The sequence below is a fragment of the Mus musculus genome, chromosome 14 (genome assembly GCF_000001635.26).
Source record: "Mus musculus strain C57BL/6J chromosome 14, GRCm38.p6 C57BL/6J".
In the NCBI taxonomy this organism is placed as follows: Eukaryota; Metazoa; Chordata; class Mammalia; order Rodentia; family Muridae; genus Mus; species Mus musculus.
The window spans coordinates 38246055-38390233 of NC_000080.6; the positions used below are offsets into that span (position 1 = coordinate 38246055).

The window sequence follows — 144179 nt, forward strand, 5'->3', positions numbered from 1 at the left end:
AAAAAAACTTAAAACATTTTAAGGGTTTAACTTTTTAAATCAGATTCACTTAGACTTCATTTGTCTGAGTACCTCTGTCATAACATCTTTTAAAGCTGCAGGCTGTGTGTGTGTGTGTGTGTGTGTGTGTGTGTGTGTGTGTGTGTGTGTGTGTGTGCGTGATGGGTGATGATGGGTTTTTGTAGCAGGTGCTAGTTATTTCTTTAATTTACTTAAATTAGTTCATTGCTACAATTTAAACTCATATGATTAACAAACTGTAATTTAGAAGGATATTGAATTTGCTTATGTTTTATATTGAATGTGAAATACCCCAACAAAACATGAAGATCTGGGACAGTGTCTTATTTAGGGTTTCCATTGCTGTGAAAAGACACCATGACTAAGGCAACTCTTCTAAAGGACATTTAATTGGGTCTTGCTTACAAGTTCAAAAGTTCAATCCATTATCATCAGTGCAGGAAGAATGGTATCCAATGACAAGACACGGGAGAAGGACCTGAGAGTTCTGCATCTTGATACAAAGGCAACCAGGAGAGACTGACTTCTAAGAACTAGGAGCAGGCTCTTAAAGCCCACACCCACAGTGCTACACTTCCTCCAAGGTCAAACCTACTCCATTAAGGCCATATATCCCAATCATTCTACTCTCTGGGCCAATCATATTCAAACCACCACAGGCCATGTTTTGGTTATACGATCTCTTACATCCTGAAGGGATTCATCTAATGAGGGCTTCATAATTTAATAACTGTCTGGGTAGGTGATATTCAGGGATGACATTGTGCTGAAATTGGAGGAAGGAGATCACTGTAGGCCTCTCCATAAGGTACTGTTTTGGGCCTCAGTCCCTTCTTTTTTAAAAATATTTTTATTAGGTATTTTTCTCATTTACATTTGCAATGCTATCCCAGAAGTCCCCCATACATCCCCCCCCCACTCCCCTACACACCCACTCCCACTTCTTGTCCCTGCCATTCCCCTATACAGAGGAATATAAAGTTTGCACGATCAATGGTCCTCTCTTTCCAGTGATGGCCGACTAGGCCATCTTCTGATACATATGCAGCTAGAGTCAAGAGCTCCGGGGTACTGGTGAGTTCATAAGGTTGTTCCACCTATAGGGTTGCAGATCCTTTAGCTACTTGGATACTTTCTCTACCTCCTCCATTGGGGGCCCTGTGATCCATCCAATAGGTGACTGTGAACATTCACTTCTGTGTTTGCTAGGCCCCAGCATAGTCTCACAAGAGACAGCTATATCAGGGTCCTTTCAGCAAACTCTTGCTAGTGTATGCAATGGTGTCAGCATTTGGAGGCTGATTATGGGATGGATCCCTGGGTATGGCAGTATCTAGATGGCCCAACCTTTTGTCTCAGCTCCAAGCTTTGTCTCTGTAACTCCTTCCATGAGTGTTTTGTTCTCAATTCTAAGAAGGGGCAAAGTATCCACACTTTGGTATTCATTCTTTTTTTTTTAATTTTTATTACATATTTTCCTCAATTACATTTCCAATGCTATTCCAAAAGTCCCCCATACACTCCCCCCCACTTCCAAACCCACCCATTCCCATTTTTTTGGCCCTGGCATTCCCCTGTACTGAGGCATATACAGTTTGCTTTGCGTGGTATTCGTTCTTTTTGAGTTTCATGTGATTCACAAATTGTATCTTATATCTTGTTTATTCTAAGTCTCTGGGCTAATATCCACTTATCAGTGAGAACATATCATTTGAATTCCTTTGTGATTGGGTTACCTCACTCAGGATGATGCCCTCCAGGTACAACCATTTGCCTAGGAAGTTCATAAATTCATTCTTTTTAATAGTTGAGTAGTACTCCATTGTGTAAATGTACCACATTATTTGTATCCATTTCTCTGTTGAAGGGCATCTGGGTTCTTTCCAGCTTCTGGCTTAAATAAGGCAGCTATGAACATAGTAGAGTGTGTGTCTTACTTACTAGTTGGAACATCTTCTGGATATATGCCCAGGAGAGGTACTAGGGGATTCTCCAGTAGTACTATGTCCAATTTTCTGAGGAACCACCAGACTGATTTCCAGAGTGGTTGTACAAGCTTGCAATCCTACCAACAATGGAGGAGTGTTCCTCTTTCTCCACATCCTTGCCAGCATCTGCTGTCACCTGAATTTTTGATCTTAGCCATTCTGACTGGTGTGAGGTGGAATCTCAGGCTTGTTTTGATTTGCATTTCCCTGATGATTAAGGATGCTGAACATTTTTTCAGGTGCTTCTCAGCCATTCGGTATTCCTCAGGTGAGAATTCTTTGTTTAGCTCTGCACACCATTTTTTAATGGGGTTATTTGATTCTCTGGAGTCCAACTTCTTGAGTTCTTTATATATATTGGATATTAGGCCCCTATCTGATTTAGGATAGGTAAAGATCCTTTCCCAATCTGTTGGTGGCCTTTTTGTCTTAGTGACAGTGTCTATTGCCTTACAAAAGCTTTGCAGTTTTATGAGGTCCCATTTGTCAATTCTCAATCTTACAGCACAAGCCATTGCTGTTCTATTCAGAAATTTTTCCCCTGTGCCCATATCTTCAAGGCTTTTCCCCACTTTCTCCTCTATAAGTTTCAGTGTCTCTGTTTTTAGGTGGAGTTCCATGATCCACTTAGTTTTGACCTTAGTACAAGGAGATAGGAATGGATCAATTCACATTCTCCTACATGATAACCACCAGTTATGCCAGAACCATTTGTTGAAAATGCTGTCTTTTTTCCACTGGATGGTTTTAGCTCCCTTGTCAAAGATCAAGTGACCATAGTTGTGTGGGTTAATTTCTGAGTCTTTAATTCTATTCCTTTGGTCTACTTTTCTATCGCTATACCAGTACCATGCAGTTTTTATCACAATTGCTCTGTAGTACAACATTAGGTCAGGCATGGTGATTCCACCAGAGGTTCTTTTATCCTTGAGAAGAGTTTTTGCTATCCTAGGTTTTTTGTTATTCAAGATATAGTCGCAGATTGCCCTTTCTAATTCGATGAAGAATTGAGTTGGAATTTTGATGGGGATTGCATTGAATCTGTAGATTGCTTTTGGCAAGATAGCCATTTTTACAGTGTTAATCCTGCCAATCCATGAGCATGGGAGATCTTTCCATCTTCTGAGATCTTCTTTAATTTCTTTCTTCAGAGACTTGAAGTTCTTATCCTACAGATCTTTCACTACCTTAATTAGAGTCACACCAAGGTATTTTATATTATTTGGGACTATTGAGAAGGGTGTTGTTTCCTAATTTCTTTCTCAGCCTGTTTATTCTTTGTGTAGAGAATGGCCATTGACTTGTTTGAGTTAATTTTATATCCAGCTATTTCACCGAAGCTGTTTATTAGGTTTAGGAGTTCTCTGGTGGAAATTTTAGGGTCACTTATATATATTATCATATCATCTGCAAAAAGGGATATTTTGACTTCTTTTCCAATTTGTATCCCCTTAATCTCCTTTGGTTGTCGAATTGCTCTGGCTAGGACTTCAATCAAGTACAATGTTGAATAGGTAAGGAGAAAGTGGGCAGACTTGTCTAGTACGTGATTTTACTGGGATTGCTTCCTGCTTCTCACCATTTACTTTGATGTTGGCTACTGGCTTACTGTAAATTGCTTTTATCATGGTTAGGTATGGGTCTTCAATTCCTGATCTTTCCAAGACTTTTATCATGAATGGGTGTTGGATATTTTCAATTGCTTTCTCCACGTCTAAGGATATGATCATGTGGTTTTTGTCTTTGAGATTGTTTATATAATGGATTATGTTGATGGATTTCCGTATATTAAGCCATCCTTGCATCCCAGGAATAAAACCTACTTGGTCAGGATGGATGATTGCTTTAATGTGTTCTTGGATTCGGTTAGCGAGAATTTTATTGAGTATTTTTTCATCGATATTCATAAGGGAAATTGGTCTGAAATTCTCTATCTTTGTTGGATCTTTCTGTGGATTAGGTATCAGAGTAATTGTGACTTCATAGAATGAGTTGGATAGAGTACCTTCTACTTCTATTTTGTGGAATAGTTTGTGCAGAACTAGAATTAGATCTTCCTTGAAAGTCTGATAGAACTCTGCACTAAACCCATCTGATCCTGGGCTTTTTTTGGTTGGGAGACTATTAATGACTGCTTCTATTTCTTTAGGGGATATGGGACTATTTATTATCTTTGTCATGATTTAACTTTGTTACCTGGTATCTAGAAATTTGTCCATTTTGTCCAGGTTTTCCAGTTTTGTTGAGTATAGCCTTTGGTAGAAGGATCTTATGGTGTTTTGGATTTCTTCAGGATCTGTTGTTATGTCTCCCTTTTCATTTCTGATTTTGTTTATTAGGATGCTGTCTCTGTGCCCTCTAGTGAGTCTGGCTAAGGGTTTATCTATCTTGTTCATTTTCTCAAAGAGCCAGCTCCTCGTTTGATTGATTCTTTGAATAGTTTTTCTTTCCACTTGGTTGATTTCACCCCTGATTTTGATGATTTCCTGCCATCTACTCCTCTTGGGTGAATTGGCTTCCTGTTTTTCTAGAGCATTTACGTGTGTTGTCAAGCTGCTAGTGTGTTCTCTCTCTAGTTTCTTTTTGGAGGCACTCAGAGCTATGAGTTTCACTCTTAGAAATGCTTTCATTGTATCCCATAGGTTTGGGTATGTTGTGGCTTCATTTTCATTAAACTCTAAAGTCTTTAATTTCTTTATTCCTTCCTTGACCTAGGTATCATTGAGAAGAGTGTTGTTCATTTTCCACGTTAATGTTGGCTTTCCATTATTTTTGTTGTTATTGAAGATCAGCCTTAGTCCATGGTGGTCTGATACGATGCATGCGACAATTTCAAAATTTTTGTATCTTTTGAGGCCTGTTTTGTGACCAATTGTATGGTCAATTTTGGAGAAGATACCATGGGGTGCTGAAAAGAAGGTATATCCTTTTGTTTTAGGATAAAATGTTCTGTAGATATCTATTAAGTCCATTTGTTTCATAACTTCTGTTAGTTTCAGTGTGTCCCTGTTTAGCTTCTGTTTCCATGATCTGTCCATTGATGAAAGTAGTGTGTTGAAGTCTCCCACTATTATTGTGTGAGTCTCCCACTATATATGTGTGCTTTGAGCTTTACTTAAGTTTCTTTAATGAATGTGGCTGCCCTTGCATTTGGAGCATAGATATGTAGAATTGAGAGTTCCTTTTGTAGGATTTTACTTTTGATGAGTATGAAGTGTCCCTCCTTGTCTTTTTTGATAACTTTGGGTTGGAAGTCGATTTTATTCGATTTTAGAATGGCTACACCAGCTTGTTTCTTCAGACTGTTTGCTTGGAAAATTGTTTTCCAGCCTTTCACTCTGAGGTAGTGTCTGTCTCTTTCCCTGAGATGGGTTTCTTGTAAGCAGCAGAATGTTGGGTCCTCTTTGTGTAGCCAGTCTGTTAGTCTATGTCTTTTTTATTGGGGAATTGAGTCCATTGATATTAAGAGATATTAAGGAAAAGTAATAGTTGCTTCCTATTATTTTTGTTGCTAGAGTTGGCATTCTGTTCTTGTGGCTGTCTTCTTTTTGTTTTGTTGAGGGATTACTTTCTTGCTTTTTCTAGGGCATGTTTTGTGTCCTTGTATTGGTTTTTGTCTGTTATTATCTTTTGAAAGGCTGTTTTTCATTTAAAGATAATGTGTGAATTTGTTTTTGTCTTGGAATACTTTGGTTTCTCCATCTATGGTAATTGAGAGTTTGACTGGGTATAGTAGCCTGGGCTGGCATTTGTGTTCTCTTTGTGTCTGTATAACATCTGTCCAGGATCTTCTGGCTTTCATAGTCTCTGGTGAAAAGTCTGGTGTAATTCTAACAGGCTTGCCTTTATATGTTACATGACATTTTTCCCTTACTGCTTTTAATATTCTATCTTTATTTAGTGCATTTTTTGTTCTGATTATTATGTGTCGGGAGGAATTTCTTTTCTGACCCAGTCTATTTCGAATTCTGTAGGCTTCTTTTATGTTCATGGGCATGTCATTCTTTAGGTTTGGGAAGTTTTCTTCTATAATTTTGTTGAAGATATTTGCTGGCCCTTTAAATTGAAAATGTTCATTCTCATCTACTCCTATTATCCGTAGGTTTGGTATTCTCATTGTGTCCTGGATTTCCTGGATGTTTTGAGTTAGGATCTTTTTGCATTTCCTATTTTCTTTGATCGTTGTGCCAATATTTCTATGGAACCTTCTGCATCTGAGATTCTCTCTTCCATCTCTTGTATTCTGTTATTGATGGTCTCATCTATGATTCCAGATTTCTTTTCTAGGTTTTCTATCTCAAGCGTTGGCTCACTTGGGTTTTCTTTATTGTGTCTACTTCCCTTTTTAGGTCTTGCAGGGTTTTATTCAATTCCATCACCTGTTTATTCATGTTTTCCTGCAATTCTTTAAGGGATTTTTGTACTTCCTCTTTAAGGTCTTCTACCTATTTAGCAGTGTTCTCCTGTATTTCTTTAAGTGAGTTATTAAATTCCTCCTTGATGTCGTCTACCATCATCATGAGATATGCTTTTAAATCCGGGACTATCTTTTCGGGTGTGTTGGGGTGCCCAGGACTGGGTGGGGTGGGAGTGCTGTGTTCTGATGATGGTGAGTTGTCTTGGTTTCTGTTAGTAAGATTCTTACATTTGCCTTTTGCCATCTGGAAATCTCTGGAGTTAGTTGTTATAGTTGTCTCTGGTTAGAGCTTGTTCCTCAGATGATTATGTTAGCCTCTATCAGCAGACCTGGGACACTAGATCTCTCCTGAATTTCAGTGTTCCGAGTACTCTCTGCAGGTAAGCTCTCCTCTTGCAGGGAAGGTACCCAGATATCTGGTGTTTGAACCTGCCTCCTGGCAGAAGTTGTGTTCCACTCACCAGAGGTCCTAAGATCCTGTAGAGAGTCCCGTGGGGACCTTGGGGGTGTCCAAAGACTCCGCGCCCAAGGTGCCCCAGTGCTGGTGTGGACTGGAAGGGACTTGTGACCCTGGTCAGGCCAGGTTTTCTGCTTCCCTAATTAATGCAGTCTCAGGTCCTGTGCGATTGGATTGCTGTGCCTGTGTGATTGGATTGGAGTGCTGGCACGGACCAGAAGGCCTTAGTCCCTTCCTTTATTGCTCTTCTCTACCCCTTAGGCATCATTAGATGGCAACATCTAGATGCTCTATAATTCACTTGGATTCATGCCTCACGCATTGGATCCAGCTAATCTTGGAATGGATTTGGCTTACACATTTGAAAAGGTAAGTCAAAATAAATATTTCCATCTTTTAAGGTGAATTTGTTCAAGAATTCATGACAGTGATGAAGTCCTGGTGTGTTGGAAATGACAGTTTCTGTAAGTTCAGGGCTTGTCCACCCTGGAAAGATAGCTCTGCTCTTTTCAAGTGCTTGAAAAGTTTAACCCTTCTGATCCAGTTACTTACACACTTGACCTAAGCAGCACCACATATTAAATGTTTTTTATGCAATGGTATTTGCAGTTGTCACTCTAGATGGCTTAAACTCTTCTGTTCATATTTGTAAGGAAGAGTTGTGTGCCCCTTTCTGATTGCTTGTGGCCACTCTTATATAGTTTCAACTGAAGTACACTTTATATCACTTGCCCCATAGTGAACATAAAAAAATGTACCATGGTTGTATATTATGTCATCATCTGAACCTCTGGATTGACAATATTATTTGAAGTTTCAAACTCTGATGATGGTCCAAGTGTATGCATGTGACACAATTTGTAGGATTTATACTGTTTAAGAAACTTTTGTGTACTTAAGTGTTTCAGCAAACTCTCTAAATTTTATATGTGAATTGTGATGCTCAAAATGAATCTCTAATGAAATATGTCTGATAAAATATTAGCTATAAATGGTGGGAAATTGACTGCCATTGGTAAAACTAGTCGCATTTCAAGAATCTGATGACACAAGGGACCTAAAGTAGCCATGTTAGACATGCCAATACAGAATATGCTAGCCTTCACAGAAGGTACTCTTAGTTAGTATTCTGCTATAGTGTTTGTGGTAGTTGTTTTTTACACATAAATCAATGATTTATTGTGACTTACCTTTTATGCAATAACGTTAACTGACAGGGTTTAGGCTTTTTTCTCTCTCTCTGCTATTTCAGATGATTGTTGTAATTACTGTTGTATAAATTAATTTTGTGACTTCCTAAATATTAATTACTAATTTATATATAGTTGAAAATATATACAAGTTTGTCTTTTTCTCATTTTCTGTCCTTCAGTCAGTACCATGTCATCCTGAACATGATAACCTGATAGTGAGAAAGTAGTCAACTCAGTTGGTATCCAGCATCTTCAGGGTCATTTTACTTCTCTGGATCCTTTCTGTACACTACCTCTTTATCAATTCTTTAAAAATAAATATATAGAGAAATGGCATATTAACAATACTGCCTTGCCCAGTCAATAACATTATTTTATATACATATTTGGGTCATCTATAATTTATGTTCTTTATTTGTGGTTTAAAATATTTTCATATCATCTTTTCTGAATTTTATGAATTTTGTGTTACTTTAAAAATACTTTAAAATTCTGTTCATGGCCAGGTGATATGGTGTGTGTGTGTGTGTGTGTGTGTGTGTGTGAAACTGATGCGCGTATCAAGTTACTGACAACTTCACATAATTAGTTTTGGAAATCATAGAGATTTCTTCAGCTGCCTTTTACTATAATCATGCATTTGTAGTCTTCAAATTACACAGTGTTGGTTCTTTTCCATTTTTATATTTTAAAATATTTGCTTACCTCCTGGAATAGTAGAAATACTATTAGTACCAAATATATTCATGACCTAGTATGTGTTCCATGGCAACTTTAATGATTGAGATATTCCTTGTATTTTTAGTTTTCTGAGAATTATTTTCTTTTCTATAGTATATCATGCTTTATTTTTGATATATGTGGGTGTTCTTGACTATACCCTACATAATTTGAGTGTCTGCCACTATCCTTTCACACATATAAGATATATACATGTATTTCACAATATACTTATGTAACAATAAATGTGAATCTGGATGTACAAAACTTAAATGTATTTTGTCATGTGGCATGACATATATGCAATTTCATAAGGAACATGGTACTTGCTCAAGTAGCTTTCTTTTTTTTTTTTTGTTTTGTTTTGTTCTGTTTTGTTTTTCAGTACACAGTTTAACTCTTTTACCTTTAGCTGTCCTAGACCTGACTCTGTAGATAGGATGGTTTAGAATTCAGTAAGAAATGTCTGCATCTACCTCCCAAGTGCTGGGATTAAAAGCATGTGCCACCACTATCTACCTTCATGTATTTGTTTACCAGACTTTTTACCAGGATTTTAATTTTATCTCCTCAGATATCCACTATCTGCAAGCATTTATGGAACTTTGATACTATGTAAATATTTGAACTGCAATTAAACTTTACCAATTTTATTTCTCATATTTTGAATTTCTCTTGCAAAAGAATTCAGGGACTAATTTGTTTTTATTTTTAATTTTTATCTACTTTGTTTTTATCAAGTTGTATTTTTCAAATTATTTAGTCAATACATTAAAACAGTGGTTGAATTTTTAGTATAAAGGCACTATTCCTTTAGCCATATGTTTTTATGTTTTACTTATTTTTATTGAATGATTTATTAACTTTACATCCTGATTTCAGCTTCCCTTTCCTCCTATACATTCAGTCTCTCCTTCTCATCTCCCTATCCACCCATCTACCCCTCCTTCCTTTCTCCTAAGAGAAGGGGACATCAACCACCCCTGGCATAACAAGCCAGAGCCTCTTCTACTAGGGCTGGGTAAGCCATCCCAGTTAGGGAAACATAATCTGAATGCAGGCAAGGTAGTCACAGACAGCCCATGCTCCTTCTTTAGAAGTCCTGCATGAAGATCCAGCTGCACAACTGCTAAATTATGTGCAGAGGGCCACGGTCTTTCCCATTCATGCTTGCCAGTTGGCAGTTCAGTCTCCATGAGGCCCCATGGGCCCAAGTTAGTTGACTGTAGATTTTCTTGTGGTGTTCTCAACTTTTATCACTCTCTAATCCTTCTTCCCCATTTTCAACAGGAGTCCTCAAGCTCTATTCAATGTTAGTCTGAGGGTCTCTTCATCAGTTTCCAACAGTTGCTGAGCCAAGTCCCCTCTGAAGTAATATATTCTAGGTTCCTACCTACAACTATAGCACAATATCATCACTAGTTTCAAGGGTGGGTTTACTCTTAATGGATGGGTCTCCAGTTGGGCCATTAATTGGTTGACTCTTCCCTCAAATTCTGTTCCATCCTCCATCCTTGAATATCCTATAGTCAAGAAAAGTTATAGGTCAAAAGTTTTGAGGCTGTGTTGGTGTCCCAATCCCTCCGTTGGAAGTCTAACCTGGTTACAGGAGATTGCTGGTTCAGGCATGATATCCTCCATTACTAGGGTCACCATCATAGACTCTGTAGACTTCCATTGCCTTGGATTTTTAGTTCATCTCAAAGATGCCAACTCCAATCCAATTGTCATTCCCAGTCTTCTCTCCCTCCATCTTTCCCCCACTTCATCCCTTCTGCTCCCATCCCCACCACTTCCTCAATCCAGTTCACACTTTTCATTAACCTCCTATGTCTAATCTATTTCCCTTTCTCAGTGAGGTACAAGTGTGCCTCCTTGGGCCCTCCTTGTTACTTAACTTCTTTGAGTCTGTGGTTTATACCATTGTTATCCTATACTTTATACCTAATATTCAGTGATAAGTAAGTACATACCATGTTTGTCTTTCTGGGTTTGGGTAACATCAGTCAGGATGATCTTTTATAGTTCTATCTGTTTGCCTTCAAATTTTACAACTCTAACCCAGGGAGGTTAACTGCATCCAATAAAACACAGGAAATAATAATGTCACACAATTCTGACAAAAAAAGAAAAATGAAAACACACACACACACTCTCTAACAACAACAACATCAAAATGACAAGAATTAACAATTATTTGTCTTTAATATTTGTCAAAAGTGGAATCAATTCCCCAGTAAACCAACACTATCAGAATGAAGGTGAAAATTTGATCCATCATTGTTTTGCATACAAAAACACATCTCAACATCAAAGATAGACATTACTCCAGAATAAAAATAATTTTCAAGCAAAGAGACTCAAGAAGCAATATGAAAGAACCAGTCTAATATATAGTAAAGTAGACATCCAACTAAAATTAATCCAAAGAGATGAAGAGGGACATTTCCTACTCACTAAAGGTACAATGCACCAAGATAACATGTCAATTCTGGTTACGTATGCCCTAAATTCAAGGGTACTTACACTAATAAAAGAAACATTACTAAAGCTTAAATTGAAACTTCTACTTAATAGTGGGAGACTTCAAAACTTTACTCCCAGAATGGATAGGTCATTCAGACAGAAACTAAATAGAAAAATTATGCAACTAACAGATATCTGTTTTTATAATGTGAACCTTTTCCATTTTCATTGGAGATGATTTAGTTTTTTGTTTCTTGATCAATTTAGCTCACAGTCATTTCTATTTTATTTGAGATAGATCTTTCTATATAGACCTGGTTGTGTGGGGTTTATTATAGATCAGGCTATCATGAAACACACAGAAATCTACCTACCTCCACTACTCAAGTGCAAGATTAAAGGTGTGCACCACTCACTGTCAAATTTTAATCTTTTCAATGAGCAAGTTTCTTGATGTTGATTTTTGTATACTATCGGATGTTAGTGTAATATCAGATTATTGTGTACTATCTATCATTCTGGTTAGTTTACCTCAGGCTGAACCTTTATTTTTCTTAAGCTTTCTAATATGTAAATTTCAGTTGCTTAGATTCTCAGTATTTTTAGCCCTCACATTTTCTGAGAAATTTTAAAGGTATTAATTTCCACTTAATAAACTTGAATGTGCTATGTGTTTGATACACGGTTTTCCTCATTTCTTATCACAAGAGTTCCTTAGCAATTTTTGTTTTCTTAGTGCTAAGAACTGAGTCAAGGGCTTTATGGACCTGAGTACTTATGCTGTCCTTGTTTAATTGAAACAAGGTCTTACTATATAACCCAGTCTGTCTTAGACTAGTTATCTGCTTCCAGAGTGATGGCATTTTAGACAGATACAAATATACCTATTAGAGCTGGCCACTCAGCATTGGGTATGTATTTTTCCTCACTTTCAGCATTCCTTACTTGGTTATAGATCTTTATTAGGTTTGTGATATATATATATCATATATGAAATGGAATACAACAATAACTAAAGAAAAAAGAGGCTATGAGTTAGATAGAAAAATAAGGTACACATGGAATTTGTTGATAAGATGAAAGGATTGTAAGAAATGATTTAATTATATTTTAATTTTAAAAATATTTTCATAAGTCACTTTAGAGCTTTTTCATGTTGTTTTTTAATAGAGTTTGATCTTACTATATCTAAAATACCTACAAAACTTCATAGCATTCATTGATTCTGTGATTCTAATTATAGACTGATTGACATTGCTGTACTGTTAATTTATGCTCCTTTATAAAATTTTATTTTGATCTTTCAAGCTCCATAACTTATGCTCACTCTTCTTTATTTTGTGGCTTCTATCTCTTGTCATAGATTGAAGGCTCCATGGAGGCTGTACTTCTACATTTTAGAGTTTTATCCTGGTTTTTGTTTCCTGATCTGATTCTTCAACTTGATTTTTATAAAAGTTTTAAGTACTACAAATAATTGAATAGTTGCTTCATTATTTTCTGCTAAATTCAACTTCTTAATCTCTATACATTGTGTATAACACGTTATATATATACATATACATGTGATATATATATATATATATATATATATATATATATATATATATATAATCACCCAGGAAGCAGTGAGATCTGGGGATCTGGGGGAATAGAGCCAGTAAATGAGGTGGACAACAATCTCATACAATAGCCAACTTGATGTCACAGCATCAGATAATTTATACTCTGAGGAATAAAAAGAGTCAAAAGAGTAAAGTGTATAATCACAAGGACAAGCTGTACATTGTAGATAAGATACATGTGGCAAAAACATGTTTTTCCAAGAAGCATATAAACATATAACAACAGTCAATTGTAATGAATAGTCTGATATAAACTCATTCCTATTTGCTACACTTGGGAAAGGCACAAAAATACATTCCAAGAACAATTGCATGTTTCTGAAGAAACTGAGTCACAAGACTTCTGTCTCGTTTTCTTGGAATTTTCTCATAAGCACTGATAACTCTCCTCAGATAACTCTGTTCTTGGACTGTGTTCCAATATGTATCTAATGCTTCATATGGAATTTTGAAGTGCTACATAAAATGTTTGCCTCCTGTTCTTTGAGGAACACTATCATATACCCTGAAAAGGATGTTGAAAGGCTAGTTGATATTTTTTTGATTCATTGAAGTCTTGTGATATATTTTAGAGTTGTGACGGTCCTTTGCCTCTCAGTCTTAACAACAGCTTTCCTGGCCTTGAGGCTTCATTTTCTATCAATGTAGGGAGGCATCCAGATACCAGGGAACTAGAGCTTAATTCTTAAATTCCTTCCTTCAAGAATTACAGGTATGGGTTCCTGACTTTTTGGTGTATAAAATTAACTGTCCAGTGTCTTATCCAGTTTAATAGTATTTGGGGCAGAAGGAAATGCCCATTACCAGTTGCTGTTATGTTACTGGAGATTCAGATCTCACTAAGTAGAAGTATATCACTTAAATGTACGTCCTTTTATTTTCCATTAAATTGTCAAAGTACCATTATGAGCTGGCCCTTAGTTATGCTTTTGAAATAACCATAACTCAGAAGTCATTAAAATATGCATGTGTGCTAGCATATATGATACATAATAAGAATCACTATAACTATAAATATAAAATAATGTGGATATGCAGGTATAACTATATTTTTATGATTAAAAAGAAATTTGCTTTTATTTCATTTTTGCAAGAGGTTTCATGTTAAGTATTTGTATTTAAAAAATTGGTTGTAGAGTTTAAGGTTGTTTTGAGGTATTTAATTGCTATACATATGCTAATATCATTGAAATAATAGTAATGACATATTAAATAAATGAAATGTAATTATTGAGAGATCTGTACTCCCTTTTTATGACGTCCAAGGTTGATGCTACAGGAGTCTCATGGTGCTGCTGTATTAATATAGGTGCTGATTCATTTCTAGAACATATCCAACACAATAAGCATGAAACCCTATTTTCTATGCACATTTATGAGGCTTGTCTAGCATATAAACCTGATCATGTAGATGTTTTGTTTGCTTGATTAAGGCACTCTTGAGCTAAATATGTTTTTAACCTAATGATGGTGATGCTTATGAATATAAAACATTTTTGATGAAATAAATATATAAAGTTGAGGATATATTGTAAATTTTAATTGGTCAACTTCTAGCAGCCCTAGTTATCCTAGTTCAAAATCTATTGCAGAAACTATATTAGAGTCAAAGACTAAATCTTCACAATTTGTATTCATCATTTTGATGTCATCAATAGCCCATTTTTCATAGTAACTAAAGTTTCTTTGTGTATCACCTAAGACTCTAAAGATAGCAAAAGAATCAGTTGAAAAAAACTGTTCACATATCCAATTCTGGTCATAAAGTCTATTTGCTTGAATTATCCTAGCTCTAGATATAAGTGTAATGATGCAGAAGTGAGCTAATTCCATTTTCTTTTTTGAATTGCACTTTTTAAGGCATAGCTTTAGAAACATTTATCTTTTAATTTTAAATTCCTAACTGGAAAGGATATTTTCTAAGGATTCATGAGCAAGCACATGTACACTTGTGTGCAATATTTTTTAAAGCCATAGTGATTATAAAGCTGCCTTGAAAGTGTCGTGAATTTATTTATTCTTTTATTTGAGCATTTCATGAATCAAGGAGGGAGGCTGCCATGACATTAGTCTACAACTGTAGTCGATAGATCTACCAAAGGCCCTTTGCTTTGAAGTAATCTTATTCTTCAGGTTGTTAGAGATAAAAGAATATACAGGTAACAGTGTATCTGACTGTGCATTGGAGTTATAGGAGTTGCAAGTATTAAATAATAAAAAAAAACATAGGAAGAGATATTAACCCCTACAATTGTCAAGTAAGCTTTGGTCATGGGGAAACAAACATGTAGTCTGTCAATACTCAAAATCAAGTCACAGATCACCCCCTAGTTGTGAAAAGTCCTTTGGTGGAAATTTCCAACAATACAATTTGTACCATATAGACAATGTCAAGTGATGTCTTGGCTGGGACAGTTCTTATTAGAGGATTATAAATAGATTCTGATTACAAATAGAAAAATGAAGTTTAGGGCTTTAATATATCTGATAATCACTTAACATTATCTCTGAGTAGATTGCTAATTAGCTAAGTACTTTAAGAAAGACTTATCAAATTTAAGTTTATTTATGAATTCTCTTTCTTAAGCATCATTCATAAATACTGGTCCTTCTCAAGGACATCCTTTCTGTAAATAGAACCAGAGTACTTAAATCTGATCACATTTCCCTTAGACTTAGCATTAATTTTATGCTATTCTGTTAAAATGCTTATTTTATGCGTATGAGTGTTTGACTGCCAACAAGAAAGTGTCAGACCTTAAAAAAATTAAAAGAGGGCACTCAATATCCTGGAATTGAAGTTTCACGGGGTTGTGAGCTGCCACATGGGTACTGGAATCCAAACATCAGTCCTCTGCTATAGTACCAAGTGCTTCTAACCACTAAGCCATCTCTCATGAGCTCACAATAATTAAGGAAATGCCATTAGCTTTATATTTCATGATATTGTCACATAGCTATTGCAGTTGCTATTTTTTAAGAATATTAAGTTATGCTGTGTGATATTATTTCAATATTTGGTCTTAAACTATATAATTCCTGGTTTCCAAACATCAAAATATGTATTCACATAGTATTGTGTCTCTTCAGGAAAAGCAGTGCCTGATATTTAATGGTGAAATAGGCAATGGACTTATATGTAGTTTCAGTACTGATAACATGGTGGCTTTGGTGTTGTAGTATATTGTTTCCTATGAATAATATATATCAAAGATGAGATTTATTGAGAGACCAGCTCTAACTTTGTACTTTATTTTTTTAAAGGCCTATCTATTTGTATACATTTTGTGTATTTTGATTAATAATCAGAGTTTAAGCTTTTGAACAAGGATTGACCATCAGGCATAATTCTCAAGTGAAATCCATTTTAACACACTGTAGCTCCCTATAGCTCCCTAGTGATAAATTATAATTTCTAAGCAGAGAAGTTAATGTGCAGAAGAGTTGAGTCACTATGGAGATAGTCTTGAAATGACATTTGTCACTGGAAATGATTGGAAAAGATGCTGTGCTATACAAAATGGAAAAGTGACTATGATGGATGTAACTATTGCAGAATGGCCCATGCTGGGATTCTGGTATTTCTATTGGTATCTGTCCAGTGTTATGAAACACCAGGAGAGTTGTTACTAAGTACAGAGGTCATAACTTCAGTGCTCTCTTCCTTTTTTCTCTGCTGCTCCTTCACTAGAGCATAATATAACCTTTAGTACATTCTGCGTTGTCTTAGGGGAACAGTAGTATATTGATTCATAGAATTTTTCATCTTCATTATTGAACTGACAGTCTGGAAAAGGGAAAGTCTAGAAATAGAAAAACACCATATTTATGATTCAATTAATAATTAATTACAAGTGCTCCCTGGAATTTCATATCCTGTATATTCTGTAGGTTCTATTGTGACTTCAACAATTTCTAATACCCAGGCAAACACCAGTTTCCACTGGGCAATGAAACTCTTAGGTGTCACAGAAAATGTTAGACAATCAGAATTTTTTGAATGGAGAGGACAACATTGATAAAGATTTTCTTCATCTATTCAGTCTTACAGAGTCAAATTTAGGACACATTTGAATCATAGCTTTATATACTTAGTATTTAACTCTCACCACAGTGATTTTCAACTTGTGGGCAATGACCCTCTTTGGGGGTCACATACTAGATATCTTGCATATCATATGTTTACATTAAAATTCACAAAATGGAAAAGTTACAGCTATAAATTTGTAAAATTACAAGGGAATAATTTTATGGTTTGGGTCATCATATGAGGAAATATCTAAGAGTCTCAGTGTGAAGTAGGCTGAGATCAACTGCTTTAGAAAGTGGTGTCTTGCCCCTGAACTCAGTTGCTCTGTCTTTGAAGGACAGATAATATCTACTTTGCTAGATTTCTGTGGAATAAAAATAAAATGTGGATTTCATGTGCATTAAGATTTGATGATTATTAACAACTGTGATTATGGTCATTTTGCACATTGAAGATGTTTTCTCTCAAAGAGTTATCTTTCATTTCAGCCACAAAATATTCCTGTAAACTTGAAGGAGTGGGCAGTCAGTGAAATAATTACATTTATATACTTTCCTCTGCCAGAATTTCCTACTGATTAAATGTATTTGCATATGCAAATTAAAATAATGTGCACTCATTACCTTAAATATGTTTTTCATTTGGTAAATGAAATGCTTATAGAAGGTGATATGAGGGGAAAAGGCTTAATATTGTCAAAACAAGTTACAGAATAGATTTTTAAAAATACTTTTTAGAAAATCAGAGTATTTCATTTTGTATAGTGTAGAGTATTGAAAGATAATTTCTTTCAAATATGTCGTGTGCTTTAACTATAGTCACACTTCTTTCCTTCCTGCTTTCTGCTGCTTGTTTCCTTCCACTACTCTGTTACATACACACACTCACACACCCATACACTCTCATATACACACACTTGCATTCATATGCACACACTCACATACATACACACATGTACACTAACACACACTCACATGTACACATGCATAGATATATGACAATATTTATTATTTATATAATAAATAAATGTTACATAGGTATACACATATATGTACATATTTATATACATACTTATGTTTTATGTTTATGTTAGACTATAAATTACAAAACATATTATTTCTATCTTTTATCTGATACATTTCACTTAATATGACCTTCAGTATATCCATTTTCTTGAAAGTTATGTAATTTTATTCTTCTTTATAGCTGACAGTAACATATTTTTTATCCATCATCTGTTAATAGACACCTAGGCTGATTCCATAATTGGCTATTAAAAATACATGGTGCTATAGTCAACATTGGCATGTACATACCTCTATGGACTATTTACCTAGTGTCCTATGGATGTGTTAATATACTTAAAAGTATTTTAAAAGGAAAGAAGGGACAAAAGATTATTTCTCTATGCCATTCCCATCAGAAAGAGACTTGAAAGTCCTCCATTGTAGTTAAAATGATTAAAACATCTCTTATGCTTTGCTGCACATCTTTCTTTTTTAGTTTTTCTTAACCTGAACATATTTCATTTACAATGTGTTCATTAAAACCATCTCCAATTGTGTTCCATAGTTTCCCTCTCTTTTCTCCCAGGAATGTCCCAGGTCTTACTGCTCAGTTCTTGAGTAATCATTCAGATTTTAGGTTAGTAATTTTCTGCTATCTCATGTTCATCAGGAGAAATGTATCTTATTTGTTCTTCCCATTTCCTTCCCTTATCTATAGAACCTTGGCTTTCCTCTTATTTACCACAACAATAAATGGTATTTTGCATGGCTCTACACATCCCCATCATTTGGGCCTATTAAAAACTTTACTCAGAGTTTGTGATTTATGACCTATCTGATAACAGTACACTTGGCATAATCTTTGCATGTGGATTCAGTTTCAATGTGTGCTCAGGTAATTCTTCAAGACTGTGATGACAATTCTTGCATGGTGCTTGAAGTGCTCATTGGATCACTTGTTTCTTCAAAAGCCTCTTGCCTCCCTATTCCCCATCTGGTGCATGGGGCAAATATGCAGTTGTAATTAATTTGAAGGGGAGCAGACCTTCTAGAAAACATTTTCGGTCCAAATGTAGAAATAACTCACATGTTCACCAGAAACAGTTTTGCAACATTCAATTTTCTTACATTAAGTACAGTGATATAAGGGATCTTTCTGAAGGATTTGATTAGACCTTTGTCTTATTTAAAGATGATGCAGGGTCTCCTGGGCTGAAGCCTACAAGAGTTCCTATTCCACCATTGCCAGATCATTTGCTGAGGTCTAGCCAGACCTTCTTGATATCATCTCAAGCTTTAAGTTTTGTAAGCAGCATCATGACTTCCTTGGCCTTATTGTGAATATCAACCTTATCTTCAATCATGAGAGGAAGGTCAGAAAGGCTATATGGTGGCATTTAAACATGACAGAATCTCCTAAGTTTAAGTCATCCAGTCATCCAAGCCAAAACAGATGACATATTACTTTATGGCTCGCATTTATTCTGCAGTGTCAATGATGTCAGATTTTCATAGGTGAAAACATGCTGCTTTCCTGACACATAAATGGAAAGGCATCCGGGTGAGAATGGTGGATTCCTTTATCTTGAGTTTTGGGAATATGAGCCACAGCTCTACTAGTACCCCAAAGACTCAGTGCTGGTCTGATGACCTGCTAATTTAATGATGAAAGTGGGCTGGATGAAGTTTTGTACAAGCAGGTATGACCAATGGCCACAATAGCTAGGCAAATAAAAACATTGAACACTGAAGAGAGAATGTCATGTGCATTGTATGAATGCATCATCTGTCAATTAAAATGTCTATAGCCTATGGCTATGGAAGGAAATAAAGGTTGGACATCCAGGAGGCAGAAAAGATTCCTGGATAGAGCATGGTACTGGAGATCCACCCAGAAGGATATGATGAGACAGCGGCATGGTAACTGAACACAGGTAATGAGACAAATGGATGAATGTCGGTTAAAATAAATTCAATATTTTAAGTTAGATTTAGTGAGAGACAAGATTATCTATATTGCCAAGGTAATTTGAGTCTCAGTCTTATTTCTGGGATCATGGGGCTGTGAGGAAGAATTAAGTCAAACTTCTACAGAATATAGCTGAGTGATTATTTATTTGTTTGTTTATTTATTTATTGATTGATTTTTGGTCAGATTGCACATGTCATGATGGGAACAGAAGGCCATGTTCATCTCCACATTATTACTCCTTTGGAAAAAGATTTTAAAAAATAGACTGAAGAATTAAAGGATTTCTTTGGAGAAATAGAGTCTGTGTTGCTCTGAACTAGAATACCTGCTTAATACCCTTGAGGTAACTGTTTTATTATTATTATTATTATTATTATTATTATTATTAGAATTGAAGATCCAGAAATGAACCCACACCTATGGTCACTTGATCTTTGACAAGAGAGCTAAAACCATCCAGTGGAAAAAAAGACAGCATTTTCAACAAATGGTGCTGGCACAACTGGTGGTTATCATGTAGAAGAATGCGAATTGATCCATTCCTATCTCCTTGTACTAAGGTCAAATCTAAGTGGATCAAGGAACTCCACATAAAACCAGAGACACTGAAACTTATAGAGGAGAAAGTGGGGAAAAGCCTCGAAAATACGGGTACAGGGGGAAAATTCCTGAATAGAACAGCAATGGCTTGATCTATAAGATCGAGAATTTACAAATGGGACCTCATAAAATTACAAAGCCTTTGTAAGGCAAAAGTCACCGTCAATAGACAAAAAGGCCACCAACAGAATGGGAAAGTATCTTTACCTATCCTAAAGCAGATAGGGGACTAATATCCAATATATATAAAGAACTCAAGAAGGTGGACTCCAGAAAATCAAACAACACCATTAAAAATGGGGCTCAGAGCTAAACAAAGAATTCTCACCTGAGGAATACTAAATGGCTGAGAAGTACCTGAAAAAAATGGTCAGCATCCTTAATCATCAGGGAAATGCAAATCAAAACAACCCTGAGATTCCACCTCACACCAGTCAGAATGGCTAAGATCAAAAATTCAGGTGACAGCAGATGCTGGCGAGGATGTGGAGAAAGAGGAACACTCCTCTATTGTTGGTGGGATTGCAGGCTTGTACAACCACTCTGGAAATCAGTCTGGCGGTTCCTCAGAAAATTGGACATAGTACTACCGGAGGATCCTGCAATATCTCTCCTGGGCATCTATCCAGAAAATGTTCCAGCTGGTAAGAAAGACACATGCTCCACTATGTTCCTAGCAGCCTTATTTATAATAGCCAAAAATGGAAAGAACCCAGATGCCCCTCAACAGAATAATGGATACAAAAAAATGTGGTACATCTACAGAATGGAGTACTACTCAGCTATTAAAAAGAATGAATTTATGAAATTCCTAGGCAAATGGTTGGACCTGGAGGGCATCATCCTGAGTGAGGTAACCCAATCACAAAAGAATTCAAATGATATGTACTCACTGATAAGTGGATAGTAGCCCAGAGACTTAGAATACCCAAGATATAAGATACAATTTGTGAAACACATGAATCTCAAAAAGGATGAAGACCAAAGTGTGGACTCTTTGCCCCTTCTTAGAATTGGGAACAAAACGCCCATGGAAGGAGTTACAAAGACAAAGTTTGGAGCTGAGACAAAAGGATGGACCATCTAGAGACTGCCATATCTGACGTACCTGTTTTAATTACAACTGTACCAAACAATTAAAGTTTCAAAATTTGTTAATCACGTATTCTAGAAGTACAGAAACACGGACTGCTCTTTATTGTGCTGGGATTATTTTCCCTCAGTTTTGATTTGAATAAAATTGGTTCTTTGACTTGATTCTGAAGATAGATAGAAATAGTTCATCATGTCAATACCTGGGGTATCCAAAATTTATTGGTTGATAATTTATATCTTTATGTGCATCTCTTTCCTTTGTGCATCCAGAGATGAGCACATTATTTTACTTCCAAAGTTTTAGTTTGAAAACAAAGAAGATGCGTTCCTAGAATTCTGATTTTGGATGTAGCCCCATAGCATTGCAAAGATAGGAATGGTTTGCCTTACTAGTTGGGATTTGGAAGGGGGGGGGGCAAGGGTGATGAACAGCATATTTACTCAATTATTTTATGTCTTCATTAAAATTAATAATTAAAAAACATAAAATTTTATCACTTTACATCTTGCTCAGTGATCCCCTCCCAGTCACCCCTCCTCCTACAATCCTTCTCCCCTGCCATCCCATTCTCCTCTCAGCAGGCTCTCTGTTTTCCCCCTATTCTGGAAATTCCAGTCTCTGCAAGGCTAGGTACTTCCTCTCTCACTGAGGACAGACAGGGCAGCCCTGATAGAAGAACATAACCCATGTACATGCAAGAGCTTTTGGGATAGCCCCCACTGCAGTTGTCAAGACCCACATGAATACCAGGCTGCACATCTGTTACATATGTGTGAGGAGGCCTAGGTCCAGCCCTGTACTTTCTTTGATTGGTGTTTCAGTTACTGAGATTCAGTACCCAAGATTCCAGGGTACTTGATTCTGTTGGTTTTCTTGTGGAGTTACTATCTCCCTAGGGGCTGCACTCCTTCCTCCTATTCTTCCATAAGAGTCCCCAAGCTCTATCCACTGGTTGACTGTGGGCGTATGACTGTCTGAGTCAGTTGGTGGTCAGGCCTCACAGAAGATAGACATGCTAGAACCGTGTCTACGAGCATAGTAGTATCATTAGTAGTGTCAGGGATGGGTGCTTGCACATAGGATGGGTCTCAAATTGTTCAGGTTATTGGTCTTTTCCCTCAGCCTCTGCTCCATCCCTAATCCCTGAATTTCTTGTAGACAGTATATTTTGAGTTGAAAGTTTTGTGAGTGAGTTGGTGTCCCTATCCATCCACCCACTGATGGCTTTACCTGGCTAGAGGGACCAGTCACCCCAGTCTTCATATTTTGGATTTTTTTAAATGATGGAAGTTTTGCATAATTTTGAATATAAACCACCCCTGCTAGAATTGGAAAGCTTGCTGAATATTGGATAACATATGTAGTAATCATTCAAGAGGGCAGAATATAGAAAAAGAATGACTGTACAGGGAGGTAGGCTCTTGGAGCATAGAAAATGCTGCACAGTCTGCTTCTGTCCATCTGTGTTAATTTTCTACTGACACTTATTGTAACCATTTCTGGAATATTTTTATACACTTCATTCAGTTATTTGTTGATTTGCATTGAGTTTAACTCTAATAAGAGACCTAAGAATAACATTATTTTCTATATATTTGTAATCAAACAATAAAACAGCTGCAGTATCAAACACATAGAAAGCAGAATGAGGTGATTAGCACCAGAAAAGAAGTTATGCAGAATGAGATTGTGGAACATAAGATACAAATGAACCATCTATAGTTGAATAATATTGTCTCCTGCTGAAAAGGTAACATGACATTACCCAAGCGATAGTAGGGCATGTGTACTGGCTAGTTTTGTGTCAACTTGACACAGCTGGAGTTACCACAGAGAAAGGAGCTTCAGTTGAGGAAATGCCTCCATGAGATCCAGCTGTAAGGCATCTTCTCAATTAGTGATCAAGGGGGAAAGGCCCGTTGTGGGTGGAACCATCCCTGGGCTGGTAGTCTTGGGTTTATAAGAGAGCAGGCTGAGCAAGCCGGAGGAGGCAAGCCAGTAAAGAACATCCCTCCATGGCCTCTGCTTCAGCTCCTGCTCCCTGACCTGTTTGATTCCAGTCCTGACTTCCTTGGTGATGAACAGCAGCATGGAAGTGTAAGCCGAATACACCCTTTCCTCCCCAACTTGCTTCTTGTTCATGATGTTTGTGCAGGAATAGAAACCCTGACTAAGACAGCATGGTTAGCAGAATTTTGAAAAGAATGTTTGCTCAGAGAGGGCAGATATATCATTCATACAATGACATCCCAGGATTGGATATAGAGTCAGTAATGGAATTGCATATCATGCAGAAATTTTATTTTTATTTGTTGCTACTTATGCAGTCTCTACACTTATTGCTGTAATGAATTGACTTTTCCACATCCAAACCTTTAGTGATTCATTCTTATCATCTTAACCTTACTGTCTTCAGTCTTTGTGGAAGGTCATTTCTATAAGGGCAAAAGATAACAATACTGCCTTTGACTTGTATTTCCCTGATTGGTGAGGGTGACCATTTATTCTTATGGCTGTTGCATGTTTTCTTTTGAAAAATGTTTTCTAAGATCTATGGCCAATTTTAAAATTTAGATAATTTTGTGTTGATTCTTTACTGTTAGTATATATTGTGTAGATAATATTATGGTCAGAATGAAGTTAATACCTGTAGGTTATGTCCTCACTGTGTTGTTTGTTTTGGATACACAATATTTGACCGATCTAATTGAATTTAATTAATTTTTGCTTTTTTCTACTTCCTTTACCTTGCTTATGTGTTGTGTGTGTTTGTGTAGTGTTGAGTTTTGGCTATACTACTTTGGCTCCCAGCAGATCACACAAGCAAGCCCCACCAAGTAGCTATCTTTGGATCCTCCAGTAAAAGACACACACACACACACACACACACACACACACACACAAACACACACACACACACACACACACACACACACACACACACTAGCTTATTTCTAAAGTACCTTGGCCCCCTCAAAGCCTGGACACTCTTAAACCTTCCCCCTGCTACCATAGGCCCAAGTGGGGAAGTGGCCAGTGGCCACCCACCTGAATTCTTATCTGGCTCATTGACTTTTCTTGCTGCAGCTCTTTTCTTCCATCTCTCCACCCCCACCCACATCCTGGGGATCCTCTGGCTCCTTCCCAGTGCATTCTAATCTGCTCAAGCCGAAGACTCCCTCCCCATCTCCCTTTGCCCAGTCATTAGCCACTGACATCTTTTTTGATTGACCAAAAACCAACTGGGGACAAGGACCTTAACATTTGGACATGCAGATTCCCGAATGAATCAAAGCATTAGAACCAATCTCCAACATGTTTTTGCGTGTGCAAGGGTGTGTGTGTGTGTGTGTGTGTGTGTGTGTGTGTGTGTGTTTGTACATATGACTGTGACTACAGGTGCCCATAAATCCAGAGACATAATTTCTCTTGAGCTCAAGTTATAGGCAGGTGTCAACTGCCCAAAACTCAGATCATCTGAAAGAGCTGCAAAACTCTGTTAACTGATGAGATATCTTTCAAGTCTCCTGATTCTTGTGTTTTGGGGTGTTTATAATATATATATATATATATATATATATATATATATATATATGTATATATATATATATATATATATATATATAAGCTGTACTCTCATTTATTTATTACTATTCAACTTCTCCATGATTTTTAGATATATTATTAAATGATTTGTTCCTAGACTCTGTTCTTTCATGTTTTTTTCCACTGGATATAAGCTATCATCTAATGGCTTGCCTCTTCTTACTCATAGAATCAAGTAAAGTTGCATCTATTCTTGTTTGTATCTTCTTCATGGAACAAAGCCATCCTTGTGGTCACAAGGATAGACCAACTTACTAAGACAGTTACCTTGGACTTTTAGCTTACAAAACTGAGAGACAAGTTTCCATTCTTCTAATATCCATTCTGTGCTCTGTGATTAGGATAGTTCTATCCATGTCCATATATGCCTAACAAAGAGCCAAAGACAGGAAAGGCTACCTCAAAAGTATTTGAGATGATAAATTTATTGAAGGAAGTGAATTAGTGTTTCTCAAACTTGAAGACAGCAATTTTTCTCCAATTCATTTAGGGACCTACACAAACACACTACAGGGTACTTAACATAGTAGGGTACTAACATAAGGTAGCTAAAGAAACCCACCCATCTGCAAATTCAGCCAATCTATATCAATGGGTACCTGAAACACAAGTTTCTATTTTCCTCCATTTGGAATAGAGTTTTCTGTAGGCATAATTTTTTTTTGCAACACCCAGTGGAAGTAGTGGAATAGAAAAATTATTAGAATATGGGGGAAGTGGAACTGTTCAGCAATAGTTCTTTGGGGGTGAGATTGATCATCTTGGGCAGCAGTTCAACCCTAAAAAAAAAAAAAAAAACACCAAATACAACTCAGCAGCTGCAAACTAGTCCTCTAGGCAGGCAGAAAACAGGCACAAAACATCCGCTACAATCCAGTTCCTTCAGCAAGCAAACATTAGGCACAAATTGGCAACTGTAGTTCAATCCTAAAGAAACTGCTAGGCTTGCCAACTAGGTGAGGCTGGGGAAGTGGCAATCTGCCACAGGAAACTCCCAAGCAGTCCTTGAGCAAGTTTCTTTTCTCAATGGCGGCACACTTTCATGAGTTGAGCTCAACAACACAATGTAAGGTGAACCAATACGTGTGTGCTTTTAGAGAAGAATACCAAGGTGGGGCAAACCAAGCCAAGACTCAGTGTTTGTCTCCCACTGTCTGTTGGGTCATATTTATAATCCTTCATCATCCAAGCATCCTTTCAAGTGTCTGCTGTATCCAAACATCCTTTCACCTCTGTCTATTTCAGGAAAACAATCTTTCATGTCTTAGAAACCTAGTCAACATCATGGGATCAGAACAAGTTGCAGTTATTTTTAAAAATGAAACAGTTGGCTTCCTTGCTTTTACACAGAACATAGAGATCAGATACTAGAAAGAAATTCTCAGTCCCTCGAACAGACTCTTAATAGATGCTGTGGATGCTGCCCATGTTAGGTTTCTTTCTTCTTTTCTTTTTTCATTTTTTTTTCCTGATGATGTGGTAAAACACCATGCCAAGGCAACTTGAAGAAGAGCTTATTTTAGATTACAGTTCTGGAGAGATGAGAGTCTATCATGACAGGAAGACTGGCAGCATCAGCTGTCATGGTGGAGGAGGAATAAGAAGCTGAGAGCTCATATCTCAATCACAAACACAAGAAAGAGCAAGCAAACTAGATATAGGTGAGGCCTTTTATTCTCAAGGGCCACTCTCAGTGAAGTACTTCCTCCAACTAAACTTTCCCAAGCAGCACCATCAACAGGGAATCAAGTGTTCAAATGCCCAAGATGATGGGCAATGGGAAGTATTTCTCCTTCAAACCATCATACTGGCAATAGTAGCTGAGGAGGCAATGAGGAGAAGCAGGTTACCAGAGGAAGAGCTCCCAAGTAGATGACATAGAGACCTATGTTTTTATTAAATATGTTGTTGGTAACTATTCTGGGCAGATTCTAAACTATTCTAACCATCTAAAGCTGTTAATACCTAGACATGTGCCCTGTTACCGATCTTTTCTTCCCATGGCTCACTCTGGTTCATGTTTGTCCTTATGACAACACTCTCATTGGGGCTTTATGGCAAATTCTCCTGGTCTCATTGCATGATTCACCACTCCTCTTTGTCCCTCCTCATGGGTCTTCTCTACTTTCTCTCTACCTAGGACTCCTGGTGATCAGAAGTCCAGTACTTCTATCTCTTCTTTCCAGTCATAGGCTGAATCAGTTCTTTATGACAATCACAGACAATGGAAAACAAGTTTTACATAATTTTGAGACAGAAGACACTTGACCATGCCATTGTCTGGACTATGGATAGATGTCTGGGCATAGAAATCAGATCTTAGTGCACAGAAATCTGAATCTAAATACACAGTGCAAAAGGCCAACCCACAAAACCTACCAAAGGCTCTGACACCAACAGTGACTGTTTAACTCCCTTCATATATTATGGTAATACCCAGACATAAGATGAATTTGTTACTACTACATAACTGTAATTTTCTGCTGTATGAATCCTAATTTAAATATCTGATACAGGATATCTGATTTATGATCCCTGTGAGGGTCAAGACCCATAGGTTGAGAACAACTGCTCTAAATCTAAACAGTAACACCTTTATATGATAGAAGTATTAAAGGAGAACAGATGGAGAGATTACTCTTGCTAGAACCTGACCTAACAATACATCTAAGAGTTTCATTTCCCCCCTGTGCTTATTTTGTGTAGTGAGTTCTTGGATTCGACTTAACACTACAATACCTTTGAGCCTCACTGGAAAGAAGATAACTAATTGACAGACCTCATAAATCTATGATTACTGAGCTTCCAAAATGATACCCATGAGTTCTACCATGTCCTGAATGAAATATGAGGTGTAAAAATGATGGATAATTTGTCTGTTACAAGTTTGTCTGTACCAGCTACAACAATGCACCAGCACAGTTTTTAAGAATATCTGCTTCTGTCTTCTTCTAGTCTAGCCTGATAAGAAAGAATCTCTCTAAGTATTTATATCCATCACTTCACATAAAAGGTATCACTATCTGTCAGGAAGGCAATGTGTAGATACTCTGAGGCAACATGGTAAAGGACAAGGGTCTATCTTGTTCTCTCTGTCCCCAGAAATTGTGCCACTTGATTTAGTCTCCACCTAAATACAGACAAATGAGCCCAAAGAAATGAGCTTAGGTAGAAGAATGGATGCTACTTACATAAAACATAAATGACATTTTGATGAAATCATTACATTAGGGAAGTGTTACACTGAAAGGGGGGCTATTTATTTATTTATTCGAGTCATGATTGGAAGAAGCAAAGTTACATGTTGAAGGTTCTGGGCAACAGATCTGTTCAACTGCTATATTGAAGGGATGAAGAGAAGAATTAGAATCACCATAGTGTAGGTGGTCATGTATAGAAGACCACACTGAAAGAGGCATTGATTGGACAACATTGAGTGAAACCAAGGACATCCAAGGAAGGATCCACAGAAACTAAACCTTGGCCTTATCATTTTCTGGTTTCTTTCACAACCTGTAAATTGCCAGTGCTTTCCAGAAAGCACATCCTTGTTTAAGTCTACACACATTGATCTTCTGTGTGCTGGAGAATGAGAAAAATTCTGGAGGGGCAGAAGGAAGAGATGAGGCCAGCTGTCATTAAGAGTGGTATGATTGAAGGTACAGCGTTTGGAAGACATCAGATTAGGGAGATAAGTCAGGGTTTTATAATCAAGATTGAAGTGCAGGCACATTGCTAAGAAAGCTTATCAGGGAATGTCATAGGAAAAAGGAAAATTATTTGTCACAACCCTATGCAGGAAATTATAGGGGAGCAATCAGCAGTGGCATTTGCAATAGCACATCATTGCTATTTTTGTATTGCTAAAAACTTATTAGTGAAATAGGTTAGTGTCAGTTTATCACATAGCATCTGTTATATAATGTGCCAAGCTCGAGCCTTCAGAATTGGAAACATTAGAGGATTTTGCCTTTGCCTCAGTTTATATTTATTGTAGCTCCTCCATGGAGTAAATAGTTTATAAGCCAACATCTAGAAAAAGGAAAGAAAGAACATAGAATATTAGAAGGATACAGAAAGCATAGCTGTCAGGGATGCAGGTAAAACTTGGGGGAAAATTTAGCTGTGCATCTCCACAGCAGAAGGGCATTTGCCGTAAGGTTTATATTATTTAATTTTTAATTGGGTTTCTATCATGGTGTTTGTGAGATTCCCCCATTTGCTGAACAAGGTGACAACCCCATTGTCACAACTGCTGGGCTCACAAAGCAAAATAGATATTCCATCTGCAAAATGAATGCAGGAGCTGTGGGTTAATTAGATTCCCTTTCAGAAGATGAATGTTATGGAAAACAAGGTGTTTTGTGTACCTGAGGACTGATGTGTCAGGGAGACAACAGGAGCTGCCTAAATTGCTGAGCTACAGGTCAGAAACAGTGGATGTATGTTTGCAAACATTTGACCTTACACACAACTTTTAGAGCAAGCCAGCAGAATCCTTACAGCCTCCCAGGTTTATTAAACAACCCTGATACATTTTTGCTCAGATGCAAAAAGGCTGCAATTTGATTATCTTCTTGGGGGCTACTTTCTGTCATCTCCTCACAACTGGTACATAGGCAAGAAGCCAAATATTTAACATGAATTTACAAGTCATTTACACAGGCCTGGACTATTTACACAGTGACTAATTGCATTATTAAGAATGTGAACTGATGGTATTATATAAATTTGATTAATAATTTTAGTCTAGAGGAACAAAAGAATTTGTCCATGTAAAGTACTCAGAGAAAGCTTAGTTTCTGTGTTGACTTACATTGGAACAGTCTTTCTCCTGGTGTTTTGTCAGTCTTTGAACTCATGTCCTTTGTCAGCTGAAAGTACAGCACCCATTTATCTCTTTCATATTGAGGCACCTATGATGTCTTATTTCAAATTAATTTTGAATGATATGTGATAGAATGATTTAGTTCTTCTGTCACATTTACCCTCAGAGAAACTGAGAGTATGAAATGGATGAAGTTAAAGTTTGTTTTCAGATGCACCCCACACGGCCCCTCACATAATCTCCCAATAGTATCCCTTGTCTTTCTCCACAAATATTACTATTAGGATAGTGTGAACAGAGGCATATCTGGGTACCATGAAGGTCTGTTTTCTTCATCCTCAGAGTATAGGTTGAACACAGCATCCCTTGGGCAGCTCACCACCTACACTAAAGAAGGGGCTGTTAATATCAAGCAATGACCTCCAGCAATGTACAGTTCTAGGAAAGCCAACTTCTCCATGTCAGAAAATATATTTGGGACCTATTACATTATTAGATATTCCATTCAAACCTTTTCACATTTTTTTTTAATAACGTATAGAGAAGAGTATCAGGCAGGTTTCCTCGTCTGGACTCTGAACCTCTGGCAATCTCAAGACTAGGTATATTGCTCCCTGGACCACATTCTTCATGGTATTGACAGTGTGTAACAGTAGCTACTTATATGTCATTATGAACCATGTATTCTAGTGAATATTTCTGTACAATTTATAAATTCTATATTTTTACCCATATCTGCATGTGGATATAGATTACGTTTTATTTTATGTGAATAGCTTTATATTTATACATATTACAAATTTAAATTATACCCTTACCAGCTACCATTGAAGTGTCTGTTTATAATCACCTTAAACAGCACAATGCACCCACCCACACTACTTTAAAATGTACATTCCACCCTCTGTATCTGATTTTTTAAATGAAACTGACTAAAAAATTTCCTGGATATTTTGTTGGAGTTGTCACACCCAGTGCATGTTTACTTGTTATACGTCCATTGACAATTTCTTTATTTTGTTATGGATGTGTGGTGTGTGTGCATTTATGTGTATGTATGGGAGTGTTGCATATCGGCAGATGCCTGAGGAATGTCCTGCTATATCTTACCGTATTCCCTTAAATCAACATCTGCAATTGAACCTGGAGCAAGGTTAGCAGCCAACATGAGAGAACAATCCCTCTATGTATACTGTAGTACTGGGCTGAGAGTTTTGTGTATGTGTCTGTGTGCATGTGTGCATGCGTGCGTGGGGGGGGGGGGGGCACATGTAGCTTTTTCTCTGAGTGCTGGAAATTTGATTTCAGGTTTCTCGGCTTTCATGGTACTTATCCATCTACCGAGCCCTCTACTGGTGATTTCTTAACTAATCTTTCTTAAGTTTGCTGCCAAGTGAAAATAACATGGCTGAGAGGTTTCCCCATTAATTTATTCACAGTAACAGTCTTTTCTCCATTGGATTAAGCTATTGGAGTTATTTCCTTTGTGACAGTAGTTTTTCTCTTCATTTTATGCTCATAGTTCCTTATATTATATGTCTCTGTGCTAATGCACATAATTATGGTTCCTCTTGCTCTTAACATGATCTTAAGAAATGCCCTGTCAACTCTTCTGTGTTATGACAGCGTCTGTATATTCTACATAGAGAGTATCTTTAATCATTCAAATTTCTAAAGTGTTCTTCTGAATTGTTGATTAGAATTGGTGTAATTTTCCTCTGAAAGCATGTAGTTTTCTTCATAGTATTCGTAATGTACTATCCAATGGATTATAGCTATAATAATTCATGCATTGCAATGCAGTCATTGCTTCTTATATCAAAATATTGATTCAAACATTATATATCAAACAGTTTTGTATTTATATATCAAGATATTTATAGCTATAAAATTTGTTCTAATAATTTTAATATTTTATAAAGATAAACACTATTTTTGTGATTTTTTTCTGAGACTTGTCCTTCATCATTTTTTTGGAATAAATAATAAAAATATTAGGTGATATTTTTACCTATCCCTGGCTATATTTTGTTTGTATGTAATTGTGTGTGTGTGTGTTTTAAACATATATGTGCATGTGTGCTTGTCTGTGGTCTGTGTATATTGCAAAATCAGAGATTAATTTTTGCATCTTCTGCTTTTTCAAAATTTATCTTATGCAAAAGTTCATTGGGTTTGTAGCATTTCCATCCCTCTCACCTCTCCAAATCCTCCTGTACTCCTCACATAACTTCTCAAACTCATGGCCTCTTTTAAATTCAATTAGTGCTGTCTGTATGTGCAGGTGTTTAGACCTGATCACTTAGGATTGGGAGCCCATCTGTGGAGAAAATTGATGCTGCATTTCTCAGCAGCCATTTACAGCTAATATCTCTTCACCTAGGATTGGGCCTTGTAATGTGTTGGAATGTCGACTAGTGTAGACTTTGCAGGTCTTGTAAAGTTCATGTGTGCAAAACTCATGTCCTGCCCAGAAAACACTATCTAGAAATAGACATCATTGCTTTCCAGCACTTTCTCTTCTTGTCCAAGATGTTTCCTGAGCCTTAGATGTAGTGGTGTTCTTACATGTATGTTGGGGTTTGGTCTTTTGCTTGTATTATAATGCTAAATACTGGCCCCCAAGGCCCGGTTACCCCGATGAAGAGAACCTGCATGCATGTACAATGTGACCTTGTCCCTAATTTAAACCTTTTGGTTAAATAAAGATACTGCCAGTCAATAGATGGGCAGAAAAGACATAGTTGTGGTTTGGGGTTCCTGGACTTGGGTTCAGAGGAGAACCAGGAGAAGTGGGAGAGAGGAGGAAGCCGCCATAAGGTGAGTTGTGAATACATGGACATGAGAGCTTGTCAATTGGAGTTAAGAGAAGCCCAGATGGAACATAGCAAGTTATAATTTGCTATGGGTAAATAGATTCTAATAGCATTAAGGGTAGTTATCTGCTCAACTCTAGTGCTAATAAAGTCTTATCATAAAAATAAAAGTTATGTGTCTTTAGTGTGGTAACTGAATGCTCAAAGGCAGGATAGAAACTGTGATTTGAGGTTAAGTAATTATGACAACACATGTATGTCACATTTAGGCCTAGGCAACCCAGAATCCCTTGTTCTCTGCATTTTGCATCTCTGTAACAGCCCCTGCCTGCTTCAAAAAGATTCTATAAGAAGATGTGACAACTGCTCACCTCTCTAGGTACAAGGATAAGCATTTAGAAGGTAATTAGAAACTATATGACTTTAGTAACATGACAGTACCAGTTGTCCTCTAGGGTCTCTTTCCAGTCTCAGGCTCTTGGCTAGGTTTATAATACCAGACATGATTTCCTCACGCTGAGTGGGTTTAGATCCATTCATACTGCTGTGGGTTCTATTGCCATTATGGTACCATTTCAGTTGATTATCTTACTTTATAGCTCAGTAGAACTATTAGTAACCTTTTGTCTCTTGATTTCTTTTATTTTTGAGACAAGGTATATCTCAGCAAATATGGTGCTGTCTAAACATCCTGGCGTAGCAATCTCCCTGTATTTGTCTATCTTCCTTTAGTCTCTCTCAAGTCTGGGCTTAAAGGTTAATTCTCCCATGCCTGTCTTTTACATAGCTGATGTGCATCTAAGTATATGTCTTCATACCCACACAGCAAACATTTTATCCACTGAACTGTCTCCCCAGTCCATTTTCTCTTTTTTGAATAACATTATTATCAGGGCTTTGTATGGTGGTACATGACTATAATCCAAGCATCAGTGAAGGAGAAGCTGGAAGATCATAGGTTCCAAGACAGCCTGAACTAGAAAATTAGACCATCTGTCAAAAAAGTAAAAATCTTTATGAGAAGCAGTATTTTAATAATGAGTACAAAGCAAATTCCTATTTAAAAAGAATTTAGAATATGACACAAGGTCTGCTGTGCTTCATACATGGATGGTGTTTGTTATTTTCCACCTCAACATTCTTGAAATGATAAATATAAAATACCATAAGTATCTCCACCTGCATTACATTAGCCTATTTTTCATCGTTTATCTTGAGATGATCAATGTAATAAGGGAAATGGATGACTGTGACTCATGATTTCATAATCAATGGCTATGTGGAGTTGATTTCACGACAATAAGTCATAGCAAGAACATGTAACTGGGGATAATGGGCATGCATGAATAATTACAAGGTATTAAATGCAAAGTTACACAAAAAGTAGGGTATTGAAAGCATTAGTAAAAGTTCCAAAGATATATTTCTATGAAAATCAATTAAAGTAATATTATATACCATGAATATAAGGTGTGATACTTATATAACATCCCAGAAAAAAAATTAATAAGCACTTCAGACAGAGTCATATGCTGATCAGGGGGTCTGAGCCGTGCACAGGATTTCCTGATTAGGTTCTCATCAGATAACCAAAAACCACGTGATCATCTCGTTAGATGCAGAAAAAGCATTTGACAAGATCCAACACCCATTCATGATAAAAGTTCTGGAAAGATCAGGAATTCAAGGCCCATACCTAAACATGATAAAAGCAATCTACAGCAAACCAGTAGCCAACATCAAAGTAAATGGAGAGAAGCTGGAAGCAATCCCACTAAAATCAGGGACTAGACAAGGCTGCCCACTTTCTCCCTACCTTTTCAACATAGTACTTGAAGTATTAGCCAGAGCAATTCGACAACAAAAGGAGATCAAGGGGATACAAATTGGAAAAGAGGAAGTCAAAATAATCACTTTTTGCAGATGATATGATAGTATATATAAGTGACCCCAAAAATTCCACCAGAGAACTCCTAAACCTGATAAACAGCTTCAGTGAAGTAGCTGGATATAAAATTAACTCAAACAAGTCAATGGCCTTTCTCTACACAAAGAATAAACAGGCTGAGAAAGAAATTAGGGAAACAACACCCTTCTCAATAGTCACAAATAATATAAAATATCTTGGCTTGACTCTAACTAAGGAAGTGAAAGATCTCTATGATAAAAACTTCAAGTCTCTGAAGAAAGAAATTAAAGAAGATCTCAGAAGATGGAAAGATCTCCCATGCTCATGGATTGGCAGGATCAACATTGTAAAAATGGCTACCTTGTCAAAAGCAATCTACAGATTCAATGCAATCCCCATCAAAATTCCAACTCAATTCTTCAACGAATTAGAAAGAGCAATCTGCAAATTCATCTGGAATAACAAAAAACCTAGGATAGCAAACACTCTTCTCAAGGATAAAAGAACCTCTGGTGGAATCACCATGCCTGACGTAAAGCTTTACTACAGAGCAATTGTGATAAAAACTGCATGGTACTGGTATAGAGACAGACAAGTAGACCAATGGAATAGAATTGAAGACCCAGAAATGAACCCACACACCTATGGTCACTTGATCTTCGACAAGGGAGCTAAAACCATCCAGTGGAAGAAAGACAGCATTTTCAACAATTGGTGCTGGCACAACTGGTTGTTATCATGTAGAAGAATGTGAATCGATCCATTTCTATCTCCTTGTACTAAGGTCAAATCTAAGTGGATCAAGGAACTTCACATAAAACCAGAGACACTGAAACTTATAGAGGAGAAAGTGGGGAAAAGCCTTGAAGATATGGGCACAGGGGAAAAATTCCTGAACAGAACAGCAATGGCTTGTGTTGTAAGATCGAGAATTGACAAATGGGTCCTAATGAAACTCCAAAGTTTCTGCAAGGCAAAAGACACCGTCAATAAGACAAAAAGATCACCAACAGATTGGGAAAGGATCTTTACCTATCCTAAATCAGATAGGGGACTAATATCCAACATATATAAAGAACTCAAGAAGGTGGACTTCAGAAAATCAAATAACCCCATTAAAAAATGGGGCTCAGAACTGAACAAAGAATTCTCACCTGAGGAATACCGAATGGCAGAGAAGCACCTGAAAAAATGTTCAACATCCTTAATCATCAGGGAAATGCAAATCAAAACAAGCCTGAGATTCCACCTCACACCAGTCAGAATGGCTAAGATGAAAAATTCAGGTGACAGCAGATGCTGGTGAGGATGTGGAGAAAGAGGAACACTCCTCCATTGTTGGTGGGATTGCAGGCTTGTACAACCACTCTGGAAATCAGTCTGGCGGTTCCTCAGAAAATTGGACATAGTACTACTGGAGGATCCAGCAATAACTCTCCTGGGCATATATCCAGAAGATGCCCCAACTGGTTAGAAGGACACATGCTCCACTATGTTCATAGCAGCCTTATTTATAATAGCCAGAAGCTGGAAAGAACCCAAATGCCGCTCAACAGAGGAATGGATACAGAAAATGTGGTACATCTACACAATGGAGTACTACTCAGCTATTAAAAAGAATGAATTTATGAAATTCCTAGCCAAATGGATGGACCTGGAGGGCATCATCCTGAGTGAGGTAACACATTCACAAAGGAACTCACACAATATGTACTCACTGATAAGTTGATATTAGCCCAAAACCTAGGATACCCAAGATATAAGATACAATTTCCTAAACACATGAAACTCAAGAAAAATGAAGACTGAAGTGTGGACACTATGCCCCTCCTTAGAAGTGGGAACAAAACACCCTTGGAAGGAGTTACAGAGACAAAGTTTGGAGCTGAGATGAAAGGATGGACCATGTAGAGACTGCCATATCCAGGGATCCACCCCATAATCAGCATCCAAACGCTGACACCATTGCATACACTAGCAAGATTTTATCGAAAGGACCCAGATGTAGCTGTCCCTTGTGAGACTATGCTGGGGCCTAGCAAACACAGAAGTGGATGCTCACAGTCAGCTAATGGATGGATCACAGGGCTCCCAATGGAGGAGCTAGAGAAAGTACCCAAGGAGCTAAAGGGATCTGCAACCCTATTGGTGGAACAACATTATGAACTAACCAGTACCCCGGAGCTCTTGACTCTAGCTGCATATGTATCAAAAAATGGCCTAGTCGGCCATCACTGGAAAGAGAGGCCCATTGGACACGCAAACTTTATATGCCCCAGTACAGGGGAACGCCAGGGCCAAAAAGGGGGAGTGGGTGGGTAGGGGAGTGGGGGTGGGTGGGTATGGGGGATTTTTGGTATTGCATGGAAAATGCAAATGAGCTAAATACCTAATTAAAAAAAAAGAAAAAAATTTAAAAATTTTAAAGTGTTCTTCACAAAACTAGTGACATGGTGATAAATAAATGTACATGACTATATATCAAAAAAAAAAAAATCCTAAAATCTTTCTCAGTTTTTCTATGATTAAAAACTGCTGAGTTCTTTTCTCCTTAACTCTGTTCTTTATTAAAGTTATTATATAGTTAAAAACTACTGGTTTCCTTTCTCTTTAATTCTGTGATTTTTTTAAACATTATAACTCTCTGTGCTTTATATAACTCTTTATGCTTAAATAAGAACTATGGAAACTTAACTCTTTCTTGCTCTTCTGTGAAGTGCTGAAAACTTAACTCTTTATTACTGTTCTGTGCTTCATGAAGTGCTGGGGAAATTTATTCAGTTTGTATTACTTGTGCTTTAATAAGTTCTATGTGGTGATTAGCACATGCTGTTTAGAAGCAGGGGATTAAGTAAAGGATTTATTGTTAGTGCCCCTTATAGCTGTTAAGTCAGCAAAAAGAAGTGATCTGCAGCCCTATAGGTGGAACAACAATATGAACTACCCAGTACCCCCCAGAGCTCGTGTCTCTAGATGCATATGTATCAGAAGATGGCCTAGTCAGCCATCAGTGGAAAGAGAGGCCCATTGATCATGCAAATTTTATCTGCCTCAGTACAGGGGAACGCCAGGTCCAAGAAGTGGGAGTGGGTGGGTGGGGGAGTAGGTGGCGGAGCGGGTGGGAGACTTTTGGGATAACATTGGAAATGTAAATGAAATAAATACTTAAAAAAGCAAAAAGAAAAACAAAAACAAAACAATATAAAACAAACCAAAAAAAAAAGCTTCTCTGACTAAGCTAGTTAGCTCTTTGTGAACCAGAAGGAAGGAAACGAAAAGAATTAAGATGCTTTTTACAGGCAAATATGCACAAACATATATACCATTCATATACTCACACTCTAGCCAGGCCAGACCATCTGTCACAATCAACTCCACAAGTATACATGCATGATTACATATATAAACATATACCTATACACATAAATTTAGAATAACAGACATATACTTTTCGATGGATGGATGGAAGGATGGATGTATAGATGGATGGATGGATGGATGGATGGATGGATGGGGTAGAGCTCACCAAGCCAAGCCATTCAACTAACAACTTTATTTCTTTTCTCTTGGCTTTTTATACCTTTTTAGCAAATATTCCTCAAAAATAAATTGTTATTTAGAAGAGAATTACAGAAGGATGCTGATATAGCAGTATTTCTTTCTATACATTTATTATAAGTTCAAAGCAAAAGTTTTTAAATGGCCTTGCCTTATCATAGTGCATACCTCTAACTTTTGCTTTGGACCTAAATGTATTTCCTTGAACAGAAATTTGTCCCAAGTCTATTTCTATTTTTAGTGTAATTATGAAATATCACTGTATTTCTTGTTATGCAGCCTTTATTTATAATTATAAGGAGTGGGCACATTTTATTCTTCATTCTAACTTTATTATATCTTTCTAGCGAAGCAGCTAATACCATCTCTAAAAATGTTCTTCTGAATATTATTCAAATCAAATAAAAAATTCTACAGAATCACTATCTGTTTGTCTATATAGCACTACAAGTTAGTAAGTACATCTTCATAGGTCTGAAGACAACTGCTCAAAAGTGTGGGTCAATAACTGTTGTATATTTAATAATACCAGGAAAAGCATACTGATTGCAGGAATCTCTCCTCAAATGTAGTCTCAGCCTTGCTTAAAGAAGTAAATCCATCAAAGCTTTACAGTCCATGCCAGAACCATCTCAGGAAGATCACCTGCTAATTTTTAACTCCTCCTAGAAAGCTCTTGCCAAGGATTTGTTTCCTTTTATCATATACTGAGTGTCAAATTGACTTATAAGTAAGTGCTCTTATAAAGTAAAAATTGTTAACTTGGCTGAGCTTCATTTTGGTCATAGTAAAACAAAAACTAAAATAATAACTATGATGATGATGGCGGCTAACGGTCCTGGGTCCTGAATCTTTCTTTGGAACAATTAACATGATCTTTTGGATAAATATACTTCAAACTGCTTTTAAGGACAAGATATACATAATCACATAATTCTGGTTATCTCCATGATATGTTATCTCCTGAAATATGAAACGTTATCCCTTTGATCATTATCCTAAATGTGGCTCTATAACATGGTCCCTAGAACTTAGATGAGAATAACTGATGTCTGTGTCTTTACATGTGTTTTATATATAAGTGAATATATACATCAAAGGAAACATTTTAAGGATTTTAAGTATTTTTTAAAAATTGGATAGTCTGTTTAAAAAACAAGAAAATAAATAAATAGATTTTTCAAGGTCCAGTACATGGCTTTTGTCCTATCTTTTGACGCAAACATCTGCTAATTGTATCCCTTCAGCAGAGTTCTTTCCTAAAATGGTGTCAGCAAGACTTGGAAAATATCACTATTCTGTCACAAAAGAGGTGATGAATAGATCATCCCAGCTGATTTTATAGACAGCTTTTACAAGTTATGAATGTCCAAATAAGTAACTTCAGGTACTCAGAGATTGAAGGTTAAGAATAATACATGCAATATTAAAGTTTCTAAGGTCAAAGATCATAATTACAAAAACTGGCTAAAATATATCAAATCAAAGTGTACTTGGGAATATCTAACTATTAAAATACTGCCTAAGAGCCGGGCGTGGTGGTGCATGCCTTTAAACCCAGCACTTTAGGCAGAGGAAGGTGGATTTCTGAGTTCGAGGCCAGCCTGGTCTACAGAGTGAGTTCCAGGACAGCCAGGGCTACACAGAGAAACCCTGTCTCGAAAAAACAAACAAACAAAAAATGCTGCATAAAGTACCAGATTGGTTACAGCGAAATACCAGAGTATAACTGATCTTCTGGGTATATGCTAATCATACTTGGGGTTTCTAATGTGGTCAGAAGAGCTAAAAGGGAAAATGTTTGGATATTTTTCTCCTTGCTCTCCAGGGTTAATAAGGGGAACTGGATTTAATTTAATAGAATTTAATTTAATGGGAATGTTCTTGCTTTATTTTGGGTTTTACTCTTGTGAACAGACACCATGACCACAGCAACTCTTTTAAGTATCACATTTAATTGTACCTGTTGGCTTACAGGTACAGTGGTTCAGTATCATCAAGGTGGGAGCATGGCAGCATGCAGGCAGTCAAGGTGCAGGAGGTGCCGAGAGTGTTATATTGTCACAAAAAGACTGATAGGAGACTTGCTCTCATGTGGTTAGGGAGAGGATCTTATTGGCTACCCCCACAGTGACACACTTCCTCCAATAAGGCCACACCTACTACAACAACACCATGCCTCCTAATAGGGCAACTCCCTGGGCCACGCATATTCAAACAACCAGAGTTCTGTAACTGTGGAAAGTCACCTATTCTCTTGATCAGGGAGGCCATGGAGACCACATTAAATGAAATCCAACCAGTGTTCAAATTTTATGTATATACACCTCTATGTACACACATTTTATATATATATATATATATATATATATATATATATATACTGTATATTTTATATATATTGTATATATACAGACATATGTATATATGTATACACACACCAACACATACACACACATATCACACATATGTATGTCATTTCAGCTATGTAGATGCTATCCACAGCTGATAAAAAACAGGACTATCTTCTTAAATATTGAGACAAATTTAAAACCTGTATCTATCAACTGTGTAACAGTATCTCATTCTGGAAGAGTAATCCTCGGAGCTATAATGTTTCTTTCTGTACTTTAACCATCCTTATTTTCTGATTAAAGGTAGCTGCCAAATACGTTGTCATCAAATTCAGTAGTTCGATTGAGGATATCCAAGGGGTGTCTTTGGAACTTTAGTACAAAATCCTTTAAAAGGGCCCAATAGGATCCTATTTCTCTTTAAACTGTCACATAGCTGCTGGCTTTAACAGACTTCTCTTTAAAGGTTCCAGGTGCTTGTGCTTTCTATAGGAGTCTGAGGTATCTAACAGCAGATTACAGCTACTTTATTCTCCTACAGGACTCTGGTACATGGTCTAGCCAGTTGAACAGTTACATTTCACCTTATTAAACAAAAGATATGTTAATTTTGATGCTAAACTCATAGTGTTTCCCACAAGGTTGTAATAGAGGGGACTCAATGGCTGATTCTCCACCTATGTTAGCTATTGAAAAATTTTTCAAGCTTTTCCACCAAACCCTTGGTCTTATATCCTGTAACCAATTACAGTGACAAAAAATGTCAGTCTTACCTGTCAAAAATGCTTAAAATGGTTTCCTTTCCTCCAATAAAGGCAGAACTGCCCTAAATATCTTTTTTTAACTTTATTTTTAATAAATATTTTCTTTATTTATATTTCAGATGTTATCCCCTTCCCTGGTTTTCTCTCAGAAAACCTCCTAAACCTTCCCCCTTCCCCTGCTAACCAACCCATCCACTCCCACTTTCTGGCCCTTGCATTCCCCTACACTGGGGCATAGATCCTTCACAGGATCAAAGGCCTCTGCTATCATTGATAACTGACTAGGCCATCCTCTGCTACATATGCAGCTAGAGCCATGAGTCCAACCATGTGTTTTCTTTGATTGGTGGTTTAGTCCCAGGGAGCTCTGGAGGTATTGGATAGTTCATATTGTTGTTCCTCTTTTTTTATATTTTTTATTACATATTACCCTCAATTACATTTCCAATGCTATCCCAAAAGTCCCCCATATCCTCCCCCCCACTTCCCTACCCACCCATTCCCATTTTTTGGCCCTGACGTTCCCCTGTACTGGGGCATATACAGTTGGCATGTCCAATGGGCCTCTCTTTTCAGTGATGGCCGACTAGGCCATCTTTTGATACATATGCAGCTAGAGTCAAGAGCTCCGGGGTACTGGTTAGTTCATAATGTTGTTCCACCTATAGGGTTGCAGATCCCTTTAGCTCCTTGGGTACTTTCTCTAGCTCCTCCATTGGGAGCCCTGTGATCCATCCAATAGCTGACTGTGAGCATCCACTTCTGTGTTTGCTAGGCCCCAGCATAGTCTCACAAGAGACAGCTACATCTGGGTCCTTTCGATAAAATCTTGCTAGTGTATGCAATGGTGTCAGCGTTTGGAAGCTGATTATGGGGTGGATCCCTGGATATGGCAATCTCTACATGGTCCATCCTTTTGTCTCAGCTCCAAACTTTGTCTCTGTAACTCTTTCCATGGGTGTTTTGTTCCCACTTCTAAGGAGGGGCATAGTGTCCACACTTCAGTCTTCATTCTTCTTGAGTTTCATGTGTTTAGCAAATTATATCTTATATCTTGGGTATCCTAGGTCTGCAAATCCCTTCAGTTCCTCGGGTACTTTCTCTAGCTCCACCTAATTATTTTCTCAACTATGCTCTCAGATGAATTATATTAGTACTAACAGTCTCATTTTTAATATTTTTTACTGATACTACCTTCCTTAAATAGTATGCTCCAAAAATACAGAGTATCACCAAAGCTATCTTATATTCTAGAATATTGCTTTCTGTTGTTTTATCATGGCTTCTTAGATGAATTCTCCTTTGAGTTATCCTAACTGGAGCCCTTGCTCTGTTTCCCTTTTGTCAGTTTGAAGCAGTTAAGAGAGATCTGTATTCAAAACCCCTAAGGGCAGATCCAGCGACCTCTGAGATAGGGAAAAATAGACCATCCAATGTGTACCTCTTCTTGATGCTATGACCATACTTCTCAAGGCTCAGGACTATGAAAGGCTGAACATAAGGCTTCTTTGTGTCACTTACACTCTCTTTCTCACCAACACTCAGAAAATCTTAAATTTCCTTTTTCCAGATCAGCTTAACATCCTTAAGGAATAACTCCATATTTTAGGTATCTGATTATGGCTAAGGATGGAATTTGTACTCCCTGCACCCCTCTCAGAACTTCTCCTACGAGAAGAAGCCTGGTTAAAAACTAGGCTTAAGGAACGGAAAATTCAATTTCTTGTTTTGTTGTTGTATGTTTACTTGTTTGTTTCTTTTGTTTTAGTTTGTTCTTAGTGTGTTGTTTCATCAGAGAAATCCATTTGTGGTTATAATTGCAGGACCCATGAAATAGCATGATGTTGAGTTTCTGCTTCAAGGATGCTTCATCCATTCCATTCTACAATAGATTCAGCTCCTTACCTATGCCTGCTATTTTCTCCTGTTCCCTTCCACTAATGCTCTCTGTAGCTCTTATGCAGCGGGAAGTATCCAGTATCCAGAGAGATACTCTTCACCTTTTTTTTTCTCCTGTCTTTTGTCCTCATCATCTCCAATAAAGGGAAAAAATATCTCAATCTGGAAAATGTTTGCTTAGAATCCACCCGTCCTTCTCATGAATAATTACTACAACATATAATTGCTTTATGAATCTGAGGAGAGAAAACTAAGGCCAGAAAACCATCCATGGAACCGCAACCCCAATATGCTCTTCCCCACTTTAAGCCATACAAAACCTCAAGCTCCTGTTGTAACAGAGCACAGTCTCCCCTCCCTCCTTTGAGCTTTCTAATTAAAAGAACAACTCTGGGGGTGGGGAGGGGCTGTAGAGACAGCTCAGTGGTTAGAAGCACATACTCTTCTTCCTGAGGATCTGAGTTCAATTTGCAGTACCCACATCAGGTGGTTGACAAATGTCTGTAATCCCAGCTCCAAAGAGAATCCTGACATCTGCGGGTGTCACGCGCCTTGGTCGAGTTAGCTTAAGCTGAGAGGCTTGAAAGTCACTCATGAGGCAAAGAGCTTCAAGGAAGCTCTCTTCCTGGAGTCTGGCATCCTCTCTAACCCATACATTAATTTTCCATTTCCCTGTTAGTCTAGTGTATGGATCCACATGCTCTCTTTCAGTATTTTCCTATTATAAGTGCCTTTTAAGATTGAATTCTGACATAGCTAAAGCCTTCCACCAGTGTTCCAACAGTCCTAGAACGTCCTTGAGCAAGACCATGGGCTTAAAATTCAGTAAGAATGTTGCTAATCAGAATAGCCTCTGGTACTACACTATCACTTTGAATAAAAGCTAGGTCACTCCCTTACACAGGAATTTACCATCACTAAGGAAGAAGGAAGTTTCAGACAAAAGGAGAAACCAGAATAGATACTTAGAACTATAACGAAGTTACACCCATACACACGGGGAAGGTGGACTATACAATAGACTAAAATAGGAACTATGGCAAGGGCACGAAGCCCTTGACCCTGGCTTCTAAGATTAGTGAATTTTAGGTGGAGCCCTTGTTGATCCTAGTTGTTATCAATGAATTCTATCCCAAGTGGTTCCCATTAGACCTCTTGTGTTCACATTCCCCTGTTTTATGTAAGATTCTGGTTACCTCATTTGTAACTTGCGAATATGTCACCCAACTTCCTTATTGTCTTCTGCATAAATAGTCTGATGCTTGATTTGAAAAATACATTCAGATTCCACATAACTCATCCTACGATTTGTCCACCTGCGACTAGAGACCCATTCCATGCAGACAAAGGGGCCCAGAGGGTCTGCAGCATGGGGGCACTTGTATCAAGTACCCATCAACATAATAAAAATAAGTATTTTCTTAAAAGAACAAGTTTGTTTCTAGAGATGCCTTTCTTCTATCTTTATTTCCACATAACCTTGAACAATTCCAAACAAACAGTCTAGGACCTAACAGAATCCCCTAATGGACTGCACAAGCTATTTTATTCTACTTACTCATGTTTCTTTTCCCAAGTCCCACAGGTCTAACCTGTGCTGTTTCTACTATATACATCTTTTCATGTGAAGGTTGAAAACAGGGACCAGAGTCCATCTTATGAAGAACATTTCAGTGACTCTCTCACTATCTGTCCTAAAAATGTTTAATAGTAGTTTAATTACTTCTGTGTTGTTGCAAATTTTTGGTCTTTTCAATTTTTTTCACTACCACCCACAACTGTAAACTGAACAGCCTTGAAGTTAATTATGTGAAAACTTTGACCATATGCTTAATTATTTCCTTAGGATAAATTTCTAGTAATTGAATTTTTGCTTCATTGTTTATACATATTGTTATAGATTTTGATATATATTATCAAATTACTCTGCACATCATTTGTACACATTAAAGTCATTCTTGCAGAGACCAGGTGTTAGTTTAGAAAATAAAAATAAATGTATCTCTTTGTTATCTTAATTTCCATTTCACAGTAAGTTGTGAAACTGCTTAATATTATTTTTGCCAAGAGTCTAGCCAGTTGTCTTGATAGCATTGTTAATTAAGCCAGCTGAGATAAAACCATAACAATTAACACAGTATATCATATACACAGAAACACACACAGGAGATACAGTTATTTCATAAGCTTTAAATAAAGACATGTTTGCATATTCACTTAGGAAATGAAATACACAGATGTCTCATTTCTAACAATGGTGCTTTTCACCTACAACCCTATTTTGCAAGTCCAACTTCTAGCCTTAGAATAGAATATGAAAAAAAGTAAAGGATCAAGGACACCCATAACAGAAGAGAATGGAAGAGATTATCTGTCTTCCTTAAATAATATATATATCAAGATTTATGAACTAAATATTTGAAAACTGTTAATAAATAATTTTTAGTTAAATATGCTAGTATGTGTAAATATCTTTATCTAAATATCTTTATCGTGTCATATCATAAATAATTTATATACACATATAAAATCACTGAACAAATATATGGTGTACCTCTTATAATTTGGAATAGGTAAAGCTTTATAAGTAAAACTATACCTTCACCTTTAAAAAATTATTAGGCTCTCTCTCCCCCTCTAAACCCTGCCCTCTCTCACACACAAACACACACACACACACACACACACACACACACACACACACACACACACAGTCTCTTTGCCTGCCTAGCTGCCTATCTGTCTGTCTGTTACTTTATGTATGGCTATGTTCCTGTGAGTGCGGGTGTCTATGGGGGCCAGAAGAGGGCATCCTATGCCCTGGATCTGGAATTACAGTCATAAGCACCCCTACATGTGTTCTGGAAGCATAACTCATAGCTTCCTCTAGGGTAGTAAGAACACATTGAACTGTTAAGCAAACACTCCACCTCTTAACTTCTAATACAGGTTTAAAAAATTCAGACATATTTCCTACTCTGGCAACCAAATGATCCCTACTGAATGATTCAGTTTTATATTCAATAAAGCTTATGAAGCAAGGCTTTTGTGTTGTTAGTTTCTAATGGTTCAATGTCATCAATAAACATTGGTATATAACTACTATTTTAATGGCCATCTAGTTAACACATTTTTGACAAGAGACATAGTATTAGAATTCTCTTCATTAAAGTCCAAGGATATTAAAAAATTTTTCACCAGGAGTGAAAATACATACATCAAAAAGGGATAAAAGAACAGGTAGCTCTTTTTTTCTAGATAGTTGAATATATTAAAGTCATAAATATTATACACTTTAAAAAAATCTCAAACATTAACATATTTCCCTTGTAAATACTGTACTTTCAAATACCCAATCCTAATTGTCTTAAGACTGACTACTGTGAATCTTTTGCCCTTGAAAAGGATGCCCTCCTATTGATAGCCTTAATTTGGATTTAAATGAGCCTATTCATTTTTCAATGATATGATGTTTAATAATGCTTCTTTGCCTAGATTCATGTTTCAAGCATATTAATTCTGCAGACTTTGCTTGAGTATTCACCACTTGATAAATGGATTACAAAAGTTATACTCATTAATCAAAGACTCATGGTATGACCAAAGCAAGAATAGTAATGACTGACACATTATGAAGCTATGAGAAAATGCTCTCAGCCAATCTATCTTCACCAGAAATTTGCTGCTCTTTGTACCAATGAATGGGAAAAGAGACTCTGAATACAGCTTTAGAAGCCTTGTATCATCAAGCTACATTTACATCTGTATTTCTGTTGTATAGCACTTTCTTCTGGGATAAAACCATCTGTCTTGGAGTGAAGCTCTTTATGACAAAGGATATTCATTCAAGGTGAAACATTTCTTCCTCAAGGAAGAATTTGTTAAGATCAGGAAATAGGCAACTTTAAAGTTTCAGGAAGTCACTAAAACAATTTACATTCATTAGGCCACTCCTTGTCTAAGCATATATAAGCTTTAAGGAATGCTCAAGACATGTTAGCACAACTGAACTAACTGACTAGAAGAGGCTAAGACCAGATGAACAATCTGGAAGAAGTAGTAATAAACTGAGCTACCCCAAAAGATATTTTCTAACTTGTTGAACTGCTTATAGAGTTTAATGTGCACGCAGGTTCCAGCTTTCATGAGTTGTTATCCATTCTGGGTGAAATTTAAGTGACAATGTTGTCTTTAAGTCATTTCTGCTTCTATAAGTAACTCGGTCTGTACTCCTATAAGCACCTTCAATAAAACTCATGTTGGAAACTGCTAGTATCCATACTTTGATCTACCATTTATTCTCTTTCTGGGATAAGTGCACTGTTTTTGTGTGTTCCCAATAATCACACAACTTTCAATTCTGGCACTTTGTTTCCTGAAAATTACTACTCCAGGTCTGTGACTATGTCCTCTGATCTGCACCTGAACCCAAAAATTATGTTCTCTTAAAAGCTCATGTTTGTATTTACATCAGTAGGAAACACAATCTACAGAATATGAAGAAAAATTTCAGATTCTGTCCAATCACTACTGTGCATTACATAAGGATTATTATATAAGGATAGCTTTTGTCTAATATAATTGCAATTGTCATCCAATAATAGAGAGTATATCAGTGAAAATGTCTTGATTCCATAGATGACAAACATTCCTTTCTACTCGAAAGAAAGATCTTAGACTCAAAAATTTGGTCATTTGCTAAGATTTAATTTGATGCACATGTTGCTACGTTTATTTTGAGAAACACCAGTCACTCTCTGGTGACTGTCTAAGGTGGGGCCAGCCAGGAGCACACAGAACACAGGAGGTGGGACATGGTCCTTCCTGCCTCCATCAGCACCCAGGTCCAGGTGTTATACTGCAGCCCTCTGTACTTGGGTCCTGACAGGGGATACCTGGTTTCCAGGGAGTGTTCTGACTCCCAGACTCAGAGATGAGATCACAATTGTCTCTCTTGTGACTGTCTAAGAAGGGAAAGGCCAGAAGCACAAAGGGCTCAAGAGCTGTGGAGCAGCTGGGACAAGATCTTTTGAGCTACCCTCTGCACCCAGTAGCTGGGGCTCTTCCACCACCTTAGGTTGATGGGTCCTGCCAGGGGAGAGCTGATCTCTAGGGAATGCTATCAACAGCTTACAGGTCCATAGGAGGGAAAAACTCAAGCCAAAGACACCAAGACCAAGTAATACCAGAGATAAACATCGAAAGGCAAGCTCAAGAAACTTACCAACAGAAACCAAGGCTACATGGCATCATCAGAACCCAGTTCTCCCACAACAGCAAGTCCTGGATACCTCAACACCCCGTAAAAGCAAGATTTGGATTGAAAAATCCCATTTCATGATGCAGACTTGAACTTCAAGTCTCTGCAGAAAGAAACTGAAGTTCTCAGAAGCTGGAAATATCTCCCATGCTCTTAGATAGGCAGCATTAATATAGTAAAAATGGCCATCTTGCTAAAAGCAATCTACAGATTCAGTGCAATCTCCATCAAAATTCTAACTCAATTCTTCATAGAGTTAGAAAGAGCAATTTCCAAATTCACCTGAAATAACAAAACCTGAGGATATAAAAAACTATCCTAAACAATAAAAACTTCTGGGGGAATCACCATCCCTGAACTCAAGCTGTTCTACAGAGGAATCGTTATAAAAACTGCATAGTATTGGTATAGTGACAGACAGGTAGACCAATGGAATAAAATTGAATACCTAGAAATGAACCTCCAGAAATGTGGTCACTTGATCTTTGACAATGGAGGTAAAACCATCCAGTGGAAAAAAAAGACAGCATTTTCAACATATGGTGCTGGTTCAACTGGTGGTTAGTATGCAAAACAATGCAAATTGATGCATTGTTATCTCCCTGTACAAAGCTCAAGTTCAAGTGGGTCAAGGACCTCCACATAAAACCAGATGCACTGCTGTCACCTTTCTCCACATCCTCGCTAGGTGACAGCAGATGCTGGTGAGGATGTGGAGAAAGAGGAACACTCCTTCATTGTTGGTGGGATTGCCAGCTTGTACAACCACTCTGGAAATCAGTCTGGCGGTTCCTTAGAAAATTGGACATAGTACTACCGGAGGATCCAGCAATACCTCTCCTGGGCATATATCCAAAAGATGTCCCAACCAGTATGAAGGACACATGCTCCACTATGTTCATAGCAGCCTTATTTATAATAGCCAGAAGCTGGAAAAACCCAGATGCCCCTCAACAGAGGAATAGATACAGAAAATGTGGTACATTTACACAATGGAGTACTACTCAGCTATTAAAAAGAATGAATTTATGAAATTCCTAGGCAAATGGATGGACCTGGAGGGCATCATCCTGAGTGAGGTAACCCAATCACAAAAGAGCTCAAATGATATATACTCACTGATAAGTGGATATTAGCCCAGAAACTTAGTATACCCGAGATATAAGAGACAATTTGTAAGTGGATATTAGCCCAGAAACTTAGTATACCCAAGATATAAGAGACAATTTGTATAACACATGAAACTGAAGAACGAAGACCAAAATGTGGACGCTTTGCCCCTTCTTAGAATTGGAAACAATCACCCATGGAAGGAGTTACAGAGACAAAGTTTGGAGCTGAGACAAAAGGATGGACCATCTAGAGACTGCCATATCCAGGGATCCACCCCATAATTAGCCTCCAAAGGATGACACCATTGCATACACTAGCAAGCGTTTGCTGAAAGGACCCTGATATAGCTGTCTCTTGTGAGACTAGGCTGGGGCCTAGCAAACACATAAGTAGATGCTCACAGTCAGCTATTGGATGGATCACAGGGCCCCCAATCGAGGAGCTAGAGAAAGTATCCAAGGAGCTAAAGTGATCTGCAACCCTGTAGGTGCAACAACATTATGAACTAACCAGTACCCCGGAACTCTTGACTCTAGCTGCATATGTATGAAAAGATGGCCTAGTAGGCCACCACTGGAAAGAGACACCCATTGGACACGCAAACTTTATATACCCCAGTACAGGGGAACGCCAGGGCCAAAAAGTGGGAATGGGTGGGAAGGGGAGTGGGGGGGGTATGGGGGACTTTTGGGATAGCATTGGAAATGTAATTGAGGAAAATATGTAATAAAAAAATGTAAAAAAAAAAAAACCAGATACACTATACACTGAAACTAATAGAAAAGAAAGTGTGGAAGGGCATGGGCACAGGGGAATTTTTTCTGAACAGAACACCAATAGCTTATGCTCTAAGATCAAAATTGTAACACTTCTCTAAGGCAAAGGACATTGTCAATAGTACAAAATGGCAAACAACAGATTGGGAAAAGATCTTTACCAAACCTATATCTGATAGAGGGCTAGTATCCAATATATACAAAGAACTCCAAAAGTTAGACTCCAGTGAACAAAATAACCCTACTTAAAAAATGGGGTACAGAGATAAAACAAGAATTCTCAAGTGGGGAATACCGAATGGCTGAGAAACACCTAAAGAAATAGTCAATATCAGTAATCATCAGGGAAATGCAAATCAAAACAACCCTGATATTCAACTTCACACCAGTCAGAATAGCTAAGATCAAAAACTCAGGTAACAGCAGATGTTGGTGAGGATGTGGAGGTAGAGGAACACTCTTCCATTGCTGGTGGAATTATAAGCTGGTACAACCACTCTGTAAATCAGTATGGCAATTCCTCAGAAAACCGGACATAGTAGTACCCGAGGACTCAGCTATACCACTCCTAGACATATACCCAGAAAATACTCCAACATGTAATTAGGACACAATCTCCACTATGTTCACAGCAGCCTTATTTATAATAGCCAGAAGCTGGAAAGAACCCAGATATCCCTCAACAGAGGGATGGATACAGAAAATGTGGTACATTTACACAATGGAGTACTACTCAATTATTGAAAATATTGAATTTATGAAGTTTCTTGATAAATGGATGGAACTAGCAATCATCATCCTGAGTGTGGTAACCCAATCACAAAAAGCATAAATGGTATGCACTCATTGATAAGTGGATATTAGACCAGAAGTTCGGAATACCCAAGATGCATTTCACAGACCATGTGAAGCACAAGAAGAAGGAAGACCACAGTGTAGATACTTCAGTCCTTCTTAGAAGGGGGATCAAAATACCTATGGAAGGAGATACAGAGACAAAGTTTGGAACAGAAATTGAAGGAAAGTTCATCCAGTGGCTGTCCCACTTGGGGATCCATCACATATACAGTTACCAAACCCAGACACTATTGTGGATGCCTACAAGTGCTTGCTGAGAGGAGCTTGATATAGCTGTCTTCTGAGAGGCTCTGCCAGTGCCTGACAATTACAGAAGTGGATGCTCACAGCCATCCATTGGACTGAGCACATTGTTCCCCAATGGAGGAACTAGAGAAAGGACACAAGGAGATGAGAGGGTTTACACCCAGATAAGAGGAACAGTATGAACCTGCCAGTTCCCCTGAGAGCTCCCAGGGACTAAACCACCAGCCAAAGAGTACAGATGGAGGGACTCAAGGCTCCAGACTCATATGTATCAGAGGATGGCTTTGTAGGACATCAATGAGAGGAAAGGTCCTTGGTCTTAGGAAGGCTCTATGCCCCAGTATAGGGGAATGCCAGTACAGGGAACCAGGTGTGTGTGGGTTAAAGAGAAGGGGGAGGGGGTGGGATAGGGTTTTTTTTTGGAGAGGAAATGAAGAAAGGGGACAAAATTTGAAATAAAATAAAGAGAATATCTAATAAAAATGAGAAACACCTAATTATTTATATACTTTTCATTTTTCTATGGTAATGATTCTTTAATTTTTTTAAAAAAATTTAAGTATGAAACAATATAACAATATATTTAATGAATATTACTGAAAATACAATTGTAAAGTTCATGATTTTGGTAGGCATATAAATAAAGTTTAGAAATAAAAAATCCTGATCTAGATAATTCATTCCAAACATTGTTCAGTAGACATTTAAAATGTCACTTACATAAAAAAAAAAAGTATCATTGCCTCCCTCCAACCTGGTTTTATTGTCCTATTTTTTAAGAAAATCTGCCTCCCTCTACTTCAAATATATCTAGGTTTTTAATATAATGGCCTATTACATTGTCATTATGCTTGTTAGCACACGATGAAATCACAATGCATTCACGTATCACATGTTAGTTTTGTGAAATCAGTAAATCTAGTTCTTCCACAGATAAACACTTAACTATTTAATTTGGTTGAATTCCCCCTTCAATCTCTAAAGCATAGCCACGATTTATTGCCCTTTGGATTTTTTTTTTTTTTTTTTTTTTTGATATTTGGTGTTATCTCTGGCTTTCTGTTTTTTTGTTGTTTTTTTTGTTTTGTTTTTTGAGTTTCTTTTGTTTTTGTTTGTTTGTTTGTTTTCTAATTCTAATTTCAGTTAAATACAAAGGATTTTGTGACTTTAGATTGCAAGACAGTTGTGATCCTAGAAGACCAAGCTTATAAATTTCACTCATCACCAGGAGTGTTCCCATTAGTTTGTGACACATAGTTTCACCAGACAATTCTCTCATCATTCCATGGATGTAGGACTGGATATCATTCAGAAAAGTAACTACCTTTTTAATAACTAGCATGCATACTTGCAAGAATCAATAGTGCTTTGACAGATGAGGCATGTTAGACACATACCAAAAGAGATGTGATCAAAGGAGATTATGAGAAAAACATGGGACATAGAGAGAAATGAATGGTAGAGATCCAAGGAAAACTTAATTCATAACAGAGTATGAGATGGATGCTAAGAGACAGCCCTTACAATTGCATGCGGAGAACATCTACTACTACAGAAATGACACCTTATCAGTCAGTAATTGGGAATTTGATTAGCCAATCAATACTGTCCTACTTTAACCATCTATAAAATATTTCACTTCAAGCTCTTAAATGAATTTCTAAATGACTCATCAATTATACATCTTTTTTAAGGCAGAAATCATAATACTTCTTTATAACAAACGAAGAGCTATTTAAAGAGAAAGGCCACTGCACACAGGAAAAATGTTGCATATTGTGGAGTTCATTTGTGTAACAGTGCAGCATTTAAGTCTCATTATTATTATAGTATGAAACATGTCCCTTAATGAAGAAATCAATAATCCTCACAAATGCATGATTTTATTTTATGATTATTTAAAATAATAATAGGGAAATTGTTTGAACAGACCTAAATGGTCATACAAAGGAGAAATTTGCACTACCTGAGTACAAATTACCTAGTTCTACACATTAACATATTGCATGGAAGTTCAAAGTAAACTTAGAATCAAACTTAGAATAGCATGATTTTGTGTGATTTTGTAAATTCCCAGGGACTAAACCACCAACCAAAGAGTACACATGGAGGGACCCATGCATCCATCTGTAGCAGAGGATGGCCTTGTCGGGCATTAATGGGAGGAGAGGCCCTTGGTCCTGTGAAGGCTTGGTGCCCAGTGTAGAGGAATGCCAGAGCTGGGAGGTGAGAGTGGATGGGTGGGTTGGGTAACACCCTCATAGAAGCTTGCTTGGGGAGGAGGGATGGAACAGAGGGCTTCTAGGGTGGAGGTGGGGGACCAGAAAAAAGGAAAACATTTCAGATTTAATAAAGAAAATATCCAATTAAAAGGAAAAAAATTTTAATAATACCTCTGCATGACTTATATTTACTATATGGTCCTATTTCTGCCTCCTTGGGTGTTTTTTGTTTTGGGGTGTGTGTGTGTGCGTGTGTGCACACACATGTGAAGCTCAACTTTTAAATTTTCATTTTATGATCTTGGCATGGATTTTTACAAGAGGTCATTGTAGTGGAGAAAGGTGGCTTTCATTTTTCTTTTCTGAGTACATTTATGCTTCTCATGTACTTGTAGTTAGGTATGGCTAAGTTGCTGAGAGTTCACTTTGGAACATGAGTAGCTGGGGTAATGTCTGGCTTATGGATATGTCCTAATTTTTCTCCATTGTTTTCTATCACCACAGATGGATGAAAAATAAGTCCTGCAATGAGAAAGATTCTGGAGAGTATGTCTTTAAATAACATAGAGCATCCTTACAGTAAGTAAAATCTCACTATGTCTATATTACGATATACATTTATGAGTGCTCATCATTATTCATTTAGGAGTATCTAGAAGTTCAGTTGACCTTTCCTCAATAACTAATTACCAAATGTTCATGGGATTAAAAAGTTGTATTCATAGAATTCAATACAAATTGCATAACTTAACCAATTGTTCCCACTTGCACTGTTGCACAGCTAAATCAGTTCTCTGTGCCCAAAATTTTTCAAGGAAAAAAAAAGAGTAGTAAGGATCACTCTGAATAATTACTTGAAGAATGAAATGAATTTATAAGTATGTAAGTTCTCCTTGGAAAAAAAAGTATTCACTTCAGACAAGTGCTTTTCTTTCACAACCATTTCTCTAAGGATCTTTGAAATCTGGAGTGAAAACATGTGGTCTCATGATGAAACTAAATGAGACATGAAGTCTTGCATAACACTGGGCAATATGGCTGGTCAATGTTGCACATATGCTTCATATATAGAATCAGGAGCACCCATACTCCCTGATGGGAAGGCTAACAATGCCACTACCCTCCTTATTAGAAGCTATGCAGTTCTCTACTCATGGGCCCCCATATGTCAAAGATTGCCTGATATATAATTTTTCATAAAGGTAAACATCAGCAGTGTCTTGGCTCCTTGGGGTGTCGTGAAAATGAGGAGGTTAGAGAAAGTACCTATCCATGCTTTCTCTTCCTGTCCTGTCAGCACACAATGGAAGACAACAGGTGTGAACATTATCATGCCATTTTTAATAGCTAGAATTCTGCAGTCTTGGGGCTGTTACTCAATTCTAACATGTCAGGCATAATTATATAGAGGGAAGGACTTTACATCCATCTTGAGGCAAGTAACAAGTGCAGCCCCTTAACTACATGAGTGTTCTTATTTCATTAAAAGCAAACATTGGACTATAAAATAGAGATTCCTACTGTGCTCTTACTTATTAATTTTTGTATAAGGAAGCAAAGCACTTTAATTCAATTTCTGCTCACTACTTGGACAGCAGTCATCTGTGCCTTCCTGCTTGGGTAAAGTCAAATGAATGTTTAATACTTTTCATTTCATTTAGATAAAATAATTTTAAATGTTACTAATGAATATCTTTCTGACTAGATCTTATTATATAACGGATTTCCATGGTCGAATCTGGGAACTCTTTCAAACTCAAGTTAGAGAAGAATGGGACATAATTAGGGCATAGTAAGAAAATCTAGTTTGGGAGAAAGAAACCTTCAATCTCTTAATCTCTTCAGGAACACATGTGGTTAAGCTGTGGACCCACCCAGTGGCTTTGAACTCTATTTCAAATGAAATACAAAGGTTATGCCATTGTTTTGTCCACTGGCATTTCCTAGTGAAGTTCTATATCTGTTTTCTTTATCTAACACTGTTGTCAGTTGTCTGTTGTGATATGTTATCTGAGCATAGGAAAAAGTCCAGTTCTAGGAGTTTGTTTTAATGTTAGGAAGAAGAATATTCCCCTCTTTCTCTGAGGTACACAGTTGTGAAGCACATTTGAACTAAAAGGAGCTTCTACAGTCTTTGCCTTAGGACAGATTTACAGCAAAGTCGAAAAATGAAAGTAGTGAAATTGTGCTTTCATAAAATAATTTGTCCTCTTAGATCATCTGTTCTTGTACCCTACTCAGTTGCCATCAGCTAGTCTTACACCATGTTTTCTGAGCATCTGTCAGTAGCAGCTTCATCTTCTGAAACAGAAATTCAGACCTCACCCCTAGATTTTGAATCAAACCCTCTGGGACTTCAGTTTAGAATATGGTCCAAGGTACAATGACACCAATGTCTGCTGTACTATGTTATAATTCTGATAGCTACCAAAGTTCAAGCTCTCCTGTGTCATAAAAATTGAAAGTCATTTTCTTGTTTAACTTCACATACAATCTAGGAAAGCTCTCTGGATTGAGTACTGTGGGTTTTATCCATTTATTTAATCATGTATTCACAGATACATTCATAGCATTTATTAAGTTATTAACCCTCCAACACTCACAAGATATGGAAAATAAGAGATAAGAGAAACTGATTTTAATGAATTCATAGGATATATATATATATATATATATATATATATATATATATATATAATATTTGACATATCTCTCTTCTGTACCTATGATGCTTACTTCCAAATAAACTCCTTTCACAAACCTTCGCCATAGAATACTCAAGACAATCCTGATCCAAGGGAACTGACTCAGCTGTAATATCCACCATTCATAGGACACAGGGAGCATAATTTTTGTTATTTATGAACTTTTGCTATTTAATTTTTCTTTTAGTGTAATGTGTTCCTTTGTGATAGAGATATCAAGAATCCTTAAATGTGAAACAAAAAGGTCTTGGTTGTTGGACTTTAAATGACACCCTCTGAGATTATATATATATGTGTGTATATTATATATGTGTGTGTGTGTGTGCCTATGTGCTTATACATATATCCACAGTTTATTAGTTTAGAATTGTATTCTGCTTTGGCATTATTTTTGGTAACCAAAGTACCCAATTATAATTATTGTCAACATATTGTCAGCACTTTTCTCTCATACTCTTCTTACTTTTCTTTCCACTCCTCCTTTACCCTTCCCATCCCACAATAATCAACATCTACTCAGGTAAAGTTTTCCTTTGAGCTTCCACATATTAGATAAAATATGTGGTATTTGACACTGCTCTGATTCATTAAACATATCAGCTAATTCCTGCAAAGGGAAAGGGGCATATTGTTTTATTCATGAATAGTATTCCTTGGATTCTTGCCCCATTTTCTTTATTCATGAATGTATCAACAGGTTTCTACGCAGATTTCATATCTTCACTATAGTGAATAAGCATGTACGGACAGGAATCTTCTTTGTATGTTGATTTTATTTGGGTAGATATGGAAGAGTGGGATAATTAGATTTTTTTTATAATTTCTATTTAGCATTTTAAGGACATCTTTAGTGTTCTGCTTAGGAGTTGAAATAATTTCCATCCTTACTCTTATCATTCAGCATTTGTTATTTTTATTGGTGTCATATTTGGTTGTATAGTATGATAAGTTTCATGTACATCTTAGACCACACTCATTCCTCCCATACTTCACCTTCCTATCTTTCTCTTTTCAAAGAGTGTCCATCTAATTTCATGTCACACACACACACACACACACACACACACACACACACAGACTTACAATCAAACACAAATAAATGCATACTGTGTCTAAGACCAACATACAGAAGAAAGCATTTGTTACTTACTAATCTTTATGTATATATCTTACTTAGGTCAATATCGTTTACAATTTAACTAATTTTCCTTCAATCATATAATTTTGTTATATTATGTAAACAAATAAAAGTTAATTGAGTATACATGGTACATTTCCTTAATTCATTGGTTTAAAAATTCATATGCTGCTTCCATAGCTTAGATATTATAAGTATTGATTTAGGAAGATTAGATGTGAAAGAATGCCTATGATATGACTACTCAGTCCTTTGGGGATATTTCCAGATGAAACATGAGGAGATTTTAAGAATCCTTTTGAAAAACCTCCATGTTAATTTTGACACAGACTGAATTAAGTTAGATTCCAATCAGGAGATAATGTGAATTCCCTACATCCTTGCTAGCAGTGTTTGGCATATGTTTTTTGTATTTTGTTTTTTGTTTTCTATAACAAAATACCATATTTTAAAATAAAACAACAATCACCGGGTTCAGCAAAGAAAAGAACAAAAGGGAAAATCTCCAAGAGTGGGTAAAAGCCAGGAGCACACATGGCACAGGAACAATGGAGTAGCTGGAGACAAGATCCTTCTGGTCTGCATCTGCACAGGAAAGCTAAGACTGTTCCATGGCTCTCTGCACACAAGGAGAGAACTGATCAAATAGGGGTGTTCTCACTCTTAAGCTCAGAGGTGAGATCACCATGTTCACTCCAGTAACTCTCCAAAGCAGGACAAGCAAGGAGCACACAGGGTAAATGAAGAGGGGACCAGCTAGGGCAGGATCTACCTGGGAGCTTAGGCTGTTCCACAGACCTCTGCACCCAAATCCCCAACCAAGAGAAAGCAGGTCTCCTCAGGAGTGCTGATACACTGAATCACAGGCTCACAGGACCACAGGAGAGACAAGGTCTAGTCAGAGACAGCAAAACCAACTAAGTCTAGAGATAACAAGATAGAAAGAGGCAAGCACAGGAGCCTTACCAACAGAAACCAAGGCTACTTGGCATCATCAGAACCTAGTTCTCCAACAACAGCAAGTCTAGGACATCCTACAACACTGGAAACACAAGATTATGATTTAAAAATCACATATCATGATGATGAAAAAGGACTTTAAGAATAACTCCCTTAAAGATATACCAGAAAACGCGTGTAAACAGGTGAAAGTCCTTAAAGAGGAAACACATAAATCCCCTAAAGAAGTACAGGAAAGCACAACCAAACAGGTGAAGAAATTGAACAAAACTATCCAGGACCTAAAAATGGAAACAGGAAAAATAAATAAATCACAAAGGGAGACAGGTTTGGAGAAAGAAAACCAAGAAGAAAGATCAGGAGTCATAGAGGCAAGCCTCACCAACAGCATACAAGAGAGAGAAGAGAGAATCTAAGGTGCAGAAGGTACCAGAGAACAAATTGAGACAACAATCAAAAAATGCAAAATGCAAAAAGTTCCTAACCAAAAACATCCAGGAAATCCAGGACACAATGAGAAGACCAAACAAAAATAATAGGTATAGAAGAGAACAAAGATTTCCAACTTAAAGGGCCAGTAAATATCTTTAACAAAAATTATAGAACAAAACTTCCTTAACCTAAAGAAAGAGATGCCCATGAACATACAAGAAGCCTACAGAACACCAAATAGACTGGACCGGAAAAGAAATTCCTCTCAACAAACCCAAAATAAGATAGCCACACAAACATAAAAATAGCATAAAAAATAGGAGGAAGCAACAATCACTATTCTCTTAACATAAATGCACTTAATTCTCCAATAAAAAGACATATATGAACAGACTGGATAAATAAACAGGACCCAGCATTTTGCTGCATAGAGGAAATGCACCTCAGTGTCAAAGACAGACACTACCTCAGAGTAAAGGGCTGGAAAACAATTTTCCAAGCATATGGCCCAAGAAAGAAGCTGGAGTAGCCAGCCATTCCAATATTGGATAAAATCGACTTTCAACCAAAAGTCATCAAAAAAAGATAAAGAAGGACACTTCATACTCATCAAAGAAAAAAATCTACCTAAAAGAACTCTCAAATCTTAACATCTGTGCTCCAAATGCAAGGGTACCCAGATTCATAAAAGAAACTTTTGTAAGACCCAAAGCACACATTGCATCTTACACAACAGTAGTGGTAGACTTCAACACCCCACTCTCATCAATGGACAGATCATGGAAAAAGAAATTGAACACAGACATGGTGAGACTAATAGAAATTATGAACCAAATGGATTTAACCCCCAAAATTCCACCAGAGAACTGATACTGCTGATAAACAAATTCAGCAAAGTGGCTGGGTATAAAATTAACTCAAAAGAATCAGTAGCTTTTCTCTATCCAAACAATAAACAGGCTGAGAAAGAAATTAGCGAAACGACATCCTTCACAATATTCACAAATAATGTAAAATAACTTGGTGTGACTCTACCTAAGCAGGTGAAACATCTGTATGACAAGAACTTCAAGTCTCTGAAGAAAGAAGTTGAAGAATATCTCAGAAGATGGAAGGATCTCCCATTCTTATGGATTGGCAGGATTAATGTAGTAAAAATAGTCACCTTGCCAAAGGCAATCTAGAAATTCAATGCAATCCCTAACAAAATTCCAACACACGTCTTAGAGTTTGAAAGAGCAATCTGCAAATCATTTGGAACAACAACAACAAAAAAATCCAGGATAGCTAAAACTATTCTCAACATAAAAGAACTTCTGGGGGGAACACCATTCCTGACCTCAAGCTGTATTACAGAGCAATCATGATAAAAACTGCATGGTATTAGTACAGAGACAGGCAGGTAGATCAATGGAACAGGATTGAAGACCCAGAAATGAACCCACAAACTTATGGTCATTTGATCTTTGACAAAGGAGGTAAAACAATCCAGTGGGAAAATGACAGCAGTTTCAATAAATGGTCCTGGTTCAACTGGTGATCAGCATGTAGAAGAATACAAATTGATCCATTCGTATCTCCCTGTACAAAGCTCAAGTTCAAGTGGATCAAGTCAGAGTCCAACATGAGAATGGGACTTCTATTCTAGAACTTAACTCGGGTGTTATAGGAACATCAGAGTTGTGAGACACACACTGCATAGCTTTTCTTACAATGGGATTTATGGCCCTGGTCAGCAGACAGGAGTCTCTCCAGACACTGTTTATGTTTGCTTCATCACTCTTATGAATACCTGCTGCTCACTTCACCAATAGTAATTAGGGGTCTGAAGCATCTGTTTTCTAACTAGACAGTATCATAGTCTAGGTGTTTCATGAGGAAAAGTAGTAGCAGAAACCCCAGAATCTGCTCGGTAAGGCACACATCCTGTCTGCACTACAATGTACAGACAGGATGTGGGAATGGCCAGTGTGACATTAAGGTTTTCTGACAGCAGATGGTACAATGCTCCCTTCTGCTGTGACTGAGGGGTGGCTACTCCCAAAGAATACTTTATCCCATTGCCCAGCTATCTATGCCTGGAAAGAGGATGGCCAAGAACTCCCTTCTCGTGCCTTTATTGGCTATAATATGTTACAGGGAGTGAAAAGATATAGTATAAGCATGGCATAATTCCTTTCTTGGGACTCCTTAGACCTGTCCCTAGGGATTAGATGGTAACTGGCTCTTCTCCAACTACCCACCTATTATACTTGTAATGCTCAGTTGTGAATGAGCAAAAACAAAATATGGCCTGATGGACTTTCTTACATACTTTTCCCTACAAATGGGGTAACATCCAGGTCTTTAGCTATTTGAGGCTACTTCTACCTACCCCTGTAAGCAACTGTTGAGTTATAGATGCCCCCCCCAGCCATCCTATTAATGTAAGCATGTGAATCTGATGCTCCATAGGGATCTCTATAGGTAAAAGCTTTCAGTCCTGACATGTGCAGAAATCTAGCTACACATGACTGCCCTTAGCCTGGTCTCCACAATCTATCCATTCTTGAGGATGGCACTCTGTAGATTTCTTTTCATTGCACTCTGGGGCAATACTTGTCCCCTACATTTCAGGACACTGGAGGAATTTATCAGAGTCCTTATCTTTCACCAACTTAATTTTGTCAGACAACTACACACTAAAAAAGTACAGCAGGATGTGTCTGGCATGCAGGTGATGGAAATACGCAGGAATTTCCTCCTCAGTAGAGTGGCTGAAAGTCAGACAATAGCTTCCTTCATATGATCACTGCTGGTTACAGTATTTTGAGTGGTTACCCAGAGATAATATAAAATCCTTTTCCAGAGGCAGACCACTGTGTAAATTTCAGGTTACTCATCTAAGTACATTGCAAGCCTGTGGGGATTATGAACGTTTCCAGTACCAGCATCTGTGCTGATAGACTTTGCCAGAACTCTTTGTCACCTGTAATCCTACGGAAGTCGGGGGACTTCTCCATGGTTTGTAAAGCCAGTGTACCAGGTGCTAGGATTATTGTCATTCTCTGGATAATATTTGTCCCAGAAGTCTGAACCAAATATTCTGTTTCTTCTATTGTCAATTTCCAGTGTTCTCTAATGATAAGTCATTTCATTATGTAGCTATGCACTTAACTATGTTTGCCCTTCTTTTGTCGGGGAAGGGGGAGGATTCTGGATATTTCTCTTCAGTCATTTGCCAGTTTTACAAGTGAGGATATTGATGTCAAAGACAATACATACTCCCTTATGTATTACAATCATTTGGCACTTCCGTTACTGATGAGAATATAACATGGCAAAAGCTCTTATATACATGCTAATGGGAGTGGCTAAATGAGAGTATGTGTTACCATATCACATAAGTTGCATTAAGAAGATAGGTACTGGGTATTTTTCATCAGGGATGTGGGAAATCGGCAAGTGTTGTTAGATGAATCATAACGCTATTCATATATGGCAAATGTCATTCTAGCAACACCATAAATGAATTGAGAGGATCAGTGTCCTGTAAAACAAAGTAGCTTAGCAGGTCAATCTGCTAATGATGTAGTCAGAAAACAAAGATCCAAATGCTACTTGTTTTTGTGGATTTCTGTTGATTTGTTCAGTAGATTACAAAACAATGGGTTCCTTGATCATATTTCCATGCACATATAGTTAGACTAAGTTTCAAATCTTTAACTTTAAGATGTAGAACCTAATTTCTACATTGGACTAGGACAGTGTAATAGAAATGTAAAGGTTTCAAGAGGTGCTTTTAGTTAAGCAGCTCTTAAACAATGGGATGGAGCTCAGAAGTGGTGATACAATGAGCTGGTGGCAGAGAACTCAGAGGGAATGTCGAAGTCTCCTTCATGATTTTCTACTCTAGGTTTCAGAAAGAGTAGAAGGAAAGACAGTAACCATAACAGTACCCCACTGAGAAAGGCTATGTTCTCTGGGCACAATTAGAGATGGCAGTGTGGCAAAACAGTATAGCAGTAGCAGAAAATCTATGCCATAGACTTAAACAATGGTCAACCACATAATAAAGGTAACTTGTATTTTGTCAGCAAATGATATGATATATCAGGTAAATTCAGATTTGGTTTTTTACCAACCAATGGATGTTGTAACATACCCAATGAAATCTTTCCTTGGGATAACCCCTTATAAATAAGAGTGCCCAGTTTATGGGGAAAAAATGACCTTTTAGGGTGGTAAAAAACAAATTCGGAAACTAAAGAGTCTCATGGTGGAACACAGAATGAATATTATCATTGCTTTTTTTGGATTAGTTAAAATGGACATTTTATTTGTATTTTATGACACATATAAATAAAGCTATGACAACTAACCATGCTTTTAAAAGACCCCATCAAAGGATAGGAGATATCACACCATTAGCGTGTTCATTGCCACTCTCTGTGTGCATTCTAGATGAATAAATAGAGTGTTTGTTTCATTTATTCACAGAATAAGCACATGCTGGATCTTTCAGTGTCCTATTGCCCAAGGCCCTGGAAGCTAGAGAGTCCTTGCAAAGAGAGAATTGCTGATTTTATTTATTTGTGTATTTATTTATTTATTCATTCATTCATCATCCATTTATTTTATTGCTGAATCCCCAAGAATCCTACCACATCAGAAACTTTTCCTTCTCTCAAAAGAAAAAGATAAACTCTTTCACGTACATTGCAATAAAATATATTCCTGTAAGTGAAGAGGAGATTTCTGCCATCTAGTGTAAGGAAATGTCCTGAGGTAGGTAGGAAGAGTAACCTTAGATCCCACCACTCCCGGATTATGACTGAATGGTTCTTATAGAGAAGACACTTGCTGTGCTGAGATATTCTCTATCTTCTTTGTTGATCTTCCCCACTGTTCAAAAGGCTAGACCTACAGGAATACACAGGAGAAAAATGTCCTGACCATCAAACCATCTCCTGTGGCTGGTCTATGCACCCCTGAACACTAATCTAACTTGTTGATAACTGTTGACTAATAACAAGGTTTTTTTTTAGGAATATAGAGCAGCAGAATATTTAATAATAGCTGTTAGTGATTTTAGTATTTAATATAAAGAAAATTGTATTTAACACCTTATAGGATTAACTGTTTAATGTATTAAACTAATTCTAATACTCAGCAAATTTCTACTCCTCTTCATCTAATTTCACCATAAATCTATTAATGAAATACAATAACTACTTGTTCTTACTTTTCTTTCTATGCTCAGACATAAAAAAAGAGGCTTTCCCAATATTACCTTTGAAGTCTGGTCAATATATGTTCTGTTTCAAAGGGTTGTCCAAAGTGTAAGTATTAACAGAATTTTGAATCTGTCTGCTTATTTTTTGCAGAGTGGAACAAAGCTAAGGGTGAATAACAATTGTAGAATTGGCATATTGAGAGCCCGGTATTAATAACCAGAACAAACAAATAATCATCAAATAGCAGCTCCCACCAGCAGCAGAAACATTACAAAATGGACTGCTTGAACCAGAACTACTCAGCAGTGGGAGTCATTTCTCATTAATGCTCCACTAAAATACAAGTACCTTTCCCAAAGCCAGAGGATAGGGCATTAGGATAAAAGCAGAGGCTCTTGAGAGTCTCTGCTTATCTTTATATTTTCATATTTTCAGGAGAAAAGGGGATATGAAGAAGACTGTAGCAAAAAGTAGAAGCACAGGATACCTTAGTATAATTTCTTGACTCCACTAATCTTTCCAAGACCCCTGACATCCACTGAAACTTGGATTGTGTTACATGGAAAGAATAGAAAGATCCCTCCAGACTCAACACAGGCCTAATTCACACCAAGATTGTCCTCATTTTTAAATACGTGAATAGCCTTATTAACATGATCAACACAGTGGTCAGGGAATATCAGTGGTGAGGAAAAAGCTTGCTTCTGATGAGAGATCAAAATATTAGAATAGGTTAGGCTGTATGAAAAGAATTAAGAAAATTCATTGTCTGACCTGTTATTACACATGAATGTAGTCTGAACATACCATAAGAGAAAGCCTTTAGAAGGAGATGTTGACTGTTCCATATAAAGGTTGGTACAAAAGTAATAGTAGGTTGGAATCATGATCACCAGGCTAACGCAGAGTCTTAATTGTCTGTGTTTCTTTTTCTATTGTTGAAATAAACAGCATGACCAATGGTAATGTGAAGAGAAGTTTCATCTTATTTTACTTTATTCCAATAGAAAGAAGTCAGAGCAAGAACTCAGAGCAGAGAACATGAAAAAGGGCTGTTTACTGTACTGCTCCACTGGATTATAAATCTGAATTTTTTAAAGTTTATTTTATGTACATGAGAACTGTTGCTCCCTTCAGTCCCACCAGAAGAGGGCATCAGATTCTACTACAGACGGTTGTTGGGAATTAAACTCAGGACCTCTGGAAGGACACTCAGTGCTCTTAACCACTGAGCCATCTCTTCAGCCCCTATATCCAGATTTCTCTACAACTCAGAACCACCTGCCCAATAGTGGCAATTCCCACAGTGCTCTGGGCCCTCTCAGTTCAATGAAAAATGAAGGCAATTCCTATCAGACATGGTCTGAGGTCAATGTGATCTGGGCAGTTCTGCAGTTGAGACTCCCTCAGGTACTCTGGGCTGTGACCACTTCACACTGATGATGACTAGGACACTAAGACAGAAATTGTTACAATAAATCAATCTCATTTTCCAATGATAAATGCATGTTTATTTGTGTAGCAGAAAATTCGTGTTCTAGGATTCAACAAACCCTAGGACACCATTTTTTTTTTTTTTTTTTTTTTTTTGCATCCTGCTGTTGTAAAAGCACTTACCTTACAAAAAGCTTTCAAGAATCTTGAAGAAGTAATAATATATTGAATTTGATGGGTGAAGAAAGCCTGAGTTTGTCAACCTTTGAAACATCGGTTTTGTGGTATGTATTTATATGTTGTATATGACCTTTGCTGGTGCTGCTGCTGGCTGCTGGCTACATGTATTGCAGTTTTTTTGTGAATCTCAGTGATCTGCTGAGCACACTTCTCAGGTGTATGACTTGTAGTGAATCAAACCAGTAGCAGCCCACCAACTAGGAGCATGGTCTTTGTTGGTCCACACTTGGATTTGAGAAGTGCTTTGGAGAACCTTCTTGGCACAACCACTGAGATGATAATGAGATTATTATATATGATTCACTTTTCCAGCGTCCCACAATCCAATCAAGTAAATTGTTGATATTGTGATGAAAACAAGAGGTCATAGATGAATGCAATGATTAAAAATCATCTCATGATGGATTCACATTTTCATCTTTCTAATTGGTTTCAATGATGATCATTTGATGAATGACCATTGAGTAGTACACATTGAGTTCTTTGGTGAATTCTATACTTGTAAGTAGATCAGATTAAATGAGCATTCTCAATTAGATACTGACAACTTAAGTTGGTCATCTACTGTATACTCTATTACATACTCTCAGGTCTATAACACAAGTACTTTAACAATCACAGGCCTATGCAATCATAAGCAATACTTGGTTCACGGTGTTGCTGTCAGGGATTCTACTGCTCTCTAGCCTGTTTTCAACTTAAACAAGTACATTTCTCAAGTTGGCTTGTGAACTGATGACATTTTTAATTTTTCACATAAAAAAAAAACAACGTAAAAAATGTCTTCAACTATTATGCTTCAGAAATAACATTCTATCCAGATTGCTTTCTAGAGCAGATCAAGGATAAATATATACTAAATATGTATAAGCCAGCTATGGTTCAAACCCCAGTTTGACATTATATCAAGTAGTGTGGTACCCAGTGGCATAGACTGAATGCTGTAGAATTATTCAGAGACTATTTGGTAAATGAAATTTAGTCTCTGAAATATTATGAGTGGAGATTATTTGTAGTGTCTGCCAAGCAGAAAATTCTAAATCTAAAATGTACTCTTGTGCCAGCCTTTCCAAGGAAGGTATGCAGGCTGTGGCTCTGAGATCAATAGACAATCCCCAAAGCTATAAAATAAATACATACTTGCTTTATATACACACAGAGAATTTTTCAGTAGTTATTCTTTATGGGGCTTTTATAATGCTGTAGTAGTGAAGGCCAGCCAAACAATGGGAATTATCAAAGTTTAATGCTGTGAAAAGAGACTGAAATAGTGGCTAAAGTAACTTGACAGTACTTAATAATCAAATACTGATTACTGTCAAACATCACCTTGGAGATTTAGAAATGAGAAACACAAATAGAAGTTTACTTAGATGATTTAAGCAGAAGATCATTAATAAGAAAAGTTCAAAGATACTGTCACGAAATATTCACACATCATAGGTGACAACTGTAGACACTAGAACATTAAGTTATGCAACACAGTGTTGTTTTAAAAATGGAAATCACTTACCAACAAATAACTACTAAGTCCCCAATCCACAAGTTTCAAACTAAAGATGAGTATGACTGGAAATTAGGAAAATATGGGAAATCATTACAGGACTTTCTTTGCATACAAGGTCCAAATATAGTACTTCTTTCAAAATGCTAGAAAGTGAGCTTAATCATCTAAGTCTATTTGAAGAAATAGGTGAAGGTTCTCATAGCAAGGGTCCTATAGCATAGGGGGAATAATAAAATCGTGAAATAGTTGTACAGTAAGTACTTAAGTGAAGGTATGTGAAATTTACATAAAATATTAATCTATATTATGTCAAATTATTTTAAAATTAGTATTCAAAACAATAGAAATTAAATCACTTATCTGTGTCTTGACAGACATATAAGAGTCTCATAAAAAACACACACACATACACACATACACCATACACACACACACACACACACACACACACACAAACATATATATATATATATATATACATATATATATATATATTTTATATATATTTATATATATGGTGTAGGAATTTGGAAAATTTAGAAAACACTATGGTATAGAAACATTTTCAAACACTGCTAACTAAAAACAAATTTTACAACAATTTTAACTGAAAATTTGTACAAATTTTCCCATTTTAAAGCCTCAAGAATTATGATGCAACATGGCTTCAGCCACCAGGATGTCTTAGCAGGTAAAGACATTCTTAATGAAACCTAATGACCTGAGTTCCATCCCCTGAACTACATGGTAGAAGGGGAGAACCCATTATTTGTAGGTGTTCTCTCACCTCCATACATATCCCTATACACATTCATGTGCATGCTTACACATTTTCCTATGTTATTTGTATATTTTATATGTATTGCATACATACTTGTATTTAGTTAGTTAGTTAGTTGTTGGTTGGTTGGTTGGTTGGTTAGTTAGTTAGTTAGGGGAGATGGCTCTGTGGATGAAATGCTATTTATACAACCATGGAGAGCTATGTTTGGACCCTGAACTCAGTAAACCTAGCATATAGCACATGCCTATAAACTAATTGATTCTATAATTAAATGCAGATAGCTGAAACTCTGTAAGCTTCTGGCCAGGTAGCCTGACATATGACTGACAACATGGAGGGACTCTGCCTCAAATAAATTATAAGTTGAAGACAGAGACCTAAGGGGTCTGACCTCTGCAAGTGTGCTATGGCACACCTGCACTTAAAGACACCTGCACACATATGTATCATAGCATAAACACACCAATGGAGGAAGTTTTTTAAACATCTTAAGTGTGTATTTAGACATGGATGGTTACACCCATGTGATGCTAGGAAGAACGTTGAAGGCCACTGTGTTCAGAAATCCCTAAGCCATAGATCCCACTAACAAAGAGGTAAGTAAATATTTCCTAAGAAAATGGAAAGAGCCCTGAGTTCAGATATGCAGATGGGTTTGAATCCTATCTTGGAATAATAACCAAATATTATCAGGTTGTGAATTAGCATATGATTCTTCACCTGTAAAATGGAATAATCATAAGTGATGACTATAGGATAAGATGAGATAATGCCTAAGGAAGTATGTCACCATTTTTTAAGAGGATGGTATCACTGGGTTTTATGCTAGTATACATTTTTTCCTATAGATATGAACAGAATATATGATTATTTGGTTTTCTCGTCTTGTGTTTTAATATCTCTAGTGTGAGAGTATAAGTCTGAGCCTCCTGGCTTAGCCACTGTGCTTCTAGAATATTTTCATTTTTAAATAAATAAATTGAGTAACTTTCAAAAGAAGAGAAAACAAGGAAAAAAAAAAAAACCTAACTGACTTTCTAGTAAAATATCTTATTTTTTATAATGGGAAGAAAAGTTGCAAACTGCAAGCAATAAGTCAAGATATACCAAGAAATGTGGACCCCCTGGGTAGCATCCATTTCATTTCTTATAAGTGTCACTGAAAAATATCATATTGAGTCCAGAGTGGCTATTTTATAATAGTTTCTCTGGTGAAGAAAATGTGACAGAGCTTCTGTATCAGTCAATGTGATTAACTTATTGTCTCTATGTCTCATGCTGTGTCTGAGAGGCAGATGTGAAAGTACAATGTCTACGAAGAAAAGGAGAGAAAGACAGGTGGCCCCGTCCAGTTTATCAGAAAGGATTATAACTTATACCTCTCAGTGAACAGACTAATTTTATTTCTAAGAAAGGAGTTCTCATCCTTTGAATAAGAATGTCTTTGACTGAAGGTTGCTTGTAGTGCTTGTAGTGAGAAAGACAGAAAAATAAAAAAAGAATTGTCCTATAGGGCTCTATGAGGAAGGTTTTTATCACTCTCGCCTGGATATAAAGTAGAGATGATTCATAAACTAAATGCTTTCTATAGATGTAGGTCATAACCCAAATACATAACTTTAAAATCTTATGGGTTATGAGTGAGCAATTGTTTACATAGTACAGTGATGTTTTGGCTTCCCAGATATACACCTGTGTTCTTTAAGCTTCATCCATGTCCCCTTGAAATTACTAGATAAAGTCTGATATAGTATAAGAATTGTCATGTAGATGGGTATGGATTGGCAATTCAATGTTTTCTGTTATCCCTCTACCTATTACCATCTTCAACCTAAATGAATTTTCATCAGGGTGTGATGTGACAGTTTTCCTGGGGAGATGCAAACATACATATCTACTAATCTCAAATACAGAGCACATGACCAAATAAGTACAGATGCAACCAAAGTCTAACTTAGTGAGACAATTAGTCTATTGGAGTTGATTACAGTAATATGGGTGAGAAATTATTTACAAAAGCAGAAATAACTCAATGGCAGCTATGTCACCAAAGACAACCTCTGCACGGCCGATAACTCACAAAAACTGGAGACCCAGAGCACATTGCACAATTGGCAAGAAGCTCAACATGGTGAATTCTGTGGCTTAGTTGGTCAGAGCCCCTTGATGGCAGCAATGCTTGTCTCTAAGAGTCTTTGGAGCTTCTGCTTGACTGAGTATGACTCAATGCAAACAGAAGCTTGCTGTATATAGTAAAGAGGCACTTTCCAGAAGGGTTGGACCTAGTAAATCTGGTCAATTTCAGGGACTTCTGAAGCCATTTTGAGTCACTTTTTGTCCTGAGGAGCTTCCCTGCAATATATAATGTTTCAGTCTCCAGGAACTGTGGGAAGCCACATGTGCCATTGCAGGGTGGCGCTGGCCACCACGCATACGTAGGCAGTAAACTTTTTTGCCAAGATGAGGTTTTGAGAATTAACCAATCAGATGAGAGACAAGTTAACCAATCATATGAGAGAGAAGTTAACCAATCAGATGTAGACATGCAAATGAGGTGGTAAGCACAACCCATGCATAACCAATCCGGGTGTGAGACACACCTCTCCCAGGCCTATATAAGCAGCACCAGTTCTGGGCTTGGTGTCTCTTCACCTCTGCAGTCAAGCTCTCCCAATAAACGTGTGCAGAAGGATCCTGTTGCAGCATCTTGCTGGAGAGCCAGGGCACATGCAAGAAGGAACCAGCTATGCAATAAGTTTGCATGGAACAATGGAACATCTTCATAGCCACTGACAAAGTAATCTAAAAATAAACATTTCTTTTGGTAAACATTTTTCCCCTAACAAAATGAGACACATCACCTGCGGGGCACTGGCATGGGGGAACAAAGGGAGTGGGAGAAAACCTGCTGTGGGCGGGCAGACTAGGGAGGACTGCTGCACACTTTCCACATGGCCCGTGATGGGTGTCTGGCTGTGGAAAGCCACTGACCCAGCCTGCAGGGAGTGGACAAGGGGCAGTCTTAGGTCTTTGGGCCTCACAGAGGCCAGAGATATCAGGCTCTCAGTCTCAGGCATCCCAGACATAACTGGACACTGCAGAAGAACTGAGAACAAAATGGGGGTCCCGGGGGCCACTCCTTCAGCCCTGGGGCCGAAGGGAGAAGAGGGCAGGGAGAGAGGGGGCACTGGGTGGTTCTTACGTGGGTGAGAGTCCTTGGTCCAGTCTGTAGCTGGAACACAGGAAGGCCTTCCAGCAGGAAGTTTCCTCTTTAGAGGAAATCCTATCCCATTGTTTAAGCACTGCAGGCCTTGATGAGCAGAGACAGTCTATAGTTTTAGAGCTTTATTGTAGAAAGGCAGGGAAAAAGAGAGAAGGTAGAAAGAGGGAGAGAGGCCAGCCGTGGCCATGTGGAGAAAGCGGGAAAGAGGGAGAGAAGGAAGGCTAGAGATGAGAGTAAGAAAAGTGAGAGCTTAATGAGGGAGAGAAGATACCAAGCAGCCCCTTTTATAGTGGGCTAGGCTACCTTGCTGTTGTCAGGTAACTGTGGACAGGATTCTAACCAGAATGCCAGGAGCGTGGGGCTTTATCTGTGTCACTAATAGTCATAGAATTATGAAGTTGGGGGTTCTGTGGTGTCAGGCACCTGTCTCTGGGAACATGACTTACTGTTCAGTCCCTTGCAGAGTTTTCTACTAGGTCACCAGAGCAAGCCTCATTCAATGAAAATAGGCTGCCTTTCACGGCCCCACAATCACCTAGGCAATACTTTAGTTTCTGCCTTTTCCTTTTCCTACAGTATTAAAAAGATACCCCAGACAGACAGACACTGTCTTAACATAGGTTTGACTTTAGCTTTCAGTTAGTAAAATTTGGATTTCTAGAAGCTACTAGAATAATACTGCATTGTAAAGGTTTCTAAAGTAATTTCTAAAGACTAATAACCCTCTACTTCAGTCTCTTTAAGCTTATTTCTATTATTCATGGATATAAATGGACCTTCCTAATTTACATGAATATTCAAATGCTTTGATCATCCCAGTTAACATTCTAGAAGCTTAAATGAATTTTAAAGTGTTACAGATACAAATTCTCTATATACTTGTGTGATTAATCAGAAACCAAGATAATCCAAGTATCTGTAATAAAAAAAAGTCAAAAGCGAAACAATTCCCCTAGTTATGCATTTCGCCAACTTTATCACCAAATAGTTAGTTGATATGCAAGATTTCCTAAGCCTGATCCCTTTGAATGTGTGTGAAAACTTCACCTGACAAGATCAAGACCTGAACATGCTCTCAACATGACCTCTGGGTAAGTCTTGATCTTCACTTTAAAGACAACTCAGAATATGAGAACATTATATTGACTCATAGTTTTAATTCCATAATAGCTTGAAAACTCTTGATCATTATCATCATTTTCTCTCCCTGTTCTCCACTTCATTCTGTTAGTTTGGAATTGGGAGAGAGAAATGAATGACCTTCTTTCAAAAGTAACATGACATGTTAATTTTATCTCATTTTAAATGACAGAATGATTCTTTACCTCTCTCCCTCCTTAAAAATTAAGAGACCCTACGTACTTGAATATCTTTTACCTCTTGGTACTTGGATTAATGAGAGAAACCTGGTGGTTAAACGTGTCAGCTTTATGCTGTGATTGGAGATTACCTTTCTGAATGCTCACTTAAGAGGGAAAATGGGGGAGCATATCATGTGCTTCAGTCCCCACCCCACATGTGCCGCCCAGACAGCTTGACCCTCAGAAATTCTGACACCACCATGATAACAGGTAAGACCAACCCCCCACACCCCAACATCTGGCCTAACTGAGAATGAAAGACCCACAACGTGAAGACTCCCCCACGTTCTGACTCAGGAGAAGCAACACCCCAAATCACTCAAGAGAAATGGTCTTGAAGCAAACCTCAAGAGGACTTTTATTCCAGGCTCATTCTAGGGCACACAGTCATACACCATGCAGGGGTAGAGACCATGGCACCACTAGTAGATAGGTAAGGGAGTATTTAAAGGAAAAAAAAAAAAAACACAACTCAAGGGGTTGGAGAGGGTGTTGTTGGAAAATACCAAAAATACCAGTTAAGAGTCATGAGGAAGTCACAAGTCACAAAGAAAAATACCTGATAGTTGTGCAGTTATTTCTCAAGACAGTTTCTATGAGCCTCTAACAATAGCACATTTGCATAGTGGTTCCAGCAAAGGTCAGGGTGGTCTCTTTTGAACAAACACTCCCTGAATCCAGGAAGCAGGTGGGTAAAGGAATGTCGCTATCTGCTTTATGATTAGCCTGCCTTGGAGCATTGAGTCACAAAGGTCGCATTCTCAAGCCTGGACCTAAAGGTCTAGTTTTTGTTTGTTTGTTTTTCTGTTATACTTTTTCAAGACTGCCCACCCCCTGCTCCCCCCACCTGAGATGCAACTTCCTTCTGGTCCCCAACTGCACCCTTGATCAGATCTGGAGTTCCATCTCCCAACCCACCCCACTCACACCCAGAGATAGCATGACTCCCAGAAGTTCCATCCCAGCTAAGCTCACAGATCAGATGTTCCAGACACCCTCCTACTACACACAGAGACAGCCTGAGCTAAGGAGGTTCATCATAACCTGGCTCACAGGAGGGGGGACAAGCTCCAGTCAGAGACAGAAAGGCCAGTTAACTCCAAAGATAGCCAGATGGCAAGAGCAGGAAAATAAGCAATAGAAACCAATGTCACATGGCATCATCAGAACCAAGTTCTCCCACCATAGCAAGCCCTGGATACCCTAAGACACCCAAAAAGCAAGATTCTGACATAAAATCTCATCTCATGAAGATGATAGAGGATACTAAAGAGGACAAAACACTAGAAAGTCCCAGACATCAGGGAAGCAAGTGGCTCCCAGGACCCAACAAGGATAATATTAGCCAAAATACCCAACAGAAGGGAAATAGAATCTGAAGAAACCAACTCCAGTAGATAGGTATGGCTCCCCCAGTTGAGGGATGGGCCTACCCATCCATCTCAAAAAATTTAACTGTGATACGTTCCTGTCTAAAGGAAACATGGGGACAAAAGATGGAGCAGTGATTGAAGGAAAGGCCACCCAGAGACCACCCCACCTTAGGATCCATCTCATCCACAGACACCAAACCCCTACACTATTGCTGATGCCATACACTGGAAGTGCTCGCACACAGGAGCCTATAGCTGTCCTCTGAGAGGCTCTGCTAGTACCTGATTAAGACAAATGCAGCTACCCACAACCAACCATTCTACTGAGCCTGGACACCACTGAGTCCTTGGGGAGGACTGACAGAGCTGAAGTGGATTACAACCACATAGGAAGAACAACAATATCTACTAAGCAGACCCCTCTGAGCTCCCAGAGATGAAACTACCAAACAAAGTTCATACATGTTTGGGTCCATCGCTCCTACTGTATATGATGTTTATGACTGCCTTATCTAGAATCAATGGGAGGGGAGAGGCCCTTGGTCTTATGGAGGCTTGTCCCAGTGTAGGGAAATGCTAAAGGGGTGAGGCAGGAGTGGGTGGGTGGGGGAGCACCTATTAAAGGCAAAGGGGAGGGAGATAGGATGGAGGAGTTAAGGAGGGAGACAACCCTGAAAGGAGTAATTATAATGTAAATAAATAAAATAACCAATTAATTTAAAAAGGTAGAAGAGAAGGAAAGGGAAAAAGGTCAGGCACCAGGAAACTCCACTAATTCCTAGGTAATTGAATCAAAAGAGTAACATTAATGGCATCCCTGAGTGGTAGCCTTCTTGTCTCCTTAGAAATGCAGAAGGCAAACTGTTCATTGTTGTAGACAGCATTGATATGGAAATGACAGTGGTTGAGAAGGCAACACAATTCTGCATGGATACACTGACCTCAGGTTCTCCACTGTGGGGTGCCCCATCTCTCATGGCTATTTCAACTTCTTTGAGGTCACAGTTAATTAGTAAACAGCTTGAAAAGGTGGCACTTAAGGGGGGTGGTGCTCCACATTAGATTATTCATACATACTCATGAATACACTCTCACCACACAAGGGGATAGAATATAAATATCAGGGTACAGAGGGACCACAACTTTAAAAATAACTGAAAACAATGTAATTAAAATATCTAGCTTTGAGGAAGAGATGAATAAAAAGAACTCTTTGAAATTACCAATTCAAATGTCTTCCTTTTACAAATGAAAAGCTAAGCAAGAAAGAAGGGGAAGTGATCCTCACAGGTACCACAGAAGCTGTGGGATGACAAGCATCAACCCGATGTTGGTCTTAGTTTCTTTATTGCTCTATTTTCTCCTTATGCTATAGTGAACCTATTTATAAATACTGTGGGCAAGAAGTGATCATAGTAGCAAATACATGGTATTATCTCAATGGGTTACTTCTCAGGAAGGGTAAGAAATAGATGAGTAGTTGTTTCTTTTTTCTAATATTAGAAATTTAATACTGTTCTTTGACTGATAAATACCAGGAAGATTTGATTCCACCAAGCTACTGTCCTAACAGCCATGCTCCTTTCTGGTTTCCCATGCATGAGATTACTTTGATTTTCCCAATGTTTTTTAGTTTATCTGTAGTGACATCTGTGTGTGTAAGTGTGTGTGTGTGTGTGTGTGTGTGTGTGTGTGTGTGTGTGTGTGTGTGTGTGTGAGAGAGAGAGAGAGAGAGAGAGAGAGAGAGAGAGAGAGAGAGAGACTAGAGACTCAGAGCATGAGACACATCCTAGTGGGAAGTAAGACCATTTCATTCATGTATTCTTCTGAAGGGCTTTTGTTGGTGCATTGTATGCCAATGGTTGTTACTAATTTCTTACCTCCTACTTTTCCTTAGTAAGAGGACTATGGTTTTTAAAATAGTAATTTTACCAGCTAGATGATTCTTTCCTAGACTTCCCTGGAATTGGGAACATCTGTATGCCTGTTTGTTGTAGAAGGATAAAGGGATGAGAAGTGACTTCAGAATGTGTCCACAGGTAATAAGAGAAGGCTGAACCACTTTTGCTTTGTGAGATAATGGAAATGTGTGGTGCGGTTCTACACATATTCCTGGAAGGCAAATGCAGGGGGTACATGGGACAATGAGGGAATTTGTCCAAGAGGTCTGATCATGTGGACACCCTTTCAGCTACAGAGAAACCCTTCTGACCCAGGCAGGGTCCACTTGGAAAGCAGAATGGCTATCATGCCAGTGTCTGGAATATCTCCCTGTGTCTAACTTTCATAGTGAATTACTTCCTACGTAGTACATAGGAAATAGATTGCTCACATTTTAGCAATCACAAAATGAACAGGAACCTTCACTGGAAGGAAATAGTACTGAAAGACCCACAACGTGAGGACTCCCCCACGTTCTGACTCAGGAGAGGCGACACCCCAAAATCACCCACAAGAAACGGTCTTGTTGTAAATTGCAAGAGGATTTTTATTCAAGAGCGCTCTCAGGCCCACGCAGGGGTAGAGGACCGTGGCGCCCCGAGTAGCTGGATTAGGGGGTATTTAAAGGAAGAAACCACAACTTAAGGAGGTGGGAAGGGCATTGCTGGAAAATACCAAAAATACCAGTTAAGAGTCACAAGGAAGTGTAAACTTACAAGAGTCACAAGGAATACCTGGTAAGTGTTAACTCTCAAGACAGCTTCTAAGAGCCCCTAACAATAGCACATTTGCATTGCAGGTTCTGGATGACTTTCTTTGAATGAGCACTCTTTGAACCCAGGAAGCGGGTGGGTGGAGGAATGTTGCTATCTGTTTTATGATTAGCATACCTTTACAAAGGCCACATTCCCAAGCCTGGCCTATAGGCCTAGAATTCTGTTTTTACTTTGTTATACTTTCAGTACTTATACAGAGAAATTGAAACCTCAAAATTAGCTAGGGAGAAAATGATCCAAAGGTATAAATCCTGGTTAAGAATGTCCATAGTCTGAACAATAGAGGGCTTTTTCTTATGACCGTGTTTCTAGGACTTAGAACATGGTCCAGTTGCTCTTTTTAGATAAATTTTGTAAGTAGGCAATAGGAACCCACTTTTTTTTTAGTGATCTGCGCTGAGTATAATTTTTTTATTGAAATTAACCCGGCATTAGTTATAATTTTTATGTATGTAGTGTAAATTCTTACATTCAATTTTGCTCATACATTTAAGAAATAAAAAGAAAACATTATAGCTTTCTAAGTAATTTTATCTTTTTAGCCTTCTAGCTTAACATTTATATACTAGTATAAATCTGTTTCTAACTTGATGAAAATTGCAATGAATAGTCCACTTAATCTACAGTAGTATTAAACTCTAGAACTGGGAATTCAGTCTTTCAGGTAGAGGAACAACAATAGGTACATTTGCTTTAAGAAAAATATTTGAGTGGAACATTAGTGATTCAAAGTTTGATTTGAAGAGCAAAGAAAATACTCTCACACTACTGGTAGCAAACAAATCTAGACTTTTTTTTTTTTTTTCTAATACAGATTTAGACTCATATAACACCATCATACATGGAGGAGGCATACTAATAAAAGGAGGATAGCTATCAAAGGAATACTTGCAGGTCACTTATAAAAGTCATTTTGGCATGAGTTTTTCCTGAGTTTTTCTTGTCCTCATATTATAGATTGTGTACTAAAAGTAGGATTATCAAATGACTTCTAAATTTTCACACACTTTATAATTCTTGAAACCAGGATGAGAAGGTAAGCATGTTAGCTTTGAAGTCTTCTCACTTCATGGGAATTACTGATGCAGTGAACAAGTTGTGATAGATCTAAAAAGATTTAAAGTTAAATCCTAAGACTGGAATTTGGGTCATGGAAATTAGATGAAGAATTATATCTGAATTGGCAAGTACTCTGGAAATGAGAATAACATCCAGAGATGCTATGAAAAGGAAGGTTTGTCGAGAAGAGCCAAATATAAGAAAGGTACTGTTGGAGGAACTTCATTGAGTTAGGTAAAGTTCAAGGCAGCTTTCATGATAAACTCTGTGGTGTGACACCCTACTGAGTGGCCTCCCTTTCAGTATTAGAATAACCATCTTGTATTTACCCAATATTATTTAACACAGGTGATGAAATGCCATTGTCTTGGATATATCATATTCTGTAATGAAGACAAAGGTGATAATGATGATTCTATAATTTTATCTTACTGCAGTGGAGTCTCTCTTAACAGACTGGAGTAAGACTGGAGCAAGGAACTTTTGCAGACATTAGAAGGCTGATGGAGAAGACTATTGGCAAGAACTACCAGGCCCTCCTAAGATGTTGACTCTTTGCTGGCAGGACCAGGTGAGAGGAGAGAACCGGGTCCAGCTGGGTCTGTCCAGGGCTAAGCAGATGGAGAATCAATGCCCCAAAAGAAACAGACTGGGCCACTGGGAGTCTTGTCAAAGCAGGAAATCGTTTTATTAAATCAGCCTCTTGCTTATATAGGGTTGAGGGAGGAGGTGGAGATTTTTGTTGTGGTGAGATGATATAGGAGGCAGGGAAGGGTGACAGGGTATGGGGTGACTGACAAGGCCAATGAAGTTATTCTACATCAGCGATAGCTAGGCAAAGGTGGGTTTAAGCAGGTCTTGCTGAGTCACTCTAGTGTGGAAGTGAGTGAGGTAGTTTCCCATACTCAAGCCAGGCTCAGGTCTTTCCATTAGGCCATAGATTTTTGGTTGAGTTAGGTCTATCACCAGGCTAGAAGAATCATGGTGCTTTAACTACAAGGAAGTAACCCGTAACAATTTGAAAGAACATGGAGTATGTGTTTTCTGCATTCAGGCCTACAGATGAGAACACAGCTCATCACATGTCTTGATTACAGACATGGGGCTCCCAATCAAAGACTGTACTTACTACGAGTAGTTCCTAGATCCAAGGGAAGTATGAAAAAATTAAATATGAAGAGACTTAATCACCAAGTCTGAGGTGACATAATGCACAGCAGTAGAAAGCCAATACAATGAATGGTAAAGTCAGTATCAATGAAGCTTAGTGGGATGGGTTATAGTATGGAAATAAGCAGCAGAATGGCACAAGGCAAGACTTCTCCCCAGAACTAGGGCTCTAGTGGGTGTATGTAAATGACTCAAGAGCAATGCAAGATTTGAGTTTGCTGCACAGGGTACAACTTGTTGGTAGAATTAGCAGTAAAGTAGGTAAGAAACTTAAGGATATAAGTGATAAGAGAAAATGGATCCAAAGAGGGATGTGAACCAATTACTCTTGTGGGGCAGTGAGCTGTTTACAGACAGCCTGGTCCCCAGTTGAGCACAGGCCTTGAACCACATTGACCCTAAGGGATGGCAGTTGTTCGGCCATGCATCCTGAGTCCCTGGCTCCTGTCACAGCTAAAACCTTCCACAGCCCACCCCTCCACCCCCACTCCTCCAACCCCCAATCCCTTCAACCCATAACCCCAACCCACACCTCCCACCCCCATCAGAGAGGTGTGTGGCCATCAGTCAGTAGGCAATGCCCCAAGCTCCTGGTATTGTATCTGGACCCCACCCTCACAGTTTCCTGGCAACAGCCAGGTAGGCTGGGCCCACTATAACAGGGGCTGATTGTCCCTCCTCCCTCACTTGCTCTTTTACTCTCTTGCTTCTCTCTTGCTCCCTTGCTTCCCGTCTCTCCCTATCCCCTTATCCCCTCTCTTCACATGGCCGTGGCAGGCTTCTACTCTCCTACTTTCTCACTCTCTCTGCCTTTCTATAATAAACACCTTAAAACCATGGACTGCATCTTGTCATCTGGACCCACCATGCTGGAGCAATGGAGCAGGTCTTCCCCTAATGAGCCTCGTATCCAACTTCGGCCCAGGAGAACGTTTTTGTGTTCTAAGCCACCCACCCAGCCAAGCCAACTCAAACAACCTGCCTGGCGACCACCCAAGGACTCTCCTTCCCGTAGGAACCTGCGGGAGCCCCTCTCCCTGCCCTTTTTCCTTAGGGCCCAGGCCAGAGTCCACCCGTTGGCCCTAGCTCTGTTCTTAGTTTTTCCATGACATCCAGTGGCATCTGAGGTATCCAAGACTGAAAACCTGACGTCCCTGGCCTCCATGCTGCCTAGGGTCCCCAAAACGGGCTCTTACGTGGCACCCAGTGGCCTCTGTTGTGCCTGAGAGTCTGAGCCGGATTCCAGCAGGTCCACAGAGACTGCAGACTGTGCTTCCCCACCCCTGGAGTGCGGCCCTGTGGGTTCTCACAGCCCGGTGCCTGCCCAGTGGTTCTGTGGGGTGCACACAGTCAAAGTTCCCCTGTCCCCTGTCTGAGCCCTGGGCCAGATACGGGACACCATTTTTAACCCACATACTCTGATTTAATAATAAAAAGAAAAGGGAGATTGGAAGACAGACAAAAAGTGAGAACTGTCTTCAGACATGAATTAGAGACTCCTGGGAAGGGAAGGAACAGTATGTTTTCTGTTTGGCCTACTGCTGAGGGACACAGAGCATTTGAGAAACGATGCTTCTTAAGAAGTACAGGGGAGAAAAGCATCCTATTCAACATAAGTAGGTTCTTGTCCTTTTTGTGATGATGTAACAAAGGAAAGAATTTACATTCACTAATCATAGCACAGAAAACAAAAGTCACCTAAAATTTCATTGAAATTGAACCCCAGAAAGAGTTAGAGATAGGAAATGATCCTGAATTTTCAACTTTGTATCACTTGGCCATAGAGTAAGAAGCTGAAAGAGAAAGCAAAAATTTTTCTCTTTGTTTTATATATATACACACACTCTCCTTCCCGTAGGAACCTGTGGGAGCCCCTCTCCCTGCCCTTTTTCCTTAGGGCCCAGGCCAGAGTCCACCCGTTGGCCCTAGCTCTGTTCTTAGTTTTTCCATGACATCCAGTGGCATCTGAGGTATCCAAGACTGAAAACCTGACGTCCCTGGCCTCCATGCTGCCTAGGGTCCCCAAAACGGGCTCTTACGTGGCACCCAGTGGCCTCTGTTGTGCCTGAGAGTCTGAGCCGGATTCCAGCAGGTCCACAGAGACTGCAGACAGAGAGAGAGAGAGAGAGAGAGAGAGAGAGAGAGAGAGAGAGAGAGAGAGAGAGTTAATGGCCATTGCATTTTATCCTAAATCTTTCTGATTGAAATATCACAGTTGTTTTGAGAATAAAAAAATTTTTTCTCTTGCAGTTTTTATGTATTATTTTTAAAAATTGGCCATTCAGTTTTACACACACACACACACACACACACACACACACATACAAATATTCATTCATTCCTTGGCATGTGTCAAAATAAGAATGGATTGGCTACTTCCCCAAATGTAGGCTTCGTTAATGACTCCAGTTCATACAATATGTATAGTCAAGAGAGCAGACATTTTATTCACATTTGCTGGTCCAACAAATGTCACACACACACACTTTGTTTCAGTCCTTGCTTAATATAAATGATTCAAATCCCCTGACCTTTCACATAACCTGTGAATGCTGGTTTTACTCCCCTGTACGTTGAGTGAATTAGCTACTTTCTCTGAAGATACTTAGCTGTGAAGGTATATTTTAAAATCTTGAAAGTAGGCAAATACTAGTGACAGAGTTGATCATGGGTCATAGCATGAAATTTAGAAAAAAAAAAAATCCATCAGGTTCAGAACCCCACTAGTGTATAATTTACAAATACTCTTTTAGTATTAAACATCAGGGTATAAGCATTTGGAATTATTTCTCTAGCCATAGTTTTTATGCTTTGTTTTTGTTTTTTAAATGTATACATTTGGAAGTATATGTGAATGAGCAACACTGTGCGAGGTCATATGTGTGACTTAGTACACACATGCAAATCAGATGGGAGCTTGAGGATATTAGATCTTTTCACCCTGTGGAGCCATGTAACTGCACCTAGATCTTCTAACTTTCTAGCAATCATATACACCAGCCTAGCTACCTGGCTATGAGTTTTAACAGACTGGAGCGAAGAATCCTCTTGCCAATGTTAAAAAAAAAAAATCTCTACAAGCTGTGTTCTGAAGGCCTATAGAGCAGAACATTTGGCAGGGAACCTCAGTGGCTACTAAGATGTGGGGATATTAGTGCTACACCTACAAGCAAGCAAACTGGCAGTCTGAAACAACTGGAGGCAGATAGCTGAAAAATTTAAAATCGCTAGTTCTGCTTCATTCTCAAAACCAAACATTTTAGATTTTATGAATGTAAATTTCATTAGAGAAGTTAAATTTTTGTGATAATTATGCTTTAATGGCATTATGATCAAAATAAGCCACTCTCTGATGTATGAAGCTTCACCATTCAATCTGATTATATTTAGACATAATTCCTTTTAGAAACAATTAAGGTTAGTTGAAGTCACAAATCCAGGGTTGATCAATTCTTCATAATCAGACGAAGATACCAAAGCTTTTCTACATGAATACAAAGAGCAGTCACATAGGGATACAGCACAGAGAGCTGGCCACTGAAGAGCAACACTCCACGTAGGATAAATATGACCTTCATCTGGGTCATGACTTCTGATCTCCAGAATTGTGAAAAAGTCTTTACTGTTGAAACCTCCAAGACTTTTTCTGTGAGAGCCTTTAGTTCCTGGAACAACATCTGGTATAATCAAATGTTGAATGAAATGATAAACAACCAACTTTCTCTCTTTTTTAAACTCTTTATTGATTTTTTTTTATGAGTTTCACATCATGTACCCCAGTCTCATTCATCTACCTGGCTCTTCATTGCATACTCTGCCATTGCAAGCTCTCCCCCAAAAGAAATACAGAACAAAAATTAAATAAATAAATAAATAAATAAATAAATAAATAAAGCATAGAAAACATCTCGTGAGGGAAGCCGCAGTATGTCATAATGTGTTCCAGTATACCATTTTGTCCATACATCTTTATTTCCAAATGTTCATTGCAATTAATTGTTGCTTTGGCTCAAGGCCTCTGGTTTCTGTCACATCATCAATATTGGATCCTCACAGGGACTTCTCTCAGTTATCCCGTTGTTTCCCTGTGTCGTGGAGGATCAACAGGACCTGCCATTTCACATACTTCAACAATTCATAGATGAGATAGATTTGGGGACAGGCCAACTCAAAGCCCAAGATCTGGGCCTAGCTAGTAGCTGTGCTGGCTAGCCTGTCAGTTCTCCCATATCCACACCACCATCCACATCCAGCACTTTCCCAACTACCTCACCCGATGCCTCACTGGCAGGGGGTTAGGGTTAGCTCTTCCAGTCTCATACCCTCAAGGCTAGCTTACCTACACTCATGCCACAAGAGCCTGCTCCACTGTGCTGCTGCCCAGTAGAAGCACAGGTCCCACTTATCCAAAAAGCTGTTTCTGGTGAGAAGTAGGGCCAGATCTCCTGGTCTCTTAACACTGGGGGCCATATTTTCTGACTGTCACAGGTGGCAAGGGGCAGGGGGGTGAAGGGCATCACACCTGGGTCCACACTACCTCATAGCAGATGAGTGGTGGGACCAGATCTCCTGTACTTATTCCCTAAGGGCCTGGCTCACCAATGCCCCTGTCACCAGGGCCAGTTCCACTATGATGGACAAGTTGCAAGGCAGTGGGTGAAAGGTGGAGCCAGTTCTCCAGAGTGATAATAGCCAGTGAGATGTGGGGCCAGTTCTGCACAGCCCTTGGTCCCAAATGGCCACCCAGATCAGGGACATCTTCATGGTCTCTAGTAGTACTATGAGCCATAGGGACATCAACACAGAACCTTACTGCTGAATGGGCTCAGACCCAGACATGGCCCTCAGTGACACCATGGGCTCAGGTGGCGGAGCTAGCAACTCACAACAGGCTATTCCTTTACACCTCAACTCCAGTTCCATCTGTCTTCATAATGCTTAAACTGATCTGCTTCACTTTCTGTTTTCTCCTGTCTGTCCACCATATACTTGTACACTGTATTGGCTCCTGCTGTGACTGGGCCAAATTGCTGATGGGCCTTTGGGTGTCTTCCTCTTCCTATGCCATGTGGTGTGCTAGAAACCAGGCCTCTGTCCACAGCTCACCGATCCATGCTGTGTGGTGGCAGGTGGTCTTTTCCTGCTTGTCCTGTGTAGCATGAATGTGGGCAGAACTCTATGTCCAGAATTTTATTAATATATAATATAGTCATGTCTGCTCTATCTTCCATCTGAGGTGTGTATTAGTTAGAGAAATCAATAATGCTGTTCCTATGTTGTGGAAAATATTTAAAAAATAATGCAATTCATGCTATGCCGACTGGCACTGGTGGGCTGACCGGCCAGGCACTGGCGGGCATAGCCAGCCTGTTCTCATCTCGTGGAGACTGACTCAGAGATCCAAAATCTTTCCACTCAGCTCACTAAGTTCCCACTGGTGGGTCACTACCATGCCAGACCCATGCTTCAAAATTCTCATGACCTTTTGGGGTGCACTTCTTGCAAACCCATGCTTTGCCACCATACCTTTCCCTTTGGAACCCCATTGAGCCACTTCAGGAAGGAAAAGACCACACAAAGTTCATTCATAATCAAGGGTAACTCAATTGCTGAGCGCAACAACTAGAATCCTAATCTTGTAAGCCATATTAAATCTAAATCCTCAGGTCGAAAATCCTGAGTTCACCATCTAGAATCGGCTGTCACTAGTAGCTACATCTTGTTCTACCGTTGTCCTTGTCCAAAAGACCATCTCTCTCTATCTCTCTCCTACCTCCTCTCTTTCTCTATCAAACCCGGAAGTCCTGCCTATTCATCTAGTGATTGGTTTCTTTATTCATTAGAGGAAGGTTCAGAAGAAGTCAACTGAATACATGACTCATTCCTCATTCCAGACAACTCCTCCTCAGAAAGTGGAATTAACATCAAAACGTAAACAACACCAGGGTCATCCACAACATGGATGACCTTAAAAAAGAAAATTTTCTATTAAAATTCCTTAAATGAGAAAATATTATGAACTATGTTACTCCTGGGTATATACCAACGAACTCGTTGTGAAGAGTTTATATACACCACAGGTGTTTGCACATCCATGTATTTTTATAATATCCCTTGCTATAGCCATGTTATAGAATGTCTAGGTCTGTGTCCAAGGATGAATGAATGAAGAAAATGTAGCTATATATAAACAACAGTTATATTCAGGAATTTGATTGAAAATTGATGAAATTTGAGAATATAATACTGTGAAATAAACAGACAAAACCTATGTTTTCTCTCCTTTGTGTATGTCAGATTTTATATAGACATATAAAATCACTCATGCATATAGATGATGATGGATGAGACACGAAAACTGAAATAAAACTATCTGGGGAAGAAAGGGAACAGTAGAATGATAAATAGCATGAATAAAGTAAAATTTCATGATATATTTGAATGAAATGATTTTATCAACCTTGTCACTAGGCACCATCAGCAGAGAACAACAAATATATATTTTTAAAAGAAAACCATGGATATCTGACGAATAGTATGTTTGCTGTTTTGCTAACACTGTAGTCTTATTTTAACACCTATATTATTACATGTGTCAAGTATTTATGAAATCATTTGTATGTATTCAAATTTTATGAAGTATATTCATAAAATCACTCTTGACATGGATTGAGGTATGACTAAACTGATTTAGGACATTATTCTAGAGATTCAAGTTAATAATAATTCTACTTGCCTATAGGAAAATATGTAGGCATGGAAGAAAACATTATTTGGTAGTCATTTACCATCCTGACAGCTAAGCATATTATTGTTATGAAGCCACATAGATAGTAGTAAAAGACTCCCTGCCATCTAATCATTCTTAGGTTTCAAGCATTAATGACAATTAGATATTAGATATGGGGTAATGCCAAATCCCGTATCAGAGTTGGGAGGAAAAAAAAAAAGACTTGCGAGGACTTGATGCGAGAACTTAGACATTTATTTGTAAGGGAAGACATTGAGGAGGTGAGAAAACACAGTGATTTTTAGAAAGCAAGGAGCCCAATGAACCTCTAGAACCTGAACAAAAGCTAGTGGTTCCCAGCAGGGATTCAGAGAAGCACAGCTATTGATCCCACCTGCACAGCTGCTCTAGGTGTAACAGTGATCAAACTACTGTTCCTTTTCCTGGATCACTTGGCAACCCCTCTCACTGATAGAATATCCACTAGAATTCACCTGACAATAAATCTTGGCAGTAGACTTGGACGAGTTTCAGTCAAGTCCCTGAAGTACACACAGAAATGTGCAAGTGGGTGGTCATCCCTGGTTGTTCATTGCAGTGACTATATGTGCTACTGGCTCTGTGATTGCTTCTTGTCCCACTTGGCTCTAGCTTCCAGGAAACCTGGATTATTTCTTCCTTTTATTTGTTGGCTTTTCTGCTCCCTCAATATTGTTAAAACCTACTGTGCATTGGCTAAAACAATACTTAGTAGTTTTAAAAATCTTTCACGTCAGTGGCAATACTGTATTCTTATCTTTATCAGTGTCTAAATACCTCATCTGTAAAATGCAAAGTGTTCAATTGAGGGTAAAGTTCCATGATTAACTTGCATGAGTAACTTTCAGTATAAACTTGAGAAAATCTTTTCCTCTTCAAATCAAGTACTGATGGCCTTGTCTCTGAAAAAAAATACAAAAATACAAATGAGAAATTGAATGTCTAATAAAATATTTATGGTGTTTGAATAGAGTTTATATTGCCCTTATTCTGAGGTTGCATTTGAATTTAGGGGAATAATTATAGTATTTTATGAGCAAGCAGTAATTGCATGCTATACTTTTATATTCATAATTTTCTGAACAATTAAAATGCAATGAGATATTTATGTGTAAAATGATCCCATTTATAAGATAACCAAAACTATAAAATAGTTAAGAATTTGCTTACCAAAAGTATATTGTGTCTGTGGTGGTTTGAATAAAAATGGACCCCATAGGCTCATATATTTGAATACTTAGTCATTAGAGAATAGAACTCTTTGACAAGGTTACAAAAATTAGGAAGAGTGGCCTTGTTGGAGAAAGTGAGTCACTGGGGATGGGCCTTAAGGTTTCAGCTCCCATGCCAAGCCCAATATCTCTGTTAGACTGTTTAACAGGATGCAGTTCTCAGCTACGTTTCCAGCACCATGCCTACCAACATGCTCCCTGGCATGATGATAATGGACAGAACCTCTGAAACTGTAAGCAATCCTCAATTAAATATTTTCTTTATAAAATTTTCTATGGTTAGTGTGTATGTCTATAATTTTTAATTTGTGACTGGTCATGAAGAAAAATTGCTTGGTAATATTTTCTCCATAGTTCCATGTATATGGGAAGAATATTGTTTTGGTTTGATGAAAATGCTGCATATCTTTGAATACTTGGTCAAAAGTTGGTAGAACTGTTTGGGAAAGATGAGGATGTGTGTGGCCTTGTTGGAAGAATTACATCACTGGGAGAGGTCTTCAAGGCTACTGCTCCAATGACATGCCTGTTAGCTTGCTTTAATGCCCTGCTTTCATACAAAATACACGCACCATGATGATCATGTACTCTAACCCTTTGGAACTGGTTACCCTTCCCTAATAAACTCTTTCTTCTATAAGTTGCCTTTCTCATAGTGTATCTTCACAATAGAATAATAGCTATGACTCCTTATTTAATACTTTTCTCTTTTAAAACACAAATATTATTATAGCATGTCAACAAGAAGTGCCAATTGGCTTTTGGGTTTGGTTTATAGAATTCAATAGACAAGCGGTTATCTGGAATGGAACAGTTTTTCTATTGGTGAGTCAAACACATGCAGAACACAGAATTTTATGGTAACCCAATATAATTCAGTTGTGTGTGTATGGACCCAAACATAGCAACAGACCTGACAACTTATCAAACCAGAGCATCAGCTCTGTGATTGTTGAAAAAGAAACAAAGAGTAGAAAAAATTCAGTTTCCAAATTAAGAGTATGGACAGGTGAAATGAGAATTCTGTGTTTAGGAAAACTAGTTTCTAAATATGAAAACAAAAATAAACATTACAAGATAATCGGAAACATAGTAATATTGATGTAGAGGCCTGTACCAATTGATATTGAGAAGACATAAGTGAGTCTATTTTGTTTCTACCTATAGTTTTTCTGATGGTACTACTTATTGCAACCAGAGAAAATAAAACTGTAAGCTGGTTGAGAAGTGTTGATTAGCTGATCATCCTCCTAAAACAGGGACTTACTGGTGTATCTTCAAGAGATTTGAAGTTCTAGAGGAATTTAAAACAGGAAGCAAAGTTAACTTACAAAAAAGAAAAGAATCAGTTGTATTTGTGTAGACATGTACAAAAGATTAGAAATTACATTTATGCAGCTAAAGAGTTGCTTCAGGGTTTAGTGTGCTTACTGCTCTTCCAGAGAACCCGGATTACATTCTCAGCACTCATATTTTCTGATAAAAACTCTTCAATTATTCCTACATAGAATTGCCTTCCATCAAACAAGAAAACACACTGCCTATAACTCTTTCAACAGCTGTAATTTATTCTTCTGTTCTTCATGGACACTGTGCACACGAGATGAAGATACAGACAGCCAGACATATACATTCATACACATAGAAAAATTGAACTATATACAAAAAAAGTTACGTTTATAAACAAGGTGGTGTAGCTAATAGTGCTTGTCTGGCACACATAAGTCTTTGAGCTTAACTCTAACATTTGCAGAAGATGAAAACAAATAGCAGTGGAAAACTTATTTTTCCAAAGCATTTTTTATTTAAACCACCTTAATATATGCACGTCTACATAAACTAGTATGTACACACAGTCATTGTCTGGTACACATGGAGGGTTGGTACAGAGACCCCCTGTAGTTACCCAAATCCCAAGATGTCATAATATTTTCACAAACTTATGAGTGTCTTCCTTTGTACCTATTTTAAGGTCTATCAATGACTCATAATTTCCAACATAATATTAATCTTGTGAATATTATTAAAACACATTTTCTTTTTATTGATTCCTAAGTAATATTTTCAGTAAAAACTCAAATTTTTGAGTTTTTATTATCTTTCTATACTATATTGATACATTTTAAAAATTGTGATTGATATATGATTATATATCTTTATGTGTTGTGGGGATTAGTCATATGTATGATATATGTAATAATTAAGACTTTGATGTCATATCTGCTCTTAACTTCTGGAATGTGTATCTTACTGTAACTTATTCCCTACCTTATATATGGAGAGGAAGATGGAGAATGATGCTGGTTCCTTGAAAGCCCCCTCTATAGAGAAGGAGAGGGCAAGTGTTGCTTATCAACATACATCTACAAAGGTTCCAATTCATTTGTATTTCTTTTTAAATTGAAAACCAAAACAATTACACTGCCAGTTCTTTCTCCACTACCGTATGTATCCCAGAGTGCTTTCTTGTCTTGCCATATTTATTCTTGTCCTCTCAAAAAGTGAGGAAACAGGCTTTCCTTACACTCAACTATTTACTTGTTCACTTGGTCCCCATGAATGTAGTGAGCTTCCATTTTGATGGTTATCTATCTTCTCTCACATAGCCTAATGTTCTGCTGTCCTGGTTTGGGTCACAGCTATTATTGCCCCACAGATATCTTTTGGTTCCTTCTAGGGACAAATGAATCACTCTGGACATCCAGTATGTTGCTATCACACAGTATACTGACATCTACCAGTCTTCATCAACCACCTATAATGCCCAGTTTTGTAAAATTGCAACATGGGGAAAGACAAAGCAATTCATTCAGAATTATTTTGTGGAGCTAATAATATGGCACATGATATAAAAACACCTTCCACAGAGCTTGATTGCTTGAGTTCATTCCCCAGGACACACTTTGCTGGAGGAAAGAACCAACTCATGAAAGTTCTTCTTCTTCTTCTTCTTCTTCTTCTTCTTCTTCTTCTTCTTCTTCTTCTTCTTCTTCTTCTTCTTCTTCTTCTTCTTCTCCTTCTTCTTCTTGACTTTGTTGTTGTGTGTTGTTCAAAGTGTGTCATGCCACACACAGACACTAAATAAATAACAAAATGAATGAAAAAAATAAAAGAATTTGTGCCTAAGTGGATAAACAAACCCTGGCACCTCTCTTAATAAAATGTATCCACAATGAAGGAAATTCTGTAATATATACAACATGAGTGAAACTTGATGATGCTCTTCAGGAAGAAATAAACCACATATGATGTAAAATACTTGTCATTTCATGTATATAATTTATCTAAAATAAATACAGAAAATAATGGAGATAAAGGGAAAATAGTAAGTAGAAAGTAGTAATCCACAGATACAATTTTCTTTGTTTCAATTTTTAAAAATTATTCATTTTATGTATGTGTACACTATAGCTGTTTTCAGAAACACTAGAAGAGGGCATCAGATCTCATTACAGATGATTAAGAACCACCATATCGTTGCTGGGAATTGAACTGAGGACCTCTGGAAGAACAGGCAGTGTTTTTAACCACTGAGCCATCTCTCCATCACCTACAATTTTCACTTTAGAAAAATGAGCAAGTTATAAACATCTGCATAAATTGGTGTACCTATAGGTAGCAGTGCCATATTGTGAACCGTTAAATTAATAAGGAGGTAGCTTATTAATAAGGTAGGTATCATCTCAAGTCTAAACCAAAAAGAAATTCTTTCTGTTTTTTCACTTCTGCAGGCCCTTTTAGCCATTGCTCAGCTGCAGCAAAGGAAGTTCTTTCCTCACCTCATGTGCATTTCCCCTCTCCTGAAGTCCCCCCGGAGATGGCTTTTAAAATGGAAGACAGTCTGATATTTGTATTCTTATGATTTTCTGCTATGTCACTGAATCTCTGGTTTGAGATCAGTGACTCAGCTCTCTGCAACAGAAATGAATCAAATAAATATTAGAAGCATGGAAAATGACTACTGGCCTTTATAGGTAGGATTTTTTTTTATTTTCTAAAAATATCTATACACTCTCTGAGATGTGTGTTAAAATATTAATTTTATAAATGAGGGAACAGAAATATTATGTTCCCAGGATTTCATCATGTATACATAGTAAAACTGACAAGCAGGGAGCCTGCTGTGAAAAGTCTTGATTCTTGCTTTACACTCAGGCCTCTAGGGTTAGATTTCAACCCACAGATTTTAGGCTCCAGACTAACCCCTTACATTCTACATCACTCATTAACTGAATACTGCTTGTTCCCTATCTCTGTAAAGGAGCTACAGAGATACATAATATATTCTTGTAAAGTACCTTCTGGATGGGCTTCTATAGAAGAGGATATGATGTAAAAATCACTCACTAGGATTGCTAATGGTAGTTAGTCAGACAATGTGATGAGTCTCATTATTCATGGAGATGAGTGGTTATCAGCCCAAGCTCAGAGAAAGTTTCTGAATCATTAAAGGCTTACAAGCATTTGCTTAAACACATCTGTCAGGTGGACAGTTAGATTACAGCAATTAATGACAACTTGTGCTGTTGAAGAATAGATATGGAACATTTTTCTGCTTTGCTCCTACTCTATAACATGAATTTAGTACCAAATGAGCTTCCCAAATGCTGTCTAATATGTGTGTAATCCTTTTAGGCTTTTGGAAATAATTCACCATCTTCACATTCTCTTTATCTTGCTAAACTCTAGTTAATAATAATATATTATAACTGTAGTCTCGTATACGTATGTGGGACAGTTCGCCTTTGTCTCCTCCTATGATTCAGATTCAAGGACACATACCCTCCATTGGATTATACTCAGTTGTGGCAACAAATTTTTAAAATCTTATTATTGTGAAAGTGGGGGTGTCTCTAATTAAAGAATAGGTATCTGTAGACCGAGAGTGGCCCAAGTTTATTGATTGTTAAGTTTTGTATACAAAATTGAAATATACTCTCTCTGAGTATTCAGCTCTATAAATGTCATTTTGTAGTAAATAGAGTTCAAGTGGTAGATGTGTCAAGGAAGTATTTTTTATTTTTCATGGTTTTTTTTAATTGGATATTTTCTTTATTTACATTTCAAATGTTTCCCCCTTTTTTAGGTCTCCCCTTCAGAAACCATCTATCCCATCCTCCCTCCAGCTTCCTCTATGAGGGTGCTTCCCCGCCCACCCACCCACTCCCATCCTCCTGCCCTGTCGTTCTCCTACACTGGCACATCGAACATACTCAAACTCAAGGGCCTCACCTCCCACTGATGCCAACAAGGCCATCCTTTTCCACATATGTGGCCAGAGTCATGGGTCCCTACATGTGTACTCTTTGGTTGGTGGCCCAGTCCCTGGGAGCTCTGGGGGTTCTGGCCGGTTGACACTGTTGTTCCTCTCATGGGGTTGCAAACCCCCTCAGCTCCTTCAGTCCCTTTTCCAACTCAGAGAACCCGAACTCAGTCTAACGGTTGGCTGCAAGCACCCACCTCTATTTTTGTCAGGCTCTGGCAGAGACTCTCAGAAGACATCTATATCAGGCTCCTGTCAGCAAGCACTTCTTGGTGTCCACAATAGCATCCAGGTTTGGTGACTGTATATGGGATAGCTAATATCCATTTATCAGTGAGTACATACCATGTGTGGTCTTTTTTGACTGTGTTACCTCACTCAGGATGATATTTTCAAGTTTCATCCATTTGTCAGAGAATTTAACAAAGTCATTGTTTTTAATAGCAGAGTGGTATTCCATTGTGTAAATGTGCCACATTTTCTGTATTCATTCTTATGTTGAGGGACATCTGGGTTGTTTCCAACTTCTGGCTATCATAAATGTGGCTGCTATGAACATAGTGGAGCATGTGCCCTTATTACATGTTGGAGCATCTTCTGGGTATATGCCCAGGAGTGGTATAGCTGGGTCCTCAGATAATACTATGTCTAATTTTCTGAGGAACTGATTTCCAAAATAATTGTACCAGCTTGCAATCCCACCAACAATGAAGGAGTGTTCCCCTTTCTCCACATCTTCGATAGCATCTGATGTCACCTGAGTTTTTTATCTTAGCCATTCTGCCTGTTGTGAGGTGGAATCTCAAGGTTGTTTTGATTTGCATTTCCCTGATGATTAAGGATGTTGAACATTTCTTTAGATGTTTCTCAATGATTCACTGTTCCTCAGCTGAGAATTCTCTGTTTAGCTCTGTACCCCATTTTTAATAAGATTATTTGGTTCTCTAACTTTTTTAGTTCTTTATAGTAAACATGGCCATCTTGCCAAAAGTAATCTACAGATTCAATGCAATTCTCACCAAAATTCCAGCTCAATTCTTCTTCATAAAGTTATAAAGAGCAATTCTCAAATTCATTTGGAATAACAAAAAAACTCAGTATAACAAAAACTATTCTCAACAATAAAAGAACTTCTGGGGTCATCACCATCCCTGACCTTAAACTGTACTACAGAGAAATAGTGATTAAAAACTATGTGGCATATGTACAGTGACAGACAGGTAGATCAATGGAATAGAATTGAAGACCTAGAAATGAACCCACGTACTTATGATCACTTGATCTTGGACAAAGGAGCTAAAACCATCCAGTGGAAAAAAGACAGCATTTTCAACAAATGGTACTGGTTCAACTGGCAGGCAATATGTAGAGGAATGCAAATTGATCCATTCTTGTCTCCCTGTATAAAGCTCAAGTCCAAGTGGATCAAGGACCTCCACATAAAATGAGATACATTGAATCTAATAGAAGAGCAAGTGGGGAAAAGCCTTGAACACATAAGCACAACAGGAAATTTCCTGAACAGAACACCAAAGGCTTATATTCTAAGATCAAGAATAGACAAATAGGACCTAATAAAATTGCAAACTTCTGTAAGGCAATGGACACTGTCAATCGGACAAAACGACAACCAACTGATTGAGAAAAGATCTTTACCAATCTCACATCAGATAGAGGGCTAATGTCCAATAAATACAAAGAACTCAAGGAATATTTTAAGTTCATAATTCTAAGCATTATTTGCTCCTATAAAATAAGAACTGTTACCTCAGTTTTTTCAACATGCTTGTATGTCTGACTTTCTCTGCACACCTATATATGTTATTTCCTTAGTCTTAAATATCATGCTTCACAATAAAAACAATGTCTTACATGTCCTCAAAACTAACATCTATAGTCATCAACTCTGCTCTTTCCTACTTAGTGCTGTTTGCTTAAGTCTAACTTTGCCCTTATTCATGCTCCTATCACAGAGTTTACTGGGGTACCCTAATTATTGGACATCTGCCTATTTCAAAAGGTAGTATGGAAAGTGAAATTGCCAGATGAAATACTTTATCTTACTTTTTAAAAAACTCATCCACCATTTGCAATGTATTAATTGAGCATGCACTATGCTACTGTAACAGGGAATGAGGGTGCCTTATGACAAATGACAAGAAAAGAGCTTTGATTTTAAGGTATCTGAGGGCTCTATTGAAGGCAATAGGATGTTTTCCCTTCTCCAAAGCACAAATAGAAGTAAAACAAACAAACAAACAAACAACACAAAACCAATTCTGAACTCTTGATAGTCTCAGGATACAACATGAATTCACATGCCTTGTGAACCTCATAATTTGGTGTATACAAATCCAAAGAATTTATCATCTACATTATCTTCATCACCATCTTTGACAACAGTAGCAGCAGCAGACACATGTATAAATTGAAATCAGTATCAAAGAGAACCTTTGTGATTTCAGAGTGTTCAGGTGTGTGTGAGTGGGGGAGAGGGGTTAGGGACTCTCTACTTGGGAGTGATGACCAGAGACCAGTTTTCTATATGCCCTTGTCTCAACTCTGAATGTCTCTGAATCCTCACTCATCAGCCCTTGTGGAATTGCTGTTCTGATTTAATACTCTCAAGACAAAAATGAGGGAAGATTCCAATAATGACAACAAGGGCTGCCTGAGGATAGAGTGAAAGGCTGTGCACATAAAGTAGAGAATGTTCATTAAAAGTGACAGCTCTCTGGCCTCCCTCCCAGTGCTGGGGTTTCTCTTTCTGACTTCACCTCAATGCATCTCTTTTATTGTGCTTTTTATTGGGTTCTGTTGTACTGCTATGACTTCCTATCTTATACATTATATCTTGTTTAGGTTTCTTATTTGGCTTTTGTTTTTTATCTTGCTCCTTTAAAATCTTATTCATAAGAAAATTGAAAATATTAGAGGGTCACCATGTTCTTTTACACATTTTTGCTAATGTTAGCATCTATGTCTTTGCATATTGGAGCTATTAAATCTAAGAAGTAAATACTAATTATTGTATACTAAACTTCATTCAGTTTTGACTAGCCTTTCCAAGCTGCTTCCTTGCCTTCTAGAGTCCCACACAGGATACTTCGTCTCTTAATCTGCTCAAGCAACTGGAACAAAGACCAACAGGATGTCCTCACTATGACATAAGCAATAAAATGTATCTCCTCAGTTCTACAGGCAGCAAATGAAGCTCAGTGGATCTTTGGGCTTATTTATGCTGATCTTCTGTCCTCTGCCTGAATGTACTGCCTTTCCCTGTGTGTTCACTTGATTTTCCTTCTCTGTCTGTCTTTATATCCTCTTCATATGTGGTCCTCTCTCATGTTGGATGAACGCTTCATTCACAGAAACTCATTTTGGAATTATTTCCTTTCCTCTTTACAGATCTTACATTCCAATGCACCCATGTTCTGAAATGCTGGGCTTTGAGATATTAGCATATGAAACTACTGGGGGAAGAGGTCCACAGCATCACTTTCACATTATTTCATCACAATGTTGCCTGTTTCTCAGTAGTTTGCTACTTTTAAGATGTTAAATATTTGAATAAGCCAAATAATATATAAAATATCTTGATTTGGATACTTGATATCCCTCACAATTATACTGTGATTAGCATTGTCTGGAGAGAATGTAAGGAGTTGTAGTCTCTGGGTCATATCATTTAGGGATAAAAATGAATGTAGTTGAAGTGGCTCACCAGGTTTCTCTATTGTAAAGTTATAGTTTTGAAATTTGCATATTTAGTTCACTACAAATATGTCATGAAAAATCCAGACAGCATTCATAGTAAGGAAATGTAGCTTTCTCTTTTGGAGTAAAAGCTGTCAACCCATGTTTGAGCTTGTGTAAAAGCAACCACAGTAATTACTAAATATTATGAGAGATTTCAAAACATGAGGCTAGAGTATATCTCCTTTACATTTTATCTTGATATTTTATGTTAAATAATGGGCATACTTTGAAAAGCAGGATGCCCATATATCCAAGGATTGCACATCTCTGGACATTGTGATCAGCTGTCAAACTTGAGTCCATTTTCTTTGAATGTGACAATTCTTTGATTAACTGATATGAACGCTTCCCTTAGGAGCTGTTAGCATATCTTCCAGGCTGATGCTACTGTCTTTTCTGGAAAATCTTTCAAATAAGACAGCATAGAATTGGGTCTGTCTCCCTGACTGACATATGGGAAGCATTGTGCTATCTGGGTGCTCTAATTGTATTATGAGTAGAAAGGATAAGCAGTTAGCTCAGTGCAGAGACCAAATTCTCCAAATAAATCCAAATGTACAACCAAAAAAGCTGCAAGTGGCATCTCTAGAACAGTATCTTCTATAAAATACAAACTTACTCTTTCCTCTGTGCTGCAAGTATTCTTCTGTCACTTTCAAATTATTCACAAATGAAAACTGCACTCACCAACCTTATCCTAGAAATCTGACAGGAGAGTGCAGTATGGGTGAACAGTGCCCAGAGAAAGAGGGGGAAATCACAGTTCAGGGAGTTAATAAATTAGTAGAATATTTATTACATTCTCAGTCAAACCTCATAGGACTTGGGGACAATCTTGTACTTCTGAAGTAGATCATATGGAAAGATGTGGGACAGAAATATTGACAGGAATGTAGCCTGCCAAGGTAGAGAAGTTGGGATTTCTCTTAGAGGAGCTACCTGATCTTGGGGAAGTCAGTTTTCAGCAATGAGCTCATACTCTTTCTTGTACAACAAGGACTTAGAGGAGATGAATACAGCTCTGCCCTTTGGTGATCTTTTTTTTAATTGTTGTTGTTTCTTGTTTTGTTTTTAATGCAATAACAGCTAATCACCACCACCCACATAGATCAAGAGGAACCAAGACTATAAGGACTAATTCTCAATCATTCTTTTTTTAATGTATTTATTTATTTATTCACTTCACATCCTGATCACTGTCCCTCCCATATCCCGGTTCCACTCTCCAATAGTCACCCTCCCTCTCCCTCGTTCTCTGAGAGAATGCCTCCCTACCTTGATATCCCCCACACTGGAACATAAAGTCTCTGCAGGGCTAGGCACTTCTTCTCCCACTGAGGAGAAACAAGACAGCCTACTTAGGGGAACAGATTCCACATGAAGCCTAAGCTGCACATATGCTAAATCTGTGTGGGGTCTAGGTCCATACTGTGTGTGATCTTTGGTTGGTAGTTCATTCTCTGAGAGCCCTAAGGATCCACATTAGTAGACTCTGTTGGTTTTCGTGTGGAATTCCTATGGCTTTCAGGGTCCACAATCCTTCCCCCACCTCGTCCATAAGAGTCCCCAAGCTCCATTCAATGTTTTTGATTGTGGGTCTATGCATCTGTCTGAGTCAGCTGCTGGGTAGAGCCTCTCCGGGGACAGCCATGTGAGGCTCCTGTTTCCAAGTATAACAGAGTATCATTAGTAGAGTCTGATATTGGTGTTTTCCCTTGACATGGGTCTCTACAAGGGCTGGTTATTTCTTGGCCATTCCCTTAGTCTCTGATTGACAGACTATTCCCTGTCCTTGTGGGGAATTGCAGGATGGTCTCCAGTCAAGCTGAGGTCTGAATCCCGATGGTCATAATTCACCTACATGACGCATCCCCTCATGCTCCCTGAACTCCGACCCCTGCCTAAGGTACCACCTCCCACAGGCCCCTCAAGAAAAGCATGGTCAGTAGTCATGTAAGCAATGTCCCAAGCTTCTGACCTTCAGGCTAAACTCCTCCCCAGTTACCTAGCAACAGTGAAGACCATAAAAAGGGGTGCTCAGCCCCCACCTCACTCTCTTACTCCCTTACTCCTTTGTCCTCTCACTTCTCACACTTCTCTCTCCTCTTCCCTTTCTCTTTGTCTTCTCCTCTCCTCTCTCCTTTCTCCTTCTCTCTCTTTCTCTCTAGCCTTCTCTCTCTCTCTCTCTCTCTCTCTCTCTCTCTCTCTCTCTCTCTCTCCCTCCCTCCCTTTTCTCTTTCTCCTGCATTTCTATAATAGAGCTCTTAAACCATAGAGTCTCTGCTCTACTCCATCAAGGCCCGCTGCGCATTCTGGTCAGTATTGGGAAATTCTTCCCCTATTCCCTCTCTCCCATAACCCTGGTGGCTTTAGCAAAGTAGCTTTGGGGAGGTCCCCAGGCAAGGTTGCCCCTTGGCCACCCCCTGAAGAGTGGGATAGAGGAATGCCTACGAAGGGATGAGTGGATAGGGTAGGTAGCAGCCCTCCCATGCCTGACTGACCAGAGAATAGGGAAACTCTGGCAGGGCGTGGGCATCTTTTTCCTATCCCACTTCTCCCAGCCCCCCGGCCTCCCCCTTTTATTTGTTCCCATCATGTCCCTGTATATTTTATAGGTAGGATAAATTTTGGGTGAAAAGTTTTGTGGATGGGTTGTTTTACCTATGGCTCTACTGGGGTTTCTGCCTGGCTATAGAAGGTGGCCTCTTCAGGTTACATATGCCCACTGCTGTGAGTCTCAGTTAAGGTTACTCCCAGATTCTTTGGAGACTCTCTTATCCCAGGTATCTTGGACATCCACAAGATGCCCACCTTCCCCACCAGATGCAGATTTCCATTCATTATGGTAATTATGTCTCTCCCCACACCTGATCCTGACCCCCCCCCCCATTCTCCTTCTTATCCCTCTTCCACCCAGTTTCATCCCTCCATCTGCTTTCTATGACTATTTTATTCCCCCTTCTGAGTGAGATTCAAACATGCTAGATTGGGCCTTCCTTCTTTGGGTCTGGATTGTAGCATGTTTATCCTGCATTTTTGTCTAATATCCACATATCAATGAGTACATACCATATATGTCCTTTTGGGTCTGAGTTACTTGACTCAGGATGATATTCTCAAATACCATTCCTTTGTCTTTGAAATTCATGAAGTCTTTGTTTTTTATAGCTAAATTGTATTACATTGTATAGATGTGCCACATTTTCTTTACCCATTCCTCAGTTGAGGGAAAACAAGTTGTTTCTAATTTCTACCTAGTACAAATGAGGCTGCTATGAACATAGTGGAGTACATCCTTGTGACATGGTGGAGCAACTTCTAAGTGTATGCACAGGAGTGCTATCGCTATAATTGGGCCTTCAGGTAAAATCACTAGATTGATTTCCAGAGTGGTTGTACCAGTTTGCAATGCCAGCTACAGAGGACTATTTCTGTTTCTCCCCATCCTCTCCAGCATGTGCTATTACTTGAATTTTTTTACCTTAGCCATTGTGAATGGGTAAGGTGGAAACTCAGGGTTGGTCTGGCTTACATTCCCCTGATGACAAAGGATGTTGAACATTTCTTTAAGTGCTACTTGACCATTTGAGATTCCACTGTTGAGAATTCTGTTCAGCTCTGTTTCCAATTTTTAATTGGTTTATTTGTGTTGTTGGTGTCTAACTTCTTCAGTTCTTTGTAAATTTTGGATATTAGTCCTCTGTCAGATGCCTGCATCTTTGGTAAAGATCCTTTCCAAATCTGTAGGCTGCTTCTTTATGCTAATAATGGTATCATTTGCCTTACAGTTTTTCAGTTTCATGAGGTCCCATTCATCAATTGTCAATCTCAGAGCCTGAGCCTTTGGTGTGCTCTTTAGGAAGAAGTTGTCTCCTGTACCCACTTTTTGTTCTATGAGATTCTGTTTATCCAATTTTACACTGATATCTTTGATTCACTTGCACTTAAGTTTTGTGCAGGGTATTAGATATGGATCTATTTGCATTCTTCTACATGCAGACATCCAGTTAGACCAGCACCATTTGTTGAAGATACCTTTTTATCCCCATTGTATGGTTTTGCCTTCTTTGTCAAAAATCAAGTGTCCATAGGTGTGTGGATTTATTTCAGGATCATTGTTTCAGTTCTGTTGATCAGTCTGTCTGTTTCTACAGCAATACCATGAGATTTTTTGCTGTTGTTGTATTGTTTTTCAAGACAGGGTTTCTCTGTATAGCCTTGGCTGTCCTGGAACTCAGTTAGTAGACCAGGCTGGCCTCAAACTCAGAAATCCACATGCAAGTGCTGGGATTAAAGGCACACCACCACTGCCTGGCTTTGTTTTTTCTTTGTTTGTTTGTTTGTTTGGTTGGTTGGTTTTTTTGTTTTTTTTTTTTTATTACTCTGTGCTCTGTAGTATATGTTGAAGTCAGGAATGGCGAAAGCTCCAGAAATTTTTGTTTTATCTATCCTGGATTTTTTGTTTGTTTGTTTGTTTTTCCCTATACAGTTGAGAATTGCTCTGACAAGGTCTAAAAAAGAATTGTATTGGAATTTTGATGGGAATTGTATTGAATCTGTAGATTACTTTGGTAAGATGTCATTTACACTATGTTAATCCTACAGATCCACAAGCATGGGAAAACTTTCTATCTTCTTATATCTTCCTCATTTCTTTCTTCAGTGACTTGAAGTTCTTGTCATACAGGTGTTTCACTTTTTTTTTGGTTAGAATTACACCAATTATTCATGGCTATTGTAACGGGCATTGTTTTCCTAATTACTTTCTCATTCGATTTATCATTTATATACAGGGAGTCCTGACTTTTTTGAGTAAATTTTGTATCCAGCCTCTTTGCTGAAAGTGTGTATACTCAATCATTCTTTAGAAACATTTCCTTGATGCCCTGATGACAGGGTAGGAATTAAACAGTCACTTCAGGAGATGGGTAGAATTCTTACTAGATTCACTAGAGGATCATTATGTTTGTATTTACATGTAAATTTAAGATGGTTTTAGATAGAGGTCAATGCATTATATATTAAGGGCTATAGGATTTGCTTAAAGAGCTTGGATTTTAATAATTTATATTAATTTATGGTATATTTGTTACTATTACAAAATGCTAATAGGCGTGACTTTTACTTTGAAAAGAGTAGTTTTATGAGAAATAATTGGATTTGTAACAAAACATTAATAATATGCATGCATTAAATATACCACAGACCATTAGTAGTAATGATATTAGAGTTGAGTATCTCATACCATATACTTAAATATCCCTCCTCAAACATATTTATTAATTACTTTGTAAAAAATTAAATAATTACTTGATTTTAGAATGTATATATTATAAGTCTTCTTTAAACAATATATATATGTATATACACATATATATTGTTTAAAGAAGACTTATAATAGTCTATGTGTTGGCTGTGTAACACATGCATGCCAGGTATCCACAGAGTCCAGATTAGGGGTTTGGATATTCTTAAACTGGATTTACAAATAGTTGTCCCATGGATTCTGGGAATAATATCTGGGTCCTCTGCAAAAGCAGTAAATGCTCTTAACCACAGAGTAAGAGTAATCTTAACAAATGTAAGATTGCATGAGAATACTAAATGGACTCCATCCACCATGTTTGTTTGTTTTTTTGTTTTTGTTTTTTTTTTTTTTTTTGCCCCAGTTCCACAAGGGCTAGTTAAATTACTGTCTTTGTGCTCATGAGGTAAACGTGCACACTAAGATGCCTTTATTAACTCAAAAATATCTGACACTCTGATTTCCAGGAGTGTCTTCCCAGATAATTTTCACTTCTGCTCATTCTCAGTTACATATTTTCTTAGTCTAGGCATCAGCAGTAATAATTGAAATGGTGAGTAACTACATCCTCATCTCAGACTATGACTTAACTGTTCACATGCCTCTTAACCACCTCTAGTTCTTAGTTTCTAGTAAATTGCAAGCCCTTTAAATGTAGAATATGATAGGCAGTAGAGTCAAACAGACCTGAGTTTTAGTTTTAGGTGTAAATGGAATAATTTTGTAAATAGTATCATTTAATTTAACAAGTTTCAAATTATGAGTCAGAACAGAAGGAACAGCAACAATCCCTGAGTAGAAGCACATGCCACAATGTAGATAGGTAATGCATTGCTTCTCAGCCTTCCTAATGCTATGACCCTTTAGTATAGTTCCTCCTGTTGTGGTCATCCCCAACCATAAAATGATTTTCGTTATTACTTCATAACTGTAATTTTACTACTTGTATGAATAATAATATCTGACTTACAACCCCTGTAAAGGGTCGATCCACCCCTTAAGAGGTGGTGACACACAGGTTGAGAACCACTGAACCAATATGTGACGTTTTAATTTTTTGTATTGATGGTACTTTACATGTCTTCTTTGAGGCCACCAAAGGCCTCTTGGTTTCCTTCCCTCTGTGGCCAAGCTGCATTTGTAGCCAGTTTGCATACCTGTTTTTGTAATATCAGCTCATTTGTCACTCAGCTCTTCTGCCTTTATTTTTTTAAAGAAACACAAGCACTGAAGATGTACCCCTTTCATATCTTCTACCTTTCTGCAGCCATTCTACAGCTGTTGTTAACACATAGCCAGGACATCCAGTTCTGTTGTTGTTGCTGTTGTTACTCAACTTGGACCAGGGAGTTTCATTTAATCTGCATTCCCCACCATTCTTTCCCATTTGTATGTGAAAAGCTCTTACATTCTGTAAGCTTTCAACAAAGCTACTGATTTTATGTTCAGTGAACCAACCCCTTTATACTCAATAAAGAATGTACTTTGAAACATTTGAATATTTCCATTCACATTTATGTACTTAATTTTCATTGTTGGGAATGGCCCACTGCAAGCTATTATCTCCTTTCTGACCAGTGGACTTCTCTTTCCCCATGTCTTTTAGGACTTTGCTCCATCATTCCCTTCCTTCTCTGTGCTTATAGACTCTTTTCTCATCACCTACTAGTTTAAGGCTTGTCTCTTGTTGGCTCTTAGGGAGTTATATGATGTCAATAAAATATAAGCCTATAATTTATATTCTTAAAGAATGTTTATAAATTTGAAGTTATGAAGCATGATGATAAGACTCTTCCTGCAGTGATAATTATAAAGCATCTAATTCATTGACATCACTAAATAACGTTCACACCTACCTTGACCTAGAAGTCATAGAAGGTACATGCTTCCCCTTGCCAATACCTAAGTCCACTTGATGACGCAGACCCAAAGCTCTCTGAATTACTGAATACAGACAGAGCATGTCTGCTCATAAGAGGCAATGGATTTATTGAAGCTGACATAATTCCTAGTCCAGAGAATAGAGTTGCTAGGAAATTGGTGCTACTGTCAGAGGAAAACAGCAAAATTAAGACTATCTCAGTACATGCAAACTTTCTAAATAGCTATCATTTCAAACAAACAATAAATTGGCTATTCCAATTCATCAGCAAATTATCTATAAAAATAAAAACTTAAGGATAACATGAAATTTACTTCTTATATCTCAGAAGATTGTGGCACTTTAAAATTTCAATTTAATGAATCCAATATTTTATTTTGAACTTTTATAAGTATCTGGGATTGGTATTAGTATTTAAAAATACCTTTTCTTGGAAAAAAAACATAATATAATACTAACTGGAAAACATCCTAATAGGTCTTGTCTAAGTATGATATTAAAGAGTCAAATATGACTTTATGACTTCAATAAAATATAACCCCATAATTTATATAATAAATTATGGTTTTATTTGTAAGCTAAGAATCACAGTGATATGCCTCTTGATATACTCTTAGGTTCTCTTCTTTAAACATACTGATAGTTTCTTACTGTAGGGACCTTAGCTTAGATCTCTCATGAGTTTAATATAGGTAGCATAGCTAAGATCAGATCTTGATTTTTGTACTGGGCTAAATCTATTAACATGTCTGTGCCTCATCCTTTCTAAAGCAGATGTCATCTGACTTCTCTAAATTTTCCTTGTTCTTATAGATTTGGAGTGGAAATTAAAAACAAACAAACAAACAAACAAACACCTGGGACTTCTGAAGGAGAGACCTGGAGAGGGAAAAACATTTGAAATGTAAATGAAGAAAATATCCAATTAAAAAAAAACAGAAAAAAAAGACATATCTCAAAGCTTTTCAAACTATGGGACAGTCCAGTTTGAGGGTGTGAAATGGACATTATTAATGGAGCCCAGAACCATTTTGCACCTTGCTGAGAACACTAATAGAGAACACTAAAAACTATTTCTAGAAATGTTTTTGGGTGTCCATATGGTTGGCATTAAAGCTAAGCAAAGTCAAGGAAAATGTCTTTAAGAGCACTTGTTGATCTTGTAGAAGACCAGCTTCACTTCTGAAGACTCACATGATGGTCGACAACTACCTATAGTTCCACTTCCAAGGGGTATGATACCCTCTTCTGGTCTCTGTGGGGACTGCTGTATGATAATTTGCTCATACATATATGGAGACAAGCATACAGATACATACAATTAAAATAAATGTTTAATTCTGAGCACAGGTTATATTGAGTTTTTGCTAGAAGCTCTAAGAACCAATATGACACTTGCCATGCCTTGTATTTTCTTGCCATGATGGCTGACAATACCTCTTAGTGACCACAGATCAAGCACCAAAGATGGCAAAGCAAAGTAAATATGAGACCAATATGGTTCTTAAAGAAGGACACATGCTCCACTATGTTCATAGCAGCCTTACTTATAATAGCCAGAAGCTGGAAAGAACCTAGATGTCCCTCAACAGAGGAATGGATACAGAAAATGTGGTACATCTACACAATGGAGTACTACTCAGCTATTAAAAAGAATGAATTTATGAAATTCCTAGCCAAATGGATGGACCTGGAGGGCATCATCCTGAGTGAGGTAACACATTCACAAAGAAACTCACACAATATGTACTCACTGATAAGTGGATATTAGCCCCAAACCTAGGATACCCAAGATATAAGATATAATTTGCTAAACACATGAAACTCAAGAAGAATGAAGACTGAAGTGTGGACACTATGCCCCTCCTTAGATTTGGGAACAAAACACCTATGGAAGGAGTTACAGAGACAAAGTTTGGAGCTGAGATGAAAGGATGGACCATGTAGAGACTGCCATATCCAGGGATCCACCCCATAATCAGCATCCAAACGCTGACACCATTGCATACACTAGCAAGATTTTATTGAAAGGACCCAGATGTAGCTGTCTCTTGTGAGACTATGCCGGGGCCTAGCAAACACAGAAGTGGATGCTCACAGTCAGCTAATGGATGGATCATAGGGCTCCCAATGGAGGAGCTAGAGAAAGTAGCCAAGGAACTAAAGGGATCTGCAACCCTATAGGTGGAACAACATTATGAACTAACCAGTACCCCAGAGCTCTTGACTCTAGCTGCATATATATCAAAAGATGGCCTAGTCGGCCATCACTGGAAAGAGAGGCCCATTGGACTTGCAAACTTTATATGCCCCAGTACAGGGGAACACCAGGGCCAAAAAGGGGGAGTGGGTGGGCAGGGCAGTGGGGGTGGGTGGATATGGGGGACTTTTGGTATAGCATTGGAAATGTAAATGAGCTAAATACCTAATAAAAAATGGAAAAAAAAAGTGAAAGAGAACTACATCAGATCTTTAAAACATTGATAGTCTGGAAAACTATGTTTCTGTGATAGTCTCATCCTTGGGAACTGGTAGCAGGCACTGTCATACTTCTTACCACTATTTCCTTTGTCACATCCTTTTCCCTCCTTCCGTGTCAACATTCTACTCTCATCTCTGTTCACCTTTTGATAATGTCTTTTAAAAGTCTTCCTTCTTGTCTCCTCCGAAGTCAAAATGGTGTCTCTCTATTTTCTTTTCAATGATCATTAGGTTTTAAGCTTTTCTTGTTAGGCTTTTAACCTGAATTGGAATTCAATTTTTACCCACTTAGCTCATACTGACAAAAAATTTAACTTGGATTTATCTCAGTGTGTCATAAGCATTTCTTTATTATTGGTCTAAAGTCTTTACAATAAACTATTGATATTTTTTATTGATGAAGCATTATTGACTTTTCTCTTTCTTCTTATAAAGTGGCACCTCACCCACCATTACTAAAGACAATGTATGAAGTGCTGTTCTTCCTTTCTTTTCCTCCTTTCAATCTAGTTTGTTGTGTTATGTCTAGCTCCAAAAAATTGCTTTAGCTGTCAATTTCTCCCATGTGTCCTTCCCAAGTATAACTTAAAGCAGGCATCATGTCTTTTAGAGTCTTGAAGTAATATCTTTGATCTATATCTTTCCAAATCTTATCATGGACTCTCTGTTCCTTTGATGAAAGCTTGAGTAATTTTCTAGGCACATAGAAGGCTAACATAAATTTAACTTTTGTGTTTGTCTATTCAAATGTCCTTCCCATTCCCTGAACTAACCTTATTATAGAACTCTATCATATTTTACATCCTGCAGATCCTTCAGGTCACTTATCTACTTGTCTGAAGCCTCTGTTCTCTTCCCTGAGCTGCTAGAGATATTTCCTAAGGAATGATGTTATATTTCCAGGTCCTACAGAGTCCCTTTCCTTTCTTCATATCATTGAAGTAAATGTGAACCCTAAGATGGCTTCTGGAGGAGGGTCTTTCTAAGCATTGTAAAAAGTGTGACATGTCACTCCAACTCTGTCCCTTCATGATATCCTCATAATACACACTCCTGTCATCATGTTGTCTGATAGGTGTTGCAAGTACAGCAAGTTGAGACAATATCTGTTATCCATTAATGAGTTAACTAACTTGTGAATGAATAAAGTTCTGGTCACAGTTTCAAAGAGTATTTCTTTTTGCAAGCCATGATTAGTTTGGAACAGTAAGCAAAGGTATTATTCTAAATATGTATTGCCTATATTGTTTATGTCATTGTACACCATCCATCTTATGCATATTGTCATTATATAGAGTTATCTGGACAGAGTACAGCCCCCCCCCCCCCCAGATTCTACCACAGAGTTTGGAATGATATTGCTAATGAACATTTTTCTAAATAATTTGGAGCATCTGAAACAGTTTTTAAAAGTAAAATGCCTTGACAAACTTGATGTAACTTAAAAATGAAAATATTTTTAAAATGATGTGTAAAATGGGAAGTTCTGGAACAAATGTACGTGAAATACTGTCACTGTGAGATGTGTAAAGATCAGCCCTTAGAGAATGGAAGTTAGCATGGAATCTTCCTAAGTTAAGAAATGACCAGTAAAGTTTGAACAGTCCTTTAAAGTCAGTTGTGTGTGAAACCCCATCAGAAATGGGAAATATAAATGAACCATTTTTTTGTTTCTATGTATGAATATTAGCATAGACGTTCCTTTATTAAGACATTGCTGTCACCTGTATTACTTCATCAGGACTCTCTGACCCATGCTTATCACCCCAAAGATATTTTAATAAAGACAGAAAGCCAACTTTTACAAGAAAGTCTGTACATAGCCCTTGTGTCCTTAAAGCTCCCTAGTGATAGCTCCTTGTGCTGACACTAACCTCAATACTCCTGTCCTCTCTAAAAGTGTGTGTCACCAGTTTGTACCAGCCTAACATATATACCATCTTCTTCTACTACCCTATATAAAATAGCTTCCCTTTCTTTATTTCTAATTTACTTTGGGTTTTCAATCATTACTCAAACTTGTATTATTTAGCCATCCTTGCACAGAATTCTAGCCATGTGACAATAAGGACTCTTACATATGTTGTTGTATCTCAACTTTTAAAACTTGCATATAGGAAAGGAATAAAGGAAAGAAATTCTAGAAGCCAACAGCAAATTGTTTACATGAATGTAGGCATTACAGACAAATGGTTATGTTTAAATATGAGAGCAGAGGTAGAGAGAAATGATCATATTTACACATGAGGAATGTGTATAGAGAAACTAACATGTTCATATATGGGATGATAGATGAACAGGTTTACATATAAAGCAATATGTAGAGAGTGGAATATCTTTATTATGGAGTCACGAGGGGATAGATATTAAGAAAAGATCAGGGGCACAGGTATGGATAAATATTTTCCATTCTTGCCACCCAGTGACTCTGTACAGGAAAGTGTGGCCATTGGGGTTTTAAGGTTGAAGTATTGGATTCAGAAGCTAGAAGCTCTTTTTCTCACCTAGGAAGAAGCACTCTGGGGTAAGAGCAACATAGTGTCTTTTTGATGTCTTGTTAACTCTGATACTTGCTGAATGGATACTTGACTACTTGTATTTTCCATAGTCAGTCTAAATAATGTCAAATAACCTGAACATACATTTAAGCTCAGAGTTGGAGGATGATAACAGTTAATTGCACTTTGTTAACAGCAAATACAATTCTATGAACAACTCAATATTCTATGGCTTTCAAGAATTTCAAAACAACCTGAAATCCATCCTTAGCAGCAAGGATGTTCAAAGTAGGCAGCAGTACATCTTGCTAGAGGCCAGTGGTTTCATGGATGGTTTGATTTGGGGAATTATCTGTCAAGTATTAAGTCATGAACAAAAGAGGCACCAGCATCCTGAGGTACAAAGAGGCAGTCAGGAAAGTTGCCATTTGCCCCTGGCTTAAGGGGAATTGTTACAGTAACTTGATGCCACAAATAAGTATGTCTAATCTCTGGAAAATAGGGGGCCTCAGGAGAAACCAGTGATGTGCTGCATTTTGTTGAGTCCTCCACCAAAACAATTTTTATGCAAAGAGCAGAGGGAAACCCTAGTTAATCAAACCAAAGAGGCATGACAAAGACTAAAGCAAATCCCTTCAAGGAATAAGCCAGAGAGCCATGTACTTATTAACACTGAAAGCCCAAGAAACCAAGTCAACACTTAACAGTTTGGCAATGGGTTATATAATTTAACTTGCTGAAACTTAACGTACCACAAATGTATTACTGATACAGAAATTCCCATTTTAAATGGAATTTAACATTTCTTCTAATAGTTTATATTTAGAACACTTTCTAAAGCAGTTTTCTTTGAAAGTCTGATACTGCATGCAACATTCTTATATGTTACTTTAATTTTACCACAATTTATCTGTTGCTACATTTTTAGAATTTTTCTTATTATTTTCAGTAAATTTGTCATATATAGGAAAACACTAGGTAAAAAGGAACAGGTGGGATATAAACACTTCATACATTATAAAATTTAGTTTCTCCATACATCCTAGATTTAATAAGACATAGGCAATAATAGCTAACATAATTTCAGCAATACTGAACTTGATAGAATTATCATTAACTAAAAATAGCATAATTTTCTTAACCATCTAATTTCTTTTTTTTTTTTTTTGCTGCTGAAAGCAGTACTTTAGTGAAAATTCTTATTGTACAAATTTTCAAGATATTGTGTCTAAATAACTTCTAGCATGAATGATCTCATCACACACAAACTGGTGTTTGTTTTATCCTTCTGTATGTGCATGTAAGTTTCTTCTTGCCATTAGACCGTGGTTCAGCTAACATGCAGGTCTCACTAAGGAGCACCCCATTTGGTCTTAGCTGAGCCTCCAAGTTCTAGAATGATATACTACACATACTAAGGAAGCAATGAGTGATTGTCAGAGTGATTCATTAGCAGCGGAGTCAGTGGTCAGGCTTTGAAAGAGAGGCCCATTGGACACGCAAACTTTATATGCTCCAGTACAGGGGAACGCCAGGGCCAAAAAGGGGGAGTGGGTGGGTAGGGGAGTGGGGGTGGGTGGGTATGGGGGACTTTTGGTATAGCATTGGAAATGTAAATGAGCTAAATACCTAATAAAAAATGGAAAAAAAAGAAAAAAAAAAGAATCAGATGAAAAAAAAAGTTATTTATTTAGGATAATGTGATTTTTAGCATTATGTTGTAATGATTCAGTTATATCATTTACATAATGTTTTTGCAATTACTAATCTTAAATCCATTTTAAAGTATTTTTCTTCAGGTCCATTCCTAGAAACTAAAAAACACTCAACTTAAAACTGGCATTTATAAAACCTACACATGAAAATATATTTCTTCAACCTTCTTTGTATTTTATCGTGTCACCAGTAACCATTTATAACACAAAGATCTAAATTTAAAATACCTACCTAGTATATTAATTTTGTCTATATATGAATGTATTTCTGAGATATCATTAGTGTCCCACGTCTCTTAATTTCTGGGTCAGCCAATCAGGTTCAGTGCCTCAACCATGACATTTGTGGTTCCACACTGAGTTGATCTGTATCACTCTCTTTGCTTTTATTTTGACAAAGGGACTTTTGAATTTGCAGATTCATATAGCAAGCCCATCTTGTTTAATTTACCCTTCCTAGCTGTTTTTGTATTTTGTCAAGAGACTTGCTGCTTAAGTTTCTTATGTGTTCTAACTCTATCCTGGGCACATTTATGACTATCTTCCTACTCCTTTCCTATTGCTAGACTGTACTCACCTTTCTTAATCGTGTAATTGTGGGAAAGTAGACTTGCACTCTAATAGAAATGAATGTACAGTTTAACTGTCCACCTGGTGCTCCCATGGACTTTATGCTCTTAAAGAAATAGTTAGTTAGACTAAATTAGATAAATGGTTTATTGAAGCAACAGCACTCAACTGCTATCTGCTGTGTACTTTGTAGGGAAAAAATAATAAATGATAAATAACTGATAGATGATAAATGAACTAATAGACTTATGCCTTCAGATTGTTGAACTAAACATTAGGCTGCCGTGGTGATTTATTTTTTTATTATGCTATCATAATCTACATGAGAATATTCATTTACTATGACACTGGACATCAGCAATGTTCCCAATGAAAATTCTGTCAAACATTAAAATAGTGAGCATACTAAATGTTCTTTCCAATTTAAAAAGCATTTATAATGCAAATATTTATGAGCAGTAGCTCTGGATTAGTAACAATAGAAACTGGTTGACAAGTCTTGTCCTTGCTTACCTGTTTTGCCCCATGTTGGCTATGGTACCAAGCACCAGAGCTAAGCTCAGGATATAAGGAAATAAGAAGAAAGTGAGCAGGCATGAATTTGATTTTTAAAATAAAGCTGACTATCAGATCCTTGAACTTGGTCTTGTGGAGCCTTGTTTAGGGGTGGGGAAATATTGCCTGGAGATCTGGAGGTACAGCTGTACAAGAGAAGCTGGCTGTTACATAACCGATGTCTTGGGAGAATCCCTCCAATACCCCTTGACTATCACAGGCTTTCCCTAATCCTTACTCTCAGTTCCAATGGAACAAAGGTCATTTGTCCTCACACTGTGGTCTACACATCGGGATCCTCCTTTCCATTCTTTATGTTTCTCCAGGCTATCAGTGATAGGGCAACCTCCCAACCTCCTGCCAGAATTCTAGTGTTTCATTGTGCCCAGGCTTGAACTTCCCGGGGAGGAACACCGTGAGGCCTCCCTCCCTCCCTCCCTCCCTCCCTCCCTCCCTCCGTTCCTCCCTTCCTTCCTTCCTTCCTTTCCTCCCTCCCTCCCTCCCTCCCTCCCTCCCTCCCTCCCTCCCTCCCTCCCTCCCTCCGTTCCTCCCTTCCTTCCTTCCTTCCTCTCCTCCCTCCCTCTCCCTCTCCTTCTCTCTCTCTTTCTGTCTTTTATTTATTTATTTATTTATTTACACTCCAGATTTTATTGCCACCTTTCCCCTATTCACCCTCTGACTTGTCCATATCCCATACCTCCTCCCCAAATCCCAGTCTCTTGAGAGTTAAGTTCATGGTTCATCTTCTCTGATTGATCCCAGATCCAGCAGTACTGTGCTGTGTATATGTCGGGGGTCTCATACTAGCTGGTGTATGCTGCCTGGTTGGTGGTCCAGTGTTTGAGAGATCTCAGGGGTCCAGGTTAATTGAGACTGTTGGTCCTACTAGAGGGTCACCCTCCTCAGCTTCTTCTAGCCTTTCCCTAATTCAACCACAGGGGTCAGCAACTTCTGTCCATTTGGTTGGGTGCAAATATCTGCATCTGACATTTTTAGCTGCTTGTTGGGTCTTTCAGAGGTCAGTCATGATAGATCCCTTTTGATGAGTGCTCCATAGCCTCAGTAATAGTGTAAGGCGTTGGGACTACCCCTTGAACTAGATCACACTTTGGACCTGTTGCTGAACCTTCTTTTCTTCAGGCTCCTCTCCATTTACATCCACAATGTTCTTTCAGACAGTAACAATTATGGGTCAGTTTTGACTCTGGGATGGCAACCCCCTCCCTTACTTGATGTCCTATCTTCCTATTGGGAGTAGGCTCTATAAGTTCTCTCTCTCTACTGTTAGGCATTTCATCTCAGGTCCCTCCCTTTGAGTCCTGAGAGTCTCTCACCTTCCAGGTCTCTGGTGAATTCTGGAGAGTACCCCCAACCTCCTATCTCCCAAGGTTGCCTGTTTCCATCCATTTTGCTGGACCTCAGGGCTTCAGTCCTTTTCCCTCACCCAATACCAGGTCAGGTTCCCCTCTCCCCTCCCACCCCCTGTCCATGTTCCTTCACAGGTTCCTCCATCCCTCCCCCCACCTTGTGATTGCTTTCTTCTCCCTCCCAAGTGGGACTGAGAAGTCCTCACTTGGGTCTTTCAGCTTGTTGATCTTTTTGAGTTCTGCGAACTCTATCTTGTGTATTCTGTTTTTTTGTTTTGTTTTGTTTTGTTTTGTTTTTTGTTTGTTTGTTTGTTTTGCTAACATCTGCTTATCAGTGAGTACATAACATGCACGTCCTTTTGGTCTGTGTTACCTCACTCAGGATGATATTTTCTACTTCCATGCATTTGTCTGAAAAACTCAGGATGTCCTTGTTCTTCCATTGTAGAAATGAACCATAGTTTCTGTCCTGATATTTAGAACTTTCTGCATTTAATGCATTTGTGTCTTTTGTTTTTGCTGGAGTTGCATATTTCATGAAGATGTCCATAGTGATAATCAAGAAAATTTAAAAATTAAGAAAGTTGGGTAATATAAAGAACTTCTATATTTGCAATCTATATATTTAGTGTTTTATTTATCTTTTTAAATTCACTACTCATATTTGTATCTTCTTTTAATATTTTTAGATAATTTCATATTTTAATGTCAAACATAATTTGTCAGCGTGTACGTGATTGTATGTGTGTGTGTATGCAAACACACACATGCGCAAACACATATTTATGCCAATGCCCACAAAGGTCAGAAGAGGGGTTGAATCCCCTGGAGATGGAATCAAACCCAGGCTTGGCAAGAGCAGCAAGTACACTGTACCACTTGGCCATCTCTCTATTGATGATTAAAGTATCTTTAATAGGTTCTTATTGAAATCTTATTGTAACATAGTTCTTGCTTCTTTTTCTATTGATTATTTTATTTATTTACTTTTCAAATGTTGATCCCTCCATTCAGTTTCCTCTCTGCAAACCACCAATACCATTCCCCTCCCCTTTGCCTCTATCAGTGTGATCCCCAACTCATTTTCCCATTCCTGACTCACCATACTTGCATACCCTCATCAAGCCTCCACAGGACCAAGGGCCTCCCCTCCAATTGATGCTAGATAAGGCCATCTTCTGCTATATATATAGCTGGAACTGTGGGTCCCTCCATGTGTACTCTTTGGTGCTTTAGTCCCTTGGAATGCTGGGGGATCTTATTGGTTGATATTGCTGTTCTTCCTATGGGGCTGTGAACCCCTTCAGCTCCTACAGTCCTTCCCCTAGCTCTTCCAGTGTGGTCCCCAGGCTCAGCCTGAAGGTTGGCTGTGAGTCTCTGCATCTGTGTTGGTCAGGTGCTGGCAGAGCCTCTCAGCAAACAGCTATTCCAAGCTTCTGTCAGCAAGTACTTCTTGGCATCAGCAGTATTGTCAGGGCTTGGTGTCTGCAGGTGGGATGGATCCCTGATGGAGGGTCAGTCTCTGGATGATCTTTCCTTCAGCCTCTGTTCCGTTTTTTGTCTCTACATTTCCTTTAGATAGGGACAATTCTGGGTTAAAATGTTGCAATGGTTGGGTGGCCCCATCCGAAGACCAAGAAATAAACCCACACACCTATGGTCACCTGATCATTGACAAACCAAAACCATTCAGTGGAAAAAAAGACATCATATAGAACAAATGGTGCTGGTTCAAGTGGCAGTCAGCATGTAGAAGAATACAAACCCATTCTTATTTTGATGTAGAAAGTTCAAGTTCTAAGATCAACTATTGGCAAATGGGATCTCATAAAATTGAAAAGCTTCTGTATGGCAAAGGACATTCTCAATAGGACCAAACATTAAACTGTGGATTGGGTAAAGATCTTTACCAATACTGTTTCTTTCTTCTTTAATGTTTGCTAGTTTAACACTGAATTACATTTCATGAATAGCTTGGTCTGGTTTAATTTCATTTTAATTTGATTTCAATTTTCAAAATGTTCTTTAATGAACTGTTGTACTTCACACTTGATATTTGCTTTTTAAGAAGAGATTTTTTTTTTTGCTTTTATCCACTATTTTAAGGTTTCCAAACTTATCATTTTAACATTTGAAATTTGAAACCTATCAGTATTTTCGGGTAGAACAATAGAAATTTGTCAGCTTCTGATTTTTAACTTTATTTCCACTAGAAACTTTTTACATTGAAAATTCTGTATTTATTATGTACAATTTTAGTTCTACTTTTTAAAATCCTTCTTTTAATGTTTTCCCATTTTCTGTCTCTCACATATTCATTCCTTTTCTTCCTATCAGTCCTTAACATCTGTCTTTTAGTGTATTACTGGCCATAACTTTTTTCACACTGTTATAGCAGAATTATACAGTAGAATTCTCATTTAGAAATGAGCCAGGAAATTGGTGTGTTAGACGGAATGTTCAGTCTTTGTGTGCATAAATGGTTTTACATTGGTCCTAGTTAAGTAGTACATGATCTCTTTGCTTTGTGTGACTATTCTCAAGAACTTGTATTTAGTAAAGGGAGGAGAAATGAATCTTGGTTATTTCCTCCAAGGAACACATGGTTAACACATTTCTAATCTTGGATTGATGGCAGATAAATATAAGTTCATAATCACATTTGGACAATTTAGTCTATTGAGTTGAATGGGTAAATGTTACCATACAGCTGTGACTCTTGTCATGTTTTGCCCATCCTCTGATGGCAACAGCAATGTTTGTATCTATGGTTATGACTGTCGCATGATCCTTTGTGTCTCCATTCTGAAACACTGGATAAAATGGCGATACCCTAATTATCCAGCGACTGCCTTGAGGATACAGAAATTTAGATAACTAAGAAAATTGGGGTACATCAGTCTCTGTTCATTAGTTCTGACATCTCCCTTTATCCCTCATACTTGTTATAGACAATCTGTAGGTTTAAAGAATTAAGACCAAGTTTATCCTTGTTTGGTCTAGAATATTCTACCCTGTGTTAGATTTTTAAAGCCTCATTATCTGAAAAATTTATTAAATAAAATGGCAAAATAAAGTGTCAGGATGCATGAACTATAAGTTGAAACACAATCTCTTAAATTTTTCATCTATTGTATATATTGGTGTATAAGTTTCTTTACCTCTCAGTCCTGGACTAGCTATTTTCAAATGATGTGGATGTTGATTTCATAGGATTTTCATGAATATCCAATGGATACATGTAAAATTTCTAAATTCTTATATTTTCTTAATTCTTTATAATTGTTTTCTTCTATGGTAATTTTTTACCAGGTCTCAATATTAATAGTATTTTAAAATATTTTTTCTCCTCACTTGTCTTCTCTACCACTACATAATTTTCATGTAGATCGGGAGGCATGACTTCACTCAGCTGTACAAAGCCTTCCCTTACATCTTTAAAACATCATTAATAAAAATCTAGCAGTGATACCTCAAAAGACAAATACCTATCTTAAGAGAACATAGTATCAATTCTAGTGTCAAGGAAACATTCTTCATCATTAACATTCATGTAATAATAAATATAGGCATAATTCAAAGTAGTAAACATTTAAACAATTGAATTACATATGAAACATGTTACACAGCCCCTCAGCTATATAACAGCTTGTGTAGCAATTACACATGTGAGGCTTATTTCTAATAAATAGTCATAGATAATATCTAGAGTTAATGAAGCAAAGCATAATATTTTAAATACCAGATGACTCTGATTTCCTGAGATTGTATATTTGTTTTATTTTAAAGTGAAAGTAAATGTAGTCAGATATCAATAGTGATTATCTTCTTATAGTAATTTGAATTTTTCAAATTTTATATGTAAAATAAGATGGGACATGTTTCTAAATAAAAGTTAAAATTAATTTTTACATTTAGATTTCTTTTCAGCTCAAGTAAAGTATTTACAAAGAAAGAAAAAGTTAAAGCCCAAGTGATATTAAGACTCCATCTTAGCCCCTTCTACAAAGGCAGCTAAGCAAATGAGAAATGAATTTCCTAACTGTCATACTTGATGACCTAGGCATACCATTCCTTACAGTGTGTATAATCAGAAAATGAATCAGGTTGTTTTTGTGTATATTCATAGATGTCTTTAAACACATATGTTATGTTTACTTTTACACCTTTAGCTCCCATCTTAAAAATTAGATACTTAAGTCGGGAAGTGGTGGCACATGCCTTTAATCCCAGCACATGTGGTGCAGAGGCAGGCGGATATCTGAGTTCGAGGGCAGCCAGGACTATACAGAGAAACCCTGTCTCGAAAATCAAACAAACAAACAAACAAACAAACAAAAAATAGATACTTTAACTCAAAGAAAGGCGTTACTTACTATTTCAAGTATTTATACATCTTCTGAAACTCATTTATGAACCTGCTGTCTCCTTCCAAGAGAAATAAAAATTAGTGTGCGTCATAATATCAAAAGTAGGTTGATTAAAAGTATTAAACGAACTACAACAATTTGAATTTGAAATGATAATAGTATGTCTAAGTAAATTATAAACTGTAATGTGCATAGCTTCTAAATTCAATGTTTGCAAGAAAATACCTTGCCATGAGAAAGTATGACATTGTTTAAATTATAACAGAAAAAGTAAGATAATAGTGTTATAAAATATAAATATACATAGGAAAAAGTCGTGAAAAGACACACAATTTTATATTTATAATATATTTGAATGAATGACGGATTAATTTATTATTCTTCACACTTTCAGTGACATTAATTTCAGAAGAACAACATAAAATAAATTCAAAAGAAACATAATTGTTCTTTAAATAACCCTGTAAGAAAATGTTTAGGGTTCTGGATAACTGACTTTTATTTTTGATAAGCAGAAGGTTTCCAATGGTGCTTATTCCTTTCATGTTTTTTTAAAGTCAAATCAACTGCACAGCCTTCCCACAACTACAAAAAAGAAGGCCACAACACTCTCTCTCTCTCTGCCTCTAAGATGCTTTTTAGCTTCTTAGATTGTTTGGACCCAAGACCACAAGCTCAGTTTACATCACATAGTTTAGTTTTAAAGAAACATCTGTCATTTCATGTTTGGTAACTTATTGTATGTTTGTATTAAAATATGAAGCATTAAATGCAAGTTGTGAGTGAGAAATTAACAATGAGGTAAAAAATAATATGAAAAAATAGGTCTGCGTGAAGAAATAAATGCAGGATCTAATTCATTGTGTGTCAAATTGTAAAAGATATTCAATGAACCGTTTAGAATAAATACACACTCAATGGGTATAAATAATACTGTGTTAATAATTCTATAAAGGTGAAATGCTTTATAAAATGAAGTGTAGATTTCAGAAAAGATACTTTTTAAAAATCCACTTTGTTATAAGAACTGTTAAGAGAACACATAAATATACTTGCTTGACAATTACATCTGTTTATAGCTTTTAAGTTTTAGGAAACAAGTATTTTATCTTTATCTTTTATGGACATAATTTGGTAGTGGTTCTTCTAAATTTGATGTTTAAAAAGAGAATTTTCGTTTTGCATACTTTCCTTCTTTTTACTTAAATTGACGATTCCAAATTCCCTTCATGAACATGGATAGAACTAACTTAAAGAACAATTCCAAGCTAGGAATGTCTTTTAACAATATCCAGAAAACTAACATGCCTAGGCTAAATGGAGAACCTTCTTATCATTTTATATTTAAAAGGTTCCTAGCTTATCCCTCACTAAAACGATAAAATGAGTAAATTGCATTGGTCTCTTCTTTTACATGAAAATCCTCATTTAATAAAGTAAAACAAGATCACAACCTAAGAGAATCTTAATTCCGAGATGCAACAAAGGCTCCCAAGGCACTCATGTATGTGCTAGAGGTGGCCAGGGTCTCCCACCTGATAAAAATGTATCTACTAAGGACACAATGCTAACTGAGTATAAAAATCATGTGTTATTTTCTAATATTCCTCATAATAGATATTCCCAAGTGGATATTTGCAAAAAATATGAGCCAAAACATTTCCTTCTAATTATCATTGTACATATGCAATAGTTGCACATGAAGACACAGAAATTTTTAGGATGAAAATTTATGTTCTCCCATTTGTTTCTGTTTGAACAATTGTATCTCCCCTATAGACTTTTGTTGACAAGATATCACTCAACAGCAGGTTTTAAACAATAAAAATCAGAGTAAACCAGAACACATTCTTGACACATGCATTTCTTAATGAGAGATATTTCATCCAAGGTTTTCCATGGGGTTGATATTTAACATGGCTAAGTGCTCTGTGTGCATGTAGTGTTTTAATTCCTTTTATTTGTTTACTGTAAAAAGTATATACTATAGATGTAGAATATATTGCAATTGCCTCAGTGGTTCATCAGACCTCTAAATACATCAAGATCAAGTTCAAAGAATGTGGGTTTCTCCCTAGTTTCATTTTGTGAAACTACTGCATAGAATCCTTATCATTTGAAATCACGACACAACTGGAATTTTATGTCTTTGACTCAAATATTTTAACATTTTCCATTGTTTTATTGAATACAGAAAGAATTTAAACTTTATGGGTTCTTGACCAAAATAAATTATAAATAGAAGAATCAGTGCTTGTCTGGATGGTACTGAAGAAGCATATTGGGGTACTGAAGAAGCATATTGGGGTACTGATCTGTCAAAACAGCAATTGTAAACAAAACCCAGTATGTACACACTGCTTTTTGGTGCTCTCAACATTAGCATTTTATTGAACCTTAATGTAAAAGTGTCAACTAAAATTTTATTCAATTTTTGAGAGTTTATTTTTAAAAGTTTTAGTTGTACCAGGTATAGTAATAAACACCTATAATCAAATCCAGTAAGCTGAGGCAGAAGATTGTATATTCACTGATATCCTGTGCCACATGGCAGTACTCTTAGCTCAAAACAAACAAACAAAAAACACGAGATGGAAATACTTGAGAGCATCAATATATATGTTTTACTTTTTATAACAAATGCATCTGTCTAGTATGTATGTAAGTGAAGGACACAATTATGTTCTCCTGCCTGGTGTGGTGAGGCTTTGCTCTGTTATTGAAAAACTCTCACATTTCATTTAAGACAAATGTGAAGCAAAGTTTGACCTGTGATTCTCAAGTTTCAGAATCACATGTTTCTTGGCCATCCATCTTCGTCTCCTGATCTTGGTAAAGTTGCCCTAAGTCTAACCATAGCAACAACCCTATTAATCCATGGCATGTGCTGTTACACATGCCAATCTTATTGATTGATACATGAGCTAAGACTTTCATAAGACTTTGTGAGATAAATCTATAGGCACAGACTACATAAAAACAGTGCTGAATGATCATAGAAAATCTGGAAAAAACTGGACAACAAGATGTTTGACTGAAAAAAAAAAGATGAAATACAACATCACATTCCTTTTATAACACAGATGAGGCCCAGGGACTACTCTTACCTGCAATTAGAAACTTTCACAAAGATGTATGTCTAATTCATTTTCAACAAACTCAGGTTGTTTCTCTTCACACAGTTCTTTCTTTGGCAACAATACACATGCAATCCATACAGGTATTCACAGAAAACAATTATCAAAGGGCAAGAAGCCTGCTCTCTATTTTACTGTTTGTATGGCCATTCTGTCACTGAATTCACCTGGCTGTCTGACATTAGTGCATAGAGTGCCTTGTTCTCCTTAAACACTCTGCCCTTACTAGAGTTCAGTGCTACCATAGGTCAAAGGCATTGTTAGAATATATTTAATTTAAAAAAAAAGCATTTGAGACAATTATACAAATAGAGACAGTAATCATTTACACCCATCATTTAATTGTAAATTTAAGAGAATATCTAACATATTTCAGTATTGGCTTTTGTGAAATTTTTAATTCAAAGATGTTCCCGTTTGACTAAGGAGAATGAACTGAAAATGGTTGTCTGATGAACCGTTGCCATTTGTCTGGCCATGAAGGTTTCACGAAGTAACCACTTGGTGTTCTTCAAAGGAAGAGAAGATAAGGATATCCAAGTAATCACCCTAATTTAATATTTATATTATGGGCATAGTCCCAGTAGGAACGGGTGAGTGAAAATAGATGATATAAATCAAAGAAGGGGAATGTCTTTACCCTCAGTATTTCTTTAAAAGGGAAAGAATGGGAAAAAAGGAAGAGATAAAGCTTATTTGAAAGCATAATTTTCCAGGGCAAACTGAGTGTTTATAAAATTGAGAACAGTCTAGAAACCTTAGACTAGTCTTGCCTGAAATGAGGACTGAATTTCTGAAGACAAGATACAAACAGCACAGACATACTATCTGTTGAAAACACTATACTGAAGCTATACAATTGAATAATAATAAAAATTATTCTTTATATATAAAACGTTTCCCAGATACCAAAAGGTCAAATAAAAATCCCTCCCCACCTGCTGTGTTCTTAGGTATACCATATACTTATTTGAGACAGATTTCTTAGCACTGATCTTAGGTTCAGAGGGCGGGAATCAGAGATCATCCCACCCCCACCACACACACATTAATGATTTGTTATTCCTATAGCACCATATGGCAAGATAAGTGTATGGTAGTGACTGCAAGGATTGAATGTAGTCTGGTGGAGATCTGGTTATTGGCAGCCTCAACTTTGGGCACCAGAACCCTTGTAAAATTGTAGCTATTAACTTCACAACTCAGGGAGTATTCTGAAGTCTGTATGGCCCTTTTACTCTTTTTGGTCAACATGTTATATAACTACTGTGTGAAGGGCCAAGAGCAGTGGATTTCTATGCCTCCTCTATTGTTACTTAGAAATGATATGAGTCACTGGATGTGTGATAAATTAACCTAATTCACAGCAAGGTAGATACTGCAGTAGAGTCTGAAAGAGAGTGTTTAATATACAAAGGAAGAGAGAACCAGATGCTAACTCTCTAACATAATTTCTATTCTACCTTAGTAACATCAATTGGTCAACAACAGCATTCCACAATAGCTACCAGTAATTTAAAATATTTTGTTATATAAAAAAGACATACCAGAAAAAAATGACTCAAAACAAAATTATAATGGGTGATATTCAGTCCAGTTGATGATGTATATGTTGCTTATTTAATTACAAATATCAGTTCCCACAATAAAGATAAGGGATGTGAAGCAAATTCAAAGGTATGGAGTAGAAATTCCCATGCCCTAGTAAGTACATGAGCTTGAAAGACAAAGCAATGATGGCTCAGGTATTTGCCAGATCATGTTTATGTAGAAAGTCTCAGCATTTTCTGCAAGGGACACTTGTCAGTTGGTAACCTAAGATGTGCCCATTGAGCTTAGACACTTAGACACTGCAGGAGTGATTCCTGTTTCAAAAGGAAACAAAGGCCATGGTAACTACCAAAATACCTATTTCTGTGGATGATTTTGTCTTGAGTATTCAGACAATACTAATAACTGTAAAGGTTCCATAACATGGCCATTGAATTTGCCTGATAATTGCTATTTTCAGAATGTGGGGAATTTTGGTTTGTACCAAAATCATTTGATATGCAGTCTTTATTAAAGTAAGATGTTATATTGGGACTTGATTTATATTGATCATACTGCAGTTTTGTTTGTTGGTTGGTTTTTGGGTTTTGTACAATGACTTTACTTCCTCAGAGTACCTGTTCTCCTAGTATGATGAATGGAATCTCTGGGTGAATGGTACTTAACATTTTATAGTCAAAAGAAATAAGGAAAGAAAAAAAAAACAAAAAAGCAAAAACAAACAAAAACAAATAAAACCAAAAAAACAAAACAAAACAAAACAAAACAACAAACAATCCCACAAAGTTGACTTTAACACACCAGTGTGTCCTCACTTTTTTGACACTTATGGTAAATAACAACATTAATGGCCCAGTAGATGTTCAACTTTCAGGATTTTATAGACCTACAAAAACCATCTAAGATTTTCATAAATAAAAAAATGTTTTCAAGTGAAACTAAATTGAGCAAGAATATATTAAAAATTTACAATGTTTAAAAATGCTAACCATCTTGCTGCTCTACTCAAAGCAAGCAAACTCTAATAGTTACAAATGATCCCATACAACTTTTGTTAGATACAACACAGGTTTTCATCACTGCTTTTTCAACATCCAAGACCTCAGTTTCCTATTAAACTCTTTTGATCAGTTTCTTAATGTTCTTTCTATTCCCTAGATAGTATTCTATCTGATATAAATGAATGTTCACATATAAAAATTTGCAATATATTTAACACAAACTTACCTCAAGAAAGAATTGCATGCTTTCTCTGCTTGAGACAGAAACCAATGAAATTTTAAATAAGCTTTCCCAAAACTACAGTAAAAGCAATCTTTTATGTACTTTCAAATACTGTGCCTTTTTATTTTAAACAGTGTAAACATAACAACACCACCAATAATTGGATAAAGACTGGGTATGTGAACACTAGTTTCCTTGAATGCCCCATGGAAATAAGGGAAAATAAAACAGACACATCTTCAGGAGAGGTTTTCAGTTCACCTTAGCAGTGGTAAAAATATTGCTTTATTCCAAATGAACATACAACACAATTTGTTGTTTGGGGGCATTGCTTGTGAACTGAATAGTCTGGTATTTGTGGTTTTCAACAATTTATTCCTTCCACATTAATTACAGAAGCCAATGCCTCTGTCTACACAGAGCAGACTTGCTGTAAATTAGCAATGAGGATGACAAGAAATAAAATAGTCAACTGTCAATTTGATGACTGGCTTGTGTCAGTAATTTAAGTAAATGACTCAAACTAAACACATCCTCCATTAATTTGCTTTGTGATGCTGATATCAATAAGCCAAAGGCTGTCCTTTTCAATAGTATTCACATCAGAAAATGGTCTAGACATTGTCAAGAGTTTTATAAGACCCTGCCATGCAAGTTACCTTGGATCAAGAACTCGCTAACCAAATTTACATTTAATGGAAAATTTAAAGTGAAAAGATCTTAAAGGGGAAATCTCTTCTGAATATTAGTTTCCCTGATGTTTCAGAACAAATTTTAGCAAGCTTTAACACACACACACATGCACACACATATACCCACATACGTACAAGGGACACATGTGCAACTAGCATAAGTGCTTATGTGAGTAAGCCCACAACACTTGCACCCTCATACATGTGCACACAGGCATACACACACACACACACACACACACACACACACACACACACACTTTCAGAGCTTCTAAACACTCTCCAAGAACAACATTTCTATTAGCATGACTTTAGTAACACGACGATGTCATTTTGTCTCTTTTCCTATAATAAGTTCACACCTCCCTCTGAGGTTCTGTGCTTTCAAATTACAGAGAAAGACGGTGCATGAGAAGAGCTAAGTTTGCCCAGATTACTTCTATTTTCTGTCTTCCTTCCTTTTCATGTTTTCCTGCCATTCTTTGAAAATCAAATACAAAGCACTACATTCCTTGACATGACATAACCTGTAGAGAGAGCATTGATGAATAGAAATTTAGGGGTTGGAACTGAAGAGCCAAATGGCCAGGGCTATCTGCTCAACTGGCACATCTGCCCTTGGAATAAACTTCATCTCTTTGAAGCTAGGAAAACACCAGTTTCTTTTCCATATAGATACTGGCATTATGGGACCAAAGGTTGGAAATGGCCAAATCTTCCAAGAGCTAAAGAGGACAATGTAAGGACTAACTGAAATTGGATTCAGAATTCTCCCCTAAAGCTTTAGTAGTAAGCTTTATCCCTCCTGAAATGCTTCTTTCCCTTTAAAAAAATATTTTGTTAAAAAACACTATGATATGAGGGTGGCAGACTATTTGGTTTCTTCTAAGTAGATGCTCTTAAATTAATGCATATAAATAATTTGTATTTAATTTCCTCTCCTTCCTGTTGAGCAAAGCATAGAATGCACAGATTCCTACATTTCCAGTCACTTGGTTAGCACAGAGTCTCTTTGTATTTCATTTCTTAAGACAAATTGTGCCTCTCGTTCTGATTTGGCCGTGGGACTCAGGGGGAGAAAGGCTGTGTTTTCGCTCGCACTGTCCTCAGTTTCCATGCTGGCCAGTTCGAAGTCTTCTGACCGTCTGGCATCAGTCAGAATCCGGATCTGTTCCTGCACAGTCTCTAGTAATATTTTCACTTCCTGTTGTTCTTCTAGAAGACAATCACTGACTGGCATACTCGCGTTGACAATGTCAGCGGAGTAGGAGTTTTTGCACCATTTAATGCTTTTGACGTCAGAAATCCCTGGCATTTGCATGCAGGTTTCTTCTAGACCCATCGACGGGATGATGGGCACAGAATTGGCCCTTGGGGATAAATAACCCACCAGGTCCTTTTGATCCAAGCTATTAAAATAGGGGTTTGTCTCTCTTGAAGGCAGTTGCATATTTATTGATGCATTTTGTTGGGTTCTTAAGCCATTGGACACATACCTGGAAAAAAAAAGGGAACAGAATCATATTGCTGCTCCCACTGTGCCTCTGAGAACCATACCATCCAAAAATCATTTTCCACATGCACCATCTCACTGACTCCTCACAGCAACCCCATTAGACGGATACTACGCTCCCACGGACAGCAACTTGAAATTCAGGTCAGTGAAGTGACTTGCTCAAGGTCACACAGAAAAATAAGGGACAGACTGAGACTCAAACCCAGATCTTCTTACTTTAAGTCCAGGGGTCTTTCAACACACCACAGCTGTATAGGCAGGTGGGATATAGTCTTCCTGACCTCTATCCTAGAATACAAAGTAAATGGGTATTGAGCATGTCAGTGTGAGCCTTTTCCATCGTGACAAACAGGACACGACCATGGCATCACTTCACGCATAGGTTAGCCACCCTCTCAGCCCGCGGTCTGTCTCGTAGAATCGTGTGGTCACCATCATGAGGGGTCACTAGGAAGCTCAGTTTTGCCCATCAAGGTATTGTAGTCATCAAAGGTTCTGCTTTACACTGGGATGTGAACCTGATGGCTGTTGGCAGTGTGCTCTGTAGGAATTGCCTTTGCTGAACTGCAGGACCAACACTCGCACATCCAAGTCATTGACCTGCCTACTGGAAACATGAAGCATCCTCCCAACCTAGTAGTATGTTCAGTGTCCCAACAGTGAAAGAGGGTACTGGTGTATGGCCATGGCTTATCACAAACAGCAGTGTGCAAATCCATGTAACTTAAGGATTCCAGGATCTGAGTTTTGAACTGCTTGGGGCTCCCTGACTTTCTTCCTTTGATCTTTCCAGTGCCAGGAAGGAAACGTGTATCAGACATCATGAAAAGGTCTTTAGGAGCCCTGTATGGTAGATTTTATTCTACTTCTAGTAAGTTATTCCTAAATACTAAATCTTAACGTCTAAGCATATGCTAAACAACAAATTTCCATGGAATATATTTAATTTTCTTGGCTTATATTATAATGTAAATCTTTGTTTCTATACATGTAAAGAATAGTTGCAATGAGATGTATTGAATAGCTACAAAGAAATCTCTACTGTGAGGTCACAGTGGGAGCAGTTTTACCAGAATTAATAAAGATGGGTGGGTAGTAGCCATGTCTTTTCTCAGACTATCTCCAAAGAGTTGGTCATCAATAATTCTTGATCTAATGAACACATAATGAATGAATATATCTTCAAGGAAAGGAGTCTTTTATAGGGCATTAACTAATATCAGTCATAACAGCTAACATTTACATGGTGGCTTGAAAAATGACTTTCCCATCCAATTACATCATGTAAAACACTATTTTAGTTTATTATTCTTATGTGATAAATGAGTAGATAATTCCAAAGGACATTCATATGCCCTGTCCCAAGCTGCACCTTTAGATGAGTGACAGAAGAAAAATTCTGTAATTGTCCTCCTGTCTCTATGAAATTGTCACCATAAAAATCAGAAACAGCTAATGAAAGGATATCCTAAGGTAAACTGGACTATAATGTCTTTTGGGGTGCTTAATTTTATATAGACATGCATAAGAAAACTCCTTGTGGGATCTTATCCTTGTGCCCTGTATGAAAGAAAATCAGATTCTAAAGGTCTAATCCATGAGACAATCTCAATAAAAGAAAGGAGCAAGCCTCTGGCCCATTTGTTTAGTCATTGGTACCATACTTCCAAAATATATAAATGTACATAAAATATGCCTTTCATATATTTACATATAAAAGAGAGCTAAGAAGTCTGGCTGGAATAATATTATATCTGCATCAATGTCATCAGGGTAGATCTATAGGTAGAATCTAATAAGTAATGTGATGATGATACCAGCAGAGTCTTACAGAAGTGTAAATTCTATCTGTAAAATGTTAAATACCTTAGACAATGTTTGCAACTAACTGCCACAGTGACTCACCAATGTGACATGATCAGTCAACAAAGGCAATTAGTGCCAAACTTCAAATATCCACCTATTCAACCTTATTCTGAATTAAGGACTTAGATGGGAATGAGGGATTGAAGTTAACTACTCTGTGTCATTTTCAGAACCAGCTACTGGACACATACATGGCAGTAAGGGAAAGCTAAACTCTTGCTATAGCATGAAGGTGGGTTTTAAAGAATGACAGTTTTCCAAGGTTGATTTAATTCTGAATACAGCATGGTTGCAATCACCAATGTCATTATATGATTTGGATTCTTAGATAATGGTAGTCTTGTTTGAATTATCCAAATGCTTAAAACATATAGGGGACTGGTGATAGAAATCAGTGGAAGTTCAATCTTTGTGAGATACAGTACTGCATTCAAAACCACAACAAAACAAAAATATAATCTCTCATACTACTTGGGTATGTGGGGGTGGTAGTGGTGTAGGGTTTAACTTGTGCCATGTTTTTGTGCTATATTCTTATACCAGCGGCACAAGATGACCCTCAGTTCCTTCCTGGGGTTGTCCTGAGGGGTCTCAGCTATGATATTTCAGTAGATGCTTAAATAGAATCTCAATTTCTAGATGGAATTATAACAAAGAAGCTATCCAGACAGCATTCTGCTTCCCTGGAATTCCAACAACTCTTTAATAGCTTGATAGTAAAATCATTCACTGGCTGCTAATATTAGTTTGGACTGCACTCCCTGTCACCCCTCCAAAAAAAAAAAAAAATCAGAAGCCACAATTAAGTTTTTCCCTTTGGTCATGTGAGTGAAGATGTGTTTGTTAGTGTCTGTTTAACTTGTTGTGAGCCATGGGTCAGGCCACAGACTTTGTTTCTCTAGTTGATTCTTTTGTTATTGTTATTTTAGTTTTTGTTTGTTTGGTTTTTTTGAGACAGGGTTTCTTTGTGTAGCCTTTGTTGTCCTGGAATTCCATTTGTAGACCTGGCTGGCCTTGAACTAAGAGATATACCTGCTTCTGTCTCCTGAGTACTGGGATTAAAAGCATACACCACCACTACCTGTTTAGTTGACTCTCAGGAAGCAATTGAGGTATGTAATGGTCTGAAGAACTACCCATCCCTACAGTTAATTATTCCATCTTATATCATCAGCCATTGGGGTGTTTTCCGTGCATCCATTTCCTTTTGTGTAGTTGATTTGGTCAGAAAGAAAAGACACAATCTCACTTTTTCTCATGGGACACCATGAGGGATTCATAGTGCCACTCTGAAATGCCTATTTAAACTTTCCTATCCTCCCTGCATTCTCCAATAATGACTTCAAAGGATGTCAAAAGTAAGGTGAACCCGGTTCCTAGCTGAGGTTGGAACAAAGTATGATTTGGATCATGGCTACTTTGAAGATGTTAATCTGACTACTCTGAATCTATTCCTTTTTATTTGCCTGTAATCTCTCGGTTAATTGGTTTACCATGCTTTAGACATTATTACCTGGGCTGGCTTCAGTAAGAGAAAAGGATGCTCAGTTTGCATCTACCCCATTCTAAGAGCTGCTGTGCTAGAACAGGCAATGGGTTGAAGCTCGGCACATATTCCAATCCAAGAGAGAAGCCACATACATGAGGCCTATTTAGCAGACAACAACCACATGCTTGGTAAACAGGGCCAGATGGCTGATGGCTCTTACAAATTCATTTACTCCCCTTTCAGGCTTAGGGCAGATTTGAAGAATGTTAGCAGGGAAATTCTATTACCAACCCCATTTCCAGTCCCAGGAGAGAGTCAGTTCCCCAGGAGTGGAAAATAGCTGTTTTTAAGAACTGACAGTGAGATTGTGCCCTAAGACTTACTGTGCTGAAGCCAGAGTGACTTATAGAGTCAACACTTAACAACACTGGGTGCATATGACACAGAGAAAAGGCATGTGGCAGGCCAGTTACAGAGATTACTGCCAAGCCAGTAGTGACTGAGCCAATACAAAGTTACAGCCATGTAGGCCCAGAAGGGAAAAGGCAAGGCAGAAAAGGAAAACCATGACCTCTGCAAGGTCTGTGAATTTGTGATTCAAGTTGCAACCTGCCTGAGGTTCTGAGCATCCTTACATCAGGAATATGGTGGGTGAGAGCCAGGGTAGTGGCCAAGAGGAAAAAAATATTACAGTACAAGAAGGGTTTTCTAGACACCCATTCTAATATTCACCATAGGGAAAGACAGGCTGTGTACATGTATGCAGGCCTATAAAAGAGAGTCAGTATCGGTATGGGCTAAATTAAACCCCCTTTTCACAGGTAAGGCCAAGCAAAATGCCAGCCACTTCTTCACTTTCATTACACACTTTTGATTCCTTAGCTGTCCTATCTCTTTCCATCCTATCTCCTAGGAATCATTCTTTATAAAGAAACCCATGTGCAACTTAATCAGACAGGACTACAGTTCATCTATTCCATGTCTAGGAGAGAAGAGAAGAGAAATGTAAAGGTTATGAGCTCGACATGCTACCTGCTATGCTCTGTGGATGAAAACAAGCAATCTGAAACAATCACTTGAGGGAAAAAAAAAAAAAAAAACAAAAACCCTGCACAGAAACCCAGCCTGGCTCTTTCAGAAAGTCAACTTCTAGATACAACTAGAACCTGATTCTGCAAAGACCTATAGTAAATCCAGATTCTTGAAGTTAATGATAGCATTAGGAGAATCACTATGCCAAGTACTGTTTCTGTGAATACGAAAAAAAAAAACCTTAAGTTTCTTAGTATTTTCTTTTTTTATCTGACGAAATTGCCTTAGGTGACATGAAGCTTAGGCTCCGATGACAAAGTTTTCTGAAGTTGACACAAGTTGTAAGGGACAGAGATCAAACTTTAATTCTAAGTTACCCCATGTATACGTGGGTGAGTTTCACCAAGAGCATAGTTGTGATCCATCTTGCAATCCACTCTCTATGCCTTGTGCTCTGTGTGTGTTGGTGCCTCCTGGAGGGCATGGTGCTTTTGCACTGTATGCAATACTTAGGGTGTCCAAAATTCCTGATGCCTCCATATCTCATACCTCCATATCATGAATAATAAAGACATCTGAGTTAGGAAATTTTCTCTGTGACTTTCTGCTTTTATTATTTACCTAAACCCCCAGATTCAAGGATACTGGATAGAAGTAGAAAGCTCATTTGAGGGATATTTTTTAGGGTTTTGTCCATACTACTGATCAGAGAGTTAAATTTCTAACTTACTGATAAAAGGATATTTTAGCATTTCTAAGCTTCCCAGAAAGCTTCTTCTTCATCCACATCTTTAAAAAAATATGAAACAAAACAAAACAGGTATATACTAACTTAGTGTCAGACTTCTAATAGTCTCCCATGTAAGTCCCTTGCTGTAAAACTTACCCTTGGCAAGGTATCGTATCCTGGTCTGGAATTCTTGATTCTTCAAGTTGTTGATATGCTGGTCCTACAATACCACCCAGTCGACTTCGGGGTGAGGGTGGTGCCCTTCTGAAAGTATTCCTATGCAACATCCCACTCCTTTGTCCTGGGCTGCAGCAAGAAGAAATACTTCTGCTAAGTTGGGAAAAAACAAAACAAAACAAAACCAACAAACCAAAGAGATCATAATAACTTCTAAGAAGTGTTCGAATGTCTCAACATTCAATTGATACCACACATCCTGAAAGTTTCTCTGCTATCAGTGTCAAATATGTACTCAGATAAAATTAGATGCTGAATTCTTTTATTGTTGGAGGTGCTGAGAGACAATTCCTTGTGTTCCTGGCCTTCTAGCTAACACAGAAGTTGGTTTAAGGAAGTCTTATGATCCCAAATCCCCTCCACCCTAGCCACAGTAGCTGTCTTTCTAATTGGCATAAAAATGCCTTCATTAGGCAGTGATAAGAGCCAAGTGTAGGAAGCCCAGAGGGGATTTATGGGGAAATTTCCATTTCTTAGTGATAGGATAAACAGACCTTACTTTAATTGGCATTCTTCCTTTCATATATGTGTTAAATTCTCAGTTTACTGTCCCAGATTTTCATCAGTCTCAAGAAACTAGTTTGAGTTTGCTTTTCGAAAGGGCCTGATTCAATTTTATTGGGTATATGCATCCAAACATCTCAAATAGCTGAATATTTATATAGACGATCAATAGCAAAAGGCATAAGTAACCTATATCCCAGACCTTAACAAAGTAAGCCCTTCTGTACAGGCTATTTTAAAGGAACTACCTTCTATGAAGATAAATCACCAAGTTGACTGGAATATTCCTTATCAACTCCCTTCCCAACCCTACTGAGTTTACTGTGTTCAAAACTAATTGTCCCCTTGGATGTCAGGTTATGTGGTCCAAATGGTTTTTACATAATCATGTAGTGAGCTAAAACTCTTATTCTGCACTTACACTATCTAAAAATATCACTGCAATTATATAGGCCAGGATGAAAGTACTCAGACCGCAACAGTGCACCCATAGGAGACAGCCTCCTAACATAATCTCAACCACATTACTGTACTATTTGGGATTTGTCACCATTTTCATCAATATTACCATCTTGTTCCAAGTTTCTCAATATAAAACATAGTTAATAAATTTGTGAGATAAAGAATTACTGTGTTGCTCTGGCTAACCTGAAACTGGCCTTGAATTCACAGAGATTCACCTGTGTCTATGTCCTGATTGTTGGAATTAAAAGCATGACTTACACCACATGGAATATATTTGCAAATAATTTAACTGGGAGCTTGAGAAAATACAACTTGATCGCTAACAAACATTTTACTAGTTCTGTTAAGGTGGCAGGTGTACACTAACTTCTCTATTTTGTGCAGACACCAAATCATGCCATGTTATTTTAGTTGTTAGTTACGTATCTGTTGTAGAGTTCCCAAAATATTTAACAATGTGATCATTGTATTCAATATCTGAGCAAACATCTGTAACAGAGGCTCTGTTTCCTTCCTACCTACATCTATCTAACTTCAGAAAATGGAATCTTGGGTTTAAGGACTTTGGCACTACAGTAAGCTGCTCGTGTCTCTCTGCTATCAGAAGCATAATGACAGTTGTGTTGGAGTCCTGAAGGAAATAAAATCCACTTTAATGTGGACCAATTGAGATTATAAGAGGCATAGTTAGTGGTCATTAGTTGGGAGGAATCAGGGTGAAGCTACACAAGACACTGATGCACTTCAGGCCACTAACAAAATAGGAAGCCATTGCTATAAAGGAGAGGGAACATTTTTCAGAATAGAGACAGTGTTGGAAGGACCAAGTCAGGAATCAGACTCTGTAATCCCAGAAGACTAGAGTGGAACAGAAGTGAGGCAGGGCATGGAATGACTATGATCTCCTTGTTCCAGCCCTTTTATCCCAGTACCACACTCTAATGTGTCAGAAGCCAAAGGAGAGGGGAGTCTGAATCTGATCTGGTGCATAAGGGTTTGCATAGAAAATGACTTGAGTATGGTTGGGGAATGGAAGTGTGAGCATTACCTTCCTCATGAATTTTGGCGGATTACAGATACCAGAGAGGAAAGTATTCAAGGACACTAAATGTTTGGTGTGAGGTGAACAGGTGAGGTGCACAACACCATGTCTTCTTGCACTATAACTGGTAGTGCAAATGTCCCACTGTGTAACTGGGTGCACTGGGCATCTGTCTCTATTGATAACCTATATTGATGCCATTGTAAGCAAGTTAGATTGCTAAAATATAATGCAACAAAAAATGACAGATTTTTTAACAGGTAGGTTTTCTACTAAATGTTAGAAATAACGGTCTTATATTAATAGCTTTGTTTCATATTAAGGCATCCAAGGGAGTCATATTTTCAGTGCACAACAAGAAATTAGTTATTCATAGCTTGCTGAACTGTCAAAACAAGGTCTACCAGTATGAAGTAGTGGCCCATCTTCAAAAGCAGTTGTAGACCTATTGATCAATCAGCAATTCAAGCCTTCTAACCCAGGGGCATTCAGGAAGTTATGAAGGAGGTGGAAAGAAATATAAATCAGTAAAGAGGTTATCAATCATGAAACTGTTTAGTCTATTGCATGTTTTACAGAACAAAAGCCATGATGTATTAAACTGTAATTTCAAGTTCTAAAAGTACTTTATAAATCAACCCTTGACAATCTTTCAGCACACAGCTATCAGATACTGCAATGTCATTGAATCAAAGACAAACACACAAACATCAACAACAACAAAACAACCTGGAAGTTCCTTTAAAGACACCATCATTTAATCTTGGATTTCTAGAAACCAAGATCAAAGTCAAGGGTGGGAGATGGACAAAAAAATGTACCTAGGTACATTAGTACTGTAGTTCCAACATGGCAGAAGCCACCACTTAAAAATCACAAATTCAAAATAATTTTGGCATAATATGCTACAGCGTAATATTATACTATTTTATAGGACAGAATAGATAACTATAGTAACATGTTTCAGAATAAACTGGGGAAAATACTGTTTTGGAAATTTCTTTTTTGCCCTTTAAAAGGCTAACAATTTGGGGCTTAACTTTTGTAATAAATGCAGCTTCCATAGGTCCAGTGAAAGTAAAAGACTGTTTCCATGGGAATTCTATAAACGCACACTAGGATATACCACAGACTTGCCAAGAGTAACTAATGCATCTACCCAGGTTCCAAGCTATTTCACTGATAAGCTGAAGATACTGAAACTATTTTCTTTGTTAAATCCTTGGTACCCAACAATCTATCTACTGCAAAGGTCTGAGAATAAACATCATTGTCAGCTCCTGAGGTGTAGTGTGCTCACTGTTAGAGTAACTGAAAATCTCATAGCAAGGACAGCCAGGAAGGCAGAGACTTTGGGGGAGGAAAAGAGGAGATCAGATTATTTATTGTGTGTTTTTGTCTTGCTAGAGGACAAGGTGTTGAAGATAAAGGAAAACATGTCAGTAACATTTTTTTTACTGAAAACATTTTTTTGTCAATAACATTCTATTGCTAATAACAATTGATGCAGCTTTAAAAACTTTAACGCATATGTATGTGTTTTTAAAAGATTAAACTTATATGTAGAATATTATTAGATTAAATTTTGAAAGATTAAATTCAGACAGATAGAGTCTTATATATTTCATAGAGTCTTATATAGCTGCTTAGAGTCTTATATTTTCATAAATTCTAAGAATACCTTGGGATCTAGTATCAAAAAAATATTATGACCACAAGTGGGAAAAATGAATTCGAAATTAACGCTTGAAATGGTAAAGAAATTCCTTCCAAAAAAATCTCAGTTTTAAACCCCATGCAAAAGATAGATAGATAGATAGATAGATAGATAGATAGATAGATATCTTTAAAAATATGAAAAATATTTATTACTGAGAAAAGGAATGTTTAGTTTTTGAACAACTTTTAAAGATAAAAGGTATTAACTTTCATACACACAAACATACTGTCTACTGTAGCATTCATTCTAAATTCATTCTTTTGTTGGGACTATATATGACTATAACTGTTTTTTAAAAATTAGATTCCTAGAGCAAGGTCGTGTAGAAAGGAGAGTTAGGTGGTACGGCCATTTCTTCCGCCTTCCATGTCTGCGGCCCTCGCAGAACTTCCAGCAGCGACATGTTGGGCCAGAGTATCCGGAGGTTCACGACCTCCGTGGTCCGTCGCAGCCACTATGAGGAGGGTCAGGGGAAGAATTTGCCATTTTCAGTGGAAAACAAGTGGCGGTTGCTGGCTATGATGACCGTGTACTTTGGATCTGGGTTTGCCGCACCTTTCTTTATAGTAAGACGCCAGCTACTTAAAAAATAAGGATATTTAATTCATCCCTTTAACAGAAAGAAGAAAGTTTAAGAGATGATCTGAAAATTGGATTAAACTCTTGAACTCTTATACTAGAAAAAAATTGTAAATAAACTAATGACATAAAAAAAATTAGATTCCTCATGCACAAAACACAAAATGTGGATGGGTAGATGCCAGAGAATACGCCCAGCTTTACAGTTTCCTGTGGCACATCAAATCGCCTGTAGCTACCCTTTGCCTCCAAAGAGAAATAGTTTCTGTAACCAGCTCATACACTCACACACACACACACACACACACACACACACACACACACACACACACACAGAGGGAGGGGGAGAGAGAGAGAGAGGGAGAGAGAGAGAGAGAGAGAGAGAGAGAGAGAGAGAGAGAGAGAGAGAGAGAGAGACTACCTCTATAACAACATATATCTTAAAGGCCTAAAGAGAATACTCTCCAGGATTTGCCTCTGAAACTTTTGTGAGATGTGTTTGGTGCACCTGGTGCATGATACATCTGCTGCCTGGAGGAGAGTTGGGTGTTAGCTTTACACCCAGTGATCAGGCAGACTAGGAAACAAAATCACACTTTTAATAGTGTTTCAAAGTCCAGTCACTTCAGTATCTCATCTGTGCCTGAAGATCTGTGCCTGAAGCTCTGATGATGCAGTTCCTTCATTTTTCTGTAGATAGAATGATGCTACTGAGGGAAGACAGGGGGTGGGGAGGTTCGGTTCCTGGTTGTGGGATGCGTGAGCATCACCTCCATGGAGATCTATAGTTATAGACGTCAGAACAGTCACCTCTAGTGGACTCCCAGTTGCTATTCTCTGGCCATGTGTTTATTTCTAATGTGAACTCACCCACTCCCATCGCAATTAGCTAGCCATACCTGTGGTGCTTGATAGGCTGGCTTCCTCGGTCAGGAGAAGTGACTTCTGGGAACGACTGGGGAGCTGAAAAACTTGACTCCATTATTTTCTCCAGCGCAGTCACAGGATGCCTATCCGCCTTTGAATACTGTAGGAAATCGCATGAAAGGCTGTGAGCTGTGGGTACATTATGAGAGGGAAGCTGGCCATATAAGAACTAGGCATTGAAAAGTACTAGAAGAATGATAGAAAAGTCTATGTATCTCATCTCCCCCCCCCTCTTGAAAATAGATATTGAGACAAGGGAACACATATTTTAACCTAAGAACCCATCCTTAATTGGTAGTAGCTGCTTAGAGTCTTATCTTTTCATAAATACTAAGACTACCTTGGGAGCTAGAATCAGAAAAAAATTATGATCACAAGTGGGAAAAAATGAATTCGAAATTAAAGCTCGAAATGGTATAGAAATTCCTTCCAAAAAAATCTGTTTTAGACCACATGCAAAAGTGAATAATATAGAATTTGGAATTAGCTGAAGGTGAGAAGAATGCAAACATTAAAGAAAAGAACCACGAATTTATTTTCTCTATTTATATTGATAAATGAGGGCTGACCCTGGGAACTCTCTCAAGCTTGCTCTGTACTATTTATCCTCTCAGTCCCAGAACATGATATAAAAATAAACTCACTCTGTTTGCTGAAAGAAAGGGATTATGGATGCTTGTTAAGTTTTGACACTGATGGATACACATGTGTATGACCAGGATATAAGAAACATATAGAAACCAAAAAAGAAAAAAATGAAAGAAAATATTATTAATGCAGCAGAACTTATTGAAGCAAGTTTATTTTAAAAAAAAAGAAAGAAAAGTACATTGAATAGGGAAATTTCTGTGACAAATGTGAAACCCTCAATGATGAGGGGAACTGAAATCCTAGACTTAAACATTAAAAGAGAAATTCCCAATACAGCAATACATCCAACCATCTGCTGTCTAAGGAAACATACTGAAAAACAGTGGAGGAAAGACCATGAGATAGATGTGGTGTATGCTTCTAACCCAGTCCGTGGCAAGTTGAGGCAGGGGCCAGATGAGTTTTAGGTCATCTTAAGCTGCCTAGAAAGATGCAGTTGCAAAACCAAAACAAACAATAAAATAAAAAACATGCAAGATGGATAAAGACATTACTTGAAAATTATAGGGCTAAAATGTATAACAGTAGTAATATCAAGTAAAATACAATTTGGTACTTCAACACAAAATTACTTTTAAAGATGGATATTTCATATAAAAGAAAACTCAAAATAATAAATATTTATGTTTTTTTCTTCTTAAAAATAGCTTCTAATGTACACAGTGCAGCTAATAGCACAGCATAAAACCCCGGAGGAGTTTAGTTTGTTGACAGCTTTCATTACATGATCAGCAAATACATGTAGCATTGAGTCCGAGGGAAACGCATAGGATTCAGCAAGAGGCAGTGGGATAGCTGTTATCCATGAAAATAAAGTAAATTTGCTTTCTACTTTTGCTTTAAAAACAAAAGCCTACTTAAATGACTCCAGGTAAACAAAGTCCCAAACATATGAGCGAAATGGACTAGGCTAATTTTTTAAATGCTTTCTTAATAAACCATGGAATAATAAATATTTTGTTGACTTAATTCTGACAGCAAATTAAAGAAGAGCCTACTAAACATATTCTGTAAATTATGATAATATATGTAGCAGTGAGCATGATTATGTGTAATGATAAATATATAAGAGCAATGAATGCACCTTTCAGATTTGGATGAATAAACTCGCTGAAGGAGTTTGATATTAATTTGTGCCTAGCCTTAAGTGACAGAAAAGCTTTTCACTAAGACACTACATTCAGAAATTAACGCAGGAAAAGGCTTTTATTTAATAAATGCAACCAATTACTGTTAAGTTGAAAAAAATAATTTTTAAGAAAAAAGGCCTAAGTATAAACCTGAGAAAATACTTGCTAGCCCCATCTAGAAACGTATAATATTTAAAAACTGCCTAGAACCCAAATTTTAAAAAATTATGGAAGTTAAAGTATGATTGCTCCCCTAACTCATAACAGATTTAGAATATAAAATAAGAGATTTATTTCTGAGGGGCATCTTGAGGCAAACATCAGCCAGCTGTTCCTGAGGAATCTTAATTTTCTAGAGAAATTATTGTAAGTCAGCCACTCATTGCATTTTGTAAAACCCAGGTATTTCTAATGAAGGTCTGAGCCATCAGCTTATTTTGTGTGAATCCTGGAATGGACACTCTGTCCAGGATTGAAACACACCTATTAACATTCTTGCTTATGGCTAGTATTTATAATACATTTTCTAAATCTTTTTAAGTGCTTAGGGTATTATTATATTATAGTTTTTTATTCATTCATTCCATTTGGTACAATAAGTACAAATAGGTACATATCTTTCCCAAGTGATATTTTTAAAATGGTTTTCTCTCTTAGTAATTTGTGCTAAACTTGCAAAGCCAGCACTCCTTTAATGAAATAGATGGTGGAGACAGGAGCATCTCAGCAAATACTAGCTGTCTAGCCTCATGTAGACAGTAGAAAGCAACAAAAGAGAGACTCTATCTCAAAACAAGATGAAAGGCAAGGAATAATACCTAAAGTTATTTTCCATCCTCTACACATAATCTATGCCATGGACCGAAAAACTAGTATATACTTCATACATCACACACAAATATAAAACAGAACGGGATATTTAGTTTGGGTGTCGTGGCACATGCCTTTAATCCCAGCACTCAGGAAACAGAAGCAGGAGGATCTCTGAGTCTGAGGTCAGCATGGCTTACACACTGTGTGACTCAGTCTCAGAAAGAAATGACCTATATTTTTGTCCATCTATTCTTCCATCTTTTATTGCCAATTTTTAAAGCCATAATTTATACTGTAAGGAAAGGAGAAAATAGCAGGATTATTTAAAGAGAAAAGTTAAGCAAGAAAAGTGATGTTATATGTTTGTATAGTTAAGAATAAAGCATGGAAACATAACAGTGGATGAATCTCTTGGAAGAAGACAACATAGAAAGATGGATGGTGCACTGGCAAGTTTTATGTCAACTTGACACAAGCTAGAGTCATCTGCGAAGAGACAACCTCAATTAAGAAAATGCCTCCTCAAATATTGGCCTATTCGGGAACCCTGTGCTGCATTTTCTTGAGTGATGACTGATGTGGGAGAGCCTAGCACAGTGTGGACAGTGCCATTCTTGGGCTGGTGCTCTTGAACTCTATAAGAAAGCAGACTGAGAAAGCCATGAGGAGCAAGATAGTAAGCAGTGTTTCTCAATGGCCTCTGCATCAGTATCTGCCTGCAGGTCTCTGTACTTTTTGAGTTTCTGTCCTGATTGCCTTTGATAATCAACTGTGATATAGACATGTAAAATCATCTTTTGCTCCAACAAGTAGTTTTTGGTCATGGTGTGTATCATAGCAATAGAAACCCTAATTAATACATTAAATTTAATATTGGGATTCAAAATCTGTTTTTGTCTAGCCATGGTTTTCAAGGAAAAAGGGGTTTCTTAGTCACTGCTCTATTTTTGGTACGAGGCACCGTGGCCAAGGAAACTTATGAATGAAAGTATTTAATTGAGGGCTTGAGCAGCAGCTGAGAGTGCTCCATCCGGATCCATAGACAGAGAGAGAGAGAGAGAGAGACAGAGAGAGAGACAGAGACAGAGAGAATTGGGGCTGGCTTGGTGTTTTGAAACCACAAGCCCATCCTCAGTGACACACTTCCTTCAATAAGGCTAGACCAACTCCAGCAAGGCCATACCTCCCAATCCCCCTAATTCTTTCATATAGCACAATACCCTGGTTACTAAGTACCCAAATGTAAGAGTCAACAGTGGCCATTATTATTCAAACCACCACAGGGGTGGCAAACTGCAGCTAATAAGCATTATATCGCCTTGTGATTTATTATTATTCAGTAAATTCTGACATTGTGCAAAGAAACATGCATGTACATCTATACCTTATAATAAGTTATAAGAAAATAACAACAAAAATAAAAGAGAGACCGAGTCTCTCTGCACTGGTGAGCATAGAAAAAACAGAGAGATCCTCTGAGTAATTCAGTGTCTCCAAATTTCATAACTTAATGAAAACAAACAACTTCTTCAAACATAAAAACTATCAAAATTGACAGAAGAAAATATGTAACAGTAAATGCCATAGAACTGTTAAAGATAGAGAGAGCTATATAAATATCATTAATAACATTTAAGTGTCTGAAGGTCTCATGGAGCAATGCTGACTCTAATAAATAAATTAGATTTGTCTTACAAGTCTGACAACATACACCTGCGGGTGTTGGAGATGGGGCAGAAATATTGTTTTAAGCAATTTTGGAAATAAGTAAATCTTAAAAGTTTAGGTGAGAACTGCACATAAGTACTGTACAGATACAGTGTTAATTTCTTATTTTACTGATGTGTTTCATGTGGAAGAAAAATTAAGTACATGGGTGGGAGGTATTGAAGCCAGGTGTTTTTCCTAGCCCAGTGTGTGGGCGATGGATGAGGGGCAGTGATTGATAGGTACTAAGGGAGATATCAATGTCAGCTAATGTTTAGCCAAGTATAGGTACAGATGGTTACATTAAAAAATTATAGCTGTGTGTTGGTCTATGACCTGTTTGCCAAGAAGCCTATAAGCAAAGATATTTTGTTGCCAAAAAATACTCATAGCTCACAGAACTTGATTTGAACAGCATCTGCAATCAAAGAGATATCAGGACAAAAGTGTGATACGATGACTGGGCCAGATTATCCAGAGAATCAACTTGAAATATCCTGTAGTGTTCAAGACAAACACTTCAAGAGCTGATCGGTTGATACGTACTATCCAAATGACATGGGCAAGTGAACTCTTAGTGAAGAAAGGCAGAACAACCCAATCACAAAATAAAATCATATTGAAATGGACAATTAAAAACTGTATTTGGTTAAAACAGACCATTAAACAAACAAAACTCCCATCTCCTCACTTGAACTTACAAAGCAAGTGGCGTCCAAACTGGCATCTAGTTCTTTATTTTATGCCCTCCGCCTTTATTTTGGGATAAGCTGCTTATCTCTGCACATGTTAATTACTGGAGGAGTGTTTGATTGAATTCATCTTCCTCAAAGGCTAAAAGCACAGGGATAAATCACTTTCATAATGCTGTAGTCACCATGGACTCCACAAATAGCAGAATCTAAGGGACAGATCCCTTCTCCCGCACATGTGGGTCTTTAGCCATGAGGGTGAGGCTGTACCCTGAACTACAGGCAATCCCCACAAGCACTGGCAGTCACAACAGCAATGAGACTTCTCTGCCTCATCTGGGAGGACCATACAACAGTCTGACAAATCTAAAGATTACATTAAAAACAGGACTGGTTGCTCACGCTCTTGCCCTGCCACTCTTTCATATTTAGTTTGAGCTCATGCCTGTAGCTTCACAGCAGATGTGTGATAACTAGCTTCATTCATTTATTCCCTTTATTTTGCCAATATAGCTACATTTAATAAGTCACCTCTAATTACTTTTTTCTGTCACCCATCTTTTTAATTAGCATATTGAATAAGGAAGCCAAACTGAGATTATTGGATTCTGGAGCACAGAAAATTTCCCTAAAATATCTGGTTATAACATTTAACTCTTTACATTATAAAGCCAACTATAAAGTAGGCATCTATGAGTTGGTATAGAGATTATAGAATACATAAATGAGCAGATGAGAAGAGACTAATCACTGGCCAGAATAAACAAATGACTCACACAGACTTCGTATAATCAGGAAGAAATACTCCTTCTTATTCTTTATATGTAAGCTACATATGATCACTTCTTTCGAAAGAGTACTCTGAGCAGAGGATGAGAAGAAACAAGTATCTGAACAGTAAGAAAACTTGAAAAATACAACATTAGAAACAGAGCACTGTAACATTGTTCACTCATCACACAGACAGTGGCATTCCTGATGTGATTAAAAAACAAACAAACAAAAACCAATGCTTCTTCTGCATAGACAACAAAATATAACACCACTAGAGGAAAACATCAAAGAACCCTATAAAACACTAGAGTAGTTCTACTCAGAACTACCCAGATCAACAGAGACATGCCAGTGCTTATAATCTGACAAGACTAAGAGGAAGCTAAAGACGTATGACAAATATAAAGCAAGGCTGTTTCTGGGTGAAGCTACAAAAGTACAAACAATCAAGCAAATAAATCAATAAATAGTGAGGTAAGAATCTCATATTTCAGCTAGGAGTGGTATTCAGTTATCAATACAATTTATTAATAGTTTATTAGTATTCACTTTAAATTTTTTACAACTGTGCCATTCCAGTAAACACTGCTAAATCATTATTTTCTATTATGAAAAACTAAGCATAGAATATATGAAAAATCTATTAGTAATATCTTCTAAATATTTCTCTAGATCAAAACCTATTCCTTCTTGAGAGTATACCTAAAAAAAATTAAAAATGAAAAAAAACATAAGACACTATGAGCGCATACCAAGAATCTAGAGATTAAAGAAAGAATTCAGTCTCTACTTAGCTTACTAGGTATTTCAGCTGAGGGCTCTTAAAATTTGTACCACTGTCTGCCTAATGCTTCATCTGTATCAAGCCTTTCTCTGGTAAACCAGCTTAACTGTTCAGAACCTTTCTGCACTTATGACAGGCCTATACTAACAGCATTTATTGTAGTTTTTCCTAATGTTCTTGGGAGAAGCTAAAATCTGCATATTGGGTGGGTTTAACTATCATATATGAGTTCAATGTTGTTTGAGTGCTCTGGTCAGCAGCCTGTCTCGACCATCTCCTCTAGGATGCCAGAAAAGTTTAGCAGTAGACCCCATGTACTTTCTTTAACTCAGATCCTGATGGTCTTGTGTTTATGTTTTATTATAAACTCATTTTGAAGAAGACACAGACTATCACAGAATAAGGAGATTCAGCCATCTACTCAGTGCACCGCAGCAGAAACCTGAATGATTTCCTGTTCAACACAATGTAGACACTTGAGGGAAGCCCTCATCCTCATCACCCTCCTGTGTGGAAGTGCTCCCTGGGAGCACTGGAGGCCATCTATTGCCATCTGCCCCCTTGCTGCCTTGCTCCTAACGAACTGCTGGTGGTGTGTTGGAATCAATAGGCCTGTCAAATTAAGCAGGCTGGTATAGGCAGTAGAGCAATGACATTGTTGTTCTCAGGCCTGGTGCATGCACACAGTGGGAGTCAGGAGGTTAAATGAAAGCAAGCCTTCTGTTGGAAAGCATTGTTGACAGAGTTGATAATCACCTGTTCTGGAACCCCAGGCCATAAAGGCAGGAGGAAGGATGTTTGAAAACAGTTCTAAATGCATGTCTTTCTACACTGTTCTAGACTCATACATGAATGTGTCAAAACTTCATTACCAGCACAACTGAAGAGATGAGAGCCAGAAAACTCAAAGGTTAATGCCATATTTTCAAGAGTGTTTTTTTTTAAGTGTAAGTAATAAAAAGCACCTTGCCCAATGTTGCTTTGAGAATTTTTGTGCTTGTGTACATTCATAGCAAAAACTCTTAAGATATTTCCCAAGATTCCCTAAAGCAACATGTTATAAGTCCAGCCTTTTTGTAGACACAATAGACAGCAAGCCCCCATTCTTTCTCCCTCCTCAGCCAGGTCCTTCCTCAGTTTGGGTATTGAATAAAAGCTACAGCTTTGTCTTGTAGAAAGCTGTTTTTGTCTAAGCAGTGATGCCCTAGCCTGTCTGCTAGAGGCTCTCACAACACCCCTCTCCACTGACTGTAGGTATCAGCTCACATTAGATCCTACATCTGAGGGTTATTTACCAAGTAGGCATCACCTGTGGCAATAAGTAAATACCCTTTCAGGGACATTTCATTCACTGTGAGAATTTTGAATTATTATGGCAATTTATCAAGTGTTGGCTGTTCACCTGATATTTAGCAATTATTCAATATGTATGTGAAGGTAAAGAAGAATATGTGAATGAAAAAGTTAGTACTTGATATGCTGATCAACAATTCAGGTTTACAGAACTACTCAAAAGAAAGCAATGCTTTAAAGAGATGATTCCTGGCTTAAACCTACAAAACATGTCAGTGGCTTCTACATACTCTCACTACTCAACTCAAACATTGCTACTATGGATCAGGGTTCAGACCTCCCTATACAATCATGTAGGATCTTTTCTTCATATTTTAAAGTATTCTATAATATTATATATTATATAATAAGATATTCTTATTATAGAATATTATATCTATGTCAATTTATAGTATAAGATATGCTTGCCTATTGTCTGAGAAACCAGGCCCTATACAGAGAGGAGTGAGCATGGTGAAAATACATTTAACCCCACTGTGCTGCCCAGAAGTTGGAAGCATCTCAGCGAATATCAGGTTTCCAGTTCACCCTCTAATCAAGCCCTATTCTTCTACCCTAAGAGGAATAACTCCTGTATAACTCCTGCCATGCTCCTTTTCCTTCCCCTGTAATTTTACATATACTATCCAAGATTATTCACTCATGATGCAGGACCTACTTTTCTTTGGACACCATTAA

At 37.6% G+C, this 144179-nt stretch overlaps 1 protein-coding gene, 1 long non-coding RNA gene and 1 pseudogene across 12 annotated transcripts in view; 2 read left to right on the forward strand and 1 right to left on the reverse strand.

The window, feature by feature from the left end:
* The first annotated feature begins 33160 nt into the window (after positions 1-33160).
* Positions 33161-87354, forward strand: Gm31456. 2 transcript variants are annotated; one of them, XR_874529.2, is made up of 4 exons: positions 33161-33244; positions 54306-54380; positions 78388-78521; positions 87259-87354. It is a non-coding gene; the product is annotated as a predicted gene, 31456 (long non-coding RNA). The 2 variants fall into 2 exon arrangements; XR_874528.2 differs by lacking the exons at positions 78388-78521; positions 87259-87354 and adding an exon at positions 65260-65767.
* Positions 87355-119047: 31693 nt separating this feature from the next.
* Nrg3 (neuregulin 3) overlaps positions 119048-144179 on the reverse strand; it is a 1108134-nt gene continuing 1083002 nt past the window's right edge. For 2 of the 10 annotated variants that reach the window (XM_011244987.3, XM_017315910.2), the window contains exons 7-10: positions 135570-135697; positions 130280-130453; positions 125223-125294; positions 119048-124986 (exon numbers count right to left, since the gene is read on the reverse strand). In XM_011244987.3, coding sequence (XP_011243289.1) covers positions 124479-124986; positions 125223-125294; positions 130280-130453; positions 135570-135697 — 882 coding nt within the window. In that variant the 3' untranslated portion in view covers positions 119048-124478. The remainder of the gene's footprint in view (positions 124987-125222; positions 125295-130279; positions 130454-135569; positions 135698-144179) is intronic. The other 8 variants (NM_001190187.1, NM_008734.3, XM_006518687.4 and 5 more) reach the window with 6 other exon arrangements.
* Gm3386 (predicted gene 3386) lies at positions 134402-134818 on the forward strand (annotated as a pseudogene).